The sequence below is a fragment of the Triticum aestivum genome, chromosome 1D (genome assembly GCF_018294505.1).
Source record: "Triticum aestivum cultivar Chinese Spring chromosome 1D, IWGSC CS RefSeq v2.1, whole genome shotgun sequence".
NCBI lineage: Eukaryota > Viridiplantae > Streptophyta > Magnoliopsida > Poales > Poaceae > Triticum > Triticum aestivum.
The window spans coordinates 195388668-195532846 of NC_057796.1; the positions used below are offsets into that span (position 1 = coordinate 195388668).

At 45.4% G+C, this 144179-nt stretch overlaps 1 protein-coding gene and 1 pseudogene across 1 annotated transcript; one reads left to right on the forward strand and one right to left on the reverse strand.

Annotated features, from left to right (window-relative positions):
- Positions 1–31020: 31020 nt before the first annotated feature.
- Positions 31021–32036, reverse strand: LOC123167213 (uncharacterized). The gene has a single exon (XM_044585046.1). It carries the CDS (start codon positions 31989–31991, stop codon positions 31374–31376), a length of 618 nt encoding a protein of 205 aa, XP_044440981.1. The 5' UTR covers positions 31992–32036; the 3' UTR covers positions 31021–31373.
- A 25574-nt stretch (positions 32037–57610) lies between these two features.
- LOC123158360 (uncharacterized) lies at positions 57611–101562 on the forward strand (annotated as a pseudogene).
- Positions 101563–144179: the final 42617 nt, after the last annotated feature.

Genomic DNA, 144179 nt, shown 5'->3' on the forward strand with positions numbered 1-144179 from the left:
ACCCTGTAGCCTTCTTTTTACCGCCCGTAATGAGTTGTGTTAGATGACAATATCTGAATCTTTTTTCTTTTGCAGTGGATCCTGAAGCAGTTTACTCAAGATTACCTCTCAAACTACATGATTGGCGGCCGGCCATCACAAGGGATTGGACTAGAGTCCTGCATGCCTTCTGCATTCAGGAGAGCACAATAGGGCCATTCCGCTTCACCTTGTTCAGCAACTGGAATGTCTGTCGCCTCTTTCTTTACCATCTGTAATAGTACAAGTATAGAACCCTGGTACATCATTCTTTATTTGGTGCTTATGTAATTCTTAAACATATGTACCTGTGAATCGAATAATGCATTGGTTGTTTGAACCTGATGGATATGAATAAAGCTATAGCCTACTTTCAAGTTTAAATTAGGTACAATTTTAAATAGCAGCAATTAAATTAGGGCGAAATTACATTGTGCAGGTCATTACCGCACATACGGTTGCTAAAACACAAACGTTTGCGATATACACCATAATCCGAGACGGTTCACAGAGAGGAAACGTGTGCAAGTATGCACACAGTTGCCGTTTGCAAAGCGTGTGTGATGTGAGACACTATCACATACGGTGCGGGAAAAGTAAATGTGTGTGATTGTCTACCCATCGTACACGGTTTATAATCATGAACTGTTTGTGATGTGCCAGGCATCGTAAAACTCCCGTGCCTAGAATCTACCTGGAAAACTCCCTAGCCTGGAATCTGCCTGGTTTTAGGCAGAACCACAAAACTCCGACTGCGATGGCAATGCGAGCACAAACGAGTAGCAAGGATGAAGCATTTGGGATATTCGAGATATCGGAAACGGTTATATAGGGACAACTGTATGCATAAAGGCTCCCTATCCCCGACGGTTTCTAGATCGTGTGGGAAGGACCCCCCTATCGCCCACACTCACTTGGCGACGGTTCCAAATGTCGTCGCGGAAAGGGGTAAAAAACTGTTTGTTTAGGACCGACGCGTACCAGTGGCTCTACCATACCGACGGAGGACATCTTTCACGAAGATGGCCGTATTAGTATTAGCTTTGAAGAACAACAAAGTATCATCTGCAAAAAGTAGGTGTGATATTCCGGGTGCTCTGCTACCAATCCTGACTGGATGGAACGCCTGTGACTCTACTCCCTGTCTCAGCAGCGCAGACAGACCATCAGCCACAAAGAGGAAAAGTAAGGGAGACAGGGGTCACCTTGCCGAAGACCACGCGTCGGTGCAAACGAGTGTAAGATGGCTCCATTAAATTTGACAGAATATCTTTTTTCGTGAATACGCAAGCTGTGTATCTTTGCATTGATAGGGGGAATAAAGCATGAGGTTACAATGCTTACAAGGCCATGTACGCACTAGGCATGGTGTACAAGTGTAGGAGCAAACTAGAACAAGGGGTCTGCTCAACCCTAAATGCTAGACTAGTGACTACGCGCCGGGGATGATGTTATGTAGCCCTTTGGCGCCCGCCTTAGCCCATAGGCGCGCCTCATCTTCGATGGTGTCGGTGATGAGTGTGAGCGAATGAGTGGCTCCATCGAAGACGCATGCATTGCGGTGTTTCCAGAGCCACCACGCCGTGAGAATGATGAGGGAGTGTAGACCTTTGCGGATGGGGGCCGGCGAGAGGCCCAGGCAGGAGCACCACCAGGCTTGGAAGGGGTTGTCAGCCTTTGGTAAGTCGATGGCCATGTGAGCCCACCCAAGGATCTCATGCCAAACCTGATGGGAGAACGAGCAAGCAGCGAGGAGGTGGTGCATGGTCTCGGGTTTTTTATCACACAGCGCACATGCGTCCTCATGTGGCAAGCCGTGGCGGGCGAATCGCTCAGCGGTCCAGCAACGATCTTGCATGGCCAGCCAGAGGAAGAACTTGACATGAAGAGGCGCCCATGGCCGCCAGGTGAGACACCAATGGGGGTCCTCGCATGCACCAATGAATAGCGCCTTGTAACAGGAGCTCGCCGAGTAAGTGGCGGATGTAGTCCAGCGCCATGTGAGCACAACTGGCGTGGTGGAGAGGGGCGTGTGGCGCACCTGGTGCTAAAGGTCGACATATTGCACCATGGTTGCCGAGCCAAGTGCACCTCGAATGTCCTGGACCCAAGAGCACAGATGAAGACCATCGCGCATGCTGCGATCCTTACGATGGCGGCGCGAGATGAGTGCGTAGACGAGAGGGGCAATCTCGGCCACGGATCTGCCATTGATCCAGTGGTCGGTCCAGAATCTGCAAGTGTCGCCCGAGCCAAGCTGCCAGCTCATGGATGCGTGGAAGATGGCACTCACGGCGGTGTCGTGAGGTATGGGAAGGTGACTCCATGGCCGTGAGGGGTCCGTGCGTTGAAGCCATGGCCATCGGACATGCAGGGGTATGCCCGCCCGGTAGACGTCTCGGATGCCAAGTCCGCCGAGAGAGATGGGGCGGGACACAAGCTGCCAGTTGACGTGACATTGGCCCCCATTGGCCTCCTTGTGGCCTGCCCATAGGAATCCGCGGATGATCCGGTTCACCTTCTTCATGGCTGTTTTGTTGAAGGCCATGGCCGTGAGGAGGGTAGATCGCCTTTCCCTTGTGCGCCACGTCCTCTGCCCCATTTGACAGATTATCTCACCGAGATAACACATGACATTATCCACTGTACCCACCGGCGAGAAATGCACAACTTGTTCATTGCTTCCTCCAAGAACCCCTAGTCCACCCTGTCATAGGCCTTTGAAAGATCCAATTTGTATGCACAAAAACTGTGATCTGGGTTTTTCTCATCCTGAATAAAATGCAAACACTCGAAGGCAAGTAACGCATTATCTGTGATCAAATGACCCGGCACAAAGGCACTCTGGTATGGTGAAATAATCTCATCTTGCAGCGGCCTTAATCTGTTTACCAAACACTTTGCAACAATCTTGTATATGACATTACAGAGACTTATAGGTCTGAAATCAGTAAGTCGCACTGGATCATCAACTTTGGGAATAAGGACAATTACCATTTCATTTACTCCCTCCGGCATGTGTCTGGTCCTAAAGAACTCCCTGACGGCCCTGATAATATCTTCCTTCATCACTGTCCAATTTCTCTGAAAGAACTGGGCTGGGTATCCATCCTTCCTGGTGATTTCAGAGGTCCCATCTGGAACAAGCTATCAGATATTTCCATCTCAGTAAAATCAGCACAAAGGCTATCATTCATCACAAGTGTCACTTTTTCTTCAAACAAAGAAAGTAAGTGTGACGCCCCGATTTAATCGTACACTAATCATGCATGCAAATGTGTACGATCAAGATCAGGGACTCACGGGAAGATATCACAACACAACTCTAAAACATAAATAAGTCATACAAGCATCATAATACAAGCCAGGGGCCTCGAGGGCTCGAATACAAGTGCTCGATCATAGACGAGTCAGCGGAAGCAACAATATCTGAGTACAGACATAAGTTAAACAAGTTTGCTTTAAGAAGGCTAGCACAAACTGGGATACAGATCATAAGAGGCGCAGGGCTCCTGCCTGGGATCCTCCTAACTACTCCTGGTCGTCGTCAGCGGGCTGCACGTAGTAGTAGGCACCTCCGGTGTAGTAGGAGTCATCGTCGACGGTGGCGTCTGGCTCCTGGGCTCCAGCATCTGGTTACGACAACCAGGTAGAAAGGAAAGGGGGAAAAGAGGAAGGAAAGCAACCGTGAGTACTCATCCAAAGTACTCGCAAGCAAGGAGCTACACTACATATGCATGGTTATATGTGTAAAGGGCCATATCGGTGGACTGAACTGCAGAATGCCAGAATAAGAGGGGGATAGCTAATCCTGTCGAAGACTACGCTTCTGGCAGCCTCCATCTTGCAGCATGTAGAAGAGAGTAGATTGAAGTCCTCCAAGTAGCATCGCATAGCATAATCCTACCCGGCGATCCCCTCCTCGTCGCCCTGTTAGAGAGTAATCACCGGGATGTATCTGGCACTTGGAAGGGTGTATTTTATTAAGTATCCGGTTCTAGTTGTCATAAGGTCAAGGTACAACTCCGGGTCGTCCTTTTACCGAGGGACACGACTATTCGAATAGATAAACTTCCCTGCAGGGGTGCACCACATAACCCAACACGCTCGATCCCATTTGGCCGGACACACTTTTTTGGGTCATGCCCGGCCACGGAAGATCAACACGTCGCAGCCCCACCTAGGCACAACAGAGAGGTCAGCACGCCAGTCTAAATCCTATGGCGCAGGGGTCTGGGCCCATCGCCCATTGCACACCTGCACGTTGCGAATGCGGCCGAAAGCAGACCTAGCCTAGTAGGCGTCCCAGTCCAATCCGCAGTCGCTGACGTCACGAAGGCTTCGACTGATACCATGACGTCGAGTGCCCATAATTGTTCCCGCGTAGTTGGTTAGTGCGTATAGACCAAATGGCCAGACTCAGATCAAATACCAAGAACTCGTTAAGCGTGTTATTTTGAAGTAACCGCGGACGCCGTCCAGGGCCAGGCCCACCTCTCGCCTAGGTGGTCTCAACCTGCCCTGTCGCACCGCCACAAGATCCACTCGCGGGTACTCCTACGAGCCGACCCGACTTTAGTCACCACAAGTGTCATGTATAGAGTATATAAGTATATACCCGTGATCACCGCCCAAGTGATCACAGCCCGATAGTATAGCACAGCAGATGGACAAGAATGTAGGGCCACTGATGGAAAACTAGCATCCTATACTAAGCATGTAGGATTGCAGGTAAAGGTAACAACAGTAGTAGCAAGGACAGGCTATGCATCAAGATAGGATTAACGGAAAGCAGTAACATGCTACACTACTCTAATGCAAGCAGTATAGAGAAGAATAGGCGATATCTGGTGATCAAGGGGGGGGCTTGCCTGATTTCTCTGGCAAGAAGGAGGGGTCGTCAACAGTGTAGTCGGTCGGGGCACCAGCAGCGGCGTCGGTCTCGTAGTCTACCGGAGAGAAGAGGGGGAAGAAACAATGAATACAATGCAAACAGATGCATAACGATGCATGACATGACAAAGCGTGAGGCTAGGTGTGCCCAAACGCGGTACTAGGTGATACCGGCGAAGGGGGGAAACATCCGGGAAAGTATTCCCGATGTTTCGCGATTTCGGACAGATGGACCGGAGGTGAAATGTTGCAGGTTCACTATGCTAGGGACGTGTGGTGAACGAACAGGCTGCGTATCCGGATTCGTCTCGTCGTTCTGAGCAACTTTCATGTAGAAAGTATTTTCATCCGAGTTACGGATTATTTTATATGATTTTCTAAAGATTTAATCATTTTCTGATTTTAATTATTTATTTAAATCCAACATTATCCAGAACAGTATGGGATGACGTCAGCATGACGTATGTGTGATGTCAGCAGTCAACAGTGCGGTTGACTGGTGAAAACTGACACGGGGGACCCACCTGTCATAGACAGTGGGTTAAACAGAGTTCAAACTAATCTAATTTAGTTAGTAAAACTACTGGGCCCACCTGTCAGTGTCTAATTAACTAAACTAATTAGTTTTAATTATTAAAATGTTTTAATTAGAGGATTAAGAGGTGGGACCCGTACGTCAGTCTCACTGGGTGGGGCCCGCCTAGCCACGTCAGCGGACGGCGCCGGAACGACGCCGGCGAGGCCAAATGCGGCGGCGCGGCTCGGGAGGTGGCCGGAAAACACCTACAGGGCACCGTTCATGGAGTTTTTGGGCGCGTTCGAAAGCTACGGCTGCGCCGCGTCCAACGGTGGTGGTTGTGGCGGCAGGGGTGACCGGAATCGAGCGCGGCGAGCTCATCGGCGGACGGCTGGAGTCGGACGCAAGAGGAAACGGCGACGCAGCACGCTAGCGAGCGAACTGAGAGGCTAGGCGAGACATGCGTTAGGTGGCGAATGCAACGGGCGCTGGCCCGTGACCATTTGGTCACCGGAGGCACGCCGGCGACGAGCGCAGGCGGCAGCGCGTTCGGGCGCTCAACGGAGGCTATGCTAGGAGGCACGGGGAGGCACGTGCGCGGGCTCGTTGGGCTCCTGGGAGCTCCAGGAGTTCGGCTACGAGCTCGGACGCGAGCTCGGGCCACGGTGGCCACGACGGCGAGGTGATCTGCGGCGGCGAGCTCAAAGCAACGGCGACGAGCTAGCTAGGGAGACTCAGGTAGTGCGGGGAGAAGAATGGAGGGAGGTAGGAGCTCACCGAGCGGCTACGAAAAGCCTGCGACAGCTTAGGAGCGCAGAGGTGGCCGGAGACGACGGCGGTCACCGGCGACAAAGAAGATGGGGACGAACTCGATCCCGACCGTGCGGTGCTCCACGAGCTCGATGGCGAGGCGTAGACGAGGTAGAGGACGACGGCGGACGCCTACGGCTGTCGGGGGTGCAGGGCGATGACGGTGGCCGCAGGAACGACGGAGAACGGCGGCGAGCACGCTCGGGCAGTGGGGAAGGAGGGAGCGGCGTGGATCTGGGGGAGAGGGATAGGCGCAGAGGCCGAGAGGGAGAGCGGGGGCGAGTGGGAGAGGGGCCCGAGGAGGCGGGGGCGCTGGCGACCTTATCCTCTCCGGCGTCGGTGCCGGCGAGGTGGTCGGGCGGGAGCGCGCCCCTGTTCCGACCCGGGTCGGGGGAACAGGGAAAGGAGGCGGCAGGGGGAGGCGGGCCGAACCGGCTGGGCCGGTCGGCTGGCTGGCTATTAGCTGGGCCGTCTGGTCCAGTGAGGGGGGTTCTTTTTCTTTTTTTTTTATTTTTCTTTTCTGTTTTACTTCACTTTAAAATACTTAGGCACTTTCTAAAAAAATGTTTTCTCCACAATAATTACCAGTGCAATATTTGGCACCCACCGAACATTTTTGTTTTGACTTTTGAAAACTTTGGGTGTTTGTCACTAATTCATTTTTTTGAATTTGAAATGTTTTGAACTAACACTTGATTAGCAACAGTAACAGAGATGACATGGCATCATCAGAAGAGTTTTACTGTAGCCTAATTATCCGGGCGTTACAGTAAGGGTTGCTGGTCAAGTGTATCATCACGTGTAAAAAGAGTCTTAAAGTAAGAGTTAACCATGTTACCCATGACCGCATAATCCCCATGGCTGCCACCCATATCATCTATCAATCTTTTTACCTTATTTTCCTTGCTCGCCAAACAGCTTGCCTCTGGAAAAAAATTGTATTACGATCGCCCTCTCGAAGCCAGCCAATCCGACTACGCTACATCCATAGCATCTCCTCACGATACAATAGTTCCTGCATATAATCAGAGACTTTGTGTATTTCATTGCGGTCCACATTCATTTGCACCAACTCTTCCAGCCAGGTTCTAGATTTTTCAATTTCTTTAGTAATGTTGCCAAACTTAATTTTACTCCACGCATGCAGCTCAAGCATGAGCTTTGACACCCCCGCGTGCACATCGCCCAAGCTAAAGCTTCGGCCTACTTGTTCCCAAACAGCCGCAACTCTCTCTGGCAAAGTAGTATCACGCTCCCAAAACGTTTCATACCTTCGAAAATTGCTACGGATGTGGGTGGTCTCTTCTTTGATGCACTGTAGCACGAGTGGAATATGATCAGAGCAAGGTGACACGTTGTGTATCACACGTGCTTCAGCAAAGATATCTCGCCATCTATTATCTGCCACCGCTCTATCCAGTCTCACACGAACATTCTTCCTGCCCTTCTGTTCATTATCATATGTAAACGGCAAGCCAGAAAAACCCAAATCCACAAGTTCACATACTTCCAGCGTATCTCTGAAGGCAAGCATCTGGACTTCATTCCGGGCTGTGACAGAGAAGTGCTCGAACGACCACATAGCTTCCTTGAAATCTCCTACGACCCACCAAGGGAGATCCGGGGTTTGTTTGAGATCTTTCATTAGTGTCCACTTGCGATGTCTATTTTCCGTCCGCGGTTCCCCATACACACAAGTCAGACGCCACAAAGGATCATACTAGGACTGAGCTATTATGTTTCGCGTAACAGAATATTGTTCTGTTTCGCTACTTGAACTGATGGTTTCAGACGGCTGTACTGACAATTTTCATCACGTCGAACTGATCCTCCTTGATTTTTTTTCATCGGAACGGGGCGTGTAATATATCGTTGGAAAGCACTTGACATCTAGATTACAATAATATAATTTTTTTTACAAAATCATCATGGTTTAAGAGCAGTTTTGAAAGAGCCATTTTTTCTAAAACGGCTTTGAAGAAAATGGTTTTTTTAAACTGCTCTTGAACCATGATGTTTTTGCAAAAAAATTATATATTATTGTAATCTAGATGTCAAAAGCTTTCCAATGTTATATTACACGCCCTGTTCTGACAAAAAAAATCGAGGACCAGTTCGACGCCTCGATTTTCATCAGTACAACTGCCTGAAACCGTCAGTTCAAATAGCGAAACAGAATAGGCTGGATATATATATATATTAGAAGACTGAATTTCCACATGCAAGCTCTCACACCAAAAGAGGGCAAGCCCTCGACTCAAACCATCGCTACTAACTCCAGAAAAATCTTTCAAACCTAATCTACCACACAAACGCTTAACTTTATCTGAACTTTGTCTAGTTTCATACAGAAAAACTAACTTTGCTTTTATTGCTTTTACCATGCCAAGCAGGTCACGAACTGTCGGTTTGTTGGCTGCTCCCTGACGGTTCCATGCTAAGCAATTCATTGCTCCTGACAGGGCGCCACATTTGGCCCCATCAGTTTTCTGGCGGCCCCTAGGCCGGTTGCCTCCAAATCCACCTCACGCGCCAAGCCGCTGCCATCGTCCTCCCAAGACAGCTCCATCCCAAATGGTTGTTGCATACCCACTGTCTGCTGCTGCACCACCACCATTCCTTTTTTCTGTACCCCTTCTGCTGATGTGTCCATAAAAGGAACGAGTGCACTGCATTCAAACTGCCTCTTGCCAAGCGTTGAGTCATAGTAGTACTCCATGGTTTCAAACATACTGTCAGAAGATGTCCCAAGAGAGAACAGACCACAGAATGCTAGGATCATCTCTTCCATCGCGGGTACATCAGATGGAACTTGAGTATTCAACGTCACCAAGGCCCGAGCTGATCGCACCTTCGCACGGGATTCACCCTGGGGGATCGCCAAAGCCTGCAGGTTCGGGTAGGCTGCTGCACGGTCCATGGATTCAACGATAACTGGCTTCGGGCGGGCAACTCCCTCACCGGGTGTCCCATAATCACCCCCACCAGCTACCGAGTTAACCACAGGGACCAGCGGAAGCAAGGCCGAGGAATTTGCTGGCGTTGACATTGTCGTCGTCGGTGCCGAAGGGTCTCCCAATCTGATGTGCGGTGGCTTACGATTTGGGGGCTCCCTGCACGTCGATCCGTTTGAGGTTATGAACCATAGGATCCACTCTACATGGCCCTGGTGAACCGGCAGCCCCGCCTGGCAGTGGCCTCGTGCCGTCCACGGACTCAGAGTCCTGCATCAATGCGTCGTCATCCTTCCGAGACCGAACCAAGCTTGACTTGGAGACAGCTTCCTCGAGAGTCCCGTTTACACGTTCCTCGGAGAGACAGGCGGACAGAGCCGCAACAGGTCCACCCTGCAACCTACCATAACGCTTCCGGATCGTTCCAACCCAGGACCAGTCTGTTCATCACTTTTAGATGGTACATATGATCCACACATAACTCATCCACGTGGACTAAACCTATGGATATTCTTTTTTTAACATTAGTACATATGCAAGCGCTCATACATACGCGCATACACTCACTCCTATGAACGCACACACGCACACCATATCCCTATGAGCACCTAGGGAAGACTGAGCTGGCATGTCATCTTGAGATTTACGAAGTCGCCGTAGGCGCCTCGCCGTCGACGGGAACGTCTCCTCCCACTGAAAGCGCTTCACCGAAAATCCTGAAATAAATCCACGAATAATGCGAGCACCAGGAGTTGAACCCTGGTGGACTGGGGATACCACTGTCTCTCTAACCATCCAACCACAGGTTGGTTCGCACCTATGGATATTCTTAGCAAACGTATTATTCCCCTAGAGCTATGTTGTCATCAATATAAAAAATAAGATTAAGGTCATGATTGCACTTTCAACTACGCGTGAGAACAAATTCCAGCTCATCTGAAAGCGACGTCAAAAAACCCCTTCATGGTATGTTGGGTCCAGTGTGAACCTTGTAGAGAAGCTTTACTCCATGGATCTTATCCCGGGAAACAACTCTCCTACCATTTATCGAACCCTTGAAGTTCAGAACATGCTCATCTTGCTTCTCCAATTCTTCCTGGATGCTCATCATCATCATTTCAACATCTTCGTCGTTCGAATCTGACAAACGAACTCTTTGTATATGAATTTGTTAAGCTTCTTGTTCCCATACCCATCCTTAGGTGAATCCATCGTTTGCCTACAAATGAGCAAAAGAATAAAAAACTGCCCAAACATTTCATCAAACACAGAATGCAGGGTGTATGTCCGGAGGAGCAGGACGTACCGGGGCGGCGCCCGGTAGCGGCGACCTTGTCCAATAGCAGCATAGACGGCGACGTTGTGGGTTGGGGCCTTCAGTGGTGGCGGTTGGAGAGGACGACTAAGCTAGGGCGGCGGCTGTGCGGACAAGGCAGAAGAAAGGAGAGGAATAGGGCATGTCGGGCTAGGCCGGGGACAACTTGAAGAGATTTGGGATGGGCCCCTTCGTTACGCAGACGTGGCGGATGCATCCGGGTGTGTCTATATCTGCCTCATATATAGGCTATGTTTGATGGCGCTCAAAGCGAGCTCCTATTTAGCAGCATACAAAGTGGAAATCAAGCAAACGCGCATCCCAAGCGAGCGAGCGCGCAACAACTAAGTGGCCGGTCCACTACGCGAGCGCATTGCATGTTTCGTTTTTTTTTTCTATTTTTCCTTCTTACCTTTTAACAAATTCAAATAATGTTCAAGAATTGAAAAAGGTTTAGGAATTTCAAACAATGTTCTGAATTTTGAAAACTATTCACGGACTCAAAAAAGTTCATGAATTAAAAAAATGTATGTGAATGTAAAAAATGTTCATGAATTCAAAAAATGTTTGTGAATTTAAAAATGTTCACTAAATTCAAAAAATGCCATGGAAAATTTTCAAAAACAATTACCGATATCAACATTTTTTGCAAAAACAAAAAATATTAGTGAAATTGAAAAATATTCACAGATAAAAAATCACAAAAATGAAAAATGTTCATGAATTTGAGAAAATGTTCGCGATTGCAAAAAATATTCATGAATTCAACAAATGTCCCTATTTCAAATAGGAGTACAAAAAAGTCCATGAAATTAAATGTCAGGATTTACAAGATTGACCATGGATACAAAAAAAATCACAAAATAAAAAAATAATAAAAAATATGCATGAATTTGAGAAAATGCTCATGAAATTGAAAACATATTCATAAATTCAAACAAGTTTGTGGATTTGAAAAAATGTTTGCAATTTTAAAAATGTTCGTGAATACGAAACAAATGTCTATGAAATTGAAAAATGTTCATGATTTGAAATGTTGGTGAAATTCAGAAATATTCATGAATTCGAAAAGGCTTGCAAATTTGGGAAAGTATTCGTTATCTTACAAAAAGTTCTACGAAATAATAAAAATATCGTGAGACTAAAAAAAGTTGCTGAATTAAAAATTTGTTCCCACTTCAAAAAATATTGGCGGTTTCAAGAAATATTCGCGAATTTGAAGAACATGTTCATGAAATTCAAAGATGTTTTCTAAATTGGAAAATATTCTTGATTTTGAGAAAATGTTAGTGAGTTTGAATAAATGATTTGGAAATTAAAATGTTCGCGAATTTGAAAAAAATTTAGTGAATTTGGTCTTTTCCTGAAACTGAACATATTCATGAATTTGAAAATGACAAATAAAAAAAAATTAAAGGGATAGAATAAACCTGAAAGAAAACACAGAGAAGAAAAACTATGTCTAGGAAGGTTCTCCAGAAAGGGGGTCTTGCTAGTTGGGCCGGCCCAATCGTACGTAGACGCACTAACAAGGGTACGCGTTACCTCTCTATCCGAGTTATGCGCCAAATACAATCCATCATGCTGGCTGGCTTGAGGGGTCTACTTGGATGGTAATTTTGTCACCAGAGAGTGGCCGAGCTGTCCTTTTTCTTTTCTTTCTGGACCGCATAGTTTAAAAAACCGGAACGGACCAACCGTCAGCCCGAAAAAAGCCAGAAATCGGCGTCTTGCCTGGTCTTGTAACGTGTATTGGTCTTTTAGCAAAATACCAAAGAAATATTCAAAAAAGTGTGCGTAAAGTAGTCTGGACGTCGAGGCCATGTGTGGCTCATAAACCCGCCAGACTTACATTGTATCCCTGGAACTTGATCACTTAATAAAGCAAAGCATGTTTAGACTCATTTTTTTATGTGAGGTCAACTTTTTTTGAAAAAATACCTTAAATATTTCAATGTTTTGTCACAATTGAATCGGTGGACCGGCGGTCCACTAGTAAAAACCTGAACCGACAACCTTATTGGTTCAGTTTTTTAACCTATACCCGGACATATAGGCATAATTAATTTGATGGTCCAGTTATAGACGCTCTTATCGATGAAATACACAGCTCCCCTGATTTGGGCATGTTTTTTAAACATTTTTTTCTTCTAAGGTGGGGGTAACAGATCCAGCTCTTTTGCAAATAATTATGCCAAGAGTGAATGATCATATGAATTAATTCCTCATGGCTCCATACACTATTGATGATGTTCAAAATGCCGCATTTAATATTGGGGACCTCAAGGCCCCCAGTCCTGATGGGTTGCATGCAATATTTTTTAAGACATGTTGGCATCTTATTGGAGATGATATAACAAAAGAGGTACTCTCTGCTATACAGAACAGGGAAATCCCCGAGGGGTGGAATGAGACAGATATAGTTCTAAACCCCAAAGTAGACTGACCTAAATCATTCACTCAATATCGACCCATTAGTCTCTATAATGTGGTGTACAAGATCATTGCAAAATGTTTTCAATCCGATTAAAGTCTCCTTTGCCTGAAATTATTGCACCCACCCAAAGTGCCTTTGTTCCTGCAAGGCTTATAACTGATAATGTTCTTGTAGCTTATGAATGCATTCATTCTATAAACAACAAGAGGAAAGGGAAGGAGGGCTTATGCACTATAAAACTAGATATGAATAAGGTATGACATAGTAGAGTGGAACTTTTTACGTGATATGATGTTAAAGCTTGGTTTTGATGAGTTATGGGTGGAGCTTATTTTAAGTTGTGTGTCCTTGATTAATAGAGTATTCGGTATAATTCTCAAGTTACCGATGAGTTTAGACCTACCCGAGGTCTCCGACAAGGGGGTCCTTTATCATCATACCTGTTTTTATTGTGTTTAGAAGCATTGCCCAGTTTATTGTTGCATGAAGAAGAAGTTGGTGGTATCGATGAGATTAAGGTGTGCAAAAATGCACCGTCAGTTACACACCTATTATTTGCGGATGATTCCTTAATTCTCGAAGGCTTATATGAAATATTCAACTTCTTTCTGCATCAGGTATTGGACACCTATTGTGCAAATTCCGGTCAACTTGTTAGGGTAGCAAAAATCAAGTATTTATTTTAGCCCAAACATTCATGTGGATATGAGAGCTGACATTTGTCTTCACCTGAACATTGATAATGAAGCTTTATCTGATAGATATTTGTTCTTCTCGCACTTGTGGGAATTGATAGAAGTGATTGTTTTAAACATCTTGTTGAGAGGATTTTGCAGAGAATTAGTGGTTGGAAGGAAAAGATCCTTTCAACTGCATGAAAAGAAACTTTACTGAAGGCGGTGACCAGATCCATACCTGTATATGCTATGTCTATGTTTAAATTGCTGAAAGGAATTTGTAAATATATAGCAAATGTTATTGCAAAATTTTGGTGGGGGTGATGATGAGAACAGTAACAAAATGCATTGGGATGCATGGTGGAAGCTTTGTTTCCCAAACAATCAAGGAGGTCTCGGTTTTCATGATTTCCATTCTTTCAATTTTGTCATGCTAGCGAAGCAGGTATGGAGGCTTGTGTGCTCACCAGATTCTTTATGTGCAAGAGTGTTAAAGACTAAATATTATCCAAATCAAAGTATCCTTGAAGCGGGTCCAAACGGAGGGTTTTGATATACTTGGCGAAGTATCGTAGCTGGAATTCAAACTTATAAAAGGGGAAGTATATGGAGAGTTGGTAATGGAGAATCTATTGATATTTGGAAGGACCCGTGGATCCCCTCTAGTCCTAGTAGAAAATTTTGACACCTAGGGGCAGCGTCCTTCTAACCAAGGTGTCAGAGTTAATTAATCCTTCCTCGGGGTATTCAGATAATGATCTTATTGTTTCAATTTTCTCTCCCGTTGACGCTTCTCAAATTTTGAGGATTGCTCTCACTCCCAATGGGTTTGATGATTTTGTGGCTTGGCACTATAACCAGTTTAGAATCTTTTTGGTTAAGTCTGCATATCATATTGAGTGGAGATATCAATTCGGGAATATGTCGCATAATATGTCCTCTTCTTTTTTTCGAGAGTACGCCAAATTGGCGTACTATATTTTTATAGAAGGCAGAGAATAATTACAAGCAGTCTAGCAAGATGCGAACATCCTACTTGACAACACCAACACCGATAGATTACAAACTCACTCTCTCACGAAAGGATCTAAGCCTCCTACACCAAATCCAGCAAGCGACCACTCCTTGATCTCTGAAAGAACCAGTGTCGCCAGTTGCTCTGGCGTCCTTTGATCGAGCACTCTGTTGAACACCCGCGCGTTTCTCTGTTTCCACAGCGCCCAAGCCGTGCCGATCGCGAATGAGTCAAAACCGCGGCGAACTTTGCCCGAGAACCTCGTCCTTTAATGGAACCACCAGTCGGTAAAGGTGCTGCTCTGGGATGGCAAAGCGATGTCCATGTGCATTTTGTCAAAGCAGCGATGCCAAACCTCATGTGCGTAGACGCATCCCACCAGAATGTGGTCCACATTATCCTGATCCTGTAAGCAGGTGAAGCAGGTGGAAGGCTCGTCCTGGAGCCCATGCCGGGCGCGTCTGTCTGACGTCCATAAGCGGTACTGGACCATGAGCCAGGCAAAGATCTTGCAACGCAGCGGAGCCCAGCTACGCCAAATTGCCATCGCGGTCGGCGAACGCACCAAACCCATGCAAAGCCTCCGATAAGTCGACCTAGTTGTGTAAACACCTGATTTGTCCGCAGGCCAGCTGAACTGATCTAGGAGCTTGTCGTCTCGCGGCACCGTCGCTATGGCTAGGCACAGGTGAGCCACCTGCATGTGCGCCAAGAAGGAGATGTCACCTTGCACATCCCTAGACCACGTGTTATCCAACAGAGCCTGCCGGACCGTCCTGGCATTGCGCGCCCTAGTGCTCACCATCTCCAGGATCAGCGGCGCGATCTCGCCGACCGTAAAGCCATGGATCCATCTGTCCGTCCAAAACAAGACCCTCTCTCCACTGCCCAGAGTGATCTTGACGAAGCTGTTGAATATGGACTTGACCTCCGCGTCTTCAGAGAGCGGGATGCCCTGCCACGGGCGGAGCAGATCCGTTCTGCGCAGCCATTCCCAGCGCACCCTCAGAGCGGTGGCCTACAAGCTCAAATACTTAATGCCCAAACCACCAAGACTCATCGGCCGACAGATTGTGTCCCACGCAACCAGACACTGCCCTCCATTGACTTTATCTTTCCCGACCCAGAAGAAAGCCCGCATCCACTTATTGATTTCCTCGAACACCCAAGCAGGGGCGTCAAGCACCATGATTTGGTGTATTGGCCTTGCAGAGACGACGGACTTAAGAAGGATAAGCCTGCCAGGTCTGTGAATGAGACCTCTCTGCCACGCCGGAACCACCTTTCTGACCTGATCGAGTAGCGGGTGCCAGTCCGAGCGGCGCAACTGATGGATCGATAACGGAATGCCGAGGTATTTGCACGGGAACGCACCCAGTTGGCAGCGAAGAATCGTTGTGACTCGCTGCCCATCCTCCTCCAATCCGCGAATAAGTATAGCCGCTGATTTGGCGAAGTTGATCTTAAGCCCCGAAGCTTCTCCAAAGACCTCGAAGAGTTCTCTCACACAGTGCAAGTCTTGAACCACCGGTTTGACAAACATGGCGACGTCATCCGCGTAGATGGACAGCCGTTGCAGAGGCAGGATGCCGCGGAGCGAACTGAGCACGCCCTCCTCGGTGGCTTTGCAAATCAATGCTGTGAGCACATCCATGGCGATCACGAAAAGAAGGGGGGAAACCGGGTCACCTTGCCTCAACCCCTTAGCATGATAGATGGTGCGTCCCGGGTTCCCGTTGACAATGATCTTGGTACTCGCGGAAGACATCAGCGTGGACACCCAACCGATCCATCTCCATCCGAAGCCCCTGGCCCTTAGCACTTCCATAAGGAAGGGCCACGAAAGGGAATCGAAGGCTCTCGCAATATCGAGCTTGAGGAATAGCCCCTTGGTCTTAGCCGCATGGATTTTGCGGGCAACTTGCCTGACAAGAAGGTAATTGTCGTGGATACTTCTTCCTTTTATGAATGCAGATTGGTTTGCACTCACCACCTCCTGCAATCTCCTACGCGCCCGCGTGGCTAATAACTTGGCAAAGAGCTTGGAGAAGCTATGAGGGAGGCTGATGGGCCTAAAGTCCTTAACCTCCAAGGCATCCGCAGATTTAGGAATAAGCACAATATGTGCCTTATTTAGCTTGCTGAAACCTCTGTCGTCCCCCACGTACAGCTTTAGCAGAGCCGCCATAATGTCGTGCTTAATCACCGGCCAGGCTTTATGGTAGAACAATCCAATGAAACCGTCAGGGCCGGGCGCTCTGTCTGGTGGGAGCTCCTTGATCACGCTCCAAACCTCCTCCTCTGTAAAAATCTCCTCCATCTCCGCGAGGTCGAGCTGAGGCAAATCCAGCAGGTCGAGGTTCAGGGAGTGCGCGCGAGTGCATGCCGTGCCCAGCAGCCTGTCGTAGGCCTCAGCGAACACCTCCTCAATTTTGCCTTGGTCTGTGAAGATCTCCTCCGCGTGCTAGATCCAAGCGATGTAGTTCTTGGATCTTCTGCCGTTGGCCACAACCTGGAACAACTTCGTGTTGGCGTCCCCTTCTTTCAGCCACCTAATCCTAGATCTCTGGCGATCGATGGTCCGCTGCAGCGAGGCAAGACCAAGCAGCGCCACCTTGAGAGTCTTCCTCAGCCACCATTCCATATCCGAGAGCCGACGAGCTTCAGAGGCTTGGTCAAATCTGTGTATGAGCCAGTTGGCCACCGCCATGAGGGTTTTGATGTTGCCAGCTTTGCGTTGGCCCCAAGCCTGAAGGTAGACAGCCGTATTCCAGTAGAGAGCATCCAAACGCTTGAACAGGTCCACAATCTCATCACTTCAGGTCCAGCCCTCCCTAATCGCCTCGTTGAATCCTTCCAAATTGGTCCAGAAGATCTCAAACCGAAATCGCTTCTTATGATGAAGAAGAGCGTTTGTCGACAGGTGCAAGGGAGCGTGGTTAGAAACACCCGTGGAGAGGGCTTGGAGCAGGTGATCTGGGTGCGACAACTCCCACTCGACCGACACCAACACCCGGTCTATCTTAGTGAAGGTGGGGGCATTTCTCTTGTTAGACCAAGTAAACATCCGCCCATGCATATAGAGCTCCTTCAATTCATGGTCATCCACGAAACTACGAAATCTGTTCATCATCGCACGATTAATATGATCATAGCTTTTCTCCGATGCCCGTAGGATCATGTTAAAATCGCCTAGCACCATCCACGGCCCAGGGCAAAGCGTTCTTCGGGAGTAAAGGTCCAAGAGGAATTGCGTTTTAAGCTCATCGCCCTGCGGCGCGTACACCACCGTAATCCACCATTGCTCCCCATCCTTATTGGTCACCAAACCCGAAACAGAGTTGGCGTCTAGCTGAATGTGATCAATTGCAATCACCGTCGAGTCCCAAGCGAGAAGGATACCACCACGAGTCTCCTCCGCCGGCAAATAAGCAAAACCGTCAAAGGACGGACCAACACATTGCATTACTACGTACTGATCAATAACATCAAGTTTTGTCTCCTGTAAACACACCAAATTGACTTTCACCGAGGTGATAAACTCCCTCACGGCCTTCTTCTTCACGGGGTTGTTGAGTCCGCGCACGTTCCAGCAAAGAACCTCTGGGTTGTACAACATTGGAAAGCACTACGTCCACCAGCACCAGAGCGCGCCTCAGAGCACGGCGATGGCCGTGTCCCGCGCTCCTGCCAACTCCTCCACGGGCGGCACAGCCTTCCCGAACAGGGTCGCAATCACCCTGATGTGCTGCTCTCACAGCGGCGAGTCAAAGAGACTCCGAAGCTCCTGCACTGCCTCCTCATCCGGCACCAAGTCGTCAGGCACAAGGCCGAGCGCGCGTAACAGGACATTTCCCGCAGGTTTTGGCTTGGCAACACTGCCGTTGGCATTTCTCCTTGTCGCCCTGGTCGTCCTCTTTGGAGTGAAAGGTTCGGCCTCAGGGCGAGGGTGGAGGCTTGCACCTCACGCAGCAGCGGTGGCGCCAACTTCTTCATGAGATTGTTGCAAAAGGTTTTGAGCTTGTCGAAAGCAATGGATTCTTGCGCCGTCATCCCTCCACCGGCCGGCTCCTTGCTCGCGGCCGCAGTCATGCGCTGCGCATCAGAAGAGTTGTCCTGCCTGGCGACGCTACGCACGGCTCCAAGTTCCAGGCATAGCGTATCCGGGGCCAACACCCCCTCAACTCCATCGACAGGCACAAGTGCATGTGCATGGTTCCCCTCAGCCTCTATGTCCCCACCAGCAGCCACAGATGCAAGAATGGCATGCAACTCCTCGGCTCCACCAGCATTTGCGGTAGCACTTGCATGCATCCCCTCAACCTCCACGGCCCCACCAACAGACTCAGCGTCATGATTCCCATCAGTCCACTCGGGTAGGGCCCCATGCATGGCCACCTGCATGGCCCGCAGAGTGGTGGCCCTAGGTGACAGCGCTGGGCCAATCCCCTCTACCACAACTCGTGCCTCGCCCAACTCCGGTTGGCTAGCCATCAGCAAGCCCTTGGGATTGCCACCCCCAACCTGCTCGACGGGTCCCGCCATCTCCCCAACCTGCTCAACGGGTCCCGCCATCTGTGTGTGAACGGATAACTGGGGCTCCGTGCTGCATTTGGCAGGCGCGAATTGCACCAACTCCTGGCCAGACCGAGCTGATCTCATCTCATGTGTGCCAATCGCCGCCTGCCTCGGATCCTGCACCTGATCATGATCCTGATCACAACGGCCTTCCTCCGGCCCCACCACGATGGGCGCCAACGCCTCCTGCCCAGACCCCGCTGGCCTCAACTCCTGTGCACCTGTCACCACTTGCCTCGGGTCCTGCGACAGGTCCTGATCCTGATCGCCACCGCCATCCTCCGGTCCCACCACGATGGACGCCAACGTAGGCCTGGTGGCCAGTGCACGCACCGGGGAAGCATCTCCCACAGCTGAGAGCTGCCGCGTGGCCGCCTCTGATTGGACTGGCTGAAGTTGTTGCTGTCCAACGGTCACCTCCATTGGTCTGGTCAAGCGGTCAAAAGCCGAAGCCCTGCGCTCTATCATGTTCCTGACGTTGCAGACAGTGCTGACCGTGGTGACGTCAGGGGTCGTCTGCATGCTTGGAATCCGCCAATCCTCGTCAGCCGGGGTGCGGCCAGCCCCCGCGAAAGCGCCGCCGCCGGAGCTACAGCCCGCGACGCCTCCACCGCGCCCGGCACCCGGAAGGGCCCGGTTGTCCCTGACTCCAAAGCTCCAGCTGCGACGCAAGGTAGTGATCCGCCCACCGCCGCCACCAGCACTGCCCTCGTCCGAGTTCGGGATCCCACTATGGCCGCTGCCCGAAGACGACGGGCCCAAGAACCATGGCTCCTCCGCCGCAGGATAGTCCGTTACCTCGTCAAGATGGATGAGCACTTTGTATTGAAGCATTGTCGGCTCCATCAACGGCGAACGCATGCCAGGCTCCGACACGGCCAGCCACCTCAACAACGGAATCTCCTCCGGCTGAGCCGTCCATGCCGTAAGCCTGAACGCCGACAGGTCAGCTCGAGAGCTCGTCTCCGGTCCAAGGGTGTCCACCAGACAGGATGAACCTAGCAAGCACTCGACCACCCCGCGCTCCCAGGCATGCGGCGGGACGCCTTCAAGGACGAGCTGCACCTTGAACTGGAAAGCCGCGTGCACTGCCTGCACTTGGCGGTTCCACGACCTGAAGAACAGTCTGACTCCATTGTGCACCACCTCCGGCATCTCACTCAATCTGTTCCTGTCCTCCATCCTGGCGAAGACGATGAGGAAATCCTCTGGCCTATAGCGATGAATGGACACTCTGTCGGCCTCAATACCGACCCGGCGACCCAGCGCCTCAACGATGAACTCCAGACTCAGATCCCGGCGAGCCGCCGCAGCGTAGACCACCATCGCAAGCTGCAGTCTGCGCTCCAAGTCCTCCATGGCCTGGGTGCGCCTGACGACGCACAACTCCGATGGCACCAACTCCGTGTCCACTGGAATCATCAGCCTGGGCACAGGGGGAGCGGGCGAGGGGCAGGGAGTCTGGGCCACGCAGGCTGCGGCGCGGGCACAGCAGGCGGAGGCGGCGGTGGGACGTGAGGGGGGCCAACCCAGCAGACACCCTGTGGGCGACCATGGCCACCGCCTGACGACGAAGCTCCGCCTCCGAGGTAGGGCTGCGGGGCCTCTTGCAACCCCTAGATCCGTGGCCCTCCAGGCCGCAGCGGTAGCAGACGATCTCATTGGTGCAGTCACTGCGGAAGTGCCCTTCGCGAAGACACCGAAAGCAGAGGCCTTCCATCTCAGGTGACATCTCCCGGCGGGGGGGGGGGGGCGAGGGGAGGGGAGCGCGACGGAGCGCCTGGAGCTCGCGGTCGTGACGGCGCCGCCAGAGCGTCCTCCTCGAGGGCGGAGCCGGCATCCAGGGCGCGCCCAACCTCCTGACCCCCTCGGCCGCCGGCTGCGAGGCGGGAGCGAGCAGGGCCGCCGAGCCGCCGGCCTCTGCGCGGACCCCCGACGACACCTCCCGCCCGCCAGCTGCGTCGGAGGACTCCGACAGGACGAGATCCCGAGCCCAGACACCACCGGCCGGTCGCCAGCCCTGCGGGAAGGAGCGGCCGCGGAGTTGGGGCTCGACGCCATGGACACCGAAGCGAAGCGAGGGAGAGGGAGCGCACCGCGGAGGGGGCGGGCGCAAGAGAGGTGGCCGGCATAGCCGGAGTGGCGGACGACGGGAGGGTGGACGCCGGCGTCGGAGTGACGCACGGCGTGCGCGGTCTTGGGGAGAGCAGGCGCGGAGACGTCTCACATGTCCTCTTCTTCAAATGGGACTAATCCTATTTTGCACAAGATATGGAAACTTGTAGTCCCTGGGAAGGTGAAGATTTTTATATGGAAGTCTCTACATGTTGTTGTCCGCGTGAAATCTATCCTCGTTAATCGTTATATTGGCAATGATGACCAGTGACCTATATGTCATCTATTTCCCGCAAATCGGATGCACTTTTTTTTGTTGCACCCCTCAATAGAACTATGGAAGATCCTTTGAGTGGATTCCCTGGATGCTAGTGCATCGGGTTTTGATAGGTCAGGTTCGGCGGTTTTAGAAGAGCTACTCAACTCGGCTGCTGGTCACTTCCCAGGTCTGCCATGTGTTGGTTTGGCGCAAGTTCTTGCAGTTTCCGTTTGGTATCTCTGGTGGATTAGACGAGCTATAACCCATGGAGAAGGCTCACCCTCAGTAGGTAATTGGAAACTATGCATCCTCGCTATGTCTAACAATCATGCAAAGATGGTTCCGGGGGCTGCCCCAAGAGGGAACATCAAGTGGATTAAACCTGACAAGGATATTCTAAAATTAAATGTCGATGCTTCATTTCACAACGAGGAAAATGCAGGATCAACTGGCGTTGTTATACAAGATAGTCACGGTAACTTCGTTGCTGCCTCTGGTTCCTTTGTATCATATACGCTTCTGAAGCATCTACGATGGAAGCTATAGCTATGAAGGAGGGGCTATCTTTGGTGGCCCCACTAGGATGTAACCAGACTATTTCTGAATCAGATTGTTTAGAAGCCATCGAAGCAGTAGGAGGCTCGACGATATGGTGGATAGATGGAGCTGCACTTTATGCCGATTACATGGCGCACTGGACTGCCTGTGGACTCGCTGGAGCAAAAAGAGGAGGAGGAGGCGGTGCAGCAGCCAGATGTGGAGCAGGACCCCCAGCTCATGGAGGGGCGGATCCGAAGGAGGAGGAGGAGGAACCAGCTGCGGGCTTTGTCATGGAGGACGCCATGGCGGAGGAGGTGGCGGAGCAGGCCACCATCCTGAAGTCCATCCAGTCGTAGGCCGCGGTGGAGGTCAACTGGCTTTTCCTCCGCCAGCAGAGAGCAGAGATCGATGAAATCTTTGTCGAAATAGAGTCTGGCAGCGAGCCGGAGTTGCCACACATGGCCATCTACCCAAAGCCCGGCGGGGAAAGCATGAACATCTTAGCCCTTCCGTGAGCTTTTTGTTAGAATTAATGGGCTAGGCCCATAGCAATTTCTGAAATCTCAAAGCCCATGTATAAAATGTTGTCAGAATTAATGCGCTAGGCCCATAGCAATTTCTGAAATCTCAAAGCCCATGTGTAAAATGGCAAGTGGTGGTGCTAAGTTTAGTCCCACCTTGGAAGTTGAAGAAGAGTTGGACCTCTTTATATAGTGGGTTCTCTCCACCACTCTAAGTGGTGTGTGAGAAGAGAAAGGGAAAACCACACGCGCGCGCTCGCTCGCCTCGCCTCGCCTGGCCTGGCCGGGGCGTGGCGTGGCGAGGCGAGGCGGCGCGTACATGCGACATGCGCGTGAATGGTCCGCCGAAATTCGGTCCGTCTCCTTGCAGGAGCGCAGCTTCCTTTTGCCGTTTTATTTTTATGTCTTGGCAGACATGTTTTTGATTTCTTGTCCGGTAAGTATACGAATTAGAAACCGAGTCGGTTTGAGATTGTGGTCGCGACACAATACCGCCTCTGGTCCTAATATATATACAGCTACCGGCTGCGGCCAGAGACACACCGAAAAACACCTAGGGTTTTGCCTCATCTCACAACTTGCACCGCCATCGTAGTCTACTCCATCCCAAACGTCGGCGTGCATCGGCGCGTGGGAGAGCAGGTCTCCGGAACCGTTCGTCTTTGCGATCCTGCACCGGGAGAGGACGAATTAGGTTTTTGGGAAGCGCTGTGCGCGACTGCTCAAATTCATCATCACGGGTCGTCTTCCGTCCAAGTCGGGCGGTGCTACTCATCGTCGTATTCATCGCCGTCAGCAGCAGATCGTCGCCAACATCGTCATCAACACTGTCGCACCCATAATAGCTAACGATCAGTACGTCCAACATCCTCTGCTCATGTCTGTTTCTACAGCTATTGTTACGTGTTTGCTGCTGTTATGCATGTCTTGCTGTTCTTCTAGTTTGCTAGATTATTGCATGCTAGTATCTCTTCTAGTCATGAATTATTTACTGGAATTAATCATGAACTTGCCTAATATTCCAACAATCCAAAAACCTAATTATAGGCAATTTCCTGAGTTAACTATGGCTGGATTCGCTGATGCACTGAGGCCGGATAAGTTTACCGGTGTGCACTTTAAGAGGTGGCAGGTGAAGACCACGCTCTGGCTTACTGCTCTGAAAGTTTTCCACGCTAGTGTTGGTGCTCCAGAGGGAATGACCGACGAAGATCGGAGAAAATTCCAGGAAGCCAATACTATGTTTGTGGGATGCATTCTGAGTGTTCTTGCTGACCGTCTGTGTGATGTGTACATGCACATAAACGACGGAAAAATTCTGTGGGATGCACTGAATGCAAAATTCGGTGCAACAGATGCAGGCAGTGAACTGTACATCATGGAGAGTTTTCATGACTACAAGATGGTGAATAACCGTTCTGTGGTTGAACAAGCTCATGAGATACAGTGCATTGTGAAGGAATTTGAACTCCTTAAATGTGTTCTACCCGACAAATTCGTGGCTGGGTGCATGATTGCAAAGTTGCCTCTTTCATGGAGGAATTTCGCCACAACTCTGAAGCATAAGAGGCAGGAGATATCAGTTGAAAATATGATTGCATCTCTTGATGTTGAAGAAAAAGCTCGGGCTAAAGATACCACTGAAAAAGGAGGTGAGGTTCAGCCTACTGCTAACATGGTGCAGAGGTACCCACAGAACAAGAACAAAGGGAAGAACAAACCTGTTTTCAACAAGCCTACCAAGACTACTACCTTCAAGAAGAAGAAGTTCAACAAGGCTGAGCTAGAGTGCTACGCCTGTGGGAAGCCTGGACACTTTTCCAAGGAATGCCCTGAACATGCAGACCGCAGAGGGAAAACAAGCTCCAAGACTGTCAACATGGTGACCGCTAGCAATACTGATGGGTATGGTAATTTACCTATTGTGCTTTCAGTATTTCAATCATCTTCGTGGTGGATTGATTCGGGTGCTAACGTTCATGTGTGTGCTGACATCTCCCTGTTTACTTCTTATCAGGTCGCAAGGGATTCTTCCGTCCTAATGGGGAATGGGTCACATGCTTCTGTTCGTGGCATTGGCACGGTGGATCTGAAGTTTACTTCGGGAAAGATCGTGCAACTAAGGAACGTGCAACATGTCCCTACTATGAACAAGAATCTAGTTAGCGGCTCCCTTCTATGTCGAGATGGATTTAAGGTAGTTTTAGAGTCCAATAAAGTAATCGTGTCAAGATTTGGACAATTTATAGGAAAAGGCTATGAGTGCGGAGGCTTGTTCCGCTTTTCTCTTTCAGATTTTTGCAATAAGTCAATAAACCAAATTTGTGCTAATGTTAATGATGATGCAAGTATTTGGCACTCTCGTTTATGTCATATTAATTTTGGTTTAATGTCTCGGCTATCCAGCATGAGTTTAATTCCGAACTTCACAGTTGCCAAAGGTTCTAAGTGCCATAGTTGTGTGCAATCTAAGCAACCTCGAAAGCCTCATAAGGCTGCCGAGGAGAGAAACTTGGCACCTCTAGAACTCATACATTCTGATCTTTGTGAGATGAATGGTGTGTTGACAAAAGGTGGAAAGAGATATTTCATGACTTTGATTGATGATGCGACTAGATTTTGCTATGTTTATTTGTTGCAAACTAAAGATGAAGCATTAGACTACTTTAAAATCTATAAAACTGAAGTTGAAAATCAACTAGAGAGAAAGATCAAGCGTCTTAGGTCCGATCGTGGTGGAGAGTATTTTCCAAAAGTTTTTGATGAATTTTGTGAGGAACATGGTATTATTCATGAGAGGACTCCTCCCTATTCACCTCAATCAAATGGAGTGGCCGAGAGGAAAAACCGCACATTGACTGACTTGGTGAATGCCATGTTAGACACTGCTGGTTTATCTAAGGCATGGTGGGGGGAGGCTCTATTGACTTCATGTCATGTCCTGAATAGAGTTCCCAACAATAATAAAGAGAAAACCCCTTATGAGGAGTGGGTTGGGAGAAAACCATAACTTTCTTATTTGCGCACTTGGGGATGTTTGGCAAAGGTCAATATTCCTATTCCTAAGAAACGCAAACTTGGACCAAAGACAGTGGATTGTGTCTTTCTAGGGTATGCTCAACGGAGCATTGCTTATAGGTTTTTAGTGGTAAAATCCGAAGTACCTGATATGCATGTTGATACTATAATGGAATCTCGTGATGCAACATTTTTTGAGAACATATTTCCTATGAAAGATATGCATAGCATTGCTAGATTTTCTTCTGAGATAATTCCTGAATCTAGTACAACTGATGAATATTTCGAACAATCACATGAGGAAGTCCTTGAGAAGGAGAACAATGAAGTTCCTAGAAGGAACAAGAGACAAAGGATTGCAAAATCCTTTGGTGATGATTTCATTGTACACCTTGTGGACGACACACCCAAGACGATTGCAGAAGCATATGCATCTCCGGATGTAGATGATTGGAAAGAAGTTGTTCATAATGAGATGGACTCAATTCTTTCTAATGGAACTTGGGAACTAACTGATAGACCATATGGTTGTAAACCTGTGGGCTGTAAGTGGGTGTTCAAAAAGAAGCTAAAGCCTGATGGTACTATTGATAAGTACAAGGCGCGGCTAGTGGCCAAGGGCTACACTCAGAAAGAAGGCGAAGATTACTTTGACACCTATTCACCCGTTGCTAGAATGACCACCATTCGAGTGTTACTTTCCTTGGCTGCCTCTTATGGTCTTATCATTCATCAAATGGATGTAAAGACAGCTTTTCTCAATGGAGAGTTGGAAGAGGAGATCTATATGGATCAGCCTGACGGGTTTGTGGTAAAGGGTGAAGAGAGAAAGGTGTGCAAGTTGTTAAAATCTTGGTATGGTCTGAAACAGGCACCTAAGCAATGGCATGAGAAGTTTGAAAGAACTCTGACTTCTGCAGGATTTGTCATTAACGAGGCTGATAGGTGTGTTTACTATCTCCATGGTGGGGGCAATAGTGTCATATTATGTTTGTATGTGGACGACATACTGATCTTTGGTACAAACATTAATGCAATTAATGAGGTCAAGTCTTTTCTATCAAAAAGTTTTGACATGAAAGATCTGGGAGAAGCCGATGTAATTCTAAGCATCAAACTTATTAAGGATGAGAGTGGGATTACATTAACGCAATCTCACTATGTTGAGAAGGTCTTGAACCGATTCGGTTTTATGGATAGCAAGCCTTCTCCAACACCTTATGATCCCAGCGTGACACTCAGAAAGAACAAGAAAGAAACGAGAGATCAATTAAGATACTCTCAAATTGTCGGTTCACTCATGTACTTAGCTAGCGCTACAAGACCAGATATCTCTTTTGCTGTGAGCAAACTGAGTAGGTTCATGTCCAACCCGGGTGATGATCATTGGCATGCACTAGAAAGGGTCTTGCGCTATCTGAGAGGTACTATGAGTTACGGAATTACTTATTCAGGGCATCCTGCTGTGCTAGAAGGATATAGTGATTCAAATTGGATCTCCGATGTTGATGTACTTTACACAACAAGTGGGTATGTATTTACTCATGGTGGTGGCGCAGTGTCATGGAGGTCTTGCAAGCAAACCATATTGACGAGGTCAACTATGGAAGCAGAATTAACTGCTTTGGACACAGCTACTGTTGAGGCAGAATGGCTACGTGAGCTCTTGATGGACTTGCCGGTTGTTGAAAAACCTGTACCGGCTATTCTTATGAATTGTGATAACCAAACGGTTATCGCTAAAGTGAACAATTCTAAAGATAATGCAAAGTCATCAAGACACGTGAAAAGACGTTTGAAGTCTGTCAGGAAGTTGAGAACTCCGGAGTAATAACTGTTACGTATATACAAACAGACAAAAACCTGGCAGATCCCTTTACAAAGGGACTATCACGAAATGTGATAGATATTGCATCGAGGGAGATGGGTATGAGACCCATAGATGTTACACCATAGTAGTAACCCAACCTTTGTGATCGGAGATCCCGTGAATTAGGATCTGGGAAGAACAAGCTATTGGTTAACTGAGGAGAGTAATAACTTATGATCGTCTCCAAGTGAAGATGCAAAACTCTCAGAGCTGTAAGGCTCAGATCTGTAAGGCAGGTTGGCAACATGCCTTAATGTGGTTCTATTGGCTATAATTAGCAAAGATGCTGTCCTACAGAGCAGTCTTGAAAGAACACACCTATATGAGTTCTGACTGTAAACGTCGCAGTCTATGAGATTTGGGTGATCTCTAATAAGCTCACGAAGAGACCAGGGAGTATGACGTATAAGCTCCAAACCGCGGGGTAGCCTACTGGCGGTCAGGTACTGGTTAAGACTTTGAGTGAAACCTGTTCACACAAAACTAGCAATTCAAGGCATAGTCCATTGTCAAGTTGTGAATGGATGTAGCTTAAAGTTCTAGGCAGAAGTTCAACTTAACAGTCTCTGCTGAAACACTGGTATATTAAACAAGTGGTGAGAGAAGGCAAATCTCTAAATGGGTATTTGAGATCTGGTGGGGGATTGTTAGAATTAATGGGCTAGGCCCATAGCAATTTCTGAAATCTCAAAGCCCATGTGTAAAATGGTAAGTGGTGGTGCTAAGTTTAGTCCCACCTTGGAAGTTGAAGAAGAGTTGGACCTCTTTATATAGTGGGTTATCTCCACCACTCTAAGTGGTGTATGAGAAGAGAAAGGGAAAACCACACGCGCGCTCGCTCGCCTCGTCTGGCCTGGCCGTGGCATGGCGTGGCGTGGCGAGGCGAGGCGGCGCGTACATGCGACATGCGCGTGAATGGTCCGCCGAAATCCGGTCCGTCTCCTTGCAGGAGCGCAGCTTCCTTTTGCCGTTTTATTTTTATGTCTTGGCAGACAAGTTTTTGATTTCTTGTCCGGTAATTATACGAATTAGAAACCGAGTCGGTTTGGGATTGCGGTCGCGACACAACACCGCTGGTCCTAATATATATACAGCTACCGGCTGCGGCCAGAGACACACCGAAAAACACCTAGGGTTTTGCCTCATCTCACAACTTGCGCCGCCATCGTAGTCTACTCCATCCCAAACGCCGGCGTGCATCGGCGCGTGGGAGAGCAGGTCTCCGGAACCGTTCGTCTTTGCGATCCTGCACCGGGAGAGGACGAATTAGGTTTTTGGGAAGCGCTATGCGCGACTGCTCAAATTCGTCATCACGGGTCGTCTTCCGTCCAAGTCGGGCGGTGCTACTCATCGTCGTATTCATCGCCGTCAGCAGCAGATCGTCGCCAACATCGTCATCAACACTGTCGCACCCATAATAGCTAACGATCAGTACGTCCAACATCCTCTGTTCATGTCTGTTTCTGCAGCTATTGTTACGTGTTTGCTGCTGTTATGCATGTCTTGCTGTTCTTCTAGTTTGCTAGATTATTGCATGCTAGTATCTCTTCTAGTCATGAATTATTTACTGGAATTAATCATGAACTTGTCTAATATTCCAACACTTTTGAGGAGCGGCTGCACCACATGTACTACACAGCGACCAGACCACACCACCTCAGCTGCATGCACTCCCGCGCGCCACGAACAGGACGGCCCCGCCACTGTCGACGTCTCTGGAAGCGGTGAGGCCAGGAGAAGCAGGAGAGGCGGCGGTTTCTGGCAAGCTACGGTTGCACCCCCGTGTCACTCCGTGGAGGATGAAGCTCCTACGTACAAGGAGCAACCCATGGAGTCCCTAGATTGCCCCACTGTTGAAACACCTAAGGCGCTGATTGGATTGTCGTTTCTCAGCGCTAAACCCCTGTAAAACAAACGTACACTCCTCTCTCGTTTTCTTTCCCAGGTGAAAATCGTGTGTGGCCAGTGATTTACACCTGTGAATTATCTACAGGTGCATAAATATACACCGATTCCAAGCGGGGCGTAAGATCATTCGCACTGGATGTCAATGCAAGCCTTTCAGGCGTTGGTTTGCATTGCACACTGTCGAAACACCTGAACATGCTTGCAGATTTGATCACTCTGCTAGAGCGGTTCCGACTTCTGAGGATCGTAAGTTGCCTTTCTTCAGGTTCAGAAGCTTAGCACGTATAAATTTATAACAAGCAAAATGCCAGCAGTACTACCCGTGAAATATCTACGTGTACCAGAAGTATCTTAACGAACTGACCAAGAGAACACGAAGTCTCTCCGCTCCAGGATTTTATGGCTGGAACAAAATGAACACAAAATTCTGCATCACAAAATAAGCCAATAAGAATAATTCTTTCTTCGTAAGACCACATCCTGATCCAGTTATCATACTAATATATATCAAAAATAGAATCCAGGAGTAACAGACATTATAATTATATCATCACTAACCAAAGAAAAAATATGTATAAGCAATGAACTGATCATGATAACCTTAATCAACAAAACCTTGCAACTTCCACAAGATGGGGAGTCAAAGTAAGACGCAGCCTGAACACAACAGAAACTGGGAAATGCATGCAGACTTGATTACTTTGCTATAGTAGTTCTGACTTCTAAGGATCGTAACTTGTCTTTCTTCAGGTACAGAGGCTTAGCACCGTAAATTTCTGCCTTCTGGCCCAAAAGTAGTACCGATGAAATATGTAGTACCAATGAAATATGTAACCAACTGACCAAGGAAACAGAAAGTCTCTTGGCTCCAGGATTTTATGGCTAGAGCAAAAATGAACACTAAATCTACCAATCAGAACAAGAAAAATCCGCATCTTAACATAATAAGATAATTAAATAAATATTTTTTTTTGTTTCTTTGTAAGTAAGACGACATCCTGATGCAGTTTATTTCAAAACTAGAATCCAAGAGTAACAAACATTATAACTATATCATCACTAACCAAAGAGAAATATGTATAAAGCAGGGAACTGATCATGAGAACCTTAATCAGCAAAACCTTGCAACATCCACGAGATGAGAAGTCAGCGTAAGGCACAGCCTGAACACAATAGAAACTGGAACATGCAGCTAAGAGGCAGTGCTATGCAATTACATCCTCAGATAGTGCATGTCAATATATCACAAATTATATTCTATCAATTCTGCAAGATGACGATATGGAACAAACTTAAATCCTGCTGTTGCCTGAGCAGATCTTTTATTTTCCTTGTTTCTCTTTCAAACTCGTACTGTTGTTGGTGCTTTATCTATAAAGCGGGGTGAATGCCTATTTTGAGATAAAAAACTAAATTCAATTCAAGGTATTGGTGTGTGCATGCATCTCAGAAATTTGAGAGCAATCCAGCATCAGGCTTTTACGAGCATTGAGCAAAATGAAAATGAATTTTCTTCGAGATTACTGTGATCTCTCCTGCACAAGAGAGCACATACCCAAGATGAAAGAAGCAAAATGAGCGAGATATCGACATTATGCCAGAGGACACCCTGCATATCATCAGATTAATACAGGCCACACACATGACAAAAGGCATGGATCCCACATTGTCTACGAGAATCCAAGTCCACCCAAAAGGAGCCACATTCCGTATTTCCACGGCCACGGTCACGATGATTAAGGACGCGGGAATACCTTAGCAGCTCTTCAACCCCTAAAACCCTACATTTCCATCAGAAACTAAACCAAAGTACGACGATTACAGTACTAACATCCCCATATTCGAACCATCTATATTTTTTAGCAGTCATTATACTAGTCTTAAACGCGGTATGATCAAAAGGCACAACCTTTCTTCTCACCCATCCATCACGGAATCTCTTGGAGAAATCCCGACTCGTCAACGCGGAAACCCAGCTCGCTCAGATCCACCGTCTCGTTGATGTTGATTCCGCTGCTGCCGCCGTTGTCGCCAAGGGTCAGCCAATCCGCCTGCACCTCCTCTCCGGCCTTGAGATTGACGACCGTGGATGCCTTCTCCTCCTCTTCTTCCTCTTCCTCCTCCGCCTCGACGCGGGCCCTACCCTTGAGGCACACGCCAACCTTCTTCCTGGAGGTGGGTCTCACGCGGGTTGGAACGGCACAGGCGGGGGTGGCAGCGGTAGGGTTTGGGACGGGGGAGGGGGAGGGAGGAGGGGCGGGATTGAAGGGAGTGAATGGGGCCCAGCCTTCAGAGACAGCAGCAGGACCGAGCGGGAAGAAGGCCCAGGTGCAGAAGTACATGTCGGCGCCGGGGACGATGGGCGGCGTGGAGGGGAGCTCGTCGGCGGAGAAGACGCGGCGGCAGGTAGCGGTGGGGCAGCGGAGGCGGCGACCTACGTAGAGGCGCGGGTAGGAGTGCGTGTAGCAGCAGTGCGGGCACGCGGTCCAGAATGCCTCGTCGGCGGAGGCGGAGGCGGAGGCGGAGGGTCCGGCGAAATGTCCCATCCTTGCTGGGGTTGGGGTTTTCGGGGAGAGACGCGGGGAAGCTGGGCGGGGGCGGGGGCGTGGGGTGGTGACACCCGTGACATGGATAATAACGCCGTGGGTAAAGGGTACTTTTCAGTTTACCCCCTCCAACATTTCAATCTTCCAGATTCAACTCTTTAATACTCCCTGTGCAACAAATTTTGTTAGTTTACAGGGAGTATTTGCTAAAATAATAAATTTAGTTGACTTCTTTCGAGTCCCTTCCTGATAGCCACCACTGAGCGCTGAGAGTCATCTGCAACAAATCTTGCCCAGCCGGATCCCTCGTAAAGGCTCCGATCTATAAAATAACCCTCGCTTTACGGTTTTGAAAAAAAAATTGTTCATTTCAGATCCCGCAGAATAGCCTGCTCCCCCTAAAAACCCCTTGTACCTCATATTCTCAGTTTCCCCCGCTCCTTTTGGTTTCCTCTATCACACAAAAATGCTTGGCTCGAGTGCAAATCCAGCAGGAACCGATCTTGCGCGCGTTGAACGGCCTGGACACTATGGTGTCGGAGTTCTAGTGGAAGGAGGTGGATGGGGAGGCACGCGAGGAGGAGGTCCCGTGACGGCGGCAAGTAGGGGTAGTGCTCTCGGTAGAGGCGAAAGTTTCTCGTCTTTTGATGAGATGGTAACTATTGTTTTTAGTGGAAGTCGACTTTGACGATCCAACTGCGAACATACAATCGTCGCGCCTTAGCAATCACTAAACTAACTCTGAGAGATTATTGACCACGCCGGAGCACGATCAACCTGATCACGAGGGTCTATTTCCTGCAAGCAAATGAAGAACATGTAAGAAACTGAGATTGCAATTAGGATATTGCAAATTTAAGAGAGAGAAAATCTATTGATCAAAGTGAGGCTCTGTGATGTCTTGGTCTGGTCGTTGAACACAAACGAAGGACGCGAGTTGCAACTATGGTGAACTTTAGTCTAAACAAAACCCAAGTCTACAACGACGCCCTAAGAGTTGTACTTGAGACAGATGGGAATTTCGTCCACCTTTGGCAAGGTGGAACTAAATTCCATCTAAGTCATTCTCCCTATTAATACGGATTCTAAAAATAGCCTATTATGTGTATTTCAAAATTACATGTGTCTGCCCCAAAAATAAGGTGGCACAACATCTATATTAAGCTATGGATAAAATGTGTCCAAAAAACTATGGACAAAATTTATGAAATGTCATTTTGTATATTTCGTCCATGTCCTTGTGTGTTATCATGATGGCTTTAAAGTGCTAAAAACTCCACCAGAAACTCCGTTCTTTTTCCCCGACACCATCATCTCCATGTTTGATCATGCTCCAATGTCATACTTCTTGTCCATGTTGGGCCCTTCATTTGTAAGAAAAATAAATGTATCCAATTTAGTCAACATCATATTCTCATAAACATTAGAATCGTTACCAAGAAACGAAATTACCTGGTAATTTAATTGGCATGTGTGATCTCAAGTACTTGGTCCAATATGTGTAGCAATAGGGGTTGTGGGTGTAATTGTAGTAGTAGTATCCTCATCAGATCTGCCACGACGACGGCTTGGAGGTCGCCTGTGCCCCCTGCGCCTGACCAAGGCCGGCCCTGGTCACTGGACGCGATAGTCGTTGGAGGCATGGCCGCGCGACACCGTCCCAAGGTGGTGACGCGGTGCAGATCTGGAAGCATGTGTCGCATGGGGAGGGAACACCTGGCGGCGATGCGCCTTGGTTGCTGGGTGGCGACGACGACGCGTTGGGAACGGGACCCTAGATGCAGTATGGTTCTTGGGCGGTGCGATGCGTTGTGGTTATCGAGCAGCGGCTGCGCGTGGAGAACGGACTCCTGGCGGCGCGGCGTGGTTCTTGGGCGATGACGGCGTGGCGTGGTTACCGGGGCAGTGGCGGCGCGTGGGGAACGGACTCCTAGCGTCGCAGTGTGGTTCTTGGGCTGCTGCGCGTGGGGAAATGGCTCATGGAGGCGCCTCGTGGTGACCTTTGTGGGAATGACGACTGGTGAAGGAAAAGATGAAAAAAATGTGATTGGTGGGGTCCACGTGATCTGTTCTAGGAACACTCTATTTTGTACCATAAACTGTATTACGGTATAACCAAAAATGATTTTGCGGTACAGAATTTTACGGGATCTGCTAGAGATGCACTTATCCTCTCAGCTACAACGGCTGGAAACAAGACGAGGGAGGTGGTCGATGCATCCTTGTAACTAGTAGGTGTAGGTTTTTCGTTTTCGTGCTGGAGATTCTCATAATTACATATATATAATAAGAAGTCAGCGAGAGAAATAAGAAGACTCTCTTTATCATATCTAAAGTGGGGATAAGTGAGAGAATTAAGCTGGTAAATAAAGGCCATAAGGGAAAGACATGCATTCACAAGAACTGCTTGGCTGGTTCAGTAGATGCTCTTTCCTATCAGCAAAATGGTGGTCCAAAATCTTTCAACTGAATTTGGGATAGCTTATGTTCAGTCCTCCCCTCCTGTAAAGGGCAAACAAGCAACCAAGAAGTCTAAGGATGCAGACAAGAACAAGCAGAATCCCAAGAAGAAGTGAATGAGGGAGACTTGCCAACACTCTCTATATATTTTACTTTTATATCCTTTGAACCTTTGCACTTTGTTGGTCTTTTGTGGTGTCTTTCAAACACCCGATGATATTATCCTTAGACATGCCCCCAATTATTCTGTTAGACTCTGTGTTGCTTATCACTATGCCAATCATGTTGTATCTTTTTGCATTGTTGTATTGCTTGCATGGTCCTTCTCAAGCTATGGTTTTGTGATTGTCATGATTTGCTTATGGGAAAGATCAGTTTCCGCCTGGTCCTTTCAAAGCCCAGCTCTTTTAAGTGCAGGAGCCTAGTGCTACCTGCTTTTTGTCTGAACATTACCACTCTGTTTCTGTTGGGGACGTAACATGCAATTTCAAAATTTTCCTACGATCACGCGAGATCTATCTAGGAGATGCATAGCAAGGAGAGGGGGAGAGTGTGTCCACGTACCCTCGTAGACCGAAAGCGGAAGCGTTAGGTTAACGCAGTTGATGTAGTCGAATGTCTTCATGATCCAACCGATCTAGTACCAAACGTACGGCACCTCCGAGTTCTGCACATGTTCAGCTCGATGACGTCCCTCGAACTCTTGATCCAGCAGAGGGTCGAGGGAGATTTTCATCAGCACGACGGCGTGGTGACGGTGATGGTGATATGATCCGCGCAGGGCTTCGCCTACGCACTACGTGAATATGACCGGAGGAGTAAACCGTGGAGAGAGAAGCCGCACAAGGCTTGGAACAATTGGTGTGTCTCCAAGGGGTGCCCTGCCCACGTATATAAAGGAGGGAGAGGGAGGAGGCCGGCCCTAGGGGGCGCGCCATAAGGGGGAGTCCTACTAGGACTCCTAGTCCTAGTAGGATTCGGCCCCCCTTCTTTTCCTTCTCATGGAGGTGGAAAGGGGGAAGGAGAGGGACTAGGAGAAGGAAAGGGGGTGGCGCCCCCTTCCCTAGTCCAATTCGGCCTCCTCCCTTGTGGGGGGCGCACCAGCCCCTTGTGGGCTGGTTAGCCTCCCTCCTATGGCCCATATGGCCCATATATTTCCCCGGGGGGTTCTGGTAATCCCTCCGGTACTCCGGTATGTACCGATACACTCTGGAACCTTTCCGGTGTCCGAATACTACCTTCCAATATATCAATCTTTACCTCTCGACCATTTCGACACTCCTCGTCATTTCCGTGATCTCATCCGGGACTCCGAACATTCTTTGGTCACCAAAACACATAACTCATAATACAAATCATCATCGAACGTTAAGCGTGTGGACCCTACGGGTTCGAGAACTATGTAGACATGACCGAGACACATCTCCGATCAATAACCAACAGCGGAACCTGGATGCGCATATTGGTTCCTACATATTCTACGAAGATCTTTATCGGTCAAACTGCAATGACAACATACGTCATTCCCTTTGTCATCGGTATGTTATTTGCCCGAGATTTGATCGTTGGTATCTACATACCTAGTTCAAATCTCGTTACCGGCAAGTCTCTTTACTCATTCTGTAATGCATCATCCCACAACTAACTCATTAGTCACATTGCTTGCAAGGCTTATCATGATGTGCATTACCGAGAGGGCCCAGAGATACCTCTCCGATACTCGGAGTGAAAAATCCTAATCTCGATCTATGCCAACCCAACAAACACCTTCAGAGACACCTGTAGAGCATCTTTATAATTACCCAGTTACGTTGTGATGTTTGATAGCACATAAGGTGTTCCTCTGGTATTCGGGAGTTGCATAATCTCATAGTGATAGGAATATGTATAAGTCATGAAGAAACCAATAGCAATAAAACTTAACCATCTTTGATTGACGAGCTAGTCTAGTAGAGGCTTACTAGGGACACGGTGTTTTGTCTATGTATCCACACATATATCAAGTTTCCGGTTAATACAATTCTAGTATGGATAATAAAGATTTATCATGATATAAGGAAATATAAAATAACAACTTTATTATTGCCTCTAGGGCATATTTCCTTCAGTCTCCCACTTGCACTAGTCAATAATCTAGTTCACATCGCCATATGATTTAACACCAATAGATCACATCGTCATGTGATTAACACCCTATAGTTCACATTGCCATGTGACCAATACCCAAAGGGTTTACTAGAGTCAATAATCTAGTTCACATCGCCATGTGATTAACACCCAAAGAGTACTAAGGTGTGATCATGTTTTGCTTGTGAGGGAAGTTTAGTCAACAGGTCAGCCACATTCAGAACCGTATGTATTTTGCAAATTTCTATGTCTACAATGCTCTGCACGGAGCTACTCTAGCTAATTGCTCCCACTTTCAATATGGATCCAGATTGAGACTCAGAGTCATCCGGATCAATGTCAAAGCTTGCATCGATGTAGCCCTTTACGACGAACTCTTTGTCATCTCCATAACCGAGAAACATATCCTTATTCCACTAAGGATAATTTTGACCGATGTCCAGTGATCCACTCCTGGATCACTATTGTACCCTCTTGCCAAACTCATGGTGAGGTACACAATAGGTCTGGTACGTAGCATAGCATACTTCATAAAACCTATGACTGAGGCATAGGGAATGACTTTCATTCTCTTTCTATTTTCTGCCGTGGTCGGGTTTTGAGTCTTACTCAACTTCACACCTTGCAACACAGGCAAGAACTCCTTCTTTGACTGTTCCATTTTGAACTACTTCAAAATCTTGTCAAGGCATGTACTCATTGAAAAATCTTATCAAGCATCTTGATCTATCTCTATAGGTCTTGATGCTCAATGTGTAAGCAACTTCACCGAGGTCTTTCTTTGAAAAACTCCTTTCAAACACTCCTTTATGCTTTCCAGAAAATTCTACATCATTTTCGATCAACAATATGTCATTCACATCTACTTATCAGAAAGGATGTAGTGCTCCCACTCACTTTCTTGTAAATACAGGCTTCAGCGCAAGTCTGTATAAAACTATATGCTTTGATTAACTCATCAAAGCGTATATTCCAACTCCGAGATGCTTGCACCAGTTCCATAGATGGATCGCTGGAGCTTGCACACTTTGTTAGCACCTTTAGGATCGACAAAACCTTTGGTTGCATTATATACAACTCTTCTTTAAGAAATCCATTAAGGAATGCAGTTTTGACATCCATTTGCCAGATTTCATAAAATGCGGCAATTGCTAACATGATTCGGACAGACTTAAGCATCACTACGAGTGAGAAAATCTCATCGTAGTCAACACCTTGAACTTGTCGAAAACATTTTGCGACAATTCGAGCTTTGTAGATAGTAACACTACCATCATCGTCTTCCACTTCAAGATCCATTTATTCTCAATGGCTTGCCGATCATCGGGCAAGTCCACCAAAGTCCACACTTTGTTCTCATACATGGATCCTATCTCAGATTTCCATTTTGCGGAATCTGGGCTCATCATCGCTTCCTCATAGTTCGTAGGTTCGTCATGGTCTAGTAACATGACTTCCAGAATAGGATTACCGTACCACTCTGGTGCGGAACGTGCTTTGGTTGACCTACGAGGTTCGGTAGTAACTTGATATGAAGTTTCATGATCATTATCATTAGCTTCCTCTCTTGTTGTTGTAGGCATCATGGAAACGGTTTTCTGTGATGAGCAACTTTCCAATTCGAGAGAAGGTACAGTTACCTCATCAAGTTCTACTTTCCTCCCACTCACTTCTTTCGAGAGAAATTCCTTCTCTAGAAACAATCCATTCTTAGCAACAAAGATCTTGCCTTTGGGTCTGTGATAGAAGGTGCACCCAACAATTTCTTTTGGGTATCCTATGAAGACACACTTCTCCGATTTGGGTTCAAGCTTATCAGGCTGAAGTTTTTTCACATAAGCATCGCAACCCCAAACTTTAAGAAACGACAGCTTAGGTTTCTTGCCAAACCACAGTTCATACGGTGTCATCTCAATGGATTTAGATGGTGCCCTATTTAACGTGAATGCAACTGTCTCTAATGCATAACCCCAAAACGATAGTGGTAAATCGGTAAGAGACATAATAGATCGCACCATATCTAATAAAGTACGGTTACGACGTTCGGACACACCATTACGCTGTGGTGTTCCAGGTGGCGTGAGTTGTGAAACTATTCCACATTGTTTTAAATGAAGGCCAAACTCGTAACTCAAATATTCGCCTCCGCGATCAGATCACAGAAACTTTATTTTCTTGTTACGATGATTCTCAACTTCACTCTAAAATTCTTTGAACTTTTCAAATGTTTCTGACTTGTGTTTCATTAAGTAGATATACCCATATCTGATCAAATCATTTGTGAAGGTCAGAAAATAACGATACCCGCCGCGAGCCACAATACTCATCGGACCGCATACATCGGTATGTATTATTTCCAATAAGTCAGTGGCTCGCTCCATTGTTCCGGAGAACGGAGTCTTAGTCATATTGCCCATGAGGCATGGTTTGCAAGCATCAAATGATTCATAATCAAGTGATTCCAAAAGTCCATCCGCATGGAGTTTCTTCATGCGCTTTACACCAATATGACCTAAACGGTAGTGCCACTAGTATGTTGCACTATCATTATCAACTTTGCATCTTTTGGCATCAATATTACAAATATGTGTATCACTACGATCGAGATTCAATAAACCATTCACCTTGGGTGTATGACCACAGAAGGTTTTTATTCATGTAAACATAATAACAATTATTCTTTGACTTAGATGAATAACCGTATTGCAATAAACATGATCCAATCATATTCATGCTCAATGCAAACACCAAATAACATTTATTTTAGGTTCAACACTAATCTTGAGGGTAAAGGGAGTGTGCGATGGTGATCTTATCAACATTGGAATCACTTCCAACACACATCGTCACCTCGCCCTCAACTAGTATCTATTCATTTTGCAACTCCTCTTTCGAGTTACAAATCTTTGCAACTGAACCGGTATCAAATACCGAGGGGCTACCATGAACACTAGTAAAGTACACATCAATAACATGTATATCAAATATACCTTTGTTCACTTCGCCATCCTTCTTATCCGCCAAGTATTTGGGGCAGTTCCGCTTCCGGTGACAATTTTCTTTGCAGTAGAAGCACTCAGTTTCAGGCTTGGGTCTAGCTTTGGGCTTCTTCACGGGAGTGAAAACTTGCTTGTCATTCTTGAAGTTCCCTTTCTTTCCCTTGCCCTTTTTCTTGAAACTAGTGGTCTTGTTAACCATCAACACTTGATGCTATTTCTTGATTTCTACCTTCGTTGATTTCAGCATCACAAAGAGCTTGGGAATCGTTTTCATCATCCCTTGCATATGATAGTTCATCACGAAGTTCTAGTAAAATGGTGATAGTGACTAGAGAACTCTGTCAATCACTATCTTATCTGGAAGATTAACTCCCACTTGATTCAAGCGATTGTAGTACCCAGACATTCTGAGCACATGCTCACTAGGTGAGCTATTCTCCTCCATCTTGTAGGCAAAGTACTTGTAAGAGGTCTCATACCTCTCGACATGGGCATGAGTCTGAAATACCAATTTCAACTTCTTGGAACATCTCATATGCTCCGTGGCGTTCAAAACATTTTTGAAGTCCCGGTTCTAAGCCGTAAAGCATGGTGCACTAAACTATCAAGTAGTCATCATACCGAGCTTGTCAAATGTTCATAACGTCTGCATCTGCTCCTGCAATAGGTATGTCACCTAGCGGTGCATCAAGGACATAATTCTTCTGTGCAGCAATTAGGATAATCCTCAGATCACGGACCCAGTCCGCATCATTGCTACTATCATCTTTCAACTTAGTTTTCTCTAGGAACATACCAAAAATAAAACAGGGGAGCTATACGCGAGCTATTGGTCTACAACATAGATATGCAAATATTATCAGGACTAAGTTCATGATAAATTAAGTTCAATTAATCATATTACTTAAGAACTCCCACTTAGATAGACATCCCTCTAGTCATCTAAATGATCACGTGATCCATAGCAACTAAACCATGTCCAATCATCATGTGAGATGGAGTAGTTTTCATCGGTGAACATCTCTATGTTGATCATATCTACTATATGATTCACGTTTGACCTTTCGGTCTCAGTGTTCCGAGGCCATATCTGCATATGCTAGGCTCGTCAAGTTTAACCCGAGTATTCTGCATGTGCAAAACTGGCTTGCACCTGTTGTATGTGAACGTAGAGCTTATGACACCCGATCATCATGTGGTGTCTCGGCACGACGAACTGTCACAACGGTGCATACTCAGGCAGAACACTTATACCTTGAAATTTAGTGAGGGATCATCTTAGGGTGTGTTTGCTTGGGGAACGAAGTGGAATGGAATGTCATGGTTCCGTGACATTCCCTTCCACTAGAATGGGTTGATTCCGTTCCTACGTTTGGTTGGGCAAGTAGGTATAATGGAACGGTTCCATTTCAGTGTTTGGTTAGAAATAAAGTAATGGAAGGCATTTGATGTCACATATATGCATGATTGTCATTAGTCTTTGTATTTTTAACACATAATAAAAAATGCCAAACAAAATACTAGTTATTCACTCATATACATGTCAAAAATCTGTCAAAAAACTAGCCTAAAAACTGTCAAAATACAAGTTATGCAATCATATTCATGTCAAAATACAAGGCATCCATCCATATATATGTCAAAAGATATGTCAAAATACTAGCCATTTACACAAAATCATGCTGCTGTGATTAGGAAAATCTACCAAGTTTTAGAACACAATAATACGTATTCCCGAATCAATTCAGTAGCTGATTGTCGCTGCTTGCCCAGGTGTGGCACATAGATAAGGGATTAGCACTGTAGCCGGAGCTGGCAGTCACTGGCCGGCACCACATAGTCGCCACTGAGGGACAGCAACGAGTTCACCAGCACATAGCTTGCTTGCGAGGTGCAGCCGCTCACCGTGATCCAGTTTCAGCTCACAGAGATCCGCAGCGACCCGACATGGAGCATCGCCGGAGATCCACAACAGCTCGACATGGAGATCTGCAGCGACCCGACGCGGAGCTGATAGGTGATGGAGATGCATCGCCGGAGAGGGATGGAGGAGGAGAGGCGGCGCACTAGTGGGGGAGACGGGGGGCGCAGAGGGAGAGATAGAAGAGGGAGTGGCGGCGGTGCGACGATGGGACAGAGTTCGTGGTTGCGGGAGTCGCGGGGGGAGAAGAGAGACGCAAGGCCGAGCCGTTTCATGTGATTCTCGAAATCGGAGGTACGAGCGTATTCCGGATCTTAGGGGAATATTCCACTCGGGGGAATGGGTGGGTTCTGGCTCTTCGCTACTACCGAACACGGTAACACGGGGCAGGCATGGGATGGACCCGTTACATTCCATCCGGTGACCAGAACCAAACACACCCTTATAATGCTACCGTCGTACTAAGCAAAATAAGATGCATAAAGGATAAACATCACATGCAATCAAAATATGTGACATGATATGACCATCATCATCTTATGCCTCTGATCTCCATCTCCAAAGCATCGTCATGATCTCCATCGTCACCGGCTTGACACCTTGATCTCCATCGTAGCGTCGTTGTCGTCTCGCTAACTATTGCTTCCACGACTATCGCTACCGCTTAGTGATAAAGTAAAGCAATTACATGGCGATTGCATTTCATACAATAAAGCAACAACCATAAGGCTCCTGCCAGTTGCCGGTAACTTTTACAAAACATGATCATCTCATACAACAATTTATATCTCATCACGTCTTGACCATATCACATCACAACATGCCCTGCAAAAACAAGTTAGATGTCCTCTACTTTGTTGTTGCAAGTTTTACATGGCTGCTACGGGCTTCTAGCAAGAACCATTCTTACCTACGCATCAAAACCACAACAATTTTTCATCAAGTGTGTTGCTTTAACCTTCAACAAGGACCGGCCGTAGTCAAATTCGATTCAACTAAAGTTGGAGAAACAGACACCCGCCAGCCACATGTGTGCATAAGCACGTCGGTATAACCGGTCTCATGAACGTGGTCATGTAATGTTGGTCCGGGCCGCTTCATCCAACAATACCGCTGAATCAAAATAAGACGTTGGTGGTAAGTAGTATGACTATTATCGCCCACAACTCTTTGTGTTCTACTCGTGCATGTCATCTACGCATAGGCCTGGCTCGGATGCCACTGTCGGGGAACGTAGCATGCAAGTTCAAAATTTTCCTACGATCACACAAGATCTATCTAGGAGATGCATAGCAACGAGAGGGGGAGAGTGTGTCCACGTACCCTCGTAGACTGAAAGTGAAAGCGTTAGGTTAACGCGGTTGATGTAGTTGAACGTCTTCACGATCCAACCGATCTAGTACCGAACGTACGGCACCTCCGAGTTATACACACGTTCAGCTCGATGACATCCCTCGAACTCTTGATCCAGCAGAGGGTTGAGGGAGATTTTCGTCAGCACGACGACGTGGTGACGGTGATGGTGATATGACCCGCGCAGGGCTTCGCCTAAGCACTACGTGAATATGACCAGAGGAGTAAACCGTGGAGAGAGACGCCGCACACGGCTTGGAACAATTGGTGTGTCTCCAAGGGGTGCCCTTCCCACGTATATAAAGGAGGGAGAGGGAGGAGGCCGGCCCTAGAGGGCGCGCCATAAGGGGGAAGTCCTACTAGGACTCCTAGTCCCAGTAGGATTCGACCCCCCTTCTTTTCCTTCTCTTGGAGGTGGAAAGGGGGAAGGAGCGGGAGTAGGAGAAGGAAAGGGGGGTGGCGCCCCCTTCCCTAGTCCAATTCGGCCTCCTCCCTTGTGGGGGGCGCACCAGCCCCTTGTGGGCTGATTAGCCTCCCTCCTATGGCCCATATCTTTCCCCGGGGGGGGGGGGTTCGGTAACCCCTCCGGTACTCCGGTATGTACCCGATACACTCTAGAACCCTTCCGGTGTCCGAATACTACCTTCTAATATATCAATCTTTACCTCTCGACCATTTTGAGACTCCTAGTCATGTCCGTGATCTCATCCGGGACTCCGAACAATCTTCGGTCACCAAAACACATAACTCATAATACAAATCGTCATCGAACGTTAAGCGTGCGGACCCTACGGGTTCGAGAACTATGTAGACATGACCGAGACACATCTCTGATCAATAACCAACAACGGAACCTGGATGCTCATATTGGTTCCTACATATTCTACGAAGATATTTATCGGTCAAACCGCAATGACAACATACATCGTTCCCTTTGTCATCGTTATGTTACTTGCCCGAGATTCGATCGTCAGTATCTTCATACCTAGTTCAATCTCGTTACCAGCAAGTCTCTTTACTCGTTCTGTAATGCATCATCCCGCAACTAACTCATTAGTCACATTGCTTGCAAGGCTTATCGTGATGTGCATTACCGAGAGGGCCCAGAGATACCTCTCCGATACTCGGAGTGACAAATCCTAATCTTGATCTATGCCAACCCAACAAACACCTTCCGAGACACCTGTAGAGCATCTTTATAATCACCCAGATACGTTGTGATGTTTGATAGCACACAAGGTGTTCCCCCGGTATTCGGGAGTTGCATAATCTCATAGTCAAAGGAATATGTATAAGTCATGAAGAAACCAATAGCAATAAAACTTAATGATCATTATGCTAAGCTAACAGATGGATCTTGTCCATCACATCATTCTCCTAATGATGTGATCATGTTCATCAAATGGCAACACATGTCTATGGTTAGGAAACTTAACCATCTTTGATTAACGAGCTAGTCTAGTAGAGGCTTAGTAGGGACATGGTGTTTTGTCTATGTATCCACACATGTAGGAAGTTTCCGGTTAATACAATTCTAGTATGTATAATAAAAATTTATCATGATATAAGGAAATATAAAATAACAGCTTTATTATTGCCTCTAGGGCATATTTCCTTCAGTTTCTATGGTTGCACAACCATGGAAAGTTTTAAATTGGAATATCAAAGTTATGAACTCTCCGGATAAATGGTTTTGCATATTTAGAACAAGATTGATGAAATTGGTTATCAGGTTATATGCTTTCAAGAAACAAGGAAGATAATTTTTTATCAGGCCTTCATCAAACAATTTTGCACACCTAGGTTTGAGAGCTTTGCATTCCAACTCTCCATGGAAGATCAGGTGACATATTAACTGTCTGGTGCTTTGCAGATTTCAGAGGAGATATAGTCTTTCAAAATGAATATGAAGTTTCAGTGGTATTACAACCAGTTAAACGTGGTAGCTGTTGGACTCTTATCTACATCTATGCTCTATGTCAAGATGACAAAAATCAAGAATTTCTAGGTTGGCTTGCAGATATCTGCATTCCAGAAGAGGCTGGCTGGTTGATTGTGCAATATTTTAACATGATTATAAGTTTTCAAGATAGGAATAAGGTAGGTGGTAATATCTCAGACATGCTTCAATTCAATGTTGTGATTAGTCAGCTTGGCCTTGTGGACATTCCTCTCAAAGAGAGAAATTTTACATGGAGTAATATGCAGACTAATTCCCTTCTTGAAAAGCTTGATTGGTTCTTCACTTCTACCTCCTGGACTTTGACATACCCTAACACAATGGCCCAACCACTAGCTATGACAACTTCTGACCATGTGCCATGTGTCATTCAAATTAAAAATGAGGAATTTGTTCCTTGCCTATGTGGTCCCAAGATGCATTTGTTTAATGGGCCTTTTCCCTGCGTTGCCTCCATTCTACGCGAAAAAATGAGAAAGGAACATATGTTTCATTTCCCATGAAAATAGAGGCGAGGAAGACTTTCCACAAGATTGAGAAGGAGGATTTCATTAGTTTTCAATGGTGAGAAAGGTAAAAATATCCTAAGGAACAACTTTCCTTTGGTTTTCTTACGTTTTTCCTTCGTACAGAATGGAGCCTTTAGGGTGGTCGATTTGTAACACGAAAAAATTCTAAATTTTGGAATGTTAATTATTTAAATACAAGTAATTAAACTTTGCTTGTGTTGCTAAAGTTTAGGTATAGGATTTGAAGCTTTTAAAGTTTGAATGAATATTAAAATGAGAAGGCATAAAAACACTTCTCCGAATATTCACTTTCTTTATATTATTTGTATTTTAGTATTTAATACAAATCCAACTAAAAAACAAACGAGAGGATGTAATATCACACTTTTAATATATAAAAGAGTTGGTAAAATGTTTTAAATATTTTTTGGACATTTATTTGGAGTTTCAAAATATTTTGGTATTCTCTTTTGAACCCTAAATTAAAATTAGGGAGTATTTATGCACCAAAATAGAATTTAGAAAATAATATATGTATTTATTTAATATTTGGGTATTAAATACTTTTCCTATGCTTCAAATATTATTCTGGATATATTTGGATTTTTTTTCATTTTTTCCCAAATTGAATTGGATTGATTCGAGAGATAAAATCAAATTCAAAACTAGAAAAGAAATAGAAAACAGAAAATAAATAGGAAGCACCTAAATGGGCCAAATCCTAGCAGCAGCAAAAGGAAATTCTATCCCTTCTCCCTGAACCGGATTTTTTCTGGTATTTTCGTTTTTTTAGTAAAAAAATCGTTTTTTGATTTTTTTTGTTTTATGTGTATTGTTTTATCTTTTATTCTGTTTTCTTTTTTATAATATCATATTAAAAAACAGAATTTCACAATTTGTTTGAACATTCAAAGCATGTTCAGAATTCTAAAATTTTGTTTGCATTTTGTAAAAATGTTTGGAACATATTTTTTTCAGTCAGAAATTTGTTCGAAATTCAATAACTGTTCCTAGTTATTCGAAAGTGTGCATATTTTAGAAAATTTGTTAGGGAATTGAAAAAATGACCAAGTTTAAAAACATTAAAAATACAAAAATATTCAAGTTTGTAGGAATGTTCACAAATTCAAAAGGCAAGTCGTTATTGAAAAACATGTTTGCTATAGTACCTCCCAGTTTTAAAACTTTCTTCATGTTTTCAAATAATTTTCGAGAATGATTTCAAGAATGTTCAGAATTCGAAAAATGTTCAAGATTTTCGAGTTTAAATTTTTTGGTCAAAACTTTGCAAAATATTTGTTCTCTAAAAAATATTCACTTTTTCAAAAAGATGTTTGGCCTTCGTTTTCAAGATCTGGTACTCTCTGTTGTTAGCTTTTCTTAATGTATCGCACTGCCTAAGTAGAGATCAGTGCTCGTTAGCTATAGTGGCTAGTATCCCGTAGTCTCAAGCGGGGAGCGGTTGGGTCTGAATCATGGCAACGCATTTTTCTTTTTGGGGCATTTTTCACTGGCGCAAACTCGTGGTACAACATCCGCCAGTGGGCCGGCCCATCGCGGCTCCGTGCGTGTAAAACTACAGCAATTTGTCGCAAAGAGCGACACATAGGAACTCCCCCCTCCTTTCCTTGAGAGCGCTCCTATTCAGGCGGCCACACGCTATGTTATGTGGGGCGGCCCACCAACACGAAGCACTCTCTCCTGATCGGTTGATGCGAAGGCGCTCGCTCGGGTGGCTCCCATTTGACGTAAGTTGGTACTGGCCCGGGTCGCTCCCGATCCAAAAAAAACGATGTGATTTATGGACTGGACATGTTGATGAATGACTAGGCATGTTAACTATTTAAAAGTTCATACATATAAAAAAAATCAAAAAAATCAACTATTTTAAAAAAGTTCACAAATTGAGACAAAAAGTTCAGAAATTGCAAAATTGTTCAAGATTTTGAAAAAGAAAATCATGTATTTGAGATCAAAAAGTTCATGAATTTGAGGAAAAAATCTCCAATTTACAAAAAAGTTCAAGAATTTGGAAAAAGTTCACGAGTTTGAGAGAAGTTCATAAATATGAAAAGTTAAAAGTTCACAAAAACTAAAAACTTTCACGGATTTGAAAAAAGTTCATGAGTTTTGAAAAATTTCAGGAAAAAGGAAAAGAAAAACAATAGAGAAAAGGAAAACAAAAAGGAAATAAAAAATAAAAAAAGTTAAAATAAAAAGAATAAAAAATGGAGCAAAAACCAGGTAAAAAATTCACACTGGGAAAACTCAGTGGGACCTACAAAACCGACGGGAAAAAACTTACATGGGTCTACCCGTTTTTGTAACATCCCTAACCTAAACCCGTAGACCTTTTGCTATCCATGTATTATATTCGGCAGGCTGGGCATTGCCAACCTTGATAACTTTGCCTTCGCTCTTAGACTCTTGTGGCTTTGGCTTCTTGGACAGAACCGGCTAAGTCTTGGGTTGGGCTTGGATTGCCATGCAATGAGCGGTACAAAGCCCTTTTTGCCGCAACCACAATCATCGCTATTGGCAATGGTGCGAAGGCCCTTTTCTGGGAGTCCTCTTAGCTAAATGGTGTGCGACCCAAAGATATTGCCCCCAAGATTTTTGAGTGCTCTAGGAAAAAATTTCCTCGATTCAAACGGCCTTGCATGCATAACAACTTCTTAGTGAGTTAGATTAACACCTACTAGGGCCTCATGCTTGAACACATCCAACAATTTGTGTATCTTTGGGAGAAGCTTACCTCCAATCAGTTAGTCCTAGACGTTCCTAATGCGTTCACCTGAAAGTTCACCTCAGATGGTGTGTATTCCACGTCCTCGTCCTACAAAGCATAGGGTCACACCACTTTGGCCATGTACTCTGTCTGTTTGGAAAGTTTGGCCGCCGCTGAAATGTATACTCTTTGCTTGGCTTGTTATCCAAAACAAAGTTTGGATGACGGATAGGCTTGAGCTCCAAGAACGGCCCAACTGTGGCCTTTGTCCTCTCTGTAAGCAAACCCACGGGACTTTGACGCATCTCCTCAGCCACTGCCGTTTCTCGGGAGTAAATATCCAAAAACCACCACAATTGCGTCCCACGGTGCCAAAAACCACTGTTTTCATAAAAGTTTGCTGAAAACACCGATTCTGAGTAAATGTTTGCTAAAAGCACCAAAAATGATGATTGACCACATTTTGACACAAAAATTGACAACCAAGCCCATCCATCAGGGCCACGAGGCATGGGATAACGGTTGGCGGAGACGGGCATCATTGCTGCCATATGGGGTCCATCCATGAGGGCACTATATGGTGATTTTTGGCAATTTAGTCGCTTGTCGGTGAGGGTTTTGTGTAACATTGTGGACTGGCTTGGCCTCCTGGATGTCAAACCTCGAGAATGAAGCTTTAGAGGTAGCATCAACGAGTGGTGTATCGGCGTCACCCAAGCCAGAGGTCACTCCAGGAAGGCCATGTCATCCTTGCTGATGTTGATCTCCTAGGATCTTAGGAAGGAATGCAACATGAGGGTCTTTCGCAACACCATGACTCCTTCATCGTTCTTGGTGTGCAACATCAAAGAGTAAACTAGTTCGTGGGTGCTCGCGGACGCCAAGTATTTGGGTTTTATAATGCCTCTAGAGTGATGACCTTTTTTCTTGTCCTTTGTCGTGCTTTGATACAAACCTTCTCTCCTAATTAATAAAAAGGCAAGCCTTTTGCATCGTTTTAAAAAATATCGACGCATGCGTGCTATGTGTTGGTCGACGTTGTATGTAGTACTAGCAAATATGTCTGTGCGTTGCAACGGGAGAATATTTATTCATACATCTAATTTACAGAAGAGAATAATGTAAAGGTCGTTTCACGGCTGAGAATTCCAAAGACTTCACGCGGCTTCCTCCGATAGTCTTCTTGGAGTGGTTTGGGGTAGTGTAGCCCTTCTGTATCACCCTTGTATCTTGCCTTGAGTGTATGGGTTTGGTGTCAAGTTGTATGGTTTGGATGTTTGATTGATCATTGCTTCATATATAAAGCGGGGCGCAAACCTTTTTCTGTAAAGGTCATATCTAAAATCAAAGACATACACCAATAAATATAGATTATAAATTGGGAAGGAACCAAAAATTTAGATACTTGGTGGATATGAACAAGGGTATGATGATCCTTCAAACCAGGTGATATAGGGATGTAGTACATCAGAAAGAGAAAGGAAAAAAATTATACACGATGATCCTTCAAACCAGATAGTAAAGGGATGTAAACACCAGAAGAAGAAAAAGTTCTAAGGGCATTTCCAACGTTGACCCGCAAATTTGCTCCGACATCCGTTCACGGATAGGGGGGCCTGTCCACGTACACGGATGTCAGACGCGGCCTCCAACGCTGCACTTTTATATGCTTTTCATGGACTAACATATTGACCTACTGCAATGTGTTAGTTGCTATTTTCTGCTTGTTTTTGGTTTTCTAGAAAATCCATATCAAATGATGTCCAAATGCAGCGAAACTTTTTGACGATTTTTTCTGGAAGGAAAGGGACCCAGGAGGCTTCGAGGGAGTAATAGAAAACCCACATAGGCCCCACGAGCCACTTGGGCGTGCCCAGGTGGTGGCCGCGCCCAAGTGCCTCGTGGTCCCCCTGTGGCACCTCTTCGCGTGATTCCAACTCTGAAAATTCCTATAAATATCAAAAACCCCGAAAGTTAACCTAGAACTTTGACTCCACCGCCGCAAGCTTTGTACCAAAGAGATCCCATCTGGAACCCTGTTCTGACACCCTATCGGAGGCCATCTTCATCATCTCGGCGGTCTCCATGACGAGGAGGGAGTGCTCACCCTCGGGGCTGAGGGTATGTACCAGTAGCTATGTGTTTGATCCCTCTCTCTTGTCTCTCATGTTCTTGATTTGGCACGATCTTGATGTACCGCAAGCTTTGTTAATATAGTTGGATCATATGGTGTTTTTCTCCCCCTCTATCTTGTTGTGATGAATTGAGTTTTTACCTTTGAGGTTTCACCATTATCGGATCGAATTACTTTTTGGATTTGAGAACACTTGATGTATGTCTTGCATGTGGATACCGTGGTGACAATGGGGTGTTGTATTGATTCATTTGATATATGTTTTGGCAATCAACTTGCGGGTTCCCGCGGTGACATTGGGGTAATCTATGCATACGCGTGATGCACGTTTTCATCCTACTTTCCCCGGTAGAAACTTTGGGGCACTCTTTGAAGTTCTTTGCGTTGGATAGAATATTATGAATCTGAAGTTGTTTGATGCATATCGAATAATCAACTCACAGATACTTGTGATGACATTGGAGTATCTAGGTGACATTAGAGTTGGTTGATGCGTATCATATGATGTTATTTTAGTACACTCTAGGGTTGTTTGTGGTACTTATAGGGATGACTCAATAGATTGATTGGAAATGATAACTTTGAGGTGGTTTTGTACCCTACAACAATTTCATCTTATGTTCTCCGCTAGATAAGAACTCTGAAGTGACTCTTTGTCGCACGTTAAGGGATTGTTATATGATTCAATTATGTTAGCACTGCTGAGAGATTGCACTAATGAAAGTATGAACCCTAGGCCTTGTTTCTAAGCATTGCTATACCGTTTGTGCTCCGTTTTTTCACTTGCTACCTTGCTGTTTTTATATTTTCAGATTACAAAAATCTATATCTACTATCCATACTACACTTATATCACCATCTTTTCGCCGAACTAGTGCACCTATACAATTTTGAAGGAAATATGCCCTAGAGGCAATAATAAAGTTGTTATTTTATATTTCCTTATATCATGATAAATGTTTATTATTCATGCTAGAATTGTATTAACCGGAAACTTGATACATGTGTGAATACATAGATAAAACACCGTGTCCCTAGTAAGCCTCTACTAGACTAGCTCATTAATCAGAGATGGTTAAGTTTCCTAACCATAGACATGTGCTGTCATTTGATGAATGGGATCACATTATTAGGAGAATGATGTGATGGACAAGACCCATCCGTTAGCTTAGCATATTGATCGTTCAGTTTTATTGCTATTGCTTTCTTCATGTCATATACATATTCCTTTGACTATGAGATTATGCAACTCCCGGATACCGAAGGAATACCTTGTGTGCTATCAAACGTCACAACGTAACTGGGTGATTATAAAGATGCTCTACAGGTATCTCCAAAGGTGTTTGTTGGGTTGGCATAGATTGAGATTAGGATTTGTCATTCCGAGTATCGCAGAGGTATCTCTGGGCCCTCTCGGTAATGCACATCATAATAAGCCTTGCAAGCAATGTGACTAATGAGTTAGTTGCGGGATGATGTATTACAGAACGAGTAAAGAGACTTTCCGGTAACGAGATTGAACTAGGTATGAAGATACCGACGATCGAATCTCGGGCAAGTAACATACCGATGACAAAGGGAATAACATATGTTGTCATTACGGTACGACCAATAAAGATCTTTGTAGAATATGTAGGAACTAATATGAGCATCCAGGTTCCACTATTGGTTATTGACCGGAGAGGTGTTTCGGTCATGTCTACATAGTTCTCGAACCCGTAGGGTCCGCACGCTCAACGTTCAATGACAATTTTGTATTATATGAGTTATGTGATTTGATGACTGAATGTTGTTCGGAGTCTCGGATGAGATCACGGACATGACGAGGAGTCTTGAAATGGTCGAAAGGTAAAGATTCATATATAGGACGATGACATTCGGACACCGGAAGTGTTCTGGGGGTACCGGGTACATATCGGGTCACCGGAAGGGGTTCCGGGCACCCCCCGGCAACTATATGGGCCTAATGGGCCAAGAGGGGGACAGAGCAGCCCCTAAGGGGATGGTGCACCCCCATATAGGCTGAAATAGGAGGAGAAGGAAAGAGGGGAAGAGAGAAGGAAGGGGAGGGACTCGGCCTCCCCCTTCCTTCCCTCTCCCTCCTCCTTCCTCCCCCCTCCGGAACTTATGGAAGGGGGGAGGCCGAATTGGGGAGGTGCCCAAGTAGGATTCCTCCTACTTGGGGCGCCCCCTTGGCTGCCTCTCCTTCCCTCCAACCTATATATATGCGCGCGCGCGGGGGGGGGGGCACCTCTAGAACACACACCAACAATTGTTAGCCGTGTGCGGCGCCCCCCTCCACAGTTACTCCTCCTGTCATATTCACGTAGTGCTTAGGCGAAGCCCTGCGTGAATCACTTCACCATCATCGTCACCATGCCATCGTGCCGACGGAACTCTCCCTCGACACTTTGCTGGATCAATAGTTCGAGGGACATCATCAAGCTGAACGTGTGCAGAACTCGAAGGTGTCGTACGTTCGGTGCTTGATCGTTTGGAACGAGAAGAAGTTCGACTACGTCAACTGCGTTGTCATACGCTTCCGCTTTCGGTCTACGAGGGTACGTGGACACACTCCCCCCCTCTCATTGCTATGCATCTCCTAGATAGATCTTGCATGAGCGTAGGAATCATTTTGAAATTACATGCTATGTTTCCCAACAGTGGCATCTGAGCCAGGTCTATGCGTAGATGGTATGCACGAGTAGAACACAATGAGTTGTGGGCGGTGATCGTCATACTGCTTACCACCAATGTCTTATTTTGATTCGGCGGTATTGTTAGATGAAGCGGCCCGGACCAACCTTACATGACCACGTTCATGAGACCGGTTCCACCAACAGACATGCAACTAGTTTTGCATAAAGGTGGCTGGCGGGTGTCTGTTTCTCCAACTTTAGTTGAATCAAATTTGAGTGCGTCCGGTCCTTGTTGAAGGTTAAAACAAGAAACTTGATAAATCACCATTGTGGTTTTGATGCGTAGGTAAGAACGCTTCTTGCTAGAAGCCCGTAGCAGCCACGTAAAACTTGCAACAACAAAGTAGAGGACATCTAACTTGTTTTTGCAGGGCATGTTGGGATGTGATATGGTCAAGACATGATGTGATATAAGTTATTGTATGAGATGATCATGTTTTGTAAAAGTTATCGGCAATTGGCAGGAGCCTTATGGTTGTCGCTTTATTGTATGAAATGCAAACGCCATGTAATTGCTTTACTTTATCACTATGCGTTAGCGATAGTTGTAGAAGCAATAGTTGGCGAGACGACCACGACGCTACGATGGAGATCAAGGTGTCAAGCCGGTGACAATAGAGATCACGACGGTGCTTTGGAGATGGAGATCAAAGGCACAAGATGATGATGGCCATATCATGTCACATATTTTGATTGCATGAGATGTTTATCTTTTTATGCATCTTATTTTGCTTAGTACGGCGGTAGCATTATAAGATGATCCCTTACTAAAATTTCAAGGTATAAGTGTTCTCCCTGAGTATGCACCGTTGCGACAGTTCGTCATGCTGAGACACCACGTGATGATCGGGTGTGATAAGCTCTATGTTCAGATACAGCGGGTGCAAGACAGTTTTGCAAATGCGGAATACTCGGGTTAAACTTGACGAGCCTAGCATGTACAGACATGGCCTCGAAATACTGGAGACTGAAAGGTCGAACGTGAATCATATAGTAGATATGATCAACATAGAGATGTTCACCATTGAAGACTACTCCATCTCACGTGATGATCGGACATGGTTTAGTTGATTTGGATCACGTAATCATTTAGATGACTCGAGGGATGTCTATCTAAGTGGGAGTTCTTAAGTAATATGATTAATTGAACTTAATTTATCATGAACTTAGTCCTGATAGTTTTTGCATATCTACGTTGTAGATCAATGGCCCGTGCTCCCGTTCCCTTGAATTTTAATGCGTTCATAGACAAAGCTAAGTTGAAAGATGATGGTAGCAACTACACGGATTGGGCCCGAAACTTGAGGACTATCTTCATTGCTGCACGGAAGAATTGTGTCCTTGATGCATCGCTAGGTGAAAGGAACATATGGCAAGCTCGATCTGATGACTACTCGATAGTTCAGTGTGCCATGCTTTACGGCTTAGAATTGGGACTTCAAAGATGTTTTGAACATCATGGACCATATGAGATGTTCCAGGAATGAAGTTAATATTTGAAGCAAATGCCCGAGTTGAGAGATATGAAGTCTCCAACAAGTTCTATAGCTGAAAGATGGAGGAGAACAGTTCTGTCAGTGAACACATACTTAAAATGTCTGGGTATCATAACCACTTGACTCAGCTGGGAGTTAATCTTCCAGTTGATAGTGTTATTGACAGAGTTCTTCAATCACTGCCACCAAGCTACAAATGCTTCATGATGAACTATAATATGCAAGGGATGGATAAGACAATTCCCGAGCTCTTCGCAATGCTCAAAGCTGCGGAGGTAGAAATCAAGAAGGAGCATCAAGTGTTGATGGTTAACAAGACCACTAGTTTCAACAAAAAAGGGAAAAGGAAAGAAGGGGAACTTCAAGAAGAATGGCAAGCAAGTTGCTACTCCCGAGAAGAAGCCCAACTCTGGACCTAAGCCTCAAACTGAGTGCTTCTACTGCCAATGGACTGGTCACTGGAAGCGGAACTGCCCCAAGTATTTGGCGGATAAGAAGGATGGCAAAGTGAAGAAAGGTATATGTGATATACATGTTATTGATGTGTACCTTACTAATGCTCGTAGTAGCGCCTGGGTATTTGACACTGGTTCGGTTGCTCATATTTGTAACTGAAAATAGGGGCTACGGATTAAACGAAGATTGGCTAAGGACGAGGTGACGATGCACGTCGGGAATGGTTCCAAGGTCGATGTGATCGCCGTCGGCACGCTACCTCTACATCTACCTTCGGGATTAGTTTTAGACCTAAATAATTGTTATTTGGTGCCAGCGTTGAGCATGAACATTATATCTCGATCTTGTTTAATGCGAGACGATTATTCATTTAAATGAGAGAATAATGGTTGTTCTATTTATATGAGTAATATATTTTATGGTCATGCACCCTTGAAGAGTGGTCTATTTTTGTTGAATCTCGATCATGGTGATACACATATTCATAATATTGATGTCAAAAGATGCAAAGTTGATAATGATAGTGCAACATATTTGTGGCACTGCCGTTTAGGTCATATTGGTGTAAAGCGCATGAAGAAACTCCATGCGGATGGACTTTTGGAATCACTTGATTATGAATCATTTGATGCTTGCGAACCATGCCTCATGGAAAAGATGGCTGAGACTCCGTTCTCTGGAACAATGGAGCGAGCCACTGACTTATTGGAAATAATACATACTGATGTATGCGGTCCAATGAGTGTTGAGGCTCGCGGCGGGTATCGTTATTTTCTGACCTTCGCAGATGATTTCAGCAGATATGAGTATATCTACTTGATGAAACACAAGTCTGAAACATTTGAAAAGTTCAAATAATTTCAGAGTGAAGTGGAGAATCATCGTAACAAGAAAATAAAGTTTCTACGATCAGATCGTGGAGGCGAATATTTGAGTTACGAGTTTGGCCTTCATTTAGAACAATGTGGAATAGTTTCACAACTCACGCCACCTGGAACACCACAGCGTAATGGTGTGTCTGAACGTCGTAACCGTACTTTATTAGATATGGTGCGGTCTATGATGTCTCTTGGCGATTTACCACTATCGTTTTGGGGTTATGCATTAGAGACAGCTGCATTCACGTTAAATAGGGCACCGTCTAAATCTGTTGAGACGACACCATATGAATTGTGGTTTGGCAAGAAACCTAAGATGTCGTTTCTTAAAGTTTGGGGTTGCTGTCGGTGTCAAAACCGGCAGATCTCGGGTAGGGGGTCCCGAACTATGCATCTAAGGATCGATGGTAACAGGAGAAAAGGGACACGATGTTTACCCAGGTTCGGGCCCTCTTGATGGAGGTAATACCCTACGTCCTGCTTGATTGACTTTGATGAGTATAAGGGTTACAAGGGTTGATCTACCCCGAGATCGTAATGGCTAAAACCTAATTGTCTACCCTGTATGATTATGATTATGTCTCTACAGACTAAACCCTCTGGTTTATATAGACACCGGAGGGGGCTAGGGTTGTACATAGTCGGTTTACAGAGAAAGGAATATTCATATCCACACGCTAAGCTTGCCTTCCACGCCAAGGAGAGTCCCATCCGGACACGAGGGAAGGCCTTCTATCTTGTATCTTCACGGCCCATCTGTCCGGCCCACATCACGTAGCCTAGACACCCGAGGATCCCATAATCCAGGACTCCCTCAGTAGCCCCTGCACCAGTCTTCAATGGCGATGTGTCCGGCGCGCAGATTGTCTTCGGCATTGCAAGGCGGGTTCCTCCTCCGAATTCTTCAAAGCAGTCGATCGTCAGTACTATATCCGGCTCTGTACAACAGTCATACCTCTGAATTAGAATACTGATAAGTTCTGTCCTTTGAAGATTTCACTGATGAGACGTTACGTCCGACCATTCTATCATTTCAAACTGTTTTTCGGCCTCTCGTTTCGCGTTTCAAGACACAACCACCGACGACACGTCTTGTCAAAGCAGAGATCGTGCCCCCTTATTATGGGATTCTCATCAATACGGGTATGGGAAAACCCAACCGTGCCGTTTCGCACAACCCCTTGGAAATAGGCGAGCTTTAAGGCTCGTGGGGGACGCATGGTATTCACTGCCTTTATAAGGAGATAAGATTCCTCCCTTTTTACCCCACGCCTTCCCCTTCCTCAGTCCATCCGCCCTCAAGCTCCAGCGCTCAACCTTCGATCCACTCCGTTCCCAGAAAGTACTCTAGCCATGTTCGGATTCAGAGCGCAGGGCAAGTGGATGGCCTCCTCCGCCACGGAGAAAAACATCAAGGAACTCCGGGAAGCGGGGTATCTAGCCAAAGAAATCGCCCATCGGCTCCCGGCCAAAAAACAGGCCATCCCCACTCCAAAGCCCGGCGAGAGGGTAGTATTTATCCCTCATTTTCTTCGCGGACTGGGGTTTCCCCTTCATCCTTTCGTCCACGGCCTCATGTTCTACTATGGGTTAGATTTCCATGATCTAGCCCCAAATTCTTTCCTCAACATTTCGGCGTTTATCGTCGTATGCGAGGCATTCCTCCGCGTTTCCCCCCACTTAGGCCTATGTCTCAAGGTCTTCAATGTGAAGCCGAAAGTGGTGGACGGCCAGCACGTGGATTGCGGTGGTGCTATGGTGAGCAAACTGCCCAATGTCACTTGGCCCAAGGGCACCTTTGTGGAGACCGTGAGGGGATGACAGCAGGGGTGGTTCTATGTCACAGAGCCCCGTGACTCCACATGGGCTATTCCGACGGAGTTCAAGTCCGGGCCCCCAATGCGGCTGACATCCTGGCTCAACAAGGGCCTGGACTGGGCGTCGTCTGATGAGGTAACGATGCTGGAGAAGCGCATCAAGAGCATGGTAGATAAAAATACCAGCCTCGCCAGCGTGGTTCAAGTGATGCTCTTTTGCCGGATACTCCGCTGTCAGGCGCGTCAAGAGCCCATGTGGAAGTTCGACCCGGCCGGTCCTCGGACCCTGCACGGTTCTTCGGCACGAAGCATGAAGCGCATCAAGAGCCCATGTGGAAGTTTGACCCGGCCAGTCCTCGGACCCTGCAGCGGTTCTTAGGCACGAAGCATGAAGACATGTGGAAGCTGCTCTTCAAGAACCAGAAGTCATGGCCGGAGACAACCGAAGACCTCGACTATGACAGCACCCACGCTGAAACCTCCGTAAGTTCTTTGATACATTACTTTGCGAGCCCAAGGAGCACACTAAACTCTCCATTTTCCTTTGCAGGGCTGGACAAAGAAAGCGGAACGGATTCACTGTCCGGCTCCGCTGCCCGAAGACGAAGCTATTCCTCTGTTGACGAGGATGCTAGTTCCGGCGCCGTACCAGGCACCGGAAAAGAAGGCCAAGGAGAAGGGCAAGGAGGCCAAGAGTGGCCTCCGCCATAAAGGCGCCTCGGACGTAGTGTCCGAAGACACCAAAACTCTCTCCTCCCTGACGAAGAGGAAGAGGAGGAGAAAGAGAGCGATCCCCCACCCAAGGGGGAGAAGAAGAAGAGGGCAGCTTCCGCCGATCTAGAGTCGGAAGTGTCCAAGAAAGGGAGGACTTCCCTTATGGATGACTCCGAGTCGGACGCCGATGAGTGGCGCCCCAGGCCGAAGCCCCTGGCCGGATCGTAAGTACTCAAAGATATATATATATATATATATATATATATATATATATATATATATATATATATATATATACGGCTTTTCTAGCTTATAGTTGTAATGTATGTAAATTGTATGCTGCAGTCCGGTTAAGGTCCTCCCCCAGCGATCCTCCTCTTCCGGGAATTCGCTGGGTCCGAACATGATGAAGAGCGAATCGCCTCCACCAGCTTCCTCCCCCACTGTCGCGGATAACACCGAGGTGTCATCCCAAAGGACCCTTCCAGAACAGGGAGAGGTGCCGGAGGCTGCCAAGAACATGGGGGAACCGACCCCCATGGAAACTGAAGACGGGGGCCATGTCCAGCTTGCCCCCCAACCAAGTGTGATTCCGGAAACCCACACGGTTCCCAAGATAGAGGAGTAACCCTCTTCACGAGAAGGGGGTGTGCCTACAATACCGGCATCCTCTGCCGATGCGGAGGCGCTGGACACTCTGGTGAGAGCACTTCAGAGCGCCACCATTGTCGAAGAACATCGTACCCATATGGGTATGGTGATTGAAAAGATTCAGTCCACGAAAAGCAGACTGAGCGAAGCCTACACTAGCCTTTGAAGAGGCTTTGAGGTATGTGCCTTACAGTGTCTTTTAACTGTATAAAAAGAATGCCTATGTATATATAGTAGCCCCTGAGACTCTATTCGGTGTTCAGAAAGAAGAACCGAACAAAGGATCTAATAACTCACGCAGGGGGTTAACATACATATTTGTTTGAACCAACAGGCTGCAAAACAGGCATCAGCTACCCATGCCGCCGAAGCATCCGAGTTAAGGCGGAAGTTAGAAGAAAAACAAGGTATGTAATACCGAAGCACGTCTAAAACGATGCCAGCTATGATGTAATATCTCAATGAGTTTTATAATTGTGTTTGCAGCTGACACGTCTGAAGTCGAGGCCCTCAAGAGTGCGCTGGCCGAGGCCAAGAAGGAGGTGGAGGAGGAACGAGTCTCCCGCCTTAAACATGAATCGCGAGTGGAGGAAGTCCAACAATAGCTCAAGGATGCCATAGGCAAATGTGAGTCCTTAGAGCGCAAGAGTTCGGAGCAGAATTCCGAACTTGCTAAGGCACTCCAAAGCGCACAGGAAGCCCGGGCCGAAGCCCAAAGTGCTATCCAGGAGATCTAAGAGGCAAAGCAAATTGCGGCGGGTAAGGCCTTTAACATGCAGAGCAAATTTGTGAAGAAAAGGTATATCTTTCTAACCCAGATTTGGAGTTCTCCAGGAGTGTTTGCGGACCTGCCCTGGAGTGTTGTTGATGCCGCGGAGTTCTTCCGGGCCAAAGAGGGGAGCTCAACGGAGAAGCTGTTCTGGTCGCAGTACCTTGCACCAGAGCATCATGTGCCCCTCAGCGATTAGCTGAAGCAATGGACCAAACTGCATAGGGTGGCTGAATTGACCATGAGGGATTTGATAATCCGTCTTTGGCCCGCTGAACCCATGCCAGTAGCTACTTCGGTCTCATCAAGCGGCTGGTCAGCGCCTGCCCTCGGCTTGATGCCGTGAAGCGGTCGGTCTGCATTGAAGGTGCGCGGATGGCCTTCACCCGTGTCAAGGTGCAATGGGCGAGGATGGACGCCGTTAAGCTTGCAACCGAGGGACCGCCCGCTGGCAAAGAGCACCGCATGCCGGAGTGGTACTTTGATGATGTCCTGAAAGGATCCCGCATTGTAGAGGGCCAATGTTCGAAGGATATCATGTTTGAATGAATGTAGTTATGTTGTCCAATCCTGTGTCATGAGACAAGGCTTATGTATTATATATTGCTTATAAAAATATCTCCTCCTGTGCGGTTGTTTATGATATCCGAGAGTTGGCCAGTCATCGGCTTCAGCCCCCACGTAGGTAGTACGGGGGTGTTCGAGATGACACTTAAAACACACTTGACCCATCGTACTGGTCTGTGAAGGAGGTGTTAGTGCGGTGAACCAGGCAATCGGACTATACGGTGATACGTCTCCAACATATCTATAATTTTTGATTGTTCCATGCTATTATATTATCCATCTAGGATGTTTTATATGCATTTATATGCTATTTTATATGATTTTTAGGACTAACCTATTAACCTAGAGCCCAGTGCCATTTTATTTTTTTGAGTATCGCAGAAAAGGAAAACCAAACGGAGTCCAATTGACCTGAAAATTGACGGAGATTATTTTTGGACCAGAAGAAGCCCACGGAGCACCGGAGATGGGCCAGAGGAGTCCCGAGGCACCCACGAGGGTGGGGGAACGCCCTACCCCCTGGGCGCGCCCCCTACCTCGTGGCCGCCTCGGAGACCCCCCGACTTGTTCCCGATGCCAAAACCTCTTATATATACCCAAACTTCCAGAACATAACCTAGATCGGGAGTTCCGCCGCCGCAAGCCTCTGTAGCCACCAAAAACCAATCGGGGCCCTGTTCCGGCACCCTGCCGGAGGGGGGGGATCCCTCACCGGTGGCCATCTTCATCATCCCGGCGCTCTCCATGACGAGGAGGGAGTAGTTCACCCTCGGGGCTGAGGGTATGTACCAGTAGCTATGTGTTTGATCTCTCTCTCTCTCTCTCGTGTTCTTGATTCGGCACGATCTTGATGTATCGCGAGCTTTGCTATTATAGTTGGATCTTATGATGTTTCTCCCCCTATACTCTCTTGTAATGGATTGGGTTTTCCCTTTGAAGTTATCTTATCGGATTGAGTCTTTAAGGATTTGAGAACACTTGATGTATGTCTTGCATGTGCTTATCTGTGGTGACAATGGGATATCACATGATCTACTTGATGTATGTTTTGGTGATCAACTTGCAGGTTCAGTGACCTTGTGAACTTATGCATAGGGGTTGGCACACGTTTTCGTCTTGACTCTCCGGTAGAAACTTTGGGGCACTCTTTGAAGTTCTTTGTGTTGGTTGAATAGATGAATCTGAGATTGTGTGATGCATATCGTATAATCATACCCACGGATACTTGAGGTGACATTGGAGTATCTAGGTGACGTTAGGGTTTTGGTTTATTTGTGTCTTAAGGTGTTATTCTAGTACGAACTCTATGATAGATTGAACGGAAAGAATAGCTTCGTGTTATTTTACTACGGACTCTTGAATAGATCGATCAGAAAGGATAACTTTGAGGTGGTTTCGTACCCTACAATAATCTCTTCGTTTGTTCTCCGCTATTAGTGACTTTGGAGTGACTCTTTGTTGCATGTTGAGGGATAGTTATATGATCCAATTATGTTATTATTGTTGAGAGAACTTGCACTAGTGAAAGTATGAACCCTAGGCCTTGTTTCCTACCATTGCAATACCGTTTACGCGCACTTTTATTACTTGTTACCTTGCTGTTTTTATATTTTCAGATTACAAAAACCTATATCTACCATCCATATTGCACTTGTATCACCATCTCTTCGCCGAACTAGTGCACCTATACAATTTACCATTGTACTGGGTGTGTTGGGGACACAAGAGACTCTTTGTTATTTGGTTGCAGGGTTGCTTGAGAGGGACCATCTTCATCGTACGCCTCCCAAGGATTGATAAACCTTAGGTCATCCAGTTGAGGGAAATTTGCTAATGTCCTACAAACCTCTGCACTTGGAGGCCCAACAACGTCTACAAGAAGAAGGTTGTGTAGTAGACATCAAGCAGTTTCTGGCGCCGTTGCCGGGGAGGTGAGTTCTTGAAGGTATATCTTTAGATCTTGCAATTGTATCTTTTAGTTTCTTGTTTTATCACTAGTTTAGTTTATAAAAAAACAAAAAAATGGAATTATGGTTGCCTCATATGCTTCATCTTTTTAATGTCTTTCGTGAAAATGATGGGAAGGAAAATTGTGCTCAAGTACTAGAAGAAGAATTACATAGAATGCTTGGCATAAAATATGTGAATGATGAGCTTGATTGCAATGTTGTTAGTATGAACTCTTTGAATATCCATGATACTAATGATGATTGCACTAGTCATGATGAAAATTTCTCTTATAAGCATGTCAACTTTTGTGGAGTGCATAGAGTTTGCAAGTACACACCAAATAGGGAAGATAGATTTTGCAAGAGGCATAAGTATTTAGAAACTAAATGGTTGCAAGAGAGGCTAGATGTTTGTGCTGAAAATTTAAAATTTCTTTGCCATACTTGTGAACTTTGCAATGAACGTGATAATTTAAATCTCCAATGCAAATTGTTTCATGATCGAATCGTGACCAAAAATTGTGATGACTTGATTTCCCTTGCGCATCATAATGAACTTAGTTTGCTTGTGGGTTATGAAGAAATGAAACGTATAACTAAGGATCTTCCAGAATTTGTCCTTGATAAAGTTCTTGATTTTGATCTATAGGAAACTTATATGTATTGTGCGGTGAATTGCATTGAAAATCCTTATATTGCCAATTACATAAAGATAAGAAAACAAATAGAAGATGAAGAGAAAACTAATGAAATGGAAGAGATTTCCCAATATCCTCCTATTCTTTATGATGAATCAGGTAACGAGGAGGAGCTTTCTATTCAACCAATCTCATTAATAAGGAGCTCCAAAAAGAGGATTAAACCCACACATGATGCGAATAAGAAAAAGAAAAGACATAGAAGCAAAGGTAAAAAGGTATCCCTTCCAAATGATGTTGCTCCTATTACTCATTGTGATGATGATAATTACTATACTATTGGTGCTATCCATACTATTAACGATGAGAGTGATTATGCTTATGATATGAAAAGGCCCAAGCTTGGGAATGCTATGTTTGATGAGAATGATATGTTTGAGAATTTATTTGTTGCAATTAATGTTTGTCCCAAGCTTGGGGATGCTATGATTTATGAAGATGATATATTTAACCTCCCAAGTTTTGATATGCAAATTTATTATGATGATAGCATGCCTCCTATCTATGATGATTATATTGATGAAAGTGGGTTTGGAAGAGTGTCAACTTTAGGAAGTAATGATCCCACTATTTTGGAGGGTGTTGAATATTATTGTGACCATTATGAAAGTAGATTTGGAGAGGTCATGACCTTATTTAGTAATGATTCCACTATCTTGGAAGAGGTTTCAATTGATTATGATGAGAATAAAGTTGCTACTTATGATGATTATTGTGTTGACACTTATGCTCTAAAAGGTAGTGATGATTATATTTATAAAACTTGTCATGATTATGATTACCCTTTTTCCGAACATTACTCTTTTAATATGGAAACAATTTATAGTATTCGAGTTTCTTATGATACTCCCACTATTCCGAATGAGAAGAATTTTGCTTATGTGGAGAGTAGTAAATTTTCTATGCTTGTAGATCATGAAAATAATGCTTTATGTGATGGTTATATTGTTGAATTCATTCATGATGCTACTGAAAATTATTATGAGGGAGGGACATATGCTTGTAGGAATTGCAATAATATCAAGTTTCCTCTCTATGTGCTTAAAGTTTTGAAGTTATGCTTGTTTTGCCTTCCTATGCTAGTTGATTATTGTTCCCATAAGTTGTTTGCTCACAAAATCCCTATGCATAGGAAGATGGTTAGACTTAAATGTGCTAGTCATATTCTTCATGATTCTCTCTTTATGTTTCAATTCTTATCTTTTATGTGAGCATCATTGAAATCATCATGCCTAGCTAGGGGCGTTAAACGTTAGCGCTTGTTGGGAGCCAACCCAATTTTATTTCTGTTCTTTGCTTTTTGCTCCTGTTTAGTAATAAATAATTCATCTAGCCTCTGTTTAGATGTAGTTTTATTGTTTCAATTAGTATTTGTGCCAAGTAGAACCTTTGGGAAGACTTGGGTGAAGTCTTTGCGATCATGCTGTAAAAAACAGAAACTTTTGCGCTCACAAGATTAGCTTCCATATTTTACTGGAGAGTGCTTTTAGGTTGATTATTTTTGCAGATGATTAATAGACAAATTACTCAGGTCCACAATTTATTTCAGAATTTTTGGAGTTACATAAGTATTCGAATGATACAGATTACTACAGACTGTTCTGTTTTTGACAGATTCTGTTTTCTATGTGTTGTTTGCTTATTTTGATGAATCTATGAGTAGTATCGGAGGGTATGAACCATAGAGAAGTTGGAATACAGTAGATATTACACCAATATGAATTTAGAATTAGTTCACAACAGTACCTAAGTGGTGATTTATTTTCTTATACTAACGGAGCTTATGAGTTTTCTGTTGAGTTTTGTGTTGTGAAGTTTTCAAGTTTTGGGTAAAGATTCGATGGACTATGGAATAAGGAGTGGCAAGAGCCTAAGCTTGGGGATTCCCAAGGCACCCCAAGGTAATATTCAAGGACAACCAAGAGCCTAAGCTTGGGGATGCCCCGGATGGCATCCCCTCTTTCGTCTTCGTTCATCGGTAAGTTTACTTGGAGCTATATTTTTATTCACCACATGATATGTGTTTTGCTTGGAGCGTCATTTTATTTTCTTTTTTTGCTTTCTGTTTGAATAAAATACCAAGATCTGAAATTCTTAAATTTTAGGGAGTCTTCACATAGTTACATAATTATTCAACTACTCATTGATCTTCACTTATATCTTTTGGAGTAGTTTGTCATTTGCTCTAGTGCTTCACTTATACCTTCTTAGAGCACGGCGGTGGTTTTATTTTGAAGAAATATATGAACTCTCATGCTTCGCTTATATCATTTTGAGAGTATTTAGAACAGCATGGTAATTTGCTTTGGTTATAAAATTAGTCCTAATATGATGGGCATCCAAGATGGGTATAATAAAAACTTTCATATAAAGTGCATTGAATACTATGAGAAGTTTGATACTTGATGAATGTTTTGAGATATGAAGATGGTGATATTAGAGTCATGCTAGTCGAGTATTTGTGAATTAGAGAAATACTTGTGTTGAAGTTTGCAAGTCCCGTAGCATGCACGTATGGTAACCGTTGTGTAACAAATTTGAAGCATGAGGTGTTTCTTTGATTGTCCTCCTTATGAGTGGTGGTCGGGGACGAGCGATGGTCTTTTCCTACCAATCTATCCCCCTAGGAGCATGCGCGTAGTGCTTGGTTTCGATGACTTGTAGATTTTTGCAATAAGTATGTGAGTTCTTTATGACTAATGTTGAGTCCATGGATTATACGCACTCTCACCCTTCCATCATTGCTAGCCTCATCGGTACCATGCATTGCCCTTTCTCACCTTGAGAGTTGGTGCACACTTCGCCGGTGCATCCAAACCCCGTGATACGATACGCTCTATCACACATAAGCCTCCTTATATCTTCCTCAAAACAGCCATCATAGCTACCTATTATGGCATTTCCATAGCCATTCCAAGATATATTGCCATGCAACTTTACACCGTTCCGTTCATTATGACATGCTTCATCATTGTTATATTGCCTTGCATGATCATGTAGTTGACATCGTATTTGTGGCAAAGCCACCATGCATAATTTCATACATGTCACTCTTGATTCATTGCCCATCCCGGTACACCGCCGGAGGCATTCATATAGAGTCATACTTTGTTCTAGTATCGAGTTGTAATCTTTGAGTTGTAAATAAATAGAAGTGTGATGATCATCATTAATAGAGCATTGTCCCGAAAAAAGGCCAAAAAAAGGGAAAGGCTAAATGAAAAAATGAAAAAAAAGAAAGGCCAAAAAAAAGAAAGGCCAAATAAAAAAAGGAAGAAAATAAAAGGGACAATGCTACTATCCTTTTTCCACACTTGTGCTTCAAAGTAGCACCATGATCCTCATGATAGAGAGTCTCTTATATTGTCACTTCATATACTAGTGGGAATTTTTCATTATAGAACTTGGCTTGTATATTCCAACAATGGGCTTCCTCAAATGCCCTAGGTCTTCGTGAGCAAGCAAGTTGGATGCACACCCACTTAGTTTCTTTTGTTGAGCTTTCATACATTTATAGCTCTAGTGCATCTGTTGCATGGCAATCCCTACTCCTTGCATTGACATCAATTGATGGGCATCTCCATAGCCCGTTGATTAGCCGCGTCAATGTGAGACTTTCTCCTTTTTTTGTCTTCTCCACACAATCCCCATCATCATATTCTATTCCACCCACAGTGCTATGTCCATGGCTCACGCTCATGTATTGCGTGAAAGTTGAAAAAAGTTTGAGAACACTAAAGTATGAAACAATTGCTTGGCTTGTCATCGGGGTTGTGCATGATGGGAGCATTTTGTGTGACGAAAATGAAGCATGGCCAAACTATATGATTTTGTAGGGATGAGCTTTCTTTGGCTATGTTATTTTGAGAAGACATAATTGCTTGGTTAGTATGCTTGAAGTATTATTATTTTTATGTCAATATTAAATTTTTGTCTTGAATCTTATGGATCTGAATATTCTTGCCACAATAAAGAGAATTACATTGAAAATATGTTAGGTAGCATTCCACATCAAAAATTCTGTTTTTATCATTTACCTACTCGAGGACGAGCAGGAATTAAGCTTGGGGATGCTTGACACGTCTCCAACGTATCTATAATTTTTGATTGTTCCATGCTATTATATTATCCATCTAGGATGTTTTATATGCATTTATATGCTATTTTATATGATTTTTGGGACTAACCTATTAACCTAGAGCCCAGTGCCAGTTTATATTTTTTCCTTGTTTTTGAGTATCACAGAAAAGGAAAACCAAACGGAGTCCAATTGACCTGAAAATTGACGGAGATTATTTTTGGACCAGAAGAAGCCCACGGAGCACCGGAGATGGGCTAGAGGAGTCCCGAGGTACCCACGAGGGTGGGGGGCACGCCCTACCCCCTGGGCGCGCCTCCTACCTCGTGGCCGCCTCGGAGACCCCCCTGACTTGTTCCCGACGCCAAAACCTCTTATATATACCCAAACTTCCAGAACATAACCTAGATCGGGAGTTCCGCTGCCGCAAGCCTCTGTAGCCACCAAAAACCAATCGGGGCCCTGTTCCGGCACCCTGCCGGAGGGGGGATCCCTCATCGGTGGCCATCTTCATCATCCCGGCGCTCTCCATGACGAGGAGGGAGTAGTTCACCCTCGGGGCTGAGGGTATGTGCCAGTAGCTATGTGTTTGATCTCTCTCTCTCTCTCTCTCGTGTTCTTGATTCGGCACGATCTTGATGTATCGCGAGCTTTGCTATTATAGTTGGATCTTATGATGTTTCTCCCCCTCTACTCTCTTGTAATGGATTGAGTTTTCCCTTTGAAGTTATCTTATCGGATTGAGTCTTTAAGGATTTGAGAACACTTGATGTATGTCTTGCATGTGCTTATCTGTGGTGACAATGGGATATCACGTGATCTACTTGATGTATGTTTTGGTGATCAACTTGCGGGTTCAGTGACCTTGTGAACTTATGCATAGGGGTTGGCACACGTTTTCATCTTGACTCTCCGGTAGAAACTTTGGGGCACTCTTTGAAGTTCTTTGTGTTGGTTGAATAGATGAATCTGAGATTGTGTGATGCATATCGTATAATCATACCCACGGATACTTGAGGTGACATTGGAGTATCTAGGTGATGTTAGGGTTTTGGTTGATTTGTGTCTTAAGGTGTTATTCTAGTACGAACTCTATGATAGATTGAACGGAAAGAATAGCTTCGTGTTATTTTACTACGGACTCTTGAATATATCGATCAGAAAGGATAACTTTGAGGTGGTTTCGTACCCTACAATAATCTCTTCGTTTGTTCTCTGCTATTAGTGACTTTGGAGTGACTCTTTGTTGCATGTTGAGGGATAGTTATATGATCCAATTATGTTATTATTGTTGAGAGAACTTGCACTAGTGAAAGTATGAACCCTAGGCCTTGTTTCCTAGCATTGCAATACCGTTTACGCTCACTTTTATTAATTGTTACCTTGCTGTTTTTATATTTTCAGATTACAAAACCTATATCTACCATCCATATTGCACTTGTATCACCATCTCTTCGCCGAACTAGTGCACCTATACAATTTACCGTTGTATTGGGTGTGTTGGGGACACAAGAGACTCTTTGTTATTTGGTTGCAGGGTTGCTTGAGAGAGACCATCTTCATCCTACGCCTCCCACGGATTGATAAACCTTAGGTCATCCACTTGAGGGAAATTTTCTACTGTCCTACAAACCTCTGCACTTGGAGGCCCAACAACGTCTACAAGAAGAAGATTGTGTAGTAGACATCATACGGCTTTATCGCCCTCACTTAGCCATAGGAGTTTTATAGTGGTAGTGCGGGCGCAGCCCCTAGTATTGTTCGATTATCCGAACTCAGGTGCTGTGAATGCCCGGCCGGGTGGAGGCCGGCCTATCGCATAATGCGGAAAAATCGCTAACGATTTGTACTTAGTCACCGAATAGCTGACCAGCTCTCGCCGCATCATGACAGTCAGTTTTCGGCTTTGTCTACTGAGGTGTTTGTCCAGGTGAACCAGAAACACAATCGCAGTAGTTCTCCCTTTACTACCCTAGCCGATCGGACGGAACTTAAGGTAGCAAGCACAGGAGCCGGGCAACCCAACTATTGACCAAAGACATGATTCGGAGCCAATGCATATAATGTTATATTCGGGACGCCGAATTGCAGTTGTGATAGTGTTCGGACTTTGTTTTAATATTTAAAGGATGTACGCGGCTTTATAAAGCCCCTGGCAATTTAGGCCATACCGAGGTGTACATGATAATCAGACAAAAACAGGGAAACATATGTTTACGAGATAAGCCAACGCCGTGAAGGTTTGGGCTAAAAACTGTTTCCATTGTAGTCTGATTGATACGTCAAAATGTATTGATACAAATAGTGCAATAAGCAACAAGGCTATTTTACATGCTGAACACAAGGGGCGGCCGTGCATGCGTCCTGAAAGCGGACGGGGTGATCTTTAAGGATCCTTTAGGTACCCTGGCACGCGTCTATGCTGCTTTTCTCCTTGGTGTATTGTCTGTCCTTCGAGAGGATCATCGATCGGCGTTTTCATAATGGGCCACGGAAAGAGGCCTTGGTACCATCGAAAGGGTGATGTGGTTTGAGGGCACCTGAAATAAAAAAAAGGAAGAAGAGGAATGTGAGTTTCCTGGTAGGGTCTGACCGTATTGCAGGCATTGTCCTTATTGTGCCTCCATCCTTTCCCATGGTATTTTTAGTGCATAATTATGTACGCGTGGCACATATGCCACAATTCGGTAGGGGATGAGATGGAGGCCGAATTGCTAATCGAGCTCTTGACGAGTTGGACTGTCGTACAATGGGGTAGTCCGGGCTTGTTTGACAGTGTCCGAGGACTTGGCCGCCGACGTAATAGTTGGCTTAATGAGGCCACCTTATACTTCCGCTGCTAGGGCCGCGGTGTGCTCCTCAGTGCGGATGGAGCGTTCATGTTTCCATTCACTGGTATGACCCTGCGTGGTCCGGGCATCTTGAGTTTGAGATAGGCATAGTGCGGGATTGCGTTGAAACGAGCGAACGTGGTTCGTCCGAGCAGTGCGTGGTAGCCACTGCGGAAGAGGACGATATCGAAGATCAAGTCTTCGCTGCGGAAGTTGTCCAGCGAGCTGAAGACCACTTCCAATGTGATTGAGCCCGTGCAGCGGGCCTCTACACCGGGTATCACTCCTTTAAGGGTAGTTTTAGTGGGCTTGATTCTTGATGGATCAATACCAATCTTGCGGACTGTGTCCTGATAGAGCAGGTTAAGGCTGCTGCCGCCGTCCATGAGGACTCGCATAAGGTGGAATCCATCGATGATTGGATCGAGGACTAATGCGACCGAACCTCCGTGACGGATACTGGTCGGATGGTCCCTGCGATCGAAGGTGATCGGACATGCCGACCATGGGTTGAATTTTGGGGCGACTGGCTCTATCGCATAGATGTCCCTTAGCGTGCGCTTGCACTCCCTCTTGGGGATATGGGTGACGTATATCATGTTCACCGTTTTCGGGGGGGGGGGGGAATTTCTTCTGACCCCCTGTTTTCGGTGCGCGAGGTTCCTCGTCGTCATCCTCACCGGGCAACCCTTTCTCCTTGTGCTCGGCGCTTAACTTGCCGGCCTGTTTGAAGACCCAACAACTTCTGTTGGTATGGTTGCCAGGCTTATCAGGAGTGTCGTGGATCTGGCAGGGTCGATCAAGTATTTGGTCCAGGCTTGATGAACCGTCTTTGTTTCGTTTGAATGGCTTCTTCCGTTGACCGTATTTGGAGCCACTGAATCCGGCGTTGACTGTCGTATTCTCTATATCATCATTGTTGCTCCAACGCTTATGTTCGTTGCGTCGGGGCCTTCCGTTGCCGTTTCGGGCTTCGGGAGTGCCGGGGTCGCTGCTGCTGTTACCGCTACGGGCTAGCCAGCTATCCTCACCCGCGCAGAAGCGGGTCATTAGTGTTGTAAGGGCTGCCATGGACTTCGGCTTTTCTTGGCCGAGGTGTCGGGCGAGCCATTCATCGCTGATGTTGTGTTTGAAGGCCGCTAGGGCTTCGACATCCGGACAGTCGACAATCTGGTTCTTTTTAATTAGGAACCTGGTCCAGAATTTCCTGGCCGACTCTCCGGGCTGTTGGACTATATGACTGAGGTCATCGGCATCCGGGGGGCGGACATAAGTGCCTTGGAAGTTGTCTCTAAAGGCATCTTCCAAGTCTTCCCAGCTTCCAATTGAGTTTTCTGGGAGGCTATTTAACCAGTGCCTAGCTGGCCCCTTAAGTTTTAGGGGAAGGTATTTGATGGCGTGTAGATCATCACCGCGAGCCATGTGAATGTGGAGAAGAAAATCTTCAATCTATACTACGGGATCTGTTGTGCCGTCGTATGATTCGATGTTCACGGGTTTAAACCCTTCAGGGAACTTGTGCTCCATTACCTCATCGGTGAAGCATAGGGGGTGTGCGGCGCCTCTGTATTGGGCCATGTCACGACGCAGTTCGGATGGAGTCCGTGTTCGGTTTTTAGCCCGGGGTTGGTTGTGTTTATCGCACCAGGCTTGATAGCCCGCCTCTCGCGCCGGAGCACGCCCCCACGATCTGTAGATTGACCTGGTCTGACCTGCTTTATTTTCCAGGTCCTGTCGTAGGTCGTATGTGTATTCCCGAGCTGTTGTTTCTCTGCTTTTTCGGCGAGGTGGTGCGGGCTTGTGTTCGGCTTGAGTTGCCGCTCTGTCCCGGCCACGTGGTGGTCTATCGGGTCCGTCAGCCGCATTACGCACGGGTGGTATGGGCTCCAAAGCCTCATCGTCTAATTGGGCTAGCAGCTTACGCTTCGGGTAACTCTTTTTTGGTCCCTCAAGGTCGTATTATTCGGCTGCCAGGACATCAGTCGATCTGTCGTTGAGCAGGTCTTGGTCAGCTTGAAGCTTCTGCTGTTTCTTTTTTAGGCTTCTATCCGTGGCTATTAGCCGGCGCTTGAAGCGCTCTTGTTCGAGGGGTTCCTGATACGTCTCCAACGTATCTATAATTTATGAAGTATTCATGCTATTATATTATCCATCGTAGATGTTTTATATGCATTTATATGCTATTTTATATATGATTTTTGGGACTAACCTATTAACCTAGAGCCCAGTGCCAGTTTCTGTTTTTTCCTTGTTTTTGAGTTTTACAGAAAAGGAATACCAAATGGAGTCCAATTGACGTGACAATTTTTGTTGATTTTTTATGGACAAAAAGAAGCCCCTGGAGCAAAAGAGTTGGGCTAGAAGAGTCCCGGGATGTCCACGAGGGTGGGGGGCGTGCCCACCCCCTGGGTGTGGGCCCCTGCCTCGTGGACGACTTGGAGACCCCCCTGACGTGAAACCAACGCCAAAAATTCCTATAAATACAGAAACCCCCAGAAAATAACCGAGATCGGAAGTTCCGCCGCCGCAAGCCTCTGTAGCCACGACAAATCAATCTAGGCCCTCTCTGGCACCCTGCCGGAGGGGGCCATCATCACCGGAGGCCATGGAGGAGGATCCCGGAGGGGCCATCATCGCCATGAAGGCCAAGGACCAGAGGGAGAACCTCTCCCCATCTAGGGGGGCATGGAGGAGGAAGCACAAGAGGGAGAACCTCTGCTCCTCTCTCTCGGTGGCGCCGGAGTGCCATCGGGAGGGGAATCATCGCCGCGGTGATCGTCTTCATCAATATCACCACCATCATCACCATCCTCATCTCTTTTACGCGGTCCACTCTCCCGCACCCCGCTGTAATCCCTACTTGAACATGGTGCTTTATGCCACATATTATGATCCAATGATGTGTTGCCATCCTATGATGTTTTGAGTAGATATCCTTTGTCTTTGGGTTGATTGATGATCTAGATTGGTATGAGTTGTATGTTTTATTTTGGTGCTGTCCCATGGTGCTCTCCGTGTCACGCAAGTGTGAGGGATTCCCGCTGTAGGGTGTTGCAATACGTTCATGATTCGCTTATAGTGGGTTGGTGAGTGACTGAAACACAAACCCGAGTAAGGGGGTTATTGCGTATGGGAATAAAGAGGACTTGATGCTTTAATGCTATGGTTGGGTTTTACCTTACTGATCTTTAGTAGTTGCGGATGCTTGCTAGAGTTCCAATCATAAGTGCATATGATCCAAGAAGAGAAAGTATGTTAGCTTATGCCTCTCCCTCATATGAAATTGCAATGACGACTACCGGTCTTGTTAACAATTGCCAAGGATAATTCCACACACCGACCCATCATTATTCCACACTCGCTATTTATAATATTTAGTAATATATTCTAACTTTATGATAACAACACCTACTTTTATATTTTAGCTCTCTGATACCATGCAAAGTTATCCTCTTCATACCTACAACGTAGTTTTATTTCTCGTTTCTAGTTGGAAGCAGACGTTCGGTGCATGTAGAGTCGTATCAGTGGCAGATAGGGCTTGAGAGCATATTGATCTTACCTTCAGCTCCTTCTGGGTTCGACACTCCATACTTATCACTTCCACCTTTGGAAATTGCTACGATGATTCCCTGCACTTGGGGATTATCAAGCTCTTTTCTGGCGCCGTTGCCGGGGAGCAATAGCGTGGGGTTGATATTCTCGTGTGTTCTTGTTTGCTTTCTTCACTAAGTAGATTTTGTTTTTCCTTTTTGTTTCTGTTTAGTTGTGGGTGAAACATACAATTTTTTTTAAAGAATGAAAATGCAAAAAAAATTACATGCCTCTCATGCCTAAAGAGTTTTTCAAAAAGAGAAGTGATTGGAAAGTTATGCATTGAATAAGTGAGGGTCGACCTTGAGCACTTGTGTTCATGCTCACGGAAACAATGTAGAATTTTTCATGGAAGTTTCTCTGTAAATAATTATCCCCTTGTATATATCCATTGTATTACAAAAATAATGTGCCAAGCTTTGGTTTTAGGATGATTAGATTGCTTGCTTGCTATGTGCAGAACAAAAAACAGAAACTTTGGCTGTAACGCGTGATTTTATACTTTTTACTGGAAGATCAAATGGGTCTGAAACTTTTTGCACATTACTTCTGTACAAATTTTTCAAATTGTCAAATTTAGTTCATAATTTTTGGAGTTACAGAAGTATACTAAACATCCAGATTACTACCGACTGTCCTGTTTTTGACAGATTTTGTTTTTCACGTGTTGGTTGCTTATTTTGATGAATCTATGGTTAGTATCGGGGGGTACGAACCATAGAGAAGTTGGAATACAGTAGGTTTAACACCAATTTAAATAAAGAATGAGTTCATTACAGTACCTTAAAGTGGTAGTTTGCTTTATTACACTAACGGATCTCACAAAGTTTTTGTTCAAGTTTTGTGTGGATGAAGTGTTCGAAGATCGAGGAGCTATCAATATGAGAGGAATAAAGAGAGGCAAGAATTCAAGCTTGGGGATGCCCAAGGCACCCCAAGTAAATATTTCAGAGGATACTCAAGCATCTAAGCTTGGGGATGCCCCGGTTGGCATCCCATCTTTCTTCTTCAACAAATATCGGTATACCTCGGTTTTTGTTTTGTTCACATGATTTGTGTCCTTTGTGTTTTTGTTTTTCCTTTAAGAAACATGCTAGTATGAGATGTCACTTTATCAATTTATAGAATACTTCATGTGCTTCACTTATATCTTTTAAGTATGATCTTATAGAATTGCCCTTTGTGCTTCACTTAAATCTTTTGAGTATGGTTTTATAGAATGCTTCGTGTGCTTCACTTATACATTTTGAGCTTGGATATTGGTTAGTCTATATTAATCGTAGAATGATCCATGAACTTCACTTATATCTTTTGGAGTATGAATAATATTATCATCTAAAGTGGGTTTGGAAGAGTGTCAACTTTAGGAATTAGTGATCCCACTATTCCGAATGAGAAGAATTTTGCTTATGTGGAGAGTAGAAAAATTTCTATGCTTGTAGATCATGAAAAGAATGCTTTATGTGATGGTTATATTGTTGAATTCATTCATGATGATACTGAGACTTATTATGAGGGAGGAATATATGCTTGTAGGAGTTGCAATAATACCAAGTTTCCTCTCTATGTGCTTAAAGTTTTGAAGTTATACTTGTTTTGCCTTCCTATGCTAGTTGATTCTTGTTCCTATAAATTATGTGATCACAAAATCCCTAGGCATAGAAGTGGGTTAGATTCAAATATGCTAGTCATATTCTTCATGATGCTCTCTTTATGTTTCAATTCTTTTCTTTTATGTGAGCATCATTGAAATCATCATGCCTAGCTAAAAGGCACTAAAGAAAAGCGCTTGTTGGGAGACAACCCAATATTTACCCTTGCTGTTTTTGTGTGTTTACATGATTAAGCTACTGTAGTAATCATGTTTTATAGCTTTTGTTTCAATAAAATGCCAAGTAAGACCTTTGGGAAGACTTGGGTGAAAGTTAATGTAATCTTGCTGTAAAAAAGAGAAACTTTGTGCTAACGATATTAGCTGTAATTTTTTACAGAAGAGTGCTTTTGAGTTGATTCTTTTTGCAGATGATTAATAGACAAATTCCTCACGTCCACCAATTTATTTTATAATTTTTGGAGTAGCAAAAGTATGGTTGCTGTTCAGATCATTACAGACTGTTCTGTTTTTGATAGATTCTGTTTTCATCGCATACTTTGCTTGTTTTCTAGTTTCTATGGCTTATATTTCTTAATATAAATTGTAGAAATGATATGGTACAGTAGGCATTGTGTGAGAACAATTATGAACCTTGTCTTTGACAGTACCGGAGTGAATGGTTTACTCTTTATCATACTAACCTATCTCACGAAGTTCCGTTAAGTTTTGTGTGATTGAAGTTTTCAAGCTTTGGGTGAGATATCGATATGAGGAGAATAAGGAGTGGAAAGACCCTTAGCTTGGGGATGCCCAAGGCACCCCAAGGTAATACTCAAGGAAGACTCAAGCGCCTAAGCATGGGGATGCCCTGGAAGGCATCCCCTCTTTCGTCTTGAAAACTATCGGTGTACCTTACTCGGAGCTATATTTTTATTCATCACATGATATGTGTTTTGCTTGGAGCGTATTTTCAATTTTACTGCTGTTTGAATAAAATCATTGGATTTGAAATCTTGAATGAAAAAGAATCCTCCCATGGCTAGTTAATTATTTGACTACTCAGTGTTCTTCACTTATATCTTTTTGGAGTAGTTTGTCATTTACTCATGTGCTTCACGTATATCCTATGAGTAAATGGTACAATGAATTGAACATCATAAACCTGAATTTATATATGTTTCATATGCTTATAACATGGGGAGTAATGACTTCACACATAATAAGTATAGGTAGTAAACTTATTGAAGGTTAGCAAACTTAGAATTGGTCACTTGAACAATTCATGAAAGAATATTGAAGGAAGAGAGATTTCACATATAAATATACTACCTTGGACATCTTTTGTAATTGTGAGCACTCATTAAAATATGACATGCTAAAAGGATGATGTTGGACAAGGAAGACAATGTAATGGGTTATGTTTTCCTATATCCGAAATAAAGTATATTGTCATGGATCATCCAACATGTTGAGCTTGCCTTTCCCCCTCATGCTAGCCAAATTCTTTGCACCAAGTAGAGATACTACTTGTGCTTCCAAATATCCCTTAAACTAGTTTTGCCATGAGAGTCCACCATACCTACCTATGGATTGTGTAAGATCCTTCAAGTAAGTTGTCATCGCATGCAATAAAAATTGCTCTCTAAATATGTATGATCTATTAGTGCGAAGAAAATAAGCTTTATACGAACTTGTGATAGGGAAGAAATAAAAGCGACGGACTGCATAATAAATGTCTCTATCACAAGAGGCAATATAAAGTGACGTTCTTTTTCATTAAGATTTTGTGCATCCAACCTTAAAAGCACATGACAACCTGTGCTTCCCTCTGCGAAGGGCCTATCTTTTACTTTTATCTTCTACCTTATGCAAGAGTCATGGTGATCTTCACCTTTTCTTTTTACATTTTATCCTTTGGCAAGCACATTGCGTTGGAAAGATCCTTATATATATATATCCGATTGGATGTAAGTTATCATGAACTATTATTGTTGACATTACCCTTGAGGTAAAATGTTGGGAGGCGAATCTATAAGCCCCTATCTTTCTCTGTGTCCGATTAAAACTTTGAACCCATAAATATCACGTGCGTGTTAGCAATTGAGAAGATTAAATGATAGTTGAGTATGTGGAGTTTGCTAAATCAAAGCTCTGACATAGACCCTTCCTGAAAATAAGATGAATTGCAATTGTTTGATGACTAAGAGCACTATTTGTTAGTTTTCAAGAAAGTTTATGATCTATACTTTAACATGTGAATAGTCTGTTACTTGATCATGAAAAGTTTTATGAGATGAGCTACTATTATGACATATAATGATGCTAGAAAAGGTGATTGAAATTATCATTGATCAAACTTGTGCACCTGCTAGCATTCACACTTCATAAATTATTTCTTTTATCATTTACCTACTCGAGGACGAGCAGGAATTAAGCTTGGGGATGCTGATACGTCTCCAACGTATCTATAATTTATGAAGTATTCATGCTATTATATTATCCATCTTAGATGTTTTATATGCATTTATATGCTATTTTATATGATTTTTGGGACTAACCTATTAACCTAGAGCCCAGTGCCAGTTTCTGTTTTTTCCTTGTTTTTGAGTTTTACAGTAAAGGAATACCAAACGTGATGTAGGGTGGAACCCTAGATGGCCGATCTTTCACGAAAGGAGCGGATCCCAACTAAGAACACGAAGAACACGAGGGGAAACACGAGGGGAAGACACGAGAGAATCACTCAACCCAACAAGAACAATCACACATGTGCTAGATCCTCGAAACACAAAGAGATACACGATCCAAATCAAACAAGGGACGATACATAGGTAACCGGTTCTTCTCCGAAAGGAGGTCTTGAGGGGGGTCTTCTCCGTGAGGAGGTCTTGAATCCAAGGGGATCTTCTCCGTAGAGGGGCTGCGGTCTCTCTCGTGGAGTAGATCCGTAATGGATGAGCAATGCTCTATCTCACAAATGAGCTAAACCAATGCTAACCCTAGAAAGATGGAGGAGAAGGAGTATATATAGTCTAGGGGGTCGAAGGGGTACACGGGTCTCGGCCCTTACTGTGCGCAGACAGGGGTGGCCGGATGTCCGAGCGACGGGCCGGATGTCTGGGGCTTCAGGAGGGGCCGGATGTCCGGGCTGGAGGGCAAAACTTCTGGATGTTCTGTAGCGTGGCGCCGGATTTCCGGGCTTTTGGCCGGATTTCCGGGCTGGGGCCGGATGTCCGGGCTGGACGCCGGATGTCCGGGCCCTGTAGGCTTGGGCGTCTGGGCTGCTGCTACTGTGGTTGCTCCAGGGGCCGGATGTCCGGGGCCTGGAAGGTGAACTTGCCCGTTTCCGTTGGTTCTCTTCACCCGTGAACTTGGCGGCTTGTCCGTCTTCACGTGCATCCTCAGGAGGCTCCTCTTGACACCTAATCATGCATAGCATATCGGACTTAGGTAGTAGCCATGTCTCGAGTGGATCATATGTGATATCATTAAGGAAGGAAGTCACCTCGTTCTCGAGAGCTCTAGCTCGTGCTCGTGTCATAGGTCCTCTTGGCTCTTGATGAGACGATGGTAGGTCCATGGGGATGACCGTAGGATGCTCCGCATCATCTCCCCTCCCTTGGGAAAGATCCGACCTCGGATCGAAATCCTCATCACCATGGTACGGGGATAGATCTTTGATGTTGAAGATGTCGCTCACGGAGTACTTGTCGCGTGGGATGTCGATCTTGTATGTATTGTTGTTGTAGCGTGCAAGCACCTTGAAGGGTCCATCCGTTCGGGGTAGTAGCTTGGACTTGCGTTCCTTGGGGAAGCGATCCTTGCGAAGGTGTAGCCACACAAGATCTCCAACATTGAACATCATGGGTTGCTTGTTGACGTTGAGCTTGGTCGTGAGTCGTTGTACTTGGCGCTCGATGGTGTTTCTTGTATCTTCGTGCATCTTCTTGAGGAAGTTGACTCAGGCACTCGCGTCCATGTTTGTGCGCTCTTGTAGCGGTAGAGGTAGAATGTTCAATGGAGACAATGGGTTGAAGCCATAGACGACCTCGAAGGGGGACTTGCCGGTAGTCGAATGTCTTGCACGATTGTAGGCGTACTCGGCGATGGGTAGGCACTCCTCCCACTCCTTGATGTTCTTCTTTATCAACACGCGTAGTAGAGTGGAGAGCGTGCAGTTGGTCACCTCCGTTTGGCCGTCGGTTTGTGGATGGTATGCCGAAGAGAACAAAAGCTTGATTCCGAGCTTGGCGCACAATGTCTTCCAAAAGTAACTCAAGAACTTGACGTCGCGGTCCGAGACAATCGTCTTTGGCACTCCATGAAGGCGCAAGATTTCCCTACAAAACAAATTTGCAACATGTGAAGCATCGTCTATCTTGTTGCAAGGAATGAAATGTGCCATTTTGGAGAATCGGTCCACAACAACAAAAACGGAATCCTTGCCATTTTGAGTTCTAGGCAAACCAAGCACAAAGTCCATGCTAATATCTTCCCATGGGTGATATGGAATTGGAAGTGGCATATAGAGGCCATGAGATTGAGCTTTGGACTTAGCTTTGCGACATGTAGAGCATCGGTTGGTGAAGCGATTGACGTCGCGGAACATCTTGGGCCAAAAAGTAGTTCTTGGAGAGCGTAGCAAATGTCTTGTCGCGTCCAAAGTGTCCCATGAGTCCGCCTCCATGAGATTCCTGCAAAAGCAACAAGCGAAGAGAGGACTCGGGGATGCAAAGTTTGTTGGCTCTCATAAGATATCCATCTTTGTAGTATCGATCCCAAGAAGTATGCGTCAAACACTTGGCATAAGGAATAGAAAATGTAGGATCATGCTCATACAAGTCTTTTATATACTCAAAGCCAATGACATTTAACTCAAGTTGATTAACAAGCATGCATATACGGGAAAGTGCATCCGCCACAACATTTTCCTTACCTTTAATATACTTGATGACATAAGGAAACGACTCAATGAACTCACTCCATTTAGCATGACGCTTGTTCAACTTAGTTTGACCCTTAAGGTATTTAAGCATTTCATGGTCGGTATGGATGATGAACTCATGAGGGCGTAGGCAATGTTCCCATTCATGCAAAACTCGCACCAAAGCATATAGCTCTTTGTCATAGATAGGGTAATTGAGTTGCGCTCCGGAGAGTTTCTCACTAAAATAAGCAATTGGGCGCTTCTCTTGCGTTAAACCACCTCCTATGCCATTACCACTAGCATTGCAATGAATTTCGAAGGGTTTGTCAAAGTTGGGTAATGCAAGCACGGGAGCATGAGTAAGCAAATTCTTAAGCTCATTGAAAGCGATATCTTGAGATGTTCCCCAAACAAACGGTGCATTTTTCTTACTCAAAGCATGCAAAGGTGAAGCAATGGTGCTAAAATCCTTCACAAATCTGCGATAGAAACCGGCTAAACCAAGAAAACTACGCACTTGTTGCAAATTGGTTGGTTGGGGCCAAGTTTTAATAGCATTGATCTTAGATTCATCAACATGAACACCCTTAGAAGATACTACGAAACCCAAGAAAACAAGCTTATCAACACCAAATAGGCATTTTTCCATATTAGCATAAAGTTGCTCTTTTCGAAGAGTTTGTAGCACGGTGCGAAGGTGGGTGACATGCTCTTTGAGAGATTTGCTAAACACAAGGATATCATCAAAGTAGACAACAACAAATTCACCAATGTAAGGGCGAAACACGTAATGCATAAGACGCAAGAAAGTACCGGGTGCTTCCGATAAACCCATAGGCATGACTAACCACTCATATAGACCAAACTTTGTTTTGAAAGCGGTTTTCCATTCATCACCCTCTTGTATGCGGATTTGATAGTAACCACTTTTAAGATCAATTTTGGAAAAGATAGTGGCACCGCAAAGTTCATCAAGCATATCATCAAGGCGTGGAATGGGATACCTATAACGAACGGTGATAGCATTGATAGGTCTACAATCGGAACACATGCGAAAGCTACCGTCTCGTTTTGCACAAGAATGACCGGTACGGCACAAGGACTCAAACTTTCACGCACATGTCCATGGTCTATGAGATGCTTTACTTGCCTTTGAATTTCTTTGGTTTCTTCGGGGTTGACGCGGTAGGGCGCTTTGTTTGGAAGCGGCGCTCCGGGGATGAGATCAAATCGGTGCTCAATGCCTCGTAGTGGAGGTAGACCCGGAGGTAGATCATCGGGAAAAATATCTTGGAATTCCTGCAATAAAGAAGATAACACCAAAGGTAGATCGTGAGAGTTGTTAGTTTTTGGTGCCCCATCCTTGCACAATAGGACATAGTGTAGGACACTTTATGGGTTCTCACACACTTCTCTCATCTCACGTTTGGTGGCAAATAGGACTAAGATTTTCTTGTCGCTCATCGTGGAGGCACTCAATTTGGGCTTGTGGCACTCACTCTCTTTTTGGTGGTTCACTCTCTCACTATTCTCTCCATGATGGGTGGTTGCTTGCTTGTCGGCGATCACTTGACTTGCTGACATGTGTCATAGCACGTACTCCTTTCCCTTCATCTTGAAGCTATAGTGATTTGTACGCCCATTGTGAATGACACCTTGGTCAAATTGCCATGGCCGTCCAAGAAGGAGGTGGCACACGGTCATCGGAAGGACATCACACTCCAAAGTGTCTTCATAGGCGCCGATCTTGAAAGAGACTTGTACTCTCTGCTCGACTTGTATGGTGCCGGTGTCGCTTAGCCATTGAACCTTGTAGGGGTGCGGGTGCTTCATCTTGACCAATTGGAGTTTGGAGCATAGTTCTTCACTTGCCAAGTTATGGCAACTCCCTCCATCGATGATGACCTTGACGGACCGTCCATTGATGCCGGCCTTTGTGTGGAAGATATGCCATCTTTGATCTTCGTCTTGTTGATGTTGAAGAGTCAAGACCTTGGAGACAACAAGAGCGGGACTTGAGTCTTCGTCACAAAAGATATGATCATCTTCTTCTTCATTGTTCACTTGTCGGTGCATGGTCACTTGCTCAAGAGCTTCCATTTCTCCTTCACTCATGGAGTCGTAGGTGCCGTCGTCGTTGAGGATCATGGTGCGCTTGTTTGTGCACTCGAAGGACTTGTGGCCTGGGCCTCCGCATGTGAAACATTTGATGGAACTTGTCTTGATGGTCTCATCGGTTGGAGTAGATGATGATGAAGCTTTCGGCTTGAAGTTGCTTGTAGTAGGAGGACGACTTGAGCTTGTCGAAGCTTTCTTGTAACTTGACTTGTCGCCATTGCTCGTGGTGGGAGTCGTCGAAGCTTGATTGTTGGAGAGGCCATAGGACTTGGATGAGAACTTGGCATACTTGAAGTCGTCTTGTACTTGCCGTTCCGCTTTGGTATCTTGATGCACTAGCTCGATGAGGTTCGAGTATGGTTGGAAGTCGGCAATCTTCTTGATAGGGTGATTGAGTCCATTCAAGAAACGTGCCATAGTTTGCTCATCATCTTCTTTGACATTGGCTCGTATCATGGCAATCTCCATTTCCTTGTAGTACTCTTCAACGCTCTTGGTTCCTTGCTTGAGTTGTTGGAGTTTCTTGAAGAGGTCATGGTTGTAGTAGTTTGGCACGAATCGTGCTCTCATGACATCCTTCGTTTGTGCCCAAGTGGTGATGGGTGGTTCACCTCTTGCCGCATGGCGTTCAATGACTTGTTCCCACCAAATGAGGACGTAGTCTTGGAATTCGAGGGATGCCATTGCGATCTTCTTCTCTTCTTCGTAGTTGTGCAAGCGGAAGATTTTGTCAACCTTCAATGCCCATGATATGTACTCTTCGGGGTCATTGCTTCCGGTAAACTTGGGCATGGTGAACTTTAGCTTGCCATATCGTTGCTCTTCATTATGTTGGGGTCGGGGATGATGACGCCCATGTCGGTGAGGATTGGCAATCTCATGTCGCTCTTGGCGAGGAGGGTCATCTTCCTCATGTTGCTCTTGGTGAGGAGGGTTGTCTTCCTCATGATGCTCTTGGCGAGGAGGTGGTCCATTGTCTTCTTGCTCTCGATGGACTTGACGTTCTTGTCTCACATGAGGAGGATCTTGTCGATCTTGATGAGGAACTTGTTGATCATGTCGAGGAGCTTGTCGATGCACACGTGCTTCGTAAATCCTTTCTTGAGCTTCGTCGTGATGTGCTTCTTGATGTAGTCGAGCTTGTCGGCCTCGATTGGCTACGACATGACTTGAGTCTTGAAGAGCATGTTGCGCCTCAAGTGCTTGAGCTTCATGTAGTTGTCGTACTTGACGTTGCGCCTCGGCGTCTTGTGCATCTTGATGTTGTCGCGCTCGCTCCTCTTGTTCTTGTTGTCGTTGGCGTTGCCGTTCTTGTGCTTGTGCGAAAGCAGCTTGGTTGTGACGATGTCGATGCTCTTGAGAGTCGGTGTCATGTAGAGGATTGCGGTTAGCTTGACGGTCTTGATGCGCGGCACGACGAAGAGTGTTCGATGTCGGTGTACTTGAACCGGAGATGGTGTCGTCGTAGTGTCGACTTGAGCAGCTCCGTCTTGACGAGGACGAAGTTGTAGAAGAGCGGACCATCATGGTTCGGATATCTTCTTTGAGGGAACTCATGGATGTGTCGAAGTAGTCTCTTGTACGTTGCTCAGATTGTCGTAGATCGGTGGCGAGGTTGTCGATGCGATCGCCCAAAGCAAGTTGTTCTTGATGCAAAGCTCGGTGTGCACCAAATAGTTGAGTCTTGGTGACGTAGGATGACATGTCGTCGTCTTGCTCCAAGAAGAGTGGATTGGTAGAAGTACTTGGCCTAACCATCATTCCAAACAAAGATATGTGAGTGGGAGAAAGAGAAGAACCAATACCAAATGTACCTTGACCGGTGTTGAAAATGGATCAAAGATCACTCCAATGTGTAGCAAGGAAATAGCACAATTGGTACCAATTCTTGTCGGTTCTCGCACCTACACAAGTAAAAGCTTATGGTGGAGCTTGGTTAGGATGGTGGCACAAAATTTGATGCAATTGTAAGTAAGACTCAATAATGTTGGAAAAGATTCACAAATTTGCAAATGCGACAAGTAGACCAATAGCAAGATATGGTACACGGAAACACACACGCAAATAGATAAGTGGGGTTGGGAAACCAAGGGTGAGCCAAAATGTGGAATCCACCAAGATGCTCTTGTTGCACAACACTAGAGAGACGCTAGCACGATTGCACAATAGGTGGATACGAACTTGTGCACAACCTACTAAGCAAAAATGCAACGACTTCTATCCCAAGTATGCTATATGTATGATGTTTCTATGCTTTGATCCAAGATGATCGAGTATGACAATCTTAATGTTGTATGATGCTATGGTTCTTGCTTAAGCTCTTTGCTTATCTTTCTCCTTTTTGCTTAAAAGCTTGTTTGGCTCCTTGTTGTTTGAGCTCTTTTCTTATGCAATGCTTCACGAACCAAGATAGCAATTGTGTATGCGAAGATAACTTTGTGACACAAGAGATGATACCAAGATATGCAACACGATGATGGTATGTATGCTATGTGAAGTATGAACACTAATGTGCACAAGTCACGTTGTCGGCAATACTCAAAGGCTAGTCTCGATGGGTAAGCTACGCAAAAGTAAGGCCATGGGAATGCAAGAGAGTATGATGATATCGCTATACCAAGATGATATGAAGGTGAAGGTGATACCAATGTAGCCGTTCGTAGTAGTCCTTGGCGAAGATGAGTGGTGGTGATGTTGTTGCTGAACCGTACCTAGATAGCCGAAACACAATAGGACATGGAAACCACAACTCAAATTTTCAAAACAAAATGGGTCAAAATTGTCGGAGTTGGTAGCGGGAAAGGCTATGGTGGTGCTATGCGGAAGTGGTGGTGGTATGCGGAAGTGTATGTGGGCACCGGGACAAAATTTGGTGAGAGTTAGGCGGAAGGCGGAGTGGAGGATGGAAGTGATGCTGCCAGGGGCCGGATGTCCGGGCTGATGGCCGAATGTCCGGGCCGGGCCGGATGTCCGGGCTCGGGATCCGAAGAACACCGCGTGGAGAGGTCAAATCCGGGGCAAAAATTCGGAGGAATTTGTGGATAGAATTTGGGGAAAAGATGGGGAAAAGCTAGATCTACCTGCAACACACGAAATCCGCGGATCAAATCCAACAAAACTTCATCACACCAACAAATCACACAAAAAAATTGGGGCTATTTTTGTGGGGCAATTTTTGGGTTAGGACGAAAAACAACAAAATCAAGCTAGAAAACAAAGAGAGGGGGATCCGAAATCGTGATCAACGTGGCTCATGATACCAAGATGATGTAGGGTGGAACCCTAGATGGCCGATCTTTCACGAAAGGAGCGGATCCCAACTAAGAACATGAAGAACATGAGGGGAAACACGAGGGGAAGACACGAGAGAATCACTCAACCCAACAAGAACAATCACACATGTGCTAGATCCTCAAAACACAAAGACATACACGATCCAAATCCAACAAGGGATGATACATAGGTAACCGATTCTTCTCTGAAAGGAGGTCTTGAGGGGGGTCTTCTCCGTGAGGAGGTCTTGAATCCAAGGGGATCTTCTCCGTAGAGGGGCCGCGGTCTCTCTCGTGGAGTAGATCCGTAATGGATGAGCAATGCTCTATCTCACAAATGAGCTAAACCAATGCTAACCCTAGAAAGATGGAGGAGAAGGAGTATATATAGTCTAGGGGGTCGAAGGGGTACACGGGTCTCGGCCCTTACTGTGCGCAGACAGGGGTGGCCGGATGTCCGGGCGACGGGCCAGATGTCCGGGGCTTCAGGAGGGGCCGGATGTCCGGGCTGGGGGGGCGGATGTCCGGGCTGGAGGGCAAAATTCTGGATGTTCTGTAGCGTGGCGCCGGATGTCCGGGCTGGGGCCGGATGTCCGGGCCCTGTAGGCTTGGGCGTCTGGGCTGCTGCTGCTGTGGTTTCTCCAGGGGCCGGATGTCCGGGGACTTGGCCGGATGTCCGGGGCCTGGAAGGTGAACTTGCCCGTTTCCGTTGGTTCTCTTCATCCGTGAACTTGGCGGCTTGTCCGTCTTCACGTGCATCCTCGGGAGGCTCCTCTTGACACCTAATCATGCATAGCATATCGGACTTAGGTAGTAGCCATGTCTCGAGTGGATCATATGTGATATCACTAAGGAAGGAAGTCACCTCGTTCTCGAGAGCTCTAGCTCGTGCTCGTGTCATAGGTCCTCTTGGCTCTTCATGAGACGATGGTAGGTCCATGGGGATGACCGTAGGATGCTCCGCATCAAAACGGAGTCCAATTGACGTGCCAATTTTTGTTGATTTTTTATGGACCAAAAGAAGTCCCTGGAGCAAAAGAGTTGGGCCAGAAGAGTCCTGGGCTGTCCACAAGGGTGGGGGCGTGCCCACCCCCCTGGGCGTGGGCCCCTGCCTCGTGGACGACTCGTAGACCCCCCTGACGTGAAACCAACGCCAAAAATTCCTATAAATACAGAAACCCCCAGAAAATAACCGAGATCGGAAGTTCCGCCGCTGAAAGTGTCTGTAGCCACGAGAAATCAATCTAGGCCCTCTCTGGCACCCTGCCGGAGGGGCCATCATCACCGGAGGCCATGGAGGAGGATCCGGAGGGGCCATCATCGCCATGAAGGCCAAGGACCAGAGGGAGAACCTCTCCCCATCTAGGGGGGGCATGGAGGAGGAAGCACAAGGGGGAGAACCTCTCCTCCTCTCTCTCGGTGACGCCGGAGTGCCATCGGGAGGGGAATCATCGCCGTGGTGATCGTCTTCATCAACATCACCATCCTCATCTATTTTACGCGGTCCACTCTCCCGCACCCCGCTGTAATCCCTACTTGAACATGGTGCTTTATGCCACATATTATGATCCAATGATGTGTTGCCATCCTATGATGTTTTGAGTAGATATCCTTTCTCTTTGGGTTGATTGATGATCTAGATTGGTATGGGTTGTATGTTTTATTTTGGTGTTGTCCTATTGCGCCCTCCGTGTCGCGCAAGCGTGAGGGATTCCCGCTGTAGGGTGTTGCAATACGTTCATGATTCGCTTATAGTGGGTTGGTGAGTGACTGAAACACAAACCCGAGTAAGGGCGTTGTTGCGTATGGGAATAAAGAGGACTTGATGCTTTAATGCTATGGTTGGGTTTTACCTTAATGATCTTTAGTAGTTGTGGATGCTTGCTAGAGTTCCAATGATAAGTGCATATGATCCAAGAAGAGAAAGTATGTTAGCTTATGCCTCTCCCTCATATGAAATTGCAATGACGACTACCGGTCTTGTTAACAATTGCCAAGGATAATTCCGCACACCGACTCATCATTATTCCACACTCGCTATTTATAATATTTAGTAATATATTCTAACTTTCTGATAACAGCACCTACTTTTATATTTTAGCTCTCTGATACCATGCAAAGTTATCCTCTTCAAACCCACAACGTAGTTTTATTTCTCGTTTCTAGTTGGAAGCAAAAGTTCGGTGCACGTAGAGTCGTATCAGTGGCAGATAGGGCTTGGAAGAATATTGATCTTACCTTTAGCTCCTTGTGGGTTCGACACTCCATACTTATCACTTCCACCTTTGGAAATTGCTACGATGATTCCCTGCACTTGGGGATTATCAGTTCCTCTGGCACGATAAAATCTTCGTCGCCGAGGCTTATGTCGTCTTTGGAGGGTGGAAGATAGTTGCTGTCCTCCGAGTCGTTGTTCCATCTTTGTTCATTAGGGTCAACTTGCCCGTCCTCCCGATCATCCTGTTCGGATGTTGGTTCAATGGGGTCTTCTTGGTTTTCGGCGTTCTCTGGTTCGGTGCCGGTATTGCTGTTCTTGCCGCGACGCGATTTAGAGCGGCACCGCTGACGTCGACGTTTCAGCGGTATCTCAGGAGGTTCGTCCTCGACTGGGTTTTTCTCATCATCGCCGTCGCTGTTTTTAGGTGTATCCACCATGTATACGTCATACGAGAAGGTGGCCGTCCAACGTTCGGCGACCGGCGGGTTTTGGGCCTGTTCCTCTCCAGCATCGTTGTCCATACCGTCGATGTCTTCGGAGGCGTACTCAAGCATGTCAGTTAGGTCCTCGACAGTGGCTATGAAGTGGGTGGTGGGTGGGACGTAAAATTCCTCGCTCTGAGCCCCTAGTCTGGGCTGGGCGTAGTTCGGACATTGCCCCTCTGTAATAACAAGGGATCGCATTAAGTCTAGAGCCTCGCTTAAAGGCGAGGTTCGGCCAGGGAGAAGAGAATTCGTGGAGTACGGCGGGAAAGAAACTCCTTGGCCAAGCTCACACGATGCTGACTCCGAGGGTTCGGAGCCAGTATTCGAAGAGTCCGTCTTCATGATGATTGCCGGTGATGCTGTTTCCTCCGGCTCTCCTGTACTAGGCTTAATAACCGCAGAGAGTCCGGCGGGCTCGGGAATCCCGTCTTCGGACCCAGTGACGCGCTCCAGATTTAAGGTCAGAGCGGAGGTTGGGGTCGCGAACCCTTGGAAGATCAAGTCTCCTTGGATATCAGTGACATAATCCAGATTTCCAAAACTAATCTGGTGACCTGGGGCGTAGCTGTCGATCTGCTCTAGATGGCCAAGTGAGTTGGCCCGCAGTGCGAAGCCGCCGAACACAAAGATCTGGCCGGGGAGAAAGACCTCCCTCAGGGCTGCGTTGTTGTAGATGATTGATTGAGCCATCGAGCCTTGCGATGATGGCACAGTGGAACTCTCAATGAAAGCACCAATGTCGGTGTCAAAACCGGCAGATCTCGGGTAGGGGGTCCCGAACTGTGCGTCTAAGGATCGATGGTAACAGGAGACAAGGGACACGATGTTTACCCAGGTTCGGGCCCTCTTGATGGAGGTAATACCCTACGTCCTGCTTGATTGACTTTGATGAGTATAAGGGTTACAAGGGTTGATCTACCCCAAGATCGTAATGGCTAAAACCTAATTGTCTAGCCTGTGTGATTATGATTATGTCTCTACAGACTAAACCCTCTGGTTTATATAGACACCGGAGGGGGCTAGGGTTGTACAGAGTCGGTTTACAGAGAAAGGAATATTCATATCCTCACGCTAAGCTTGCCTTCCACGCCAAGGAGAGTCCCATCCGGACACGAGGGAAGGCCTTCTATCTTGTATCTTCACGGCCCATCTGTCCGGCCCACATCACGTAGCCCAGACACCCGAGGACCCCATAATCCAGGACTCCCTCAGTTGCGATGCTTATGTGAACAAGCTTCAGCCTGATAAGCTCGAACACAAATTGGAGAAGTGCGTCTTCATAGGATACCCAAAAGAAACTGTTGGGTACACCTTCTATCACAGATCCGAAGGCAAAATCTTTGTTGCTAAGAATGGATCCTTTGTAGAGAAGGAGTTTCTCTCGAAAGAAGTGAGTGGGAGGAAAGTAGAACTTGATGAGGTAATTGTACCTTCTCTCGAATTGGGAAGTAGCTCATCACAGAAAACTGTTCCTGTGATACCTACACCAACTAGAGAGGAAGCTAATGATAATGATCATGAAACTTCAGATCAGGTTACTACCGAACCTCGTAGGTCACACAGAGCATGTTCCGCACCAGAGTGGTATGGTAATCCTATTCTGGAAGTCATGTTACTAGACCACGACGAACCTACGAACTATGAAGAAGCTATGATGAGCCCAGATTCCACAAAATGGCTTGAGGCCATGAAATCTAAGATATGATTCATGTATGAGAACAAAGTATGGACTTTGGTTGACTTGCCCGATGATCGGCGAGCCATAAAGAATGAATGGATCTTTAAGAAGAAGACTGACGCTGATGGTAATGTTACTGTCTACAACACTCAACTTGTAGCGAAAGGTTTTCGACAAGTTCAAGGAGTTGACTACGATGAGAATTTCTCACCCGTAGCGATGCTCAAGTCTATCCGAATCATGTTAGCAATTGCTGCAATTTATGATTATGAAATCTGGCAAATGGACGTCAAAACTGCATTCCTTAATGGATTTCTTAAAGAAGAGTTGTATATGATGCAACCAGAAGGTTTTGTCAATCCTAAAGGTGCTAACAAACTGTGCAAGCTCCATCGATCCATTTTGGACTGGTGCAAGCATCTCGGAGTTGGAATATATGCTTTGATGAGGTGATCAAAGCATATGGTTTTATACAGACTTTTGGAGAAACATGTATTTACCAGAAATTGAGTGGGAGCTCTCTGTAGCATTTCTAAGATTATATGTGGATGACATATTGTTGATTGGAAATGATATAGAATTTCTGGATAGCATAAAAGGATACTTGAATAAGAGTTTTTCAATGAAAGACCTCGGCGAAGCTGCTTATATATTGGGCATCAAGATCTATAGAGATAGATCAAGACGCTTAATTGGACTTTCACAAAGCACATACCTTGATAAAGTTTTGAAGAAGTTCAAAATGGATCAGTCAAAGAAAGGGTTCTTGCCTGTGTTACAAGGTGTGAAGTTGAGTTAGACTCAATGCCCGACCACTGCAGAAGATAGAGAGAAAATGAAAGTCATTCCCTATGCCTCAGCCATAGGTTCTATCATGTATGCTATGTTGTGTACCAAACCTGATGTGTGCCTTGCTATAAGTCTAGCAGGGAGGTACAAAAGTAATCCAGGAGTGGATCACTGGACAGCGGTCAAGAACATCCTGAAGTACCTGAAAGGTACTAAGGATATGTTTCTCGTTTATGGAGGTGACAAAGAGCTTGTCGTAAATGGTTACGTCGATGCTAGCTTTGACACTGATCCGGATGACTCTAAGTCACAAAACGGATACGTATTTATATTGAATGGTGGAGCTGGCAGTTGGTGCAGTTCGAAGCAAAGCGTCGTGGCAGGATCTACGTGTGAAGCGGAGTACATAGCTGCTTCCAGAGCAGAGAATGAAGGAGTCTGGATGAAGGAGTTCATATCTGATCTAGGTGTAATACCTAGTGCATAGGGTCCAATGAAAATCTTTTGTGACAATACTGGAGCAATTGCCTTGCCGAAGGAATCCAAATTTCTCAAAAGAACCAAACACATCAAGAGACGCTTCAACTCCATCCGTGATCAAGTCAAGGAGGGAGACATAGAGATTTGCAAAATACATACGGATCTGAATGTGGCAGACCCGTTGACTAAGCCTCTTCCACGAGCAAAACATGATCAACACCAAGACTCCATGGGTGTTAGAATCATTACAATGTAATCTAGATTATTGACTCTAGTGCAAGTGGGGGACTAAAGGAAATATGCCCTAGAGGCAATAATAAAGTTGTTATTTTATATTTCCTTATATCATGATAAATGTTCATTATTCATGCTAGAATTGTATTAACCAAAAACTTGATACATGTGTGAATACATAGACAAAACACAGTGTTCCTAGTAAGACTCTACTAGACTAGCTCGTTAATCAAAGATGGTTAAGTTTCCTAACCATAGACATGTGTTGTCATTTGATGAACGGGATCACATCATTAGGAGAATGATGTGATGGAAAAGACCCATCCGTTAGCTTATCATATTGATCATTCGGTTTTATTGCTATTGCTATTGCTTTCTTCATGTCATATACATATTCCTTTGACTATGAGATTATGCAACTCCCGGATACCGGAGGAATACCTTGTGTGCTATCAAATGTCATAACGTAACTGGGTGATTATAAAGATGCTCTACAGGTATCTCCGAAGGTGTTTGTTGGGTTGGCATAGATTGAGATTAGGATTTGTCACTCCGAGTATCGGAGAGGTATCTCTGGGCCCTCTCGGTAATGCACATCATAATAAGCCTTGCAAGCAATGTGACTAATGAGTTAGTTGCGGGATGATGTATTACGGAACGAGTAAAGAGACTTGCCGGTAACTAGATTGAACTAGGTATGAAGATACCGACGATCGAATCTCGGGCAAGTAACATATCGATGACAAAGGGAATAACGTATGTTGTCATTACGGTACGACTGATAAAGATCTTCGTAGAATATGTAGGAACCAATATGAGCATCCAGGTTCCGCTATTGGTTATTGACCGGAGAGGTGTCTCGATCATGTCTACATAGTTCTTGAACCCGTAGGGTCCGCATGCTTAACGTTCGATGGCGATTTTGTATTATATAAGTTATGTGATTTGGTGACTGAATGTTGTTCGGATTCCCGGATGAGATCACGGACATGACGAGGAGTCTCAAAATGGTCGAGAGGTAAAGATTCATATATAGGACGATGATATTCGGACACCGAAAGTGTTCTGGGGGTACCAGGTACATATCGGGCCACCGAAGGGGTTCCGGGCCCCCCCGGCAACTATATGGGCCTAATGGGCCAAGAGGGGGACAGACCAGCCCCTAAGGGGATGGTGCGCCCCCATATAGGCCGAAATAGGAGGAGAAGGAAAGAGGGGAAGAGAGAAGGAAGGGGAGGGATTCGGCCTCCCCCTTCCTTCCCTCTCCCTCCTCCTTCCTTCCCCCTCTGGAACTTATGGAAGGGGGGAGGCCGAATTGGGGAGGCTCCCAAGTAGGATTCCTCCTACTTGGGGCACCCCCTCCATAGTTTACGCCTCTGGTCATATTCACGTAGTGCTTAGGCGAAGCCCTGCGCGGATCACTTCACCATCACCGTCACCACGCCGTCGTGTTGACGGAACTCTCCCTTGACACTTTGCTAGATCAAGAGTTCGAGGGACGTCATCAAGCTGAACGTGTGCAGAACTCGGAGGTGCCGTACGTTCGGTGCTTGATCGGTCGGAACGAGAATAAGTTCGACTACATCAACCGTGTTGTCAAATGCTTCCGCTTTCGGTCTACGAGGGTACATGGACACACTCCCCCCCTCTTGTTGCTATGCATCTCCTAGATAGATCTTGCGTGAGCGTTGGATTTTTTTTGAAATTACATGCTACGTTTCCCAACAAATTTGCCATTGTATTGGTGTGTTGGGGACATAAGAGATTTCTTGTATTTGGTTGCAAGGTTGTTTGAGAGAGACCATCTTCATCCTACGCCTCCCATAGATTGATAAATCTTAAGTCATCTACTTAAGGGAAAATTGCTATTGTCCTACAAAACTCTGTGCTTGGAGGCTCAACACGAGTCTACAAAAATAAGTTGTGTAGTAGACATCATGCCCGCATACATTTCAAACAGTTTTCAACTAACCGGACAAAATTCATATAAACACGACGGATTTTCATATAAACCGGACGAGATTCATGCAAACACGGATTTTCATTACGTTTTGAACATTTGGAACAAAAAAAGCGGTCCAACCCTAAACATATCCTACGGTTGCGGTCGTCGTCCACTTCCTTTGTATTCCGCATCGGCGACCACGTTCTCCATCTACCGTCTCCATGAATGGCGGCGGGGTTCAAGACCCGTGAAGTGGAGAGTAGAACTTGGGAGACGGACCGACCTACTTGGGACACAATCTGCGACCCATCCGTCGCCAAGGCCAGTGGACATGAGGTCGATGATGGACGTGGATGGTCCATCACTATCCACCTTTCACGTGCTCCCCCGAACATCGGAAGGTGGTGTGTAGGACGCGCAGCTGGCGGCCGCGTCCGATTATGCCAGAACTTTGTTGCGAGCGATGCGCGTGGCCTCGTAGAGCATGCACTACTCCGCAACGAAGTTCGGATTCGCTGCGGCCATGGCGGCCATGGCCGCCTCGCTTGCATGCTCGTTGTATATTTGGCCCTCTACCAGCCCGTACTGCTCGATGTCGGTGTCAAAACTGGCGGATCTCGGGTAGGGGTCCCGAATTGTGCGTCTAAGGTCGATGGTAACAGGAGACGGGGGACACGATGTTTACCCAGGTTTGGGCCCTCTTGATGGAGGTAATACCCTACTTCCTGCTTGATTGATCTTGATGAATATGAGGATTACAAGAGTTGATCTACCACGAGATCGTAATGGCTAAACCCTAGATGTCTAGCCTGCATGATTTTGATTGCCTCTACGGACTAAACCCTTCGGTTTATATAGACACCAGAGGGGCCTAGGGTTGTACATAGTTGGTTTACAAAGGAAGGAATCTACATATCTGAACGCCAAGCTTGCCACCCACACAAAGGAGAGTCCCATCCGGACACGGGTGGAAGTCTTCTGTCTTGTATCTTCATAGCCCATTAGTCCAGCCCATGTTACATAGTCCGGACGCCCGAGGACCCCTTAATCCAGGACTCCCACAGTAGCCCCTGAACCAGGCTTCAATGACGATGTGTCCGACCCGCAGATTGTCTTCGGCATTGCAAGGCGGGTTCCTCCTATGAATACTCCAAAACAGCTTTCGAACACGGAAAACGTGTCCGGCTCTGCAAAACAAGTACCACACACACCCGCAGAGAGTATAATATTTCACGAGTCCAATCTACTGACAAGTTTTGTAGCGTGACATTGATACGTCTCCAACGTATCTATAATTTATGAAGTATTCATGCCATGTTTACAATAGTTTTATATGATTTTGGTATGATTTGATTAGAACTAACCCGAACTGACGTTGTTTTCAGCAGAACTACCGTGGTGTTGTTTTTGTGCAGAAATAAAAGTTCTCGGAATGTGATGAAAATCAACGGAGAATTTTTCTGGAAAATATGAAAAATACTGCAACAAAACTCCACCGGAGGGGAGTCCCGTGGGCCCCACGAGGGTGGGGGGCGCGCCCCCTGCCTCGTGGACTCCCCGAGGCCCCCCCTGACGTGAAATCAACGCCAACTCCTCCTATAAATCAAGAAAACCCCAGAACAGAACCTAGATCGGAAGTTCCGCCACCGCAAGCCTCTGTAGCCATGAGAAATCAATCTAGGCCCTCTCTGGCACCCTGCCGGAGGGGGCCATCATCACCAGAGGCCATGGAGGAGGATCCCGGAGGGGTCATCATCGCCATGAAGGCCATGGACCAGAGGGGGAACCTCTCCCCATCCAGGGCGGAGGCCATGGAGGAGGAAGCACAAGGGGGAGAGCCTCTCCTCCTCTCTCTCGGTGGCGCCGGAGTGCCATCGGGAGGCGAATCATTGCCGCGGTGATCGCCTTCATCAACATCACCATCATCATCACCATCCTCATCTATTTTATGCGGTCCACTCTCCCGCACCCCGCTGTAATTCCTACTTGAACATGGTGCTTTATGCCACATATTATGATCCAATGATGTGTTGCCATCCTATGATGTTTTGAGTAGATATCCTTTGTCTTTGGGTTGATTGATGATCTAGATTGGCATGAGTTGTATGTTTTATTTTGGTGCTGTCCTATTGCGCCCTCCGTGTTGCGCAAGCGTGAGGGATTCCCACTGTAGGGTGTTGCAATATGTCCATGGTTTACTTATTGTCTGCGTTGCTTGAGTGACAGAAGCATAAACATGGATAAGTGGGTCACGGCGTATGGGATAAAGGGGACTTGATGCTTTAATGCTATGGTTGGGTTTTACCTTCATGATCTTTAGTAGTTGCGGATGCTTGCTAGAGTTCCAATCATAAGTACATATGATCCAAGATGAGAAAGTATGTTAGCTTATGTCTCTCCCTCATCTGAAATTGCAATAGTGATTACCAGTCTTGTTAACAATTGCCTAGGACAATTCCGCACACCAATCCATCATTATTCCACACTCGCTATTTATAATATTTAGTAATATATTCTAACTTAATGATAACAGCACCTGCTTTTATATTTTAGCTCTCCGATATCATGCAAAGTTATCCTCTTCATACCCACAACGTAGTTTTATTTCTCGTTTCTAGTTGGAAGCAAACGCTCGGTGTACGTAGAGTCGTATCAGTGGCAGATAGGACTTGAGAGAATATTGATCTTACCTTTAGCTCCTTGTGGGTTCGACACTCCATACTTATCACTTCCATCTTTGGGAATTGCTACGATGATTCCCTGCACTTGGGGATTATCAAGCTCTTTTCTGGCGCCGTTGCCGGGGAGCAATAGCGTGGGGTTGATATTCTCGTGTGTGCTTGTTTGCTTTCTTCACTAAGTAGATTTATTTTTCCTTTTTGTTTCTGTTTAGTTGTGGGTCAAACATACAATTTTTTTAAAAGAATGAAAATGCAAAAAAATAAAATACTTTCCTCTCATGCCTAAAAAGTTTTTCAAAAAGAGAAGTGATTGGAAAGTTATGCATTGAAGAAATGAGGGTCGACCTTGAGCACTTGTGTTCATGCCCACGGAAACAATGTAGAATTTTTCATGGAAGTTTCTCTGTAAATAATTATCCCCTTGTGTATATCCATTGTATTATAAAAATGATGTGCCAAGCTTTGGTTTTAGGATGATTAGATTGCTTGTTTACTATGTGCAGAACAAAAACAGAAACTTTGGCTGTAGCGCATGACTTTACATTTTTTACTGGAAGGTCAAATGGGTCTGAAACATTTTACACATTACTCCCGTACAAATTTTTCAAATTTTCAAATTTATTTCATAATTTTTGGAGTTACAGAAGTTTACTAAACTTCCAGATTTACTACAGACTGTCCTGTTTTTGACAGATTCTGTTTTTCTCGTGTTGTTTGCTTATGTAGGTTTAACACCAATATAAATAAAGAATGAGCTCATTACAGTACCTTAAAGTGGTAGTTTGCTTTATTACACTAACGGATCTCACAAAGTTTTTATTAAAGTTTTGTGTGGATGAAGTGTTCGAAGATCGAGGAGCTATGAATATGAGAAGAATAATGAGAGGCAAGAGTTCAAGCTTGGGGATGCCCAAGGCACCCCAAGTAGATATTTCAAAGGATACTCAAGCATCTAAGCTTGGGGATGCCCCGGTTGGCATCCCATCTTTCTTCTTCAACAATTATCGTTTTACCTCGGTTTTTGTTTTGTTCACATGATTTGTGTCCTTTGTGTTTTTATTTTTCTTTAAGAACCATGCTAGTATGAGATGTCCCTTCATCAATTTATATAATGATTCATGTGCTTCACTTATATCTTTTGAGTATGACCTTATAGAATGCACTTTGTGCTTCACTTAAATCTTTTGAGTATGGTTTTATAGAATGCTTCGTGTGCTTCACTTATATATTTTGAGCTTGGATATTGGTTAGTCTATATTAATTTTAGAATTCTCCATGAACTTCACTTATATATTTTGGAGTATGAATAATACTATCATCTAAAGCGGGTTTGGAAGAGTGTCAACTTTAGGAATTAGTGATCCCACTATTCTGAATGAGAAGAATTTTGCTTATGTGGAGAGTAGAAAAATTTCTATGCTTGTAGATCATGAAAAGAATGTTTTATGTGATGGTTATATTGTTGAATTCATTCATGATGCTACTGAAAGTTATTATGAGGAAGGAATATATGCTTGTAGGAGTTGCAATAATATCAAGTTTCCTCTCTATGTGCTTAAAGTTTTGAGGTTATACTTGTTTTGCCTTCCTATGCTAGTTGATTCTTGTTCCTATAAATTATGTGCTCACAAAATACCTAGGCATAGGAATTGGGTTAGATTTAAATGTGCTAGTCATATTCTTCATGATGCTCTCTTTATGTTTCAATTCTTTTCTTTTATGTGAGCATCATTGAAATCATTATGCCTAGCTAAAAGGCACTAAAGAAAATCGCTTGTTGGGAGACAACCCAATATTTACCCTTACTGTTTTTGTGTGTTTACATGATTAAGCTACTGTATTAATCATGTTTTATAGCTTTTGTTTCAATAAAGTGCCAAGTAAGACCTTTGGGAAGACTTGGGTGAAAGTTAATGTGATCTTGCTGTAAAAAAAACAGAAACTTTGCGCTCACGGGATTAGCCGCCATTTTTTTTACAGAAGAGTGCTTTCGAGTTGATTCTTTTTGCAGAAGATTAATAGACAAATTCCTCACGTCCACCAATTATTTCATAATTTTTGGAGTAGCATAAGTATGGTTGCTGTTCAGATCATTACAGACTGTTCTGTTTCTGACAGATTCCGTTTTCATTGCATAGTTTGCTTGTTTTCTAGTTTCTATGGCTTATATTTCTCAATATAAATTGTTTAAATGATATGGTACAGTAGGCATTGTGTGAGAACAATTATGAACCTTGTCTTTGACAGTACCAAGGCGAATGGTTTACTCTTTATCATACTAACCTATCTCACGAAGTTCCGTTAAGTTTTGTGTGATTGAAGTTTTCAAGCTTTGGGTGAGATATCGATATGAGGAGAATAAGGAGTAGAAATACCCTAAGCTTGGGGATGCCCAAGGCACCCCAAGGTAATATTCAAGGAAGACTCAATCGCCTAAGCTTGGGGATGCCCCGGAGGGCATCCCCTCTTTCGTCTTCTAAACTTTCGGTATACCTTACTAGGAGCTATATTTTTATTCGTTACATGATATGTGTTTTGCTTGGAGCGTATTTTCAATTTTATTTGGTGTTTGAATAAAATCATTGGATCTGAAATCTTTAATGAAAAAGAATCCTCCCATGGCTAGTTAATTATTTGACTACTCAGTATTCTTCACTTATATCTTTTGGAGTAGTCTGTCATTTACTCACGTGCTTCACGTATATCCTATGAGTAAATGGTTGAATGAATTGAATATCATAAATCTGAATTTATATATGTTTCATATGCTTATAACATGGGGAGTAATGACTTCACACATAATAAGTATAGGTAGTAAACTTATTGAAAGTTAGCAAACGTAGAATTGGTCACTTGAACAATTCATGAAAGAATATTAAAGGAAGAGAGATTTCACATATAAATATACTATCTTGGACACGGCGGGTGTCGTACGCGGTGGATCTCGTGCGCCGCACCGCCACGTTCCACGAGACATCCAGCGGCTCGTCCTCCTCGATTCTTGCGGGTTCATGGTGGATGCACGCTATGTGCACGAGGGGGAACGGATTGACGTGGGCTGCTTCGTCTCCTTCCCATGCCACTTCGCCAGGATCGAGGACCGCCTGCTGGTGATTGGCTCGTCGTGCGGTGCTCCGACGTGCGTCGACGAGGCGACGGGGCGCACGGATCATGCTGATCTGGAGAAAGGGGATGCGGTACACGGGGACAAGGTTGAGGTGGTCGTGCACGGCCCCCCCGACCTCCACCACGACCGGACAGGAGACCCGGGGTGCTTGGGCGTGGCCCCGACCGCCATGACCCGGATCCTCGACACGTGGGAGCAGCGGACACCAACCGCCCGGATCCGTCGCGAGCTAGGGTTTCGTCCCACGCCCCAGGTACTAATACGCCGCTACCTCGCTCTCGCTCCGTGTTTTCAGATCTCGACGAGTGCCTGCTCCATCTCTGGGAGGCGCTGCAGAGGAGAGAAATTAGGGTTCCTCCCTCCTTCTCTCGGTGGGAGGGCAAGATCCGCGGCGACGCTAGATCCTTTGCTCAGGTCGTCGCTTCCCCACCTCCACCCAAAAATCCAGATCCGAAACAAGGTTGTGGGGGTGGAGAGATGAGGGGAATGGTTTCGGCGCTGGCAGGCATGGCCGTGGGGCGGGACGATTCGACCGCGGCGGTGGCCATGGACGGGACAGCAACATGTGGAAGCGCAAGGAGGACATGGGGCAGTCCTCGACTACCAGGACGTCGGGCTCCGGCGACACGAGCTTCGACAAGTGGGACGTCGCGGTGGGTGCGGGTGGATCTGGGCCGCCGTGCCCGGACCGCTGGTCCTCTGCTATCGACGACGACGGCGGGGACCAGAACACACGACGGCTGCAAGGGAAAACACCTTCGCCTGCTGCGGGGCGAGATCCAAGCACCCACGCTGGTAACCCTAACCCTACCCCTGATGCATGTCAGATCTGCAATGCTTTTGGTCATTACACGACTAGGTGCCCTCAGGCTCTGTGTGAGTGATGCAAGAAGAGAGGTCACTCGTCGATTATTTGCATTGAATTCCTTCCTTGGGAACGTATTCCTGCTATGTGTGGCTTCCAATCCAAGGGGCAGGGCTTCTGTTACTTTCCTGATTATAGTGTAGAGAGACAGCCGCAGAGAGAGAATACCAATGTGCTCATAACCATTGTGGAAGGGGCCATATCTAAACAAGATCTGCAGGATGATATGGGGGTGTACATTGGGCAGGGCTGGAGATGTTCTGCTCATCTCATAGCCCCTAACAAATATGTCATGAGGTTCCCTAATGTGAGAGAGGTTGAACATGCTCTGTTTGTGGAATACATAAACCTCAAAAAGCACCAAACAGTGGTCAGAATCACACCATGGTCTGATGACATGGACTGTGAGGGTCTGCTTGAGATTGCCTGGGTGGAAATTAGTAAGATACCCCTTAATAAAAGATGTGACAAGAATGTGGCTTATCCTGGTGGGCTTGTTGGGGTGACTTTAGAGATCGATATGTCAACTATTAAGCGCCCTCGTCTGTTCGGGTTAAGATTGGATGCCACAGTATTGATAATCTTCCTGTTTCTGCTGAGGGTTGCATGGGGGGCCGCTTCTACAAATTCCAGTATGAAGTAGAAGAAGTTCTGGTGAGGAATCCGGTGAAGGAAGATGATTCTGTGCCTGTTAGAAATGATCAGAAAGATTCCCTGATGTCCACTCCGAAAAGGAAGAGGCAGGACGGGGGGGCTGAACCATCTAAGAGTGCTCATGCTCCTGTTGAACATGGTACATCTGCCTTCAAGGGGAAGGCCTGTCGCCTGCTCCCTCTTGAGAAAGAGAAAGAAAATGAGGAGGATAACCTGTCAGACTCTTATGAAAGTGATGATGATAAGACTTTATTTATTGAGAAACTGGCCAATGAGAATTCTTCTCAAGAGGGTTGTGAAGTGAAATCAGATGGAGGAAAAATCTCTGATCATGAGGAAAATGCACCTGACAAGAGCACTGATGTGCAAACATTGCAGGTGAATGTACTTCCTTTGATCGAGAAGAAATGTTCATATGCGGAAATAGTAACTGGTGTTTCGCAGGTCTCAGAAGTTACAGGAGAGGTGGATCCAAAGCTGAAGGTATCAGATGATTATCTGGTACACCTGCCATCGCCTGATTGTGACAATGAGATAATTCCCACACCTCCATTGTTCCCTGAGACTAACTTGAGGTTTAGTATTCGATGTGGTCAGGAGAGGCAGGGAGACATGATGCAAAAAGCCATGGAAGTGGCCAAGAAGAAAAATCTGGAAGGTAACTCTCAAAACCCTAGAAAAAACTCTTTTGCTGCTTTGGGGGATGCTGAGCTAATAAGTAGAGCTAATAAAATGGGGGTTCTAATTCCAGATGATCACTTTACTTGTATTGATATCCTGCATGAGTTAGAGGATGTTAGAGGAAATCTGTTGAGTAAATAGGATGATATTAATAAGGGAAATGAGAAACAGGATGACCTGGTCGTCACAAATGGGTTTGGAAAACAAGCCCACCTTAGCTTATCTTGGTTAGAACAAGATGAGTATTGTAGTGAAGATTTCTGTTCTTATAAAAATGGGAGCAGAAAGAAAAAAAGCAAATCTGCTGTCAAGCTATCTAGGCCTGTGACTAGAAGCCAAAAGAAAATGACAGTAGAAAACAAAGATAGTGGTAACCCTCCCCTGGCCCCTAGCAGGGTTACCAGGTCCAAAAAACAAAAAACCCATTCCAAATGAGAGGTCTCATTTGGAACTGCAGAGGGGTGGGCAAGAAAGGAATGGCCACCTGCCTCTCTGACTTAATAAGTGACCATTCCCTTGATTTCCTGGGTCTACAGGAAACCATGAAGAAAAACTTCTCCCCTAAATGCTTGAGAAAAATCGACCCTTTTAGTATCTTTGAGTGGGTTTGGATCCCCTCATGTGGCAAATCAGGTGGTATCATTGCAGGAGCTAGAAAGGATAATTTGGACTTGAGGTCCAATAAGAAAGGAAAGTTCATGATCCAGCTTGACCTAATAGATAGGAAGAATAAATCTGAATGGAGTATTCTAGTGGTGTATGGCCCAACTCATGAGGATATGAGGGAGGAGTTCCTGCTGGAACTTGCTCAATTTTGTTTTGATATGAACAAACCCTACATAGTTGGGGGAGACTTTAACATCTTGAGGCATGGTGGAGAGAAAAATAAAAAATTACATGGCCATAAATCTATGGACATATTCAATTCTATCATTAATGCATATGGCCTGAGGGAGATTTATTGTAGTGGAGGGAAATATACTTGGACAAATAACCAGACCCACCCCACCTTGGAAAAGCTAGACAGGATTTTGATGTCTAGTGACTGGGAAAGCTTGTACCCATTGGTAACTGTTAGAAAGCAGGTTAGAGAGTTATCTGACCATAACCCCCTACTCCTCTCCTCAGGAGACATGGACAGGGAGGCGCATAAACCTAGGGAGTTCAGGTTTGATCTGGCCTGGCTTAAAAATGAGGACTTTTTACCCTTAGTGGACAAAATCTGGAATAAAGCGGTTAAAGCCGAAGATCCTATTGATATTCTTAATATCAAACTAAAAAGGTTTAAAACCTTCTTCAAAGGGTGGGGGTCCAACAAGTACGACCATACCAAGAAGAGAAAAGAAGAATTAAGAGTGGAACTGTCCACTCTTGAGGATCTCGAAGAAGAGGGACCTCTGACCCCTGAGATGTATAGTAGAAAGGTGGATATTAATTTTGAACTTCATGAGATTCTGGTGAATGAGGAGATTTTCTGGCTACAACAATCCCATGAGCGTTGGCTGCTCAAAGGGGATTTGAACACAGATTACTTTCATAAAATTGCAAATGGGCGAAAAAGGAAGAATACCATTCATGCCCTCAAATATGGCGATGTCGAGATAGAAGGAACTGATAACCTTATCTCACATGCCACAGAGTTTTATAAAAACCTTTTCGGCCCAGCCCCAGGCAACTTATTTCACATGGATCCTGGCTCATGGGATGAATCGGAAAAACTTACTCAAGAGGATAATGTTGATTTGACTAGAGCCTTCTCAGAAGAGGAGGTGAAAGAGGCCTTGTTTGCGATGGATGTTAATAGAGCACCTGGCCCCGATAACATACCCGCGGAGTTTTATCAACATTGCTGGAGCATTGTTAAAAATGACATCATGTGGCTGTTCAGCCACTTCCATGCTGAAACGCTTGACGTGCAGCGTCTTAATTATGGGGTGATTACTCTCCTTCCTAAAGTGTCAGGTGCTGATCATATTCAGCAATTTCGACCTATATGTCTTCTTAGGTGTCCATATAAACTGATCACTAAAGCTATGGATCGGAGAGTAGAAAAATATGCTGACAAGCTGATAAGCTTGTCACAAAATGCTTTTGTAAAAGGGAGGAGTATTATGGATGGGATCATGACTTTACATGAGCTTCTCAATTACACCCATGTCAAGAAAAAAGTAGGGGTGGTGCTTAAACTCGACTTTGAGAAAGCATACGACAAGGTTAACTGGGAGTTTCTATTGGATTGCCACAGAATGAGGGGGTTCAACGAAACCTGGTGTGGGTGGGTGAAACAAGTCCTATACAATGGTACAGTTAGTATCAAACTTAATAACTCAGTGGGCCCATATTTTCAGAGTGCTAAAGGGGTGCGCCAAGGAGACCCCCACTCTCCCTTTCTGTTTAACCTAGCTGTAGACTGTCTCAACAAGATGATCAGCAAAGCGCCGCAAAATGGCCTCCTAACTGGACTAGCATCTGGTCTTGTCCCGAATGGGGTGGCTGTTTTGTAATACGCAGATGACACGATCATTTGCCTCGAGCATGATGTGGAAAAAGCATTAAACCTGAAGCTCCTCTTATACATATTCGAGCTTATGTCTGGACTGAAAGTGAACTTCCAGAAGAGCGAGATCCTGACTGTCGGAGGGGACGCTGACATAGATAGCAAGTATGTTGAGATCTTTAACTGCGAGATTGGACATTTTCCAATCAAATATCTTGGAATGCCTGTGAGTTTCACAACTCTTAAAGATTCGGTGTGGGAGTTTATTGTAGATAAATACCTTAAGAGCTTCGGGTCCTAGATTGGTAATGCTGCATCTAGCGGAGGCAAACTTACCTTGCTCACCTCGGTACTGTCGCAGCTATCTTTATATCATATGTCCATGTGGCTTATGAGTAAAACTTTCATAGAAAGGCTGGACAAGCACCGTAGAAAATTTTTCTGGCACGGTTGCAATAAGAAAAATAGATATTATCTGGTCAAATGGAAGAGGGTGTGTAGATCGAAGGGCAAAGGGGGTCTAGGTGTCAAAGACCCGAGGAAACAAAATATCAGCCTGATGGTGAAATGGTGGTGGAAATTAGAAACCCAAACCGGGGTTTGGCAAAACTTGGTGAGAGCCAGGTATCTATATAACAAGTCTGTGCCAACTGTGAATCCTAGACAACTCCCCATGTTGGAAAGCTCTTCTGAAAGTCAGGGAGCTGTACATGGTGGGAAGAAAGATTAAACTAGGATGCGGCAACCTGACCAGGGTGTGGAAAGACTCAATTGATGGGCTGCCCCCACTCAATTCGAGGTTTCCTCAGTTGTTTGAGATCTGTACAGACCAGGATTGTACAGTCCAAAATTTTGACAGGGTAGAGGCTTCGACCTTTTTCAGAAGGCGTTTATTCCCTAACCTAAGAGAACAGTGGGATAAGGTGCGGCAGTACATCTTGGGGCTTAATACTATAGCTGAGGAAGATGTAGTGTTTTGGGGTTTGAGTAAGAATGCAAACTACTCCACTAAATCTATGTATAAATGGCTGGAAAAGCCTCTTCATGGAAGCAACTATAGATGGATCTGGGAGGCGAAATTGCCTCTTAAGATACAGATCTTCTTATGGCAGATGGCACAAGACGCGGTGCTCACAAGAGCGGTGATGAGGAGGAAAAAATGGCCGGGGAACCCTGTGTGTTCCTTCTGTAACAATATTGAAACTACGTCCCATCTGTTCTTTACGTGTCCTGTGGCGCGTGTTGCCTGGAGGGCAGTTGGAGTTGTGTTGGGGACTGACTTATGCCCAAATAACACCTGGCAATTCTATGTGTGGTGCAATATGTTCCTACCCAATGAAACTAGATTCTATACTGTTGGTCTGGCAGCAGTACTTGGGCTATTTGGCTTGTGCGCAATAAGGCTACTTTTGAAAAACAATTGATCAAATCTCCTTTTGAGATTGTGTACTCGGCTTGTTCGTTTCTCTTATATTGGGAAGGTCTTCAGCTGGTGGAAGAAGCGGCAAGATTGCGACTCGGAACTGAGATGATTAGAGCGAGCACAACCAGGTTGATGGCAATGTGTGAAGGGGCCAGACGCACAACGGAAGACGCGGGTGAGGTGCTCTCTGGGTGACTGGTGATGGTGCTGCAGCGCTCTACATTCTGCCTGGTTGAGATATGGGGAGATGTGCTGGGTTCTAAGTCTCAGGCTCTACTTTTGGGAATCTTTTGAAGTCTACATACTTTATGTTATCTGGCACCTCTTTTGTTTGTGCCTTTTCCCTGGTTTGTAATAGCTAGATTCAAACTAAGTAGGTGCTGTCAGGTTTTCGCCCCATGGTGCTCGTTTCGATGGCGGGCGATCACAGTGGGTTCCCTGGCAGTGCGTTGAACTCGCTGCCTCTCTCTCCTTGCTTCCTGGTTGTATCAGAGACTGTTGTATTTCCGTTTATCTTAAATGGAAAGGGGCACACCCGGTTAAAAAAATACTATCTTGGACATCTTTTGTAATTGTGAGCACTCATTAAGATATGACATGCTAAAAGGTTGATCTTGGACAAGGAAGACAACATAATGGGTTATGTTTTCTTATATCCGAAATAAAGTATATTGTCATGGATCATCCAACATGTTGAGCTTGCCTTTCCCTCTCATGCTACCCAAATTCTTTGCACCAAGTAGAAATACTACTTGTGCTTCCAAACATCCCTGAAAACGAGTTTTGCCATGAGAGTCCACCATACCTACCTATGGATTGAGTAAGATCCTTCAAGTAAGTTGTCATCGGTACATGCAATAAAAATTGCTCTCTAAATATGTATGATCTATTAGTGTGGAGAAAATAAGCTTTATACGATCTTTTGATATGGAAGCAATAAAAGCGACGGACTACATAATAAAGGTCCCTACCACAAGTGGCAATATAAAGTGACGTTCTTTTGCATTAAGATTTTGTGCATCCAACCTTAAAATCGCATGAACCTCTGCTTCCCTCTGCGAAGGGCCTATCTTTTACTTTTATCTTCTACCTTATGCAAGAGTCATGGTGATCTTCACCTTTCCTTTTTACATTTTATCCTTTGGCAAGCACATTGTGTTGGAAAGATCCTGATATATCCAATTGGATGTAAGTTATCATGAACTATTATTGTTGACATTACCCTTGAGGTAAAAGATTGGGAGGCGAATCTATAAGCCCCTATCTTTCTCTGTGTCTGATTAAACTTTGAACCCATAAATATCACGTGAGTGTTAGCAATTGTGAAATATTAAATGATAGTTGAGTATGTGGAGTTTGCTAAATCAAAGCTCTGACATAGACCCTTCCTGAAAATAAGATGAATTGCAATTGTTTGGTGACTGAGAATATAGTTTGTTAGTTTCAAGAAAGTTTATGATCCATACTTTAACATGTGAATAGCTTGTTACTTGATCATGAAAAGTTTTATGAGTTGAGCTACTGTTATGATATATAATGATGCTAGAAAAAGTGATTGGAACTATCATTGAACAAACTTGTGCACTTGCTAGCATTCACACTTCATAAATTATTTCTTTTATCATTTACCTACTCGAGGACGAGTAGGAATTAAGCTTGGGCATGCTGATACATCTCCAACGTATCTATAATTTATGAAGTATTCATGCCATGTTTACAATAGTTTTATATGATTTTGGTATGATTTGATTAGAACTAACCCAGACTGACGCTGTTTTCAGCAGAACTACCGTGGTGTTGTTTTTGTGCAGAAATAAAAGTTCTCGGAATGCGATGAAAATCAACGAAGATTTTTTCTGGAAAATATGAAAAATACTGGAACAAAAATCCACCGGAGGGGAGTCCCGTGGACCCCATGAGGGTGGGGGGCGCGCCCACCCCCCTGGGGCGCGCCCCCTGCCTCGTGGACTCCCCGAGGGCCCCCTGACGTGAAATCAACACCAACTCCTCCTATAAATCAAGAAAACCCCAGAACAGAACCTAGATCGGAAGTTCCGCCGCCGCAAGCCTCTGTAGCCACAAGAAATCAATCTAGGCCCTCTCTGGCACCCTGCCGAAGGGGGCCATCATCACCGGAGGCCATGGAGGAGGATCCCGGAGGGGCCATGATCGCCATGAAGGCCAAAGACCAGAGGGGGAACCTCTCCCCATCCAGGGGGGAGGCCATGGAGGAGGAAGCACAAGGGGGAGAACCTCTTCTCTTCTCTCTCGGTGGCGTCGGAGTGCCATCGGGAGGGGAATCATCGCCGTGGTGATCTTCTTCATCAACATCACCATCATCATCATCATCCTCATCTATTTTACACGGTCCACTCTCCCGCACCCCGCTGTAATCCCTACTTGAACATGGTGCTTTATGCCACATATTATGATCCAATGATGTGTTGCCATCCTATGATGTTTTGAGTAGATATCCTTTGTCTTTGGGTTGATTGATGATCTAGATCGGTATGAGTTGTATGTTTTATTTTGGTGTTGTCCTATTGCGCCCTCCATGTCGCGCAAGCGTGAGGGATTCCCGCTGTAGTGTGTTGCAATATGTCCATGGTTTACTTATTGTCTGCGTAGCTTGAGTGACAGAAGCATAAACACGGATAAGTGGGTCACGGCGTATGGGATAAAGGGGACTTGATGCTTTAATGCTAATGGTTGGGTTTTACCTTAATGATCTTTAGTAGTTGCGGATGCTTGCTAGAGTTCCAATCATAAGTGCATATGATCCAAGATGAGAAAGTATGTTAGCTTATGCCTCTCCCTCATATGAAATTGCAATAGTGATTACTGGTCTTGTTAACAATTGCCCAGGACAATTCCGCACACCGATACATCATTATTCCACACTCGCTATTTATAATATTTAGTAATATATTCTAACTTAATGATAACAACACCTACTTTTATTTTTTAGCTCTCTGATATCATGTAAAGTTATCCTCTTCATACCCACAACGTAGTTTTATTTCCCGTTTCTAGTTGGAAGCAAGCGTTCGGTGTACATAGAGTCGTATCAGTGGCAGATAGGACTTGAGAGAATATTGATCTTACCTTTAGCTCCTTGTGGGTTCGACACTCCATACTTATCACTTCCACCTTTGGGAATTGCTATGATGATTCCCTGCGCTTGGGGATTATCAGACATCACGTTGCTGCCCGGTCATTATTTTGAACCGTTTTTAGCCTCCCGCCCCACGTTTCAAGATGCGGTTTTATTGGCACGTCTTGTCGAAGCAGAGATCGTGTCACCTTATTGCGGGATTCTCATCAATACGGGCGTGGGTAATCCAACCGCCCCGTTGGCATGATTCCTTGGGAATAGGCAAGTTTTAAGGCCCATGAGGAGGTGTTCGATATTCATCGCCTTTATAAAGGGGCACAGACCCGTCTTTCTCCTCTACGCCTACCTCTTCCTCAACTTTTCCAACCCCGAGTTCCAGCACGCATGGTTTCAACTTAATCGCTCCAAACCTCCCAGTCATGTCCGGACCCAGCCTTCAAGGCCGGTGGGTGGCCTCCTGTGTCATAGAGGAGGATATCGCGAAGCTCCGGGCGGCAAGGTACCTGACCGCGGAAATCCTCCACAGGCTCCCTGCTAAGGGGCAGGTTATTCCTACACCCAGATCCGGCGAGAGGGTCATATTGATCTCCCACTTCCTCCGGGGGCTAGGGTTCGCTCTCCACCCCTTCGTTCGTGGCCTCATGTTCTATTACGGGCTAGATTTTCACGATCTAGCTCCGGACTCCTTTCTTCACATCTCGGCGTTCATTGTCATGTGCGAGGCCTTTCTCCGCATTCCCCCACACTTCGGCCTATGGCTCAAGACCTTTAATGTGAAGCCGAAGGTGGTCGACGGGGGGCAAGCGGAGTGTGGCGGTGCTATGGTGAGCAAGTTTGCCAATACTCTTTGGCCAAAGGGTTCCTTCACGGAAACTTCCAACCTATGGCAGCAGGAGTGGTTTTACATCACTGAACCCTGCAGTACCAAGTGGGCAGCTACACCTGCGTTCCGATCTGGCCCTCCATTATGACTCGCATCATGGATTAATAAGGGGCTGGACTAGGGATCAATTGATGAACTGCAGACGCTACAAAGCCGTATCCGGATCCTCCTTGAAAAGGACACCGGCCTCATCAACGTGATCCAGGTAATGCTAGTCCGCCGGGTCCTGCCGTGCCAGCGACGGCCTCTCCGTATGTGGGATTTCAATCCGGAAGGACCACGGACCCTTCATCACTTCTTCGGCACAACGCACAGAGGGATGTGGAAGTTATTCTTCGGGACCCGAAAGCAGTGGCCGGATACAACCGAGGACATCGGCCTCGACTGCAACCATCCGGATACCTCGGTAAGCACTCGACTCCTGAACGCAGCTTAGTTGATTATCCCGTATCAATATACTGAGAAACCTGTCTTCGACCAGGGATGGATAAAGAAGGCGGAAGAAATTAGGTGTTCGGCTCCACTTCCTGAAGACTCAGCTGATCCTGTGTTGACACGGATGCTAGCCCCGGCGCCGTATCAAGTGCCGGCAAAGGAGGACAAAGGGGAGAGCAAAAAGGCCAAAGGTGGCCTCCACCCTAAAGGTACACCGGACGCTATGTCCGGGGAGACCGAAACTCCCTCTTCTGAAGACGAAGGGGAAGAAGAAGCTGATATGCCTTCTCCCCATGGGAAGAAAAGGACCGCCTCCGAAGATTTGGAGGTGGGGACTCCCAAGAGGGGGAAGACGTCCCTGTCAGATGGTTCGGGTTCGGAAGATGACGTTGCCGCACAATTCCTCCGTAAGGACAAGCCTTTCGCCGAATCGTAAGTGAACAAGGGTATCCTAGAAAAATCTCGTTCTTTCCAGGTTACAAGGGTAACATCTTAAATATATGTTTGCAGTCCGGCCCGCAGTCTTCCTCAACAGCCCTCCCCCCCCGGGTGACCTGCTTCCGGAGATGATGGAAAGCGAGACGCCTCCATAGGCTTCCTCGCCCCTTAGGGCAGACGATTTCGAGGTGTTGTCCCGGAGGGTCTCCCCCGATCATCAAGTGGTGCGGGGGGCAATGAAGACAACGCCCGAAGGCGATACTTCGGTCATCAAGGGTTCGCGGTGCGCAGCCCCTACGGGGACCAACAATAAAGGCCCCGGACTATCCGGTTTACAGCCGAGGACGACTCTAGGGTCGAGTAAACATACCCCTTCGAAGGGAGTTCGTACTCCCACAGCCGCTTCTAGGAATCCGGAGGCGCCGGATATATTAATGGGCATGTTGCAAAATGCGTCCATCTCAAAGGAACATTGTACCTTAATGGGTATGGTAGTTGAGAGAATTCTGTCCGCAAGAAGCGGATTGAATGAAGCCTTCACGGGCCTACTAAGAGGCTTTGAGGTATGCAATGTAATATCTTAACCATGCAGAATGCGCCTGTGTATAGATAGTAGCCCCTGAGACTCTGGTCAGCTTCCACAGGGAGGCGATCAGAGGATCAAAAAGATATGCTCAGGAAATGACATGATTAATTTGAAAACAGGCTGTTATGTCAATGGCGACTGCCCACGTTGCGGAAGTTGCAGATTTAAGCAGAAACTTGAGTCAGTGGATGAGGACATTACTCTTGTTAACAGGCGGCTCGACGAGGCACAAGGTATGTTTAGGGGCAGTCAACTTATGCATGTATAATAATATGAGCACGAAGCTGGAATTATATACTGGGACATGCATAATTGCATATGGTGCTGCTGCGGTTGAGACCCTTCGGGCTGAACTTGCCCGGGCCAAGGAGCAAGCCAGAGTGAGCAATGCGGCTGTCAAGAAGGCAGCTGCTGAGTTAAAGGCCGAACAAGCCGCTCGGCGCCAGTGCGAGGAGAGAATATCTACCATGGCGCGAGAGCTGAAGGATGCCACTGGCCAATGCGAATCACTCGAGAAGGATAACAAAGCCAAGGCAGCCGAACTCAACAAGGCTTTACAAGAGGCGCGAGAGGCACGGTCCGAGTCTAGAGCGGCTCGGGAGGAGATCCGGCAAGCTGGGGAGATAGCGGCTGGTAAGCCCTTTCTATTACAGACTAAATTCGGCGACCCGAAGTATGCCCTGCTTAATCAATTGTGGAGTTCTCCAGACTCATTCTTGGACCTGCCGAAGAGTGTCGCTGATGCGCCGTAGTTTTACCAAGCGCAAGACGGACGTGTAGCGGAGAAGCTTTTCTGGTCAGAGTTCAACGTGCCAAAGCGTCCGTCGTAGCTGAACGAACAAATGGCCCAGTGGGCCGAGCTCCACAAGGTGTCCGGAGCTGCCATGAAGGAAGTCGTGGTCCGGCTGTGGCCAACTGAGCCAATTCCGAATAGTTATTTCGGTTTGGTGCAGCGACTTGTTGATGCGGTGCTGCGTATCGACGCCATGTAAGCGGTCGGCGTGCATTGAAGGTGCACGGGTGGCCTTTGCCCGTGTCAAGACGTACTGGGCAAAAATGAAGGCCGCCGATGTTGCAGCAACAGTCCACCCGAGGGCAAGGACCATCGCACGCCGGAGCAATATTTTGAGGATGTCCTAGAGGCGCCCGCTTGATAGAGGGTCAGTGCTCGAAGGATATTATGTTCGAGTGAATGTATCGGAATTGTGATAACAATATTATGATATATTAAGGCTGTGTTATATTTATGCCTTTTGCCTGAAAGGTATTTCCTCCTGTGCGGCCGTTTTCTTATAATCTGAAGGTTTGCCAGTCGTCGGCTTCAGCCCCCTCGCATATAATGCGGGGGTGTTCAGAATAGCAACTGACTACACTTGACCCAACGTCTTGGTCCATGAAGGAGGTGTCAGTGCGGCGAACTAGGCAATCGGACTATAGGGCTTTAACACCTTCACTTAGCCATAGGAGTTTGACGGTGGGTCTACGATATAGCCCCTTGTATGTGCGCGTTTATCCGAATACGGCTGCGCTACATAGGTGACCGGAAAACGGTCCTTCGTGTTATACGGGAAGAAATCGCAAAAGATTTTAATAAGTCGCCGAGTGGTTGACCAGCTCTCGCCGCATCATGACAGTCAGTTTTCGGCTTTCTCTACTGAGGTTCTTAACCGGGTGAACCAGAAACACAATCATAGTAGTTCTTCCTTTACTACCCTAGCCGATATAGCGGAATGTAAGGTAGTAAGCACAGGAGCCAGGCAACCCAACTATTGACCAAAGACATGATTTGGAGCTGATGTATATAATGCCAAAACTCGTGACACTGAAGTATGTTGTAGAGATGTTCGGACTTGTTGGCAATTTAATATGTTGCCGTGTCGAGCCCCTGGCAATTAGTGTCGAGGTGTGTATGTGAAACCACCAAAAAGGTAAAATAGAGCTCTATGGAAAAAGTAAGTACTCAAGACGGATTATGTCCACTGAAATCTGATTGGTATGTCGAGAGCAATCTTACAGATTGTAACACCTCTACCCAGATCGTTTTACATGCCAGGGGTCGAAGGTTGAGGAGAAAGGCTATGTCCAGGTTTTAAATAGAGTGTTTTTGGTTTAGAAAAAATCTTTTGGACCTCCTGTCGCATGCCTGCGCTGCCTTTGCCTTAGCAAAGAAGATTCCTTAAAAGGAGCAATCTTTGTTGCTTGGACGAAACCGGGCTCCGAAAGAGTCCTTGCAGGTCCATAGGATGAACAGGTTTTGATTCATCTGTGACAAAAGATAAGAAATAGTTTAAAAAGAAAGGAGAAAAAGTTGTAGGAGGACGAACCTTGATGTAGGCCTGTCCGTATTGTGTCTCCGCCGACGACCAAGGTATTTTATGTGAATAATTATGCACGCGTGATGTGAATTTCACGAGCATATGTGGCAAATGACAGAGGCGGAACTGCTAATCCAACTCTAAAATTGACCGGTCTTGTGTAGTAGAGGCCGGTGGCTTAATGGCCAATGAGGTATGCGGTTTAACGAGTCCGCTTTGTACTTCGGCTGTGATGGCCGTGGTATACTCCTCGAAACGGAGGGGGTGTTCCGTGTTTCCATTGATCGTTATGACGCCATGTGGACCGGGCATCTTAAGCTTTAGATAGGCATAGTGTGGGACCGCATTGAAACGAGCAAAAGCGGTCCACCCAAGCAGTGCATGATATCCACGGTAGAATGGAACAATATCGAAGGTCAAGACTTCGCTTCGGAAGTTGTCCGGCGAACCGAAGACAACTTCCAGTGTGATTGAGCCCGTACAGTGAGCTTCTTCACCGGGTATTACCCCTTTGAAGGTAGCTGTGGTGGGCTTGATCCTTGAGGGATCAATGCCCATTTTGCGAACAGTGTCTTGATAGAGCAAATTAAGGCTACTGCCGCCGTCGAGAAGGACTCGTGTGAGATGGAATCCATCAATGATTGGGTCGAGGACCAGAGCTGCCAAACCTTTGTGACGGATACCTGTTGGGTGGTCATTGCGATCAAAAGTGATCGAACAGGCTGCCCATGGGTTAAATTTTGGTACGACCGGCTTTATGGCGTAGTCGTCTCGTGGCACGCGCTTGTGCTCCCTTGCAGGGATATGCGTCACAGATATCATGTTTACTATTTTTACTTTGGGGGGAAATTGCTTTTGTCCCCCGGTGTTTGGTTGGCGAGTCTCTTCGTCTTCACTGTCACTAGGCGGCCCCTTCCCTTTGTGTTCAGCGTTGAGCTTGCCTGCTTGTTTGAAAACCCAACAATTTGTGTTGGTATGGTTGGCGGGTTTGTCAGGGCTGCCATGAATTTGACAGGGCCGATCCAGTATCTTGTCTAAATTGGATGGACCGTCTTTGTTTGCCTTGAATGGCTTCTTACGTTGACCGGGTTTGGAACCACTAAATCCGGTGTTGACTGCCGTGTCTTGGGTTCCTACATTGTTGTTTAGATGCTTGTTTTTATTGTGTCGAGGCTTGTCATTGCCGCCCCTGACCTCAGAGGTACAGCATCGCTGGTGCTATTGTTTCGTCGAGCCAGCCAGCTATCTTCTCCCGCACAGAAGCGGGTCATCAGTGCGGGAAGTGCTGCCATAGACTTTGGCTTTTCTTGGCCGAGGTGACGGGCCAGCCACTCATCTCGGACGCTATGTTTAAATGCCTCTAGGGCTTCGGCGTTCGGACAGTCGACAATTTGGTTCTTTTTAATTAAGAACCTAGTCCAGAGTTTCCTGGCTGACTCTCCGGGCTGTTGGATGATGTGACTGAGGTCATCGGCGTCCGTAGGCCGGACATATGTACCTTGTAAGTTGTCGCGAAAGGCGTCTTCCAGGTCTTCCCAGTTGCCAATAGAGTTTTCTGGGAGGCTGTTTAGCCAGTGCCGGGCTGGTCCCTTTAATTTTAGTGGGAGGTATTTGATGGCATGTAGATCATCGCCACGAGCCATGTGGATATGGAGAAGGAAGTCTTCAATCCATACTGCGGGGTCAGTTGTTCCATCATATGATTCGATATTCATAGGTTTGAACCCTTCTGAGAATTCATGCACTATTACTTCATCAGTGAAGCAGAGGGGGTGTGCGGCGCCTCTATATCGGGCCAAGTCGCGACGTAGCTCGGATGGAGTTTGTCTGCGGTTTTCGGCCCGGGCGTGATTATGCTTGTCACGCCCGGCTAGATAGCCGTCGTCGCGCATCGGGGCACGCCCCCGCGATCCGTAGATCAATCTGGTTTGACCTGCTCTACTGTCCAGGTCTTGCCGCAGGTCGTATGTATATCCCCGAGCTGTTATATCTCTACCTTTACGGCGAGGTAGTATGGGATGGTGTTCGGCTTGAGTTGCCGTTTTGTCCCAGCCACGAGGTGGTCGGTCAGCCGCATTACATGCTGATGGGGCGGGCTCGAGGGCCTCGTCATCAAATTGGGGTAGCAATTTACGCTTCGGGTAACTTTTGGTTGGGCACTCGAGGTCGTATTCCTCGGCTGCCAGGACATTAGTCCACCTATCGTTAAGCAGATCTTGATCAGCGTGAAGCTGTTGCTGCTTCTTTTTCAGGCTCCTTGCAGTGGCCATCAGCCGACGCTTAAAGCACTCCTGCTCGAGAGGTTCCTCAGGTACGATAAAGTCTTCATCACCGAGGCTCACCTCATCCTCGGAGAGTGGGAGATAATTACTATCCTCCGAGTCTTCATTTACGGCCTGTTCGTCAGGGCTAACTTGCCCATCTTCCCGATTGTCCTGTTCAAAAATTGGCTCGACGGGGTCTTCTTTGTCTTCGACATCGTCCGTAGTGTTGTTGTCTCCTTTGCCGGTATTGCTGTCTTTTCCACGGCGTGATTTAGAGCGGCGCCGCTGACGTCGTTGCTTTGGCAGTATCTCAGGAGGTTTATCCTCGACTGGATCTTCTTCGTCATCTCTGTTACTAGGTGTATCCACCATGTACATGTTATATGAAGAGGTGGCCGTCCAGCGTCCGGTAAACGGCGGGTTTTGGGCCTGCTCCTCTCCGGCATCGTCGTCCATACCGTTGATGTCTTCGGAGCCGTAGTCGAGCATGTTAGTTAAGTCCTCGACAGTGGCTATGAAGTGGGTGGTGGATGGGACGTAAAATTCCCTGCTCTCAGCCCCTAGTCCGGGATGGGCGTAGTTCGGACATTGCTCCTCTGTAATGACTAGGGATCGCATCAAGTCCAGAGCCTCGCTTAAAGGCGAGGTTTGGCCAGGGAGAAGAAAATCCGTGGAGTACGGCGGGACGGAAACTCCTTGGCCGAGCTCACACGATGCTGGCTCCGAGGGTTCGGAGCCAGTGTCCGGAGAAGAGTCCGGCTTCATGATGGTCGCCAGCGACACTACTTCCTCCGGCTCTCCCGTGCTGGGCTTAGTGGCCATAGATAGTCCGACGGGCTCAGCAATCCTGTCTTCGGACCTGACGATGCGCTCCGGATCTAAGGCCAGAGTGGAGGTTGGGGTCGTGAACCCTTGGAAGATCAAGTCCCCTCGGATATCAGCGACATAGTACAGATTTCCAAAACTAATCTGGTGACCCTGGGCGTGGCTGTCGATCTGCTCTAGATGGCCAAGCGAGTTGGCCCGCAGTGCAAAGACGCCGAACACAAAGGTCTCGCCGAGGAGGAAAACCTCCCCCAGGGCAACATTGTTGTAGATGACTGATGGAGCCATCGAACCTTCTGATGACGACGCAGCGGAACTCTCAATGAAAGCACCAATGTCGGTGTCAAAACCGCCGGATCTCGGGTAGGGGGTCCCGAACTATGCGTCTAAGGTCAATGGTAATAGGAGACGGGGGACACGATGTTTACCCAGGTTCGGGCCCTCTTGATGGAGGTAATACCCTACTTCCTGCTTGATTGATCTTGATGAATATGAGGATTACAAGAGTTGATCTACCACGAGATCGTAATGGCTAAACCCTAGATGTCTAGCCTGTATGATTGTGATTGCCTCTACGGACTAAACCCTCTGGTTTATATAGACACCGGAGGGGCCTAGGGTTGTATAGAGTCGGTTTACAAAGGAAGGAATCTACATATCCGAACACCAAGCTTGCCACCCACGCAAAGGAGAGTCCCATTCGAACATGGGAGGAAGTCTTCTGTCTTGTATCTTCATAGCCCATTAGTCCGACCCATGTTACATAGTCCGGACGCCCGAGGACCCCTTAATCCAGGACTCCCTCACTCGAGGCGGAACATGTTGTAACTTTGCTCCTCCCGCGCCTGCTGGAACACCGATATAGGAGCCGGCGTAGGCCGCTCCTCCTCTGTCATGATGGCATTGTAGTGCGCCTGCGCTTGCTCCATGGTCAGGCCGGCATGCGTCGGCACAGGGTCCGGCGCGGTGTCATCGTCGGAACTCATGGGGTCGCCGTCGGAGACCTCGGGTGAGCTGGCCGGCATGCCCTGCTCGATCCGGCTGGCACGACGGGCAGGCGGCTGCAAGGGCGGCCACCTCGTGCTTCATCTTCGGTGACAGACTATCCCACATAGCGTTCCCACTTGCAGTCATGGCGGATGTGGAGTAAAGGAGGAAGATGTGTTGTGGTGTGGAGTAGCCGGGTGTGGCCGCCTTTAAATAGCGGATTCCGGTGAGGCCAAGTGTTCAGGTGCGTCAATGCGAGACACCGGAGTTGGTTCCTCGGCCGGCGGGCATGCTTAATGGCGGCGTACGGACATATGAGCATTGAACGGGTGTGGTAGATATTCATCCCGTCCCGTATACCAAACGACGCTCTGGCATTGAACAGGTCCGCACACCTAGGACACGGTGCGGGCGGCTCTCTTGGCCGGCGCGACGCTTCAATGCCAGCACCAGTGAGAGGTCCCGTCCGCTTTGGGCCGGCGTCATTGCGGAACGGCTGCTCTACAATGGCATGAATGCGGGTAGCTGGTGCCGGATGGGAATGCACGCGGATGAGGGTGGAGGGTTTTGGATGGGCCATGGCAGTCAGGAGCGGGCTTGGCAACGGTCCGGACCGTACCGTTGCCACGGTCTCCTTTAAATAGTTATATGTTTGGTTCATTGCATCTGATCTGATTTGGATTTGAAGTCGGTAATGATGTGGGCCCGCAGATTATAGCTTCCTCCCTTTAATAGTAGGTATAGAACGGTCAGCATGCCGGATCACATCGCGCCGGATACATGCCGGATCACAATAAAGCAAATTGCTAGTTAAGTCGATCACAAAAAATATCAGTTGACACGGCAAAAACTCTACCTCCGGATCGGTATTGAGCCTCCAGCTTATCTCAGGGTCGTCGCGCTATGTATGAGCCTGTCCGCCACTTCCTTCTCCTGCACTTTCCGCCTGGCCGCAACCTCACCACGTCGTGACAAGCAGCCCTGTCTTCCGCTGAGCTGTTGGGGAACGTAGTAATTTCAAAAATTTCCTACGCACACGCAAGATCATGGTGATGCATAGCAACGAGAGGGGAGAGTGTTGTCCACGTACCCTCGTAGACCGAAAGCGGAAGCGTTAGCACAACGCGGTTGATGTAGTCGTACGTCTTCACGACCCGACCGATCAAGTACCGAACGCACGGCACCCCCGAGTTCAGCACACGTTCAGCCCGATGACGTCCCTCGAACTCCGATCCAGCCAAGTGTTGAGGGAGAGTTTCGTCAGCACGACGGCGTGGTGACGATGATGACGTTCTACCGACGCAGGGCTTCGCCTAAGCACCGCTACAGTATTATCGAGGTAGACTATGGTGGAGGGGGCACCGCACACGGCTAAAAGATCAAACGATCAATTGTTGTGTCTTTGGGGTGCCCCCTGCCCCCGTATATAAAGGAGCAAGGGGGGAGGTGCGGCCGGCCAGGGAGGAGGCGCGCCAGGAGGAGTCCTACTCCCACCGGGAGTAGGACTCCCTCCCTTCCTTGTTGGAATAGGAGAAGGGGGGGAAGAGGTGGAGGAGGAGAAGGAAAAGGGGGGGGCCACCCCCTCTCCTTGTCCTATTCGGACTAGGGGGGAGGGGCGCGCGGCCCTGCCCTGGCCGCCTCCCCTCTTCTCCACTAAGGCCCACTATGGCCCATTAACCCCCGGGGGGTTCCGGTAACCCCCCGGTACTCCGATAAAATCCCGATTTCACCCGGAACACTTCCGATATCCAAATATAGGCTTACAATATATCAATCTTCATGTCTCGACCATTTCGAGACTCTCGTCATGTCCGTGATCACATCCGGGACTCCGAACAACCTTCGGTACATCAAAACATATAAACTCATAATATAACTGTCATCGAAACGTTAAGCGTGCGGACCCTACGGGTTCGAGAACTATGTAGACATGACCGAGACACGTCTCCGGTCAATAACCAATAGCGGAACCTGGATGCTCATATTGGCTCCCACATATTCTACGAAGATCTTTATCGGTCAGACCGCATAACAACATACATTGTTCCCTTTGTCATCGGTATGTTACTTGCCCGAGATTCGATCGGCGGTATCTCAATACCTAGTTCAATCTCGTTACCGGCAAGTCTCTTTACTCGTTCCGTAATACATCATCCCACAACTAACTCATTAGTTGCAATGCTTGCAAGGCTTAAGTGATGTGCATTACCGAGAGGGCCCAGAGATACCTCTCCGACAATCGGAGTGACAAATCCTAATCTCGAAATACGCCAACCCAACAAGTACCTTCGGAGACACCTGTAGAGCACCTTTATAATCACTCAGTTACGTTGTGACGTTTGGTAGCACACAAAGTGTTCCTTCGGTAAATGGGAGTTGCATAATCTCATAGTCATAGGAACATGTATAAGTCATGAAGAAAGCAATAGCAACATACTAAACGATCGAGTGCTAAGCTAACGGAATGGGTCAAGTCAATCACATCATTCTCCTAATGATGTGATCCCGTTAATCAAATGACAACTCATGTCTATGGCTAGGAAACATAACCATCTTTGATCAACGAGCTAGTCAAGTAGAGGCATACTAGTGACACTCTGTTTGTCTATGTATTCACACAAGTATTATGTTTCCGGTTAATACAATTCTAGCATGAATAATAAACATTTATCATGATATAAGGAAATAAATAATAACTTTATTATTGCCTCTAGGGCATATTTCCTTCAGTCTCCCACTTGCACTAGAGTCAATAATCTAGATTACACAGTAATGATTCTAACACCCATGGAGCCTTGGTGCTGATCATGTTTTGCTCGTGGAAGAGGCTTAGTCAACGGGTCTGCAAAATTCAGATCCGTATGTATCTTGCAAATTTCTATGTCTCCCACCTGGACTAAATCCCGGATGTAATTGAAGCGTCTCTTGATGTGCTTGGTTCTCTTGTGAAATCTGGATTCCTTCACGAAGGCAATTGCACCAGTATTGTCACAAAAGATTTTCATTGGACCCGATGCACTAGGTATGACACCTAGATCGGATATGAACTCCTTCATCCAGACTCCTTCATTTGCTGCTTCCGAAGCAGCTATGTATTCCGCTTCACACATAGATCCCGCCACGACGCTTTGTTTAGAACTGCACCAACTGACAGCTCCACCGTTCAATGTAAACACGTATCCGGTTTGTGATTTAGAATCGTCCGGATCAGTGTCAAAGCTTGCATCAACGTAACCATTTACGATGAGCTCTTTGTCACCTCCATAAACGAGAAACATATCCTTAGTCCTTTTCAGGTATTTCAGGATGTTCTTGACCGCTGTCCAGTGATCCACTCCTGGATTACTTTGGTACCTCCCTGCTAAACTTATAGCAAGGCACACATCAGGTCTGGTACACAGCATTGCATACATGATAGAGCCTATGGCTGAAGCATAGGGAACATCTTTCATCTTCTCTCTATCTTCTGCAGTGGTCGGGCATTGAGTCTTACTCAACTTCACACCTTGTAACACAGGCAAGAACCCTTTCTTTGCTTGATCCATTTTGAACTTCTTCAAAACTTTGTCAAGGTATGTGCTTTGTGAAAGTCCAATTAAGCGTCTTGATCTATCTCTATAGATCTTGATGCCCAATATATACGCAGCTTCACCGAGGTCTTTCATTGAAAAACTCTTATTCAAGTATCCCTTTATGCTATCCAGAAATTCTATATCATTTCCAATCAGCAATATGTCATCCACCTATAATATCAGAAATGCTACAGAGCTCCCACTCACTTTCTTGTAAATACAGGCTTCTCCAAAAGTCTGTACAAAACCAAATGCTTTGATCACACTATCAAAGCGTTTATTCCAACTCCGAGAGGCTTGCACCAGTCCATAAATGGATCGCTGGAGCTTGCACACTTTGTTAGCTCCCTTTGGATCGACAAAACCTTCCGGTTGCATCATATACAACTCTTCTTCCAGAAATCCATTCAGGAATGCAGTTTTGACATCCATTTTCCAAATTTCATAATCATAAAATGCAGCAATTGCTAACATGATTCGGACAGACTTAAGCATCGCTACGGGTGAGAAGGTCTCATCGTAGTCAATCCCTTGAACTTGTCGAAAACCTTTTGCAACAAGTCAAGCTTTATAGACAGTAACATTACCGTCAGCGTCAGTCTTCTTCTTGAAGATCCATTTATTCTCAATTGCTTGCCGATCATCGGGCAAGTCAACCAAAGTCCACACTTTGTTCTCATAGATGGATCCCATCTCAGATTTCATGGCCTCAAGCCATTTCGCGGAATCTGGGCTCACCATCGCTTCTTCATAATTCGTAGGTTCATCATGGTCTAGTAACATAACCTCCAAAACAGGATTACCGTACCACTCTGGTGCGGATCTTACTCTGGTTGACCTACGAGGTTCAGTAACAACTTGATCTGAAGTTCCATGATCATCATCATTAACTTCCTCACTAATTGGTATAGCCGTCGCAGAAACCGGTTTCTGCGATGAACTACTTTCCAATAAGGGAGCAAGTACAATTACCTCATCAAGTTCTACTTTCCTCCCACTCACTTCTTTCGAGAGAAACTCCTTCTCCAGAAAAATTCTGAATTTAGCAACAAAAGTCTTGCCTTCGGATCTGTGATAGAAGGTGTACCCAACAGTCTCCTTTGGGTATCCTATGAAGACACATTTCTCCGATTTGGGTTCGAGCTTATTAGGTTGAAGCTTTTTCACATAAGCATCGCAGCCCCAAACTTTAAGAAACGACAACTTTGGTTTCTTGCCAAACCACAGTTCATAAGGCGTCGTCTCAACGAATTTTGATGGTGCCCTATTTAACGTGAATGCGGCCGTCTCTAAAGCATAACCCCAAAACGATAGCGGTAAATCAGTAAGAGACATCATAGATCGCACCATATCTAGTAGAGTACGATTACGACGTTCGGACACACCATTACGCTGTGGTGTTCCGGGTGGCGTGAGTTGCGAAACTATTCCGCATTGTTTCAAATGAAGACCAAACTCATAACTCAAATATTCTCCTCCACGATCAGATCGTAGAAACTTTATTTTCTTGTTACGATGATTTTCAACTTCACTCTGAAATTCTTTGAACCTTTCAAATGTTTCAGACTTATGTTTCATTAAGTAGATATACCCATATCTGCTTAAATCATCTGTGAAGGTGAGAAAATAACGATATCCGCCACGAGCCTCAACATTCATCGGACCACATACATCTGTATGTATGATTTCCAACAAATCTGTTGCTCTCTCCATAGTTCCGGAGAACGGCGTTTTAGTCATCTTGCCCATGAGGCACGGTTCGCAAGTACCAAGTGATTCATAATCAAGTGGTTCCAAAAGTCCATCAGTATGGAGTTTCTTCATGCGCTTTACACCGATATGACCTAAACGGCAGTGCCACAAATAAGTTGCACTATCATTATCAACTCTGCATCTTTTGGCTTCAATACTATGAATATGTGTATCACCACTATCGAGATTCAACAAAAATAGACCACTCTTCAAGGGTGCATGACCATAAAAGATATTACTCATATAAATAGAACAACCATTATTCTCTGATTTAAATGAATAACCGTCTCGCATCAAACAAGATCCAGATATAATGTTCATGCTTAACGCTGGCACCAAATAACAATTATTTAGGTCTAAAACTAATCCCGAAGGTAGATGTAGAGGTAGCGTGCCGACCGCGATCACATCGACTTTGGAACCATTTCCCACGCGCATCGTCACCTCGTCCTTAGCCAATCTTCGCTTAATCCGTAGCCCCTGTTTCGAGTTGCAAATATTAGCAACAGAACCAGTATCAAATACCCAGGTGCTACTGCGAGCATTAGTAAGGTACACATCAATAACATGTATATCACATATACCTTTGTTCACATTGCCATCCTTCTTATCCGCCAAATACTTGGGGCAGTTCCGCTTCCAGTGACCAGTCTGCTTGCAGTAGAAGCACTCAGTCTTAGGCTTAGGTCCAGACTTGGGTTTCTTCTCCTGAACAGCAACTTGCTTGCTGTTCTTCTTGAAGTTCCCCTTCTTCTTCCCTTTGCCCTTTTTCTTAAAAACTGGTGGTCTTATTGACCATCAACACTTGATGCTCCTTTTTGATTTCTTCCTCCGCAGCCTTTAGCATTGCAAAGAGCTCGGGAATCGTCTTATCCATCCCTTGCATGTTATAGTTCATCACGAAGCTCTTGTATCTTGGTGGCAGTGATTGGAGAATTCTGTCAATGACGCTATCATCCGGAAGATTAACTCCCAGTTGAATCAAGTGATTGCAGTACCCAGACATCTTGAGTATATGCTCACTGACAGAACTATTCTCCTCCATCTTGCAGCTGTAGAACTTATTGGAGACTTCATATCTCTCAATCCGGGCATTTGCTTGAAATATTAACTTCAACTCCTGGAACATCTCATATGCTCCATGACGTTCAAAACATCGTTGAAGACCCAGTTCTAAGCCGTAAAGCATGGCACACTGAACTATCGAGTAGTCATCAGCTTTGCTCTGCCAGACGTTCTTAACGTCGTCAGTTGCATCAACAGCAAGCCTGGCACCCAGCGGTGCTTCCAGAACGTAATTCTTCTATGCAGCAATGAGGATAATCCTCAAGTTACGGACCCAGTCCGTGTAATTGCTACCATCATCTTTCAACTTTGCTTTCTCAAGGAACGCATTAAAATTCAACGGAACAACAGCACGGGCCATCTATCTACAATCAACATAGACAAGCAAGATACTATCAGGTACTAAGTTCATGATAAATTTAAGTTCAATTAATCATATTACTTAAGAACTCCCACTTAGATAGACATCCCTCTAATCCTCTAAGTGATCACGTGATCCATATCAACTAAACCATGTCCGATCATCACGTGAGATGGAGTAGTTTCAACGGTGAACATCACTATGTTGATCATATCTACTATATGATTCACGCTCGACCTTTCGGTCTCCGTGTTCCGAGGCCATATCTGTTATATGCTAGGCTCGTCAAGCTTAACCTGAGTATTCCGCCTGTGCAACTGTTTTGCACCCGTTGTATTTGAACGTAGAGCCTATCACACCCGATCATCACGTGGTGTCTCAGCACGAAGAACTTTCGCAACCGTGCATACTCAGGGAGAACACTTATACTTTGATAATTTAGTGAGGGATCATCTTATAATGCTACCGTCAATCAAAGCAAGATAAGATGCATAAAAGATAAACATCACATGCAATCAATATAAGTGATATGATATGGCCATCATCATCTTGTGCTTGTGATCTCCATCTCCGAAGCACCGTCATGACCACCATCGTCACCGGCGCGACACCTTGATCTTCATCGTAGCATCGTTGTCGTCTCGCCAATCTTATGCTTCTACGACTATCGCTACCGCTTGGTGATAAAGTAAAGCATTACAGGGCGATTGCATTGCATACAATAAAGCGACAACCATATGGCTCCTACCAGTTGCCGATAACTCGGTTACAAAACATGATCATCTCATACAATAAAATTTAGCATCATGTCTTGACCATATCACATCACAACATGCCCTGCAAAAACAAGTTAGACGTCCTCTACTTTGTTGTTGCAAATTTTACGTGGCTGCTACGGGCTTAGCAAGAACCGTTCTTACCTACGCATCAAAACCACAACGATAGTTTGTCAAGTTGGTGCTGTTTTAACCTTCACAAGGACCGAGCGTAGCCACACTCGGTTCAACTAAAGTTGGAGAAACTGACACCCGCCAGCCACCTCTGTGCAAAGCACGTCGGTAGAACCAGTCTCGCGTAAGCGTACGCGTAATGTCGGTCCGGGCCGCTTCATCCAACAATACCGCCGAATCAAAGTATCACATGCTGGTAAGCAGTATGACTTATATCACCCACAACTCACTTGTGTTCTACTCGTGCATATAACATCAACGCATAAAACCAGGCTCGGATGCCACTGTTGGGGAACGTAGTAATTTTAAAAAAATTCCTACGGACACGCAAGATCATGGTGATGCATAGCAACGAGAGGGGAGAGTGTTGTCCACGTACCCTCGTAGACCGAAAGCGGAAGAGTTAGCACAACGCGGTTGATGTAGTCGTACGTCTTCACGATCCGACCGATCAAGTACCGAACGCACGACACCTCCGAGTTCAGCACACGTTCAGCCCGATGACGTCCCTCGAACTCCGATCCAGCCGAGTGTTGAGGGAGAGTTTCGTCAGCACGACGGCGTGGTGACGATGATGATGTTCTACCGACGCAGGGCTTCGCCTAAGCACCGCTACAGTATTATCGAGGTAGACTATGGTGGAGGGGGCACCGCACACGGCTAAAAGATCAAACGATCAATTGTTGTGTCTTTGGGGTGCCCCTGTCCCTGTATATAAAGAATCAAGGGGGGGAGGTGCGGCCGGCCAGGGAGGAGGCGCGCCAGGAGGAGTCCTACTCCCACCGGGAGTAGGACTCCCTCAATTCTTTGTTGGAATAGGAGAAGGGGGGAAAGAGGTGGAGGAGGAGAAGGAAAAGGGGGGGCGCCGCCCCCCTCTCCTTGTCCTATTTGGACTAGGGGGGGGAGGGGAGCGCGGCGCTGCCCTGGCCGCCTCTCCTCTTCTCCACCAAGGCCCATTAACCCCCGGGGGGTTCCGGTAACCCCTCCGGTACTCCGGTAAAATTCCGATTTCACCCGGAACACTTTCGATATCCAAATATAGGCTTCCAATATATCAATCTTCATGTCTCGACCATTTCGAGACTCCTCGTCATGTCCGTGATCACATCCGGGACTCCGAACAACCTTCGGTACATCAAAACATATAAACTCATAATATAACTGTCATCGAAACGTTAAGCGTGCGGACCCTACGGGTTCGAGAACTATGTAGACATGACCGAGACACGTCTCCGGTCAATAACCAATAGCGGAACCTGGATGCTCATATTGGCTCCCACATATTCTACGAAGATCTTTATCGGTCAGACCGCATAGCAACATACGTTGTTCCCTTTGTCATCGGTATGTTACTTGCCCGAGATTCGATCGTCGGTATCTCAATACCTAGTTCAGTCTCGTTACCGGCAAGTCTCTTTACTCGTTCCGTAATGCATCATCCCACAATTAACTCATTAGTTGCAATGCTTGCAAGGCTTAAGTGATGTGCATTACCGAAAGGGCCCAGAGATACCTCTCCGACAATCGGAGTGACAAATTCTAATCTCGAAATACGCCAACCCAACAAGTACCTTCGGAGACACCTGTAGAGCACCTTTATAATCACTCAGTTACGTTGTGACGTTTGGTAGCACACAAAGTGTTTCTCCGGTAAACGGGAGCTGCATAATCTCATAGTCATAGGAACATGTATAAGTCATGAAGAAAGCAATAGCAACATACTCGGGCATGCTATCGTATGGTTCCATACGTCGACGGCGGGAGGAAGGAAGAGAGTGGGAGGAAAGGGCGGAAATTAGGTGGAGAGCTGCGGGATGGAGGAAGAGAGTGTGAATTTTGCTGCGGAAACAGGGCGAGCAGCTACAAAAGCACGGGCTCCGCCTTCCTTTGGGTGGGCCATGGATGTAAGCGTGTCACGTGTCCGGACTCCCGCAAAACCCCTCAAATTTGGTTCCGGTTTATGGAAGAAAAAAAAACGTGATTCGGACCGCTCGGCGGGCTGGTACAAATGCGCATTGAATGACACAATATTTTGTCCGGACCACGGCCGGTTTGATGGTTCGTGTGGGAGATGCCCTTATTTCTTGGCGTGTGGATCGGACGAGACTAGATACTCGAAAGTCGACCAATCCGGTCCTGTTTGCATGATCATGTTCACCCCGGCTCGCACTGCCGATGTCTGCCTGTCTGCATGGGGGTACACCGACGTGGTCGAGGCCAGTCCAGGTGACAACGGACGCGAGCGAACGCCACGAGACAAGGACCCTGCAACGGACGAGCAAACAAGGCACGGCGCGAGTCGAAACGCGCGGCGCGGTAGCCGGCTGCTACGCGGTCGCCGTCCGCCGGGCGCGGCTCCTGCAGGCACCAGGCGGACACAGCGCCGCGACGGCCGACGCCCCAACCACGCCGTAACAGCGAGATGCCATCCTCTCCGTGCGCAAACGGCCGACTCTTTTTCGTAAAGGTTTCTTGCTGCGTTGGGTGGGCGGGTGCCGCGCCGGTCTCAGTCTCACCGGATCCGATCATTCTTTTCTTTCCTTGTCTGTCGGTGCGCAACTTGCTAGCAACAGACCGTCGCCATTCGTCTAGATGCGGGGTAAATCGTGATTAGCATATGCTAGTTGGCATGTCATTTTGGTTAAGACTTGAGAGATCCGGTTGTTGCATGCAGCAGGCGTGGTGTGAATGTATGCACAGTCTGATGGACTAGCTTGCAACATGTGCATCTCCTCCTGAAGATATACTCCTCCCCGGCCCGAATAAAATCGAATGTCTAGCTGGCTACACACAAAAGAAAACACCTGGGCGATTAAATGATGAGCGCAAAGATACAAAATGAGATGGATAGATTGCCGGGACACGCACGGGACGGAGAACATGGAGTCCGGAATCGTGCGTGTCGCTTTTGGCAAGAGCTAGACAGAAAAAATATATTTGAAGCTTCTTCTTTTCTGGGCCCTGCTTGGCTTTCCTTCTCAAATCATAGCCAGCCACAATGGACCGGAGACGTTTGATGGCATGGCGACAACACTGCACACGGGTACGTAGGCGGCTGGCTACCTATTGCCGCTCACAACTTTGCAAATGATTGGAGCACATATTCTTCCATATGCAAACACGGATTACCAAATGCAGTACTAGTGCTTTGCTTGATCCACTGGGCCGATAATCCTGTTATAATGGCGCCACGGCTCCGGTAGGCCTTGTTCGGTTCTCATGGATTTAATCCACTAGGAGGTCCAATCCCTGCAGGGATTGAGTGAACCCCTTCCCTGCACCCCGATCCCCACTAATCCTTGCTAACCCCTTCAGCAGACACCCCCCCCCCCCCCCCCCCCCTACAAATCCGTGTTCGTTTTTGTCGCCTCGCTCGGGAGAGATGGGAGTTGCGCTTCGCCCGGGATTCCTTCCACGGGGTGCTAGAGGGTGATTAGTTCCGCGTGGATTTGGAGGGGTTTGGGTCGCCGAAAGAACACGCAGGGCTTAAGCGAACGCAGAAATATGGGTGGTCATGGTTTTTTTTTGAAATAAAACGAAATTTTATTCATTAGCAAAAACCAATACATCATTTGTGAGAAACATTACAATTTCACTAATAGGCTCCTCAAACTAATTCGAAGTCGAAAAAAATCTAGCTAATCTAGCAAGTTCATGTGGTACTTTATTTGCCTCCTTATTACAATGTTTGAATTTAGTCATGATAAAATCACAAGCATAGTGATAGCAGTCATCGAAGATTGCCGCCGCCGCTTCCGCTGACTGTCCTTCGTCTTGCATGGTCTCAACCACCTCCAGATTGTCAGAGCTGATGATTAGGCGATTACATCCCGCCCTTTGCGCTAAATTTAGACCAAATTTGAGAGCTAAGGCCTCCGTCATGAGAACATCCGCGCAGTAGTCTATCTTTCCATTTCCTCCTGCAATAAACCTACCTTTGTCGTCTCTCAATACTGCCCCCATCGTACCCTCCAGCAAGTCATGGTCAAAAGAGGCGTCAACATTGAGTTTCACAAAACCCCTAAAAAGACATTGCCAACCCCCATTTTCATGGACGCATTTGAAGATGGTGCATTTACAAAATTATATGTAAGAGCTATGATCAATGGGTGGGCATGGTTTATTCCCCTTGCGGGAGTAATCCGCGTGGACCCCCGTGGATTCGCCTCAAAACCACGCGGGGCTGGGCGTAACCGAACGAGGCCGTAAGAAGTTGTGTGTAACGCTCTACATGACCGTTGCCAAGTGCGCGCCGACGTGTAATCACGACGCTGTGCATAATTGCTTTGTCTTCGTGCTATGCATACATCACTGTGCGAGTTAGTGTTCGTAATGATCCGATCCGATTATATATATCGTGTAGTACTAGTCGTAGCACTCTCCATAAGTATATGATTGGTGGATTTGAAAGCTACGGCTTAACCACGGCGACCATGGATAAAGTGCTTAGCTAGCTCGCATTACAAAATCGATTAGCACGGGCTGCTATCCATACGCGCGGGACGCCGCTCTCCAGACCATGATGTACCATCTCATCGGTCCATTTCCCCCTCCTCTCATCAGGGAGGGACATGATGCGATGCTCCATCTCTCTATCTTTCTCTTTTAGCTTCTATTTTCCTTGAATCACCGACATCAATCAGCTCCCATCACAACATGCCACGAAAATTGCTAGTTGTTTTTCTGTTGAAAAAAAGCAGAACCTGGCAGTTTCATGTAAGGTACTCGTGGGCCAACGGCGGAGACAGACCCCAGACTGTCCGGACGGTGGCCTGGGTCGTGAGACTGAGTTCCTTTATGCACTATAGCAAATTTTGTACTCTTTAGTATTGTAGCTAATATTTAACCTGAAGTTTGCCTAAAGTGTGCCCTAGTCCTGAGTTTGCCTAAGAGCATCTCCACTTAATGGAGCCCCCCAGGGGCGTTTTTTCAGCCGGATGAAGCCTGCGCCGGCGGTAATTTGACCTTGGGGAGCAAAATCTCCCAATGGTGGCCTCCCCAAGGAGCCACCTCGCCGCCACTTGTCCTCCCAGCATTGGTGGTGGAGAAAAGGAGGAGAGATGGGCGGTTGGTAGGGGAGAAAAGGAGGAGAGAGAGCGGTGGGTGGGGGAGAAAAGGAGGAGAGAGAGAGAGCGCCTGGGCCTTTTTGCATGCAAAAGATTCCTGCCGGCGTCCCCAGGCGCTCCCCAGGGCGCCGGGTTTGGCCTGGGATCGCCGGCCGAATATTTGCCCAAATCCGGGCTAATCGACGTCCTGGGGGCGTGTGTGGAGATGCTTTAAAGTGTGCCCTTGTCCATGTGGTCACTGCATGTGGTGTTGAGAGACCGAATCTCGTGTGTTAGAAGCCTTCCATAAACATGGTGTCCATTCAATTATGGTTTCAAGGCAAAGCCTAAGTGAAGAAAGTCTAAAGTGTTAAGTGGTTGAGCATCATAAAAGAATTTGATCAAGGCCTAACTTGAACTTATTACTCTTGAGGATTGTGCTCCTCTAGACGATTAGGTGTCATTCAAAGAGTTTTCAAAATGTGGAACCGCCAAAACCCAGTTTCTACCGGTCCAGAGATTACCGCAAGATCTACTCAAAGAAATATTCATCTCGACGCACAAACTCAACAACTTACATGTGATTGCCTCACGAAAAACCAATTTAATCGCATTAGTGCTATGAAGACTGCGAAGCAAATATGAGATATGATGGAGAAAAATAATGGAGTAGTTTCTACACAAAAAGAGACTCCGCTTGATATTCTTCGAATCTGACTCAATCGCTTCAAGAGAAATGAAAGTGAATGAGATCAAGCCACTTATTCAAGTGGGCAGTGTCGGGAACAAGGTAAATGATAATGTAGGTCATTATTTCCTGACACAAAAGGGACTGAGGCAGGGGGTCCGATGTCTCGTATCCCGTTCAATGTCGTTGCAAATATGCTAGCGATCTTCATTGGTAGAGCCAAAGAGGCCGGTCAGGTAGGAGGGCTCATCCCACATCTTGTCGATGGGGGAGTGTCCATACTACAATATGCAGATGATACAGTTATCTTCATGGAACATGACATGGCAAAAGCTAGGAATATGAAGTTGGTTTTATGTCTCTTTGAACAATTGTCCGAGCTGAAAATAAATGTCCATAAAAGTGAACTGCTATGCTTTGGGAGCACTAACATGGAACAGGAAAACTATAGACAATTGTTCGATTGTGGACTTAGATCTCTACCTCGTAGTTTTCTAAGGACCCCAAATCATCACAGAAAGTTGACTAACAAAGAAGGGAAGTGCAACGGAGATTGATTTGAGAAAAAACTAAGTTGTTGGAAGGGCAAACTTATTCTTATGGGGGTCGCCTGATACTTATTAATTTTGTGCTTACAAGCATGTAGATGTTCCTGTTCTTCATCTTTGAGGTACCCGCAGGGGTACGAAAAAGGTTAGACTTTAATCGGTCGAGACTTTTTCTTGGAAATATGATGAGAATAAAACTAACTACAACCTGGCTAAGTGGGACATATTTTGAAGACCGAAAGACCAAGTGGCTTTGGGTATTGAGAATCTCAAAGTAAATAATAAGTGCCTACTTAGTAAATAGTTATATCGGCTTTTGGTAGAGGAGGGTGGGGTGTGGATACATTTATCGCGTAACAAATATCTTTATTCCAAAACTCAAGCATAAGTTACGACGCAATCGATGATTCTCCTTTTTTGTAAGGGGTTGATGAAGATAAAGGTCGCGTTCTTTAACATGAGGAATTTTTCGTTGTCTATGGTCACACTACTTGATTCTGGGAGGATACTTTGCTGGGAGAGACGCCTCCTTGCAGTATCCAACACTTTATAATATTGTGTAGTGTAAGGATGTCTTTGAGAGGAAAATACTAGTTTTTGTTCCCTTAAATATTCAGTTTAGACAGGTACTAGTGGGGGAACAATGTGATAGATGGCTACATTTAGTGCGTATATTGATGGAGATCTACCTGTCTAATGTGTCAGATACATTCCGATGCACACTATCGGTTTCAGGCGTATTTTCTGTCAAATCTATGTATGTCGACTTGATTAATATTGGACCAATCCCTAGGTCGATCCATATTTGGGAAATCAAAGTGCCTTTAAAAATTAAGGTCTTTATGCGGTTTGTGCACAAGGGAGTGATTTTGACTATGGACAACTTGGTGAAACGTAGGTGAGAGGGTAGTCAACAATGTTGTTTTTGTGTCCGGGAGGAAATAATTCAACATCTTTTTTCTCAAATGCCCACTAGCCAGGTTATTGTGGCAAACAATACATGTGTCCTTTAATGTTTTTCACCTAGTAGCATCTTCAATTTGCCGGCAAACAATACATGTGTACTTTAATGTTTTTCACCTAGTAGCATCTTCAATTTGCCCGGTAACTGGTTAAATGGGGTTATGGTAAAAAACTGGTTAAATGGGGTGGAGCCTAATACAACAGCAAGAATTCGCATGGGAGTTTGTGCATTACTTTGGGCTATTTGGAATTGTTGGAATGACATTCTTTTTAACTGAACCAATATCACATTTTTTGTAGGTTATCTTTCAGGCATCTAGATGGATTCGTATGTGGTCATTACTCAGCCATGTGGAAGTCAGGGAGCTCCTTTCGGTGCAACCGCTAGGTGACTGTAGCATGAGCTACATACAACCAGTTTGGATGGCGGTCCAATAATAGGATAGGTGTTTAGTCATTATGTCCTATTTTTGTCAGTTATAACATTTTGTTTTTGTTTTCGTTTTTCTTGTGTACCTGAGACGAGTTTAGCACTTTGGTGCTATATTATTTAAATGGATGTGTGCATCGCTTGATGCAAAGACCGGGGCTAATCCTCCTTTCCGAAAACAAATCATGAAGGAGCTCCAAGGTCTCGGTGATGCTAATGCCACGGGTCCTGAAGTAGTAAAAAACTGTTAAGGCCTCTAGATGATTCCCTTGAGACTCTGTTCCTAATGATTTAAGAATGCTGGGACACAAGACCCTCACTCATTCTAATGTTCTGGAGGGACACAAGACACATAAGTTGCAAACTTAAAAAATGTAGATCTATATGGCTCTAGCTCTCGAAGAAGACATACTTCGAAAGGCGATTCTTCATCTGAAGATGAAGAAGCGTCCTTAGATTAGTCGGTTAACCCAGCTCGTTTGGCAAAGACCTCCCACTTCCCATGTAGAACTTCAACTGATTCAAGAAAGGAGCCCACTTCAAGAAGTAACCAAAGGGTGATTCTAAGAAATCCACAAGCTCAAATTCTTCAGGTGACTACAATAAACACACATGCTTCAAGTGCAAAGAACATGTTCATTACAACAAAATTATTCTCTATTGCACAAAATAACACAAGAAGGAGAGCAAGAGCAAAGATGACAGAGCTGACAAGAAGAAAAACTCAAGGAGAAAGGAGAGCTCTTCAAACAAAAACTCCAAGTCATCATCTTACAAGAAGAAGAATTGCACTGAGCTTGGGACAATCTTGGTAAGGAAATATATTTGGAAGTTGAGGAATGTCGGTCTAATGAAGCCACATCATCTGCCAAGGAATTAGATTCTAGAATGGTTGTGCTTCCTCGTCATTGCATGTGTTGTATGGCTAAGGCCTATAAGGTGGAGTCCCTCTTTTGACTTTAGTGATGATGATCTGTGATGAATTAGAGAATCTTAAAAAACTAGCTCTTATATGCTTGTCGTCCTTCCTAAGAAGCAACAAAAGACACTTGGATTTGCGGATTGAGGAAATGGATAAGATTCAAGCTTTGACTAATCAATATAAACTTCTGTAGTCAAACTTTGAGGAACTTACTGCTTGTCATGAGGCTCTTTCATCTTATCATTGGAAGCTTACTTTTTAATTCCCTAAAAGGAAGCAAGATCTTGAGTCTTTGAAAGTGGCTCATGATGACCTAAGGATCGAAAATGATTCCTTAGTCGCTCAAGAAATAAGTGATTCTCAAAAGGAATATGTTCCTCCTTGCCTAAACTGCATTGAACTTGCTATTATTATGTCATCACCTGAATCATGAATCATCAAAATGCTTCTCGTAATATCATATCAAGTTCTTCAAATCAATTTGTGTTAACTAACCCCGCATGTGAGCAAGCCACAAATATTATGAATGACAATGTCATGTTGAAGACATTGCTTGAGGCTGGGATGTTTAAAAGTCTCAAGATATATCAAACCCTATGTGATGTTCTCAACAATAAAATACTGAGTAAGAAACTTAGGAAACTAGATAACACCCCGCGCGTTGCTGCGGGAATTCTTAGCCCTTTACACATCGTAATAAATAAATGAATACCTTTTTTCAATAGTGCATATATAACCTTAAGATGAAAAAATTACAATGGACAAAAAACTTGATACAACATAACGGATGGAGCTCCAATATCAACAATAAGAGCAAAACTAATCATGTTCACTGGATTAGAAGAGTGATCATTCCTTTTATAATTACATTTTTTGCCTAAGTGAATATGAATTTCTTCGTGTTAAAGAATTGGGCACGTACATAAGCACCAATATGCGTATTATCGTTTTGTAGTCGAAATCTGTTTACAACATTTTTTGTGCTTTAGGATCTCAACCATGCTGAATTATTTTGTTCATACTTCAGACAATAGGTATATTACAAAATCAGCGAATGGAAACTAAAAGCAAATAGCATGGAGTGGGGCAATCAAATATGACACATAAAATACATGATTTGAGATGTGGCGTTCAACTTCACTTCTATACTGATCATTGTCCTTATGATCCTTCGTTGATATAGCGGAAGAAGTTTATCCCGGCAATATAGTAGGGTCACAGAATACTACTTGATTATAAGATGAGCCACATCTATATATGCGTGGCAACAAAAGTATTTACCTGAAATAACTATGTCACCGGAAATTTCAGTAAAGTGCAGCAGGAGATAGCATCGACACTAAAGCAATGTCCTAGTGGTGAACTTGGGTCAGATAAGATTTTTTTTGAAACGATGGGTCAGATAAGATGGACACCACATGCATGTTCTCCAAATAAATAAGAAAAATGGACTGTCTCTAAGGTTGGATGGGATGGAGGCTATGATGGGAGCTTCCCATCCTGTATAAAAAATTAGACTTCACTAACTATATTCCCCTCTTTTGAATAAATTTCATGGATACTATCATTGAAACACAAATGCCAATAGACACATCCTATAAATATTTACTTATGACCCATCATGAGCAAGGTGATGAAGAGCATTGCCAACTAACTAAGTATGAGATAATAAAAATCCTTAATGACTTAGAATCAATAAGTGCAAATGGTTTATCACTTAGTTGGTTCAGTATATGCAAACTGCAGTACACTTGAGCAAAACACACTATTACTCTATTAGCAGAGATTAATTTGTTTGTACTCATAACCAAGATTCTTAAGAGGAGGAGGATATATAGATATACAAAAATGAGTGGAAACTGCAAAAAAAAGGGATGGGTTGAAACTTAAACTGAGTACATACCATAGATAACATATGTTCTTGATGATATGTTCAAATATATCTACCTTCCTCAAGAAAACAACAAAAGGATTTATGTATCCTCATTTGCTTGCACTTTTTTAAATACCTGAAGAACCACTTTCAATATCTTCCGCATACCGCACGTTGCAACAAAACCAAGGTCAAATGATACACGATATGAAGTATGTGAAGTCCATTGTAGGAATTTATACAAATTGTTCACTGGTCCTCTAGAGAGAATTTTCTCATGACTGTAGTCTTGGATGTATGAAATTTTTCCATACAACTGGAACCATACTTCTCTTTTAATCTCATCAGTTCCTAGGATGCGCAAATATGACAATACATGGTCAGTGATTTAGTATTCATTGGTCGTGTAGGAATAATCTTCTCATGACTATAGTCTTGGATGTGTCGAAAGATTCGATACAACTGATCATCATACTTCTCTTTTAGTATCATCAATTCCTGGGCTGCGCAATATGACAATACATGGTTAGGAACGATGCAATTTCATGTTTCACAAAGCAAAGAGAGACATCATGGGATAAACTAAACATAACAGTTCCATACCTCTGGAAAAAATCAAGAAAGTGATCATCTCATATAATTAACATACCTTACAAAAAATAAAAGCCCATATTACATAGTTACATCGCTCTTCAGTTTCATGTGATCTGTACATAAAGTGTTCCTCTGATCACAGATGACCTTGGGTGTAGAAATTTTATGTTGGACTAACGATGCATGCCTTGGGTAGGTACCCTTTGTTAGTTAGCTATAAAACAGAGAAGTTGGGAGACAATTCGTAGTCCCCAACAGTAATGTAGATCTTGGACGGGAAAATCCAGCTGCCTGATAAATAAAAAAATGGATGACCCAACAGCCTGATGAGAGTCCAATGGTGTATCGGGGGTGTGGCAACCAATTTACTTCGTGAGTATTACAAAACAAATCAACATATACACCACTTACCATAGTCGCTTGAAGAAATAAAAAACTATAGAGGAAGAGAGGGGCGCGACCGCGCTCAGGATCCAGATTGCGCAAGGCAGCTGACCACACGACAACTCCTTCCCTTCGTCCCCTGCAACAGTAGGTCGGTGGCGTGGCGCCACAGTAGAACTTCAGCAACCAGTGACCCCATGGCGAGGCGCATGGGGGCGGTAGGAGGAGGTGAGGGCGGAGGCGCAGTGCATCGCAAGGCCACCGGCGTCATGACGAGAGAACAACACACGAGATGAAGATGGATGGATCTTAAGAGGCCGTTGTGGGGAGAGGATAAGGACGCGGCGGCGATGGGGTTATGTGATCCGAGAAACGAAGTCAGAAGAGCGTCGCTTAGGCTATCTAATCGGTTAGGGAAGACGGAAGAGCAGGCGACCGGAAGAGCGTCGCTTTCGTATTCTTCGGTCAGACGATTGGTTCCACAACTTCTTTGCGGGAGAGAAGGTTGGGTGGAAAAAAAGTTGATTTATTTGTTAAAAAAGGAAAAAAAACTGATGTGGCACAATGATGATGTGGATAGCCTGCATGTCAAGAGAAATAGGTTAGTGGGGATGAACTATTTAGGTATTATAGATAAGGGGTTTAATTTACAAGGAATATCAATTTTGATGGTTCCTACTGAAAACCAAAACAAATATCCCAAAACAACATGGGTGCTTGGAAGAGAGAAGTTTGTTGGTCCAACTCTTCTATCTGGTTATGATTGCAAAGAGTATTCTGTCATGCAAGAGTCATTTGAAGTATAAACTGTTCAACAATCAGAATGGTGAAGTATTTGCCAAATATGTTGGAACTAACTACATGGATGGACCTCCATTGAAAAAATCTGGGTAAATAAGGAGCTCATAGATAACACTATTTTAAGTGTGGTTTTGACTCCACAAGGTGTTAAGCATTACCCCAAGAAGAATTCTTCACAGCCATATGGTCGAAGCTCTTCATATAGCCGCATGAATGATAATGGCAATCTCACAAAGTCCTCTAAGGATTATGACGAGAATAATTACTCTAATGTGTGTGTGTGTGTGTCCATTATTCCTCGAATATTTATGTTCATAAATCTTCAAAGAATTATGTTGCATATTTTTACAAGTACTCCAACATGCCCTGAAGCATACTTCTAATGCATCATATTCTAAGTATTTAAATGCTCAGAAGTCTTCAAATGCTTCTAAAGGACCCACAGAGATGTTGGTACTTAAGAAGAACTATTTTTTCTATAGATTTGTGTCTCTGGAGGAACCGGATGGGTGACAGACAATGGATGTACCAATCATATGACCGGAGACAAAAGCATGTTTGTTGATTCCTCACTAAATGCTTCAACTCAATGAAGCATTACATTTTGTGACAAGAACAAAGGAAAGGTAATTGTGTTACGTAAAATCGCTATCTCAAGGGATAAACATATTAATATTGTGATGCTTGCCCAATCCCTTGGATATAATGTTATGTCTGTTTCTAAGCTAACCGACATGGATTTTGTTGTGTTATTCTCTAAGATTGGTTGCAAAGTCTTCATGGACATATTGATCATTCCTTCGTATTTGAAGCATTACGAAGGATGGATTATATCTCGTAGATTTCTCCGAAGGTCCATCAATTGCAACGTGTTTGCTTGAAAAAGCAACAAAGGGTTGGCAATGACACCGATGACTTGGTCATGCATGTTTGAGGAATTTGCAAAAGCTGATCAAACACAAACATATTGAAGGCACCGCTGATGTTGATGTTTTACAAGTGCACAAAGTTTAGTTGTGGACTTTTCGAAATAAGAGTATTTATCCCATAGGGAGGACTAGAAATGCTATTTTTCTCTTGTAGACAATTATTGGAATGTGCCTGCAAGTTAGTAGTGGTATGAATCAAAAGCGGAAGTTGAAATATTGCAGGAGTGTTGTGACTCAAAACTAAGTGTGCAAAAATAAAGTAAAAGAACAAGAGAGTAATAAAAATTATGAAATATGCTCATGGCTTTATGGAGATGTTGGTATATCCGAAATGAGATGGTTCATGATAAAACTCCACATCATGTTGATGTCTCATGTAGGTTCCTATGCAGCAATCTCGATTCCCTCCATTATATCTCACAAAATCCAGATGTGGATATTGCTAAAGGTAAACGTCCTATATGTCATGTTTTGTTCTAGCCCAGATTAGAAGAATGCTTGAAGCCTAGCTCTGGTGAAAATTTCCCTGGGTAGCTCCACCCGTAGTATGGGCAAAGTTAAATATTGGTGGTTCCTTTGATATAAATTCTATAATGTAGGTGTCGGCATGTTACTTTGCAATCTTGATGGAGAACTATTGTTGAGCTCTGGCGGGTATATTCGGTTTTGCTGAGTGGCCATTGAAGAAGAAGAAGAAGAAGCTTGCATGCAAGGCATGTCACCCTCCTTACAATGGTTTAACCCCCCTGCTGTTGAATATGATAAGCAACAAAGAAGGAAATTGATGAACCTTAGGTTCCTTAATAAATGTTGATTTGCATCTCAAATCCGAAGGGAATTTTGTATTACTCATGTTTGTAGAAGCCAGAACACTTGTAGTGATTACATGGCCAAGTTTGCTCAAAATGAACGCCGCACAGATGTTTGGCTTCATTTGGGTAAAGGAGATTTAGAACAATAATGGTTGAAAATATGCCCTAGAGGCAGTAATATTGTATTATTATATTTCCATTTTCATAATTAAGAGTTTATATTTCATGCTATAACTCCTAAGATCATGGAATATGTGATTCAGTTGATAACTCATATTCACGTGTGGAATAATAAACGATGAAGAATAGGTGATACGTCTCCGCCATACTATAATTTTTGATTGTTTCATGCCAATATTACACAACTTTTACATACTTCTGCCAACTTTTTATATGATTTATTGGGCTAACATATTGATCCAGTACCCAGTCCCAGTTCCTGTTTGTTGCATGTTTTTTGTTTTGTAGAAAATCCATGTCAAACGAAGTCCAAAAGCGATAAAAATTTATGAAGAATTATTTTGGAATATTTATGATTTTTGGGAGGTGGAATCAACGCAAACGGGGGCCCACCGTGCCCATAACCCACCAGGGAGCGCCCCAGGTGCTCCCAGGTGTCTTATGCTCACCTCATAGGTCAGTTGGGTCTCTACTTCGGGTGCAAGGAAGCTCATATCCGGAAAAAATCGTGTTAAAATTTCAGCGCAATCGGAACTACGGATCTCCCAGAATATAAAAACGGTTTTTGGCCAGATTTGGGGAGCGTGAAACAGAAGAGAACAGAGAGGGAGGTCCAATCTTGGAGGGGCTCCCGCCCCTCTGCCGACATGGAGGCCATGGACCAGAGGGGGAATCCTCATCCCATCTAGGGGGGAGGACAAAGGAGGGGGGCACTCTGCCCCTCTCTCCCGGTGGCACCGGAGTGCCGCCGGGGCAAGGATCGTGACGGCGATCTACATCAACAATATTGCTACCGTCAACACCAACTTTCTCCCCCTCTATGCAGTGGTGTAACACCCCTTCTCCCCGCTGTAATCTATACTTAAACATGGCGCTCAACTCCATATATTATTTCCCAAGATCTATGGTTATCCTATGATGTTTGAGTAGATCCGTTTTGTCCTGTGGGTTAATCGTGATCTTGGTTGGTATGATTGTATATTTTATTTATGGTGCTGTCCTACGGTGCCCTCCGTCTCGCGCAAACGTGGGGGCCCCCCGCTGTAGGGTGTTGCAATACGTTCATGATTTGCTTATGGTGGGTTGCGAGAGTGACAGAAGCTTAAACCCGAGTAGGTGGGTTGTTGCGTATGGGGTAAAAAGGACTTGATACTTAATGCTATGGTTGGGTTTCACGACCTTAATGATCTTTAGTAGTTGTGGATGCTTGCTAGAGTTCCAATCATAAGTGCATATGATCCAAGTAGAGAAAGTATGTTAGCTCATGCCTCTCCCTCATGTAGAATTGCAAGAATAATTACCGGTACTTGTTATCGATTGCCTAGGGACAAATGACTTTCTTATTGACAAAATCTATCCACTTTTATTACCTTGAAATTTATCCGTTGTTTTATTCTCGCAAAGTACTCACAGTTTTATTCTTGCAAAATAGTTTCATACTTGCTCTTGGTAAAGCAAACGTCAAGTGTGCGTAGAGTTGTATCGGTGGTCGATAGAACTTGAGGGAATATTTGTTCTACCTTTATCTCCTCGTTGGGTTCGACACTCTTATTTATCAAAGAAGGCTACAAACAATCCCCTATACTTGTGGGTTACCAAGACCTTTTTTTGGCGCCGTTGCCGGGGAGCAATAGCGTGGGGTGAATATTCTCGTGTGTGCTTGTTTGCTTTATCACTAAGTAGTTTTTATTTTCTGTTCTAAGTTGTTCTCTATCTTTAGTTATGGATATGGAACACGAAACACCAAAAAAATTAGTTGTACTTGCTACACATGGAGATGGGGAACCTCCTAAAACCCTCGATGCTCATTATGTGAAAAATATTATGCACTACGTTGATAATCCTGAGAAAACCCCATTCAACTTGATAATGGGAGTAACGTTGGATCAACGTGAATACTTTAGGGATTATCGCTTGACTCAAAAAGGAAAACTGTTATGGGATCAAATTCATATGTTGCATTGGTATGCTCGTGAGATATGCTTGTGATATGATTATACTTGTTGCTCTAGGATGAAGTCTCAATGTCTTCCCTTTTCATGCAAATGTAATGATAATGAAACCTTGGCTTCTTACGCTAATGGTATATATGTTTATTATGATGTGGAACGAATAGAAGAATTTGTTACTCTTAAGGGTGCTTAGGGCATGTACATCAGTACAGACGCATACTGTCTATAACATCCGTACACGTCATCTATAGACTCCATCAGAAATAAAAGGCACCGCAGGCTGTCCGTTAGACCAGCTGTAGTACTCTAACCGCGGACGCCTACCCAGCCCACGACATACGCACGATCCGGCCTATGACTAGCGACAGACTCAGTACAATGGAAAACAAGCCGTCTGTAGGCAGCATTTTACAAGGGAATAGTCCGTCATTATTTATGCAGATAGGCTAGACAGTTTTCTCCTTTCTCTCTCCCACACGTCATTCATTTTCTTACGTGGCTCTCATTATAGACAGCTGATTGTATAGCGTTGTACATGCCCTTATGAATCTTTGTTTGAAAAGTTTGAAGATTTTGATGATTCAGTTTATAGACCTGAAAATTTTGCTATCCTTAAATATTGTTATGAGAATTATAAATACAATCCGATATTGATGAATTTATTGAGAGAGTCTCCGCTGTCCAAGAAGAGAATACTATTTTGCAGGAGTCTATTGAAGAAGGAATTTAAGAAACTGTGAGCTCATTGGATGAAAAAGATGATGAGGAGAGCAAAGTACAAAAGGAGGAAGAGCGGATTAGCTACCCGCGCTCACCTTCTAATGAGAGTAACTCTTCAACTCATACACTGTTTAATTTCCCTTCGTTCTTACCGAAGGATGAATGCTATGATAATTGCTATGATCCCGTTGATTCTTTTGAAATATCCCTTTTTGATGAACATGATTCTTGCTATGCTTGTGGCCAAGATGCAAATATGAATTATGCCAATGGAGATGAACTTGCTATAGTTCCTTATATTAAGAACGAAATTGTTGCTATTGCACCCACACATGATAGTCCTATTATCTTTTTGAATTCTCCCAACAACACTGTATCGGAGAAGTTTGCACTTATTAAGGATTACATTGATGGGTTGCCTTTTACCGTTGCACATGATAATTTTGATGAATGTAATATGCATGTGCTTGCTGCTCCTACTTGCAATTATTATGCGAGAGGAACTACATCTCCGCCTCCCTATGTTTCCAACATGAAAGAATTGCAAGAAACTTCTTATGCTATGTATTGGCCTTTACTTGATGTGCATGAATTGTTCTTGTATGACATGCCGATGCATAGGAAGAGAGTTAGACTTCGTCATTGCATGATATATGTTGCTTTGTGCTCATTACTAAATGCCAAATCATTGTTAATTAAAATTGGCTTTGATATACCTTGGGATCTAGGTGGATTCATTACTTGAGCACTTGTTGCCTAGCTTAATGGTTTTAAAGAAAGCTCTGCTAGGGAGACAACCCGGAAGTTTTAGAGAGTCATTTCTTTTGTTGAGTGCTTTTATAAAGTTTAAAAACAAAAAATATAGAGGGGAACTTAAAAACTTTTTCACAAAAAGAGAAGCGATTGGAAGTTATGCATTGGAGAAGTGAGGGTCGACCTTGAACACTTGTGTTCATGCTCATGGAAACAATGTAGAATTTTTCATGAAGATTCTCACAAAAATAATTATCCCCTTGTACAATTCCATTGTATTATAAAAATAATGTGCCAAGATTTGCCTTTAGGATGAGTAGATTGCTTGTTGGTATGTGCGGTGCAAAAACAGGAACTTCGGCTGTAGTGCGCGATTTGACATTTTTTTACTGGAACGTCGAAAGTTTCTGAAACTTTTTGCACATACAAATTGTTTATTTTGTCCTAATTTTTTAGAATTTTTGGAGTAGCAGAAGTATGGTGAATGTTCAGATTACTACAGATTGTCCTGTTTAAGACAGATTTTGTTTTTGATGCACTGTTTTGCTTGTTTTTATGAAACTATCGATTCTATCAATGGAATAAGCCATGAAAAAGTTATATTACAGTAGCTATAATGCAAAAACAAAATATGAATTGGTTGGCACACTACTGCAGGATGCTGCTAACGCGACACTACGATCAGAGACCCTTCGAGAAACTGTGTGCGATGCAATAATCGCAAACAGTGGTGTATGAAAACCGTCAGAAATGATGCAAAACATTTGCGATGAATGATACATCAAACACGGTTCAGATTATAGTTGCGTGTGCGATGAGGGGCATACGGTTGATCTGTACGAACTGTTTGCGATGAGACAGAACAACAGAAACGGGCAGCCAGATCAAGGTGTGTACGATATACGGCATACAGTTCACTCCGATGAACCGTTTGCGATGAGTGAGGTGAACACAAACGATTCGGCGTAACAAGATGTGTGTGATACCCAAGAAAATAGGTCGGTAATCAGAATTGTGTGCTATCATTATAGACAGCCCATACAGTCTTTTTTTGAATTATGTGCTCGTCAGGGCACATAGTTCAACAAACCAACCTGTTGGCGATAATGTAGAAGATCTCTGTCGAATACATATTACTAACCGTCTGCGATGAGATTGACAGTATAAATAGAGATATATACAGTCTGCTTAATTTAGTCCTTCTTCTTCTTGTTGTTCTTGTTGGATGGCCCCGTGACATCGTCTTGGCGAGGACGCTTCTTGCCGCTGACGGTTGGCTTTTCATCGCCGCCGCCGTCGTCATCGTCATTGCTGTCGTCGTCGTCCTCCTCCTCATCCAACCATTCCTCATCATCATCATCGCCGTCCTCTTCTTCGTCCTCCCACGGCTCCTCGTCCGTCTGGTTGTCGTCTGATGACTCCGGAGGCGGCGTCCCTTCCATGAACCGGATATAACGAGGTCTGGGCTCGACGCTGGACTCATGGAAGACGAGCGGGATGATTCCGATGTTGACCTATCATCGGGCGCCAGACTGCTGGCCGAACTGTCGTCCTCGTTATCGCTCGACATGGCTTCAGAGTGTGTGCCAATGTGTAGCGCGGCCTGCCGGGGACGATGAAGATGGTGGACACTTTAGAGGGGTATGCAGAGAAGAGGAACTGCCAATTGAAGCGGGGATTGAAGCGGGGGTTGACGTATTATCTAACCGCTGATATAATCAACCGTAATTATTTGTACCCAATCGCTCCAAATTCCCGGGGTTGCGCATGACTCCTATTGGCTATTTGGCTGGTTTCCTTTTTCAGGACAAAAACAAGGAACGAGTTTTGGGATTACACACCGGTACCGGTACGAACGGAGTAGGATAGTTGGCAAGCAATACATTGAGCTCTTCTTATTGATAAAGCCAGTAATAATCAAACTAGAAAGAAAAGAAAAAAGACAAAGAAAAATATTTGCATGAATCTTCGTGTAACATCAATGGCATAT

What these genes read in the sequence shown, in the direction of transcription:
- LOC123167213 (XM_044585046.1), bottom strand. Translation starts at nt 31,991, where the DNA reads ATGGGACATTTCGCCGGACCCTCCGCCTCCGCCTCCGCCTCCGCCGAC.